The sequence below is a fragment of the Lygodium microphyllum genome, chromosome 24 (assembly GCF_053477565.2).
Source record: "Lygodium microphyllum isolate KBCC chromosome 24, Lygodium_microphyllum_v1.1.10, whole genome shotgun sequence".
NCBI lineage: Eukaryota > Viridiplantae > Streptophyta > Polypodiopsida > Schizaeales > Lygodiaceae > Lygodium > Lygodium microphyllum.
In genome coordinates this window covers 52,314,054-52,458,232 of record NC_141158.1, presented here as the reverse complement: position 1 = coordinate 52,458,232, position 144,179 = coordinate 52,314,054, and the positions used below count along the sequence as shown (strand labels likewise).

General features: G+C 40.7%; 2 protein-coding genes and 1 pseudogene across 2 annotated transcripts; 2 read left to right on the top strand and 1 right to left on the bottom strand.

Annotated features, from left to right (window-relative positions):
• The first annotated feature begins 33,369 nt into the window (after positions 1–33,369).
• On the top strand, positions 33,370–34,154 carry LOC148015093 (14-3-3 protein 7 pseudogene; annotated as a pseudogene).
• Positions 34,155–73,390: 39,236 nt separating this feature from the next.
• On the bottom strand, positions 73,391–99,459 carry LOC148015092 (uncharacterized). Its single transcript, XM_087664933.1, has 3 exons — positions 96,417–99,459; positions 92,811–96,285; positions 73,391–74,892 (listed from the first exon to the last, which is right to left on the bottom strand). Exons 1-3 carry the CDS (start codon positions 98,479–98,481, stop codon positions 73,977–73,979), a joined length of 6,456 nt encoding a protein of 2,151 aa, XP_087521059.1. The 5' UTR covers positions 98,482–99,459; the 3' UTR covers positions 73,391–73,976.
• Positions 99,428–101,193, top strand: KIS (tubulin folding cofactor A (KIESEL)). The gene is made up of 3 exons (XM_087664934.1): positions 99,428–99,670; positions 100,425–100,511; positions 100,799–101,193. The coding sequence occupies exons 1-3, from the start codon at positions 99,512–99,514 to the stop codon at positions 100,898–100,900; spliced, it is 348 nt and encodes a 115-aa protein (XP_087521060.1). The 5' UTR covers positions 99,428–99,511; the 3' UTR covers positions 100,901–101,193.
• Positions 101,194–144,179: the final 42,986 nt, after the last annotated feature.

Genomic DNA, 144,179 nt, shown 5'->3' with positions numbered 1-144,179 from the left:
GACCAGAATCCCATATGCACAGTAGGAGAAAGTACCACCATTTAATTCCTATAAAGCATTGTGCTTGAACTCTTTTTCTAATGGCAATTATAGTACTCTTTTCTTTCTAGTAAAGTGTCAATGTCATTGTCCATACACAAGATTGTGTTTATGAGTCCAAGTCTCAATCTTGGAACCTAATTCACTTGTGTGACAATTTGTCTTTGCCAAGGTCAATGTATTCATGAGTTTCTTCTTCCTCTTTCAACCTCCATAGCTTCTGCATCTGCCATGCTCTAGATCCTGCACATCTTGACATTAGATGGATGTCAAGACTACATTCTTGCATGGGGATTTGCATGATGAGATTTACATGGAGTAGCCTAAGGGCTTTGCAGAACCTGGCAGGGAGCACCTAGTGTGTAAGTTGAAGAAAATTCTTTATGGCTTGAAGCAGGCACCTAGGGAGTGGTATCATAAGTTTGATGCCTTTATGCAATCATAGGGCTACAACAGGAGTACTATGGATCTGTGTCTTTGCATGAAGAATGTCCGTGATGGCTCATTGCTTATTTTGGTACTTTATGTGGATGATATGCTGATAGCAGGGAAAGATCACGATGAGCTAGATGCTCTTAAATCTTAGCTGAAGAAGAGCTTTGAGATGAAGGATTTAGGACAGGCCTCTCACATTCTTGGTATGCGCATTAAGCATGACAAGCATTAGGGACTACTCCACCTCTCACAAAGGGAGTACATTCGTAAAGTCCTTGAGTGTTTCCACATGCAGGACATGAAGCCTATTGGCTTTCCATTACCTTCTTATGTGAAGGCCTCAAAGGTTGATTGTCCACATACAGATGAGTAGAGGGCTGAGATGGCCAAGATCCCTTATGCATCAATCGTGGGCAGTTTGATGTATGCCATGATAGCCACTCGTCCATATATTACCTTTGCAGTTGGTGTTGTGGCACGCTATATGGATACACCTACTAGCAAGAAGCATTAGGATGCCATGAAGGGGTATTATGGGATACTGAAGGGCACATCAGATATGTGTATTTGCTATGGCAGCCAGGACATAGGAGTTGTGGGTACACAAACTCTGATTATGCATGACATGCATATAGTAGAAAGTCCACTTCTGGCTATGTATTCACCTATTCTGGAGGTACTATCTCTTGGATGTCTAGGGCTCAGAAGTGTATGGCTCTCTCTGCCACACTGAGGTTGAGTATATTACAACCATTGAGACTTGCAAGGAGGCCATATGGTTGGGCCATTTGGTTCATGACCTTGGGATTGATTCTATACTTGCATTGTATATGGATTCGATGAGCGCTATTCAACTAGCCAAGAATATGGTCTTCCATGCAAAGACAAAACACATTGAGGTGAGGTATCACTTCATACAAACATGGGGTCATGGAGGATAAGACTGCTGACCTTGTTAAGATCTCCATTGACAAAAATCCTGTAGATCTACTCACGAAAAGCCTCACTACTGAGCGCTTTGCCTTCCTCAGGAGATTGATGGGCATTGGATCACGTTTTTCATCATCCTCTTGTACATCTGTACATTGTACTGCTTTTTTTTTTCTTTTCACTCCTCACTGAGGTAGATTCACCTTTAAGTGGGTGGTTGTTGGGGGTAAAGGCGCCTCTACCTAGCCATCCAATTACTATATTGACAATGCCTACCATTGCACACCTATAGTTGGCGGGCACCCATCAGCATCACTTTATTCTTTATTCTTTTAGTGACAACCTGAATAAAGAAAGGCTCAGTCATACATTGTGACTATTGGAGTTCCCACATTCTGAGTCTCTCTCTCTCTCTTGCTCTTGCTCTCCTATCATAGCTTTCCCGTGCAAGCTTCGATCCTTCTCACTTTTCACATCATGGCTATCAAAAACGGGGATTTCCTGAACTTTCCATGGCTTACCACTTCCTAAGGATCCATTCCCCAAACCCATATTACTATTCTGTCCATATAGCTGAATTCAATAAGGAATTATTAACCTAGCATTGATGTATCTCTTGAAAGAAGAAAAATCATCCTAGCCTATCTCTATCTATCCTCGAATAATTGTACTTGAGGGTTATGCCTCTTTATGGATAAATGAGAATTTTATGATTACCTATGTTGTTGCAGAGTATTGATGAAAAATAATATGTGCATTGAGATAAGTTGTGAAGAGATGTGTAAATGCAATAACATGATATTAATGAGTTTGGGAATCTCCCGATTCCCATTTTTTGAATACTAAATGGGTGGCACCTAGATAACGTGCCCATAAGTTTCTCAAAACATATGATATGACCTATCATTGAAAAGTACTTGAAAAATGGAATCTTTTGAGCTATAGAGCGCTCGATTTGGAGTTATAGTGTTCAAGTTATAACAAATCCAAAGATTTGACCATGTGTCCCAAACTTATGGAAAATTTCCATATTTTCCAATATGGTGTTCAATCCTAACGCAAAAGTTTAAATTGAAACCAGACCCCAAACGTAGAATCAAAATCTTGTTCCCAATATGGTGTTCAATCCTAATGAGAAAGTTTAAATTGAAACCAGACCCCAAACGTAGAATCAAAATCTTGTTCCCGCTGGTAGAGGCACAAGAGAAGTAGTTTCTTCTCAAACAAATCAAACCACCGAAATTTGATGGGAAAGAGAAGACTGTTGAAGCTAATGCCAAAGTATGAATTGAATCCATGGAGGATTACTTCAGTGTAGTAGGGACAACACCTGCAAACCAAGCTATGATTGCCAAGCTCAAACTCATTGGCGAAGCTAGGGGAGGTATATGGCACCTACATGCATAACTCAGAAGATGAATGAGTTCTTTAAGCTAAAACAGTTGGGCCTATCTCTAGAGGTGTTCTACTCAAAATTTGTCTCCTTGTTAAAATATGCCCCAACAATGAGTATTTTCCAACAAGTCTCTAAGTTTTGTGATGGACTCAATCCACCAACCCAATGAACACTCGATTGGAATTGATGCGTCCTTCGGATTTACAAGATGCGTTGATAAGAGCGGGACCCATTGTCCAAGAAGTTCAGCCAAAGTCCAGGAATAATAGACAGAGTCAAGGCCAACAGAAGAAGCGGAGGGCAAATACAGTTAGTGACTTTGGGCGCACTCAAAGAAACGACCAAGGTCTACGATGTTTTTACTGCAAGGAACCTGGGCACTTCAAAAGAGAATGTCCCAAACTTGGCGAAGATCATCGTCAAGGAAAAATTAGTGAGCAAGCTAGGTCTACCCGTGGTCGCGGTCTTGCGACAATTGAAAGGGCAAAAAACTTCCAATATCACCATTAAGGAAATCAATGAAGAAGAAGAATTGACCATGGAATATGAGATTGAGAGGACATCAGTTCATGCTGCTCTTCATAAAAAGGGGCCGAACTACCAATTTTTGATGATCCAAACTCCTTCAGACTACCAAGGTAAGAAATTCAAAACCCCGATTGACTATGGTAGTACTCATTGTTTCACATCACTAGCTTGTGCAAGAAGGTTAGGGATAGCCACTATAGCTTCATCTACTTTGCTTGTCGAACTAGCAAATGGGCGAGAAATTACTTGCACTAGACAAACTGCTAAGGTGGAATTTCTACTAAGAAAAGAGCCCACATCTATTAAGTTTAGGGTAATGAATCTAGGGGTCCATGAGCGCCTACTCGGGATGGATAACAATGCTCACATCCATTGTGGGAAGGGCCAAGTTTCCTTTCAGAATCCTAAAGGTGAGTTAGTTACAACTCAAGGAGAAGCTAGTAAATCAAAGATAAAGCTAGCCAAGGCAATGCGAATAGCTCAAGGAATAAGGAAAGGATTACCCGTCTATCTGATCAAGCTAAACAAGTCGGAATAGATAGAGGACTCCAATGAAAAACTATCATGGCTAAAAGAGTATGTGGATGTATTTTTGGAAGAATTGGCAAAATTACCACCGCCTAGGGAAGTTAATCATGAGATTAAATAGATACTAGGTGCTACATCAGTTGCAAAAAGGCCCTACAAGATGTCCATTCCTAAAGTTATCGAGTTAAAAGAACAACTCAAATAGCTATTGGACTAAGGGTACAAATGCCCTAGCAGTTCTCCTTGAGGGGACTCAGTCTTGTTCTAGAAGAAGAAGGATGGCAACTTCGCCTTTGCATCGATTATAGAAGCCTGAACCAAGTAACCATCAAGAATAAATATCCTATCCCAAGGATAAACAAGTTACTTGATCGATTGCAGGGAGCAAAATTCTTCTTCAAAATTGACTTGAGGTCAGGATACTACCAAATCCGCATCAAGGAAGAGGATATTCGTAAGACAACATTCAATACTAGATATGGTCATTTTGAATTCACAATAATGTCCTTTGGATTGACTAATGCCCCTGCCACATTTAATAGGTAATGCATGACATTTTTAGACCATATCTCGATGATTTTGTACTTGTCTTCTTTGATGACACCTTGGTTTATTCCAAGGAAGAGGAAGATCATGAACCCCAAGTTTGCATCGTCCTTGAGACCATGACACACAAGCTCTATGCTAAGAAAAAAAAGTGTGCATTCCTCAAGAGACAAATTGAATCTCTCTAGACCCTACAAAGGTTAAGGATGTCCAAGAGTGGCCTCCACTAGCCACTATCAAAGAAGTGCATAGTTTTCTTGGACTAATAGGATGGTACATGATCTTCATTAAGGACTATGCCTTAATTGCGGAACCCCTCACAAATCTACTAAAAAAGTAGGCTGCCATAGTGTGGATGCCCACCAAACAATCAAGTTTTGATCAACTCAAGCATGGTCTAGTGACATCACTAATTCTGAAACTCCCTGACTTGAGAAAGGAATTCAAAGCTGTCATGGATGCTAGCTCACTTGCATTAGGCTGTGTATTAATGCAAGAAGATCATCCTATAGCATATTCTTTGAGAAAGCTAAAAACCCATGAAAAGAATTATGCTACTCATGACTTGGAGTTGCTAGCAGTTATTCATGCTCTCAAACTTTAGAGACACCATTTTCTTGGCAATAAGTTCTCTTCGCACGGACCACAAGAGCCTCAAATGGATCTTCATCCAGGCCAACCTCAATATGAGGCAACGTTGTTGGATTGAGGTTTTGCAAGAATATGACTTTGAGATCAGGTATTGACCTGGTAAGGAGAGTGTGGTTGCTGATGCCTTAAGTCGCAAGCCGTTCCTCAATTCTCTTATTATGGAGGAAGCTTCAATGGTAGAGTCATTAGGGACTATGGTCTCAATGTCTAGTAACCCTATCCTTGAATTAGCTAAGGAGGAAGCTAGCCATGACCCTGAATATCTGAAGATGATAAAGGAGAAGGACCAAAACCCCAAACTTAAGGTCAAGTATCAAGAATTCTTTGTCAATGGGAGACGTGCCTATTTTAGGATAAGATTATGTATTTTCTCAAGCAAGAAACTCAAATAGAGAATACTCTAGGAAGCACATGAATCCCCCTTTTCAGTCCATTTTCGGATATGTTAAGACCCTCAGCACGGTTAGAAAGAGATACCATTGGGAAATACTTAAGGGAGATGTACTCAAATATGTCACAGAATGTTTGTCTTGCCAATGCATTAAGGCAATGCATGTCAAGATTCCTAGGAAGTTGCAACCTCTTGACATTCCTCAAATGAAGTGGAAATTTATCAACATAGACTTTCTTGTTGGGTTACCTTCAGTTCAAGGAGGATACAATTAAATTATGGTTATAGTAGATATGATCACCAAGGTTGCACATCTCATTCCAGTCAGGACAAAATATAAAGCTTTAGATGTTGCCAGACTATTCATTAAGAAGATATTCAGACTCGAAGGGGTGCCTAGGAGGATCATTAGTGACCATGACTCTCTCTTCACATCTCACTTCTGGAGAGGAATATTTGAGACCATTGGGACTGAACTCTATTTCATTACAGCCTATCACCCTCAAATTGATGGCTAAATGGAGAGAGTCAACCAAGTCATTGAAGATATTATTAGAGCATATTTCTGCCCCTAACCTAAGAAATGAATCCAATATTTAACATTGGTAGAGTTCGCCTATAATGCTTCTTACCAGCAAAGCATTCAAATGACACCTTTTCAAGCATTGTATGGGCATGATTGTTGTACTCCATTGAATTTTTTAGATCCTACCTTAAGGGTAGAAGCTTCCAAGAAAATGCTAGAGGAAATGGATGAGTAGGTCAAGGCCATCAGACAAGATATTAAAGCTGCCAAGGATCGGCAGAAAGCCTGTGCAGATCTAAATAGACAAGAGCAACTCTTCAAAGAAGGAGATATGTTTTTTATTCCCAAGAAGAGCTCCCTATCATTGGGAGAGTTTGAAAAGCTAAGTCTAAGGTATTGTGGGCCCTACAGGATCCTCAAGTGCCTAGGGCCCAATGCTGCCTACAAACTCCAACTCCCCAAGAATGTAAAGATTCACAATGTATTTCATATTAGCCTACTAAAGAAATACATATCCAATCCTAGCTATGTACTCAATGATCAACAAGTTGTAATTCCAAGCTAAGGAGTCCTTGAGTTCTGGCTAGATAGAATCCTAGACATTCAGGAGAAGCAATTGAAGAGTAGAACTCTCCGAGAGTACCTCATCCAATGGAAGGACTATCCAGAAGAAGATGCCACATGGATTAATGAGATTACTCTCAACCAACAATACTCCCAAATCCTTTCGAGATGAGGACATCTCAATCCTTAAGGGGGGAAGAATTTAATAAACCCCCCTTTTTGCATCCCATGGGACCCCCCTTAAAAAATTAAAATTATTTGAATTTTTTTTACTCCCCCCCTTGTCGACGCTGCCAACTAACGAGAGGGAGGGGAATTTGAAGAGGACGATGATGAAAATTATGCTAATGATGATGACGATGAGGAGGAGGGGCACACGTGTGCCCCCCCGAATGTAATGGTAGACTGCATGGTGGCAGGCCAATCTGGCCGCCTAGGTGGAGGGTAAGGAGAGGGCTTCATCATGCCCCCATATCACCCCTTCTCCTCCCTATAAAGACCCCCTAGAAGGAATCAATACCCCCTATCAACACACACACACACACACACACACACACACACACACACACACACACACACACACACACACACACACACACACACACACACACACACACACACACACACACACACACACACACACACACACACACACACACACACACACACACACACACACACACACACACACACACACACACACACACACACACACACACACACACACAGATTCTGAGAGAGAGAGAGGGGGAGAGAGAGAAAACTTCTAGAAGTTTCCCACCCCCTTGAGAGGGCCCCTTGAGAGGGGTTCCCATGTACTATCTCTTGTAAGTAGCAAGTTGTCTACCAAGGATGCACGCACATGGAGCGGACTCAAGTTACCTTGGTCAGAGATTTTTTTATTCTTTGGATGGCCCCCAAGCGAGAATTGCCTTGTGTCGATGGAAAACCCACAAACCTCAATGGAGTTATAGGTCAAGGCGGTACGACAAACAAACTCGTGTTCGGGTGTAGATAATACATCCTTGAATAATTAGGTGCTATCGATAAATATTTTTATGTAGAAAATAGTAGATAAAGGAAATAGTTTTGACTTACGAAAGATCGTACTTCATTGCATTGAAATGGTCTATTGAAATGATCATGTTTTATTGCATAAAATTAAATATGATTGGTGCTTGAAATTAGAGTTATTTTGATAGAGAGCTACTTATAATTCATGGGTCATTCTCACCCATAAAATCACACAAGTAGCAACACTTGCATAAAGCCACACACGAAGAGTGGAGATATGTGTTAAGTAACTCAAAGAAAGAGTTAAAAATCTTCGTATTTGATCCATAAAGTTGTACTTCTAGGTGTATGTGCCAATACCTTTGGTTGTAAGATGCATTTCTAGAAAACAAAAATTGAATTATTGTAAGGGATGGCATCTCAAGGCGTGCTTAGAAGAGATATCTTGCATCTCCACATTAACCATGAAGGAACACACATTACATGGAAAGCATTTACTCTCAAGGGTGTTAAAACTTGTATCTTGATTTTTCTCGATATGTAAATATAATTTTGATTGTACTACACATAGGATATGGTCTTCATCATAATTTGTACTAAAGTTGGCTTGTAGAAGGAAAATTTACCAAGACATTCTTTCGACAGTAATAAACCAAGAATTCAACCACAAGGTAGATCGTAAAATGTTGCAAAGCCAAGTTAGTTTTAGTCAAACAAACATTAGTGAGAAGATCATACCTTATCATCAGCCATTACTAATTCAAGCATCCCTCTAGATAAAATTTTTGGCATGATACCATTTAAATTGATGCATCAAACGTCAAGGGAAGGACCCTCTCCACTAGTCAAATAACATACCTAAAGCTTGCAAATGGACAAGAGCTAACTAAAATGAACTAGGTTACCCTTACCCTTGCAAGATGATTGAGTAAAAGATTTCCATTCGGGAACCCTAGAGGAAAGAAACTCTTAATGGAAGTTGGAGGGGAATTGAAAATTTGTACTAGAATCTCAAGAGGGTGAAGCCGCCCTCAGACAGTCCTTGAGGATCTTAGATTGGATTATCTAAGATCTTGCCAAAAACCCAACTTATGAGCTATAGAACTTGGGAAACATTTACTAACCGAAAACTAATGGGTGTCACTAATTGGATGTAAGACCAATTGCGTAAATTCTCATTCTTATTGCATAAGAATGAGGGACGGAACAAGGGTATTCCCTACCCCCATAGAGGGCCATTACAGTTGACACCAAGGCAAGAAAAATTCAAATTTTGAAGGCTAAGTGTTCAGAAAGGAACTCCACCTTAGCAGTGTTGTGAGCACTCACCTCAATTATTGCTTGTGCTTATAATTTTAGGAGCACTGTTTGTGGAAGGATTGTTTGACCTAAGCTCTCATAAGAAACTGGTATAATGAATCGGGTTAAATTCTTGGAAGGGTGCGCTAAACCACCCCTAGCAGAGCTGGCCGCCAACCCTATCCAAGGGGGTTCTAAATAATCGTGACAGGTGTTCAGGTTCAAAGAGGTAGAGTGATGAAAGGCAGAGTGAAGCAACAAGCTTCTTCTCTCACACACTATATTCAAAACCACACTCTATAGTGAAAAGATACAACCTACGGTCATAAGACCATTCACACCAAAGGCACCGACTTATTTAATGTATCTAACTACTATGGCTAGACTAGCTGTGTCCAGCTCATGTCGGTCAACACACCCAGAGCTTGATATTCTAACACTCCCCCTCAAGCTCAAGACAGCATATGTACTCCAAGTAGCTGTCTAAAACCACAGAACTTATCTTTACCCAAAGACTTGGTAAAGATATCTGCTACCTGCTCATCAGTCCTCACATGCATAAGATCAACCTTTCCTGCAAGGACCATCTCACGAATAAAGTGGTAGTGTACCTCTATGTGTTTTGTCCTGGCATGATAAACTGGATTCATGGCCAGGAGTACACTACTCAGATTATCACATAACAGTTTCACTGGAGCATCAACCTGAATATCCAAGTCAGCCATAAGCTTGAGCAGCCAAGCAATCTCACATGCTGCCAATGCAGCCCCCCTGTACTCTGCCTCAGTACTAGATAAAGCAACCGTAGGCTGCTTCTTGCTGCTCCAACTGATCATGCCGCTACCAAAGCCAAAGGCATAGCCACTCGTAGATCGTCTATCAGTTGAGCATCCTGCCCAATCTGCATCAGTGTATCCAATCAGTATCAAGGGCTTATCTCTGACATAGAACAGCCCATAGTCTACAGTGGACTTAACATACCTCATGATGCGTCTAACTGCATCCAAGTGCGGCTTTCTCAGCTTTTGCATAAACTGGCTTATCAGCCCTACTGCATAGCTCAAGTCAGGCCTAGTGATAGTCAAGTAAATCAGACTGCCGACCATCTGCCTGTACATAGTCACATCTTCTACTTCAGCCCCAGTGTTCATGTCTAGCTTTACATTCTGATCCAGAGGTGTATCTAGTGGTTTGCATTCAGCCATGCCATACTTCTTAAGCATTTCCATGGCATAGTGCTTCTGCATCATCCATAAGCCATTTTCAGCTGGTACGACCTCAATACCCAAGAAATACTTCAGATCTCCCAGATCTTTCATGTCAAATTCAGATTTCAGCATCTTCATAGCATGCTGAATTCCCAAGTCATCATTTCCAGTGATTATCAGGTCATCAACATATATGACCAACACTACCAAGCCACTGTCAGTCTTCTTTGTAAACAGGCTGTGATCAGCCCTGCCAACAACAAATCCAAGACTCTGCAAGTAACTGCTGATCCTAGCATGCCAGGCTCTCGGAGCCTGCTTCAGCCCATACAATGCCTTTTTCAGCCTGCACACATAATGCTGAAAATCAGGGTTCTCATACCCTTCCGGCTGAACCATGTATACATCCTCTATTAAATCACCATTGAGGAATGCATTCTTAACATCCATCTGCTGCAATTTCCAGCCTTTTGCAGCAGCCAAGGCAATAATAGTTCGTATGGTTGCCATTTTTGCAACCGGGCTGAATGTTTCATCATAATCCAAGCCATACTGCTGAGCATATCCTTTAGCGACCAGCCTTGCTTTGTACCTTTCTACACTGCCATCAGACTTACATTTGATTTTATAAACCCATTTGCATCCAACAGGCTTTTTCCCTTCAGGCAGTGGTACCAAATCCCAAGTCTGATTTTCAGCCAAGGCTTTCATCTCTTCGTCCATAGCCATGCACCAGTTTTCATCCTTTGCTGCTTCAGCATAAGTACCTGGTTCTTTGATCTCCATCACTTTTGTCATGTATGCATAATGCTTTGCAGAATAACCAGAGTACGTCAACCTGTCAACAGGGTATCTGACCCTCTGCGATCGTCTAGGCTGTGGTGCACTACTCGATTCACCTCTCTCATGAGGTGGAATGTACCTGTTCTGCCTCGTGCCAGGCGTATAGACAGTCGGAATACCAAGTTCGCTGTCTAAAGTATCACTAGACTCATAGCCCGAAGTCATTCTGCCAGGTGTCATCATACCATCCTCACTAACTTTCTCTTTTCCTTTGCTGTCCAAGACATCATGTCTCCCCCTCACTGACATACCCGTGTCAGTGGACGGTGAGCTCCTCAATCTCCCTGTCCATGGGGATACTGTCTGACTGATAGGTCCTGTCATAGCAGTGCTCTGCTGCATATCAACTGTAGAGACACGAGTGGAAGGCAAATCGGATGGCACTGCAACTGGTGAGACATACCAAGAGCCCAGTTCATCAAAGATGACATCCCTGCTTACCAAAGTCTCCCTGGTAGAGGGATCATAACATTTGTATGCCTTCTTCTCCTGCGAGTATCCAATGAACACACTCTTATGCGCTTTGGGATCCAACTTTTTCCTTTTCTCATCTGGAATGTGCACATAAGCAAGGCAGCCAAAGACCTTCATGTGTCTTACATCCGGCTTATAGCCATAGAGCCTCTCAAACGGTGTCATGTCATGAATGCCTGCAGTGGGAGTCCTGTTTAGAATATATGTGGCTGTCACAACAGCTTCTGCCCAATAGTAAAGCGGCATATGCTTCTCATTCATCATGGCCCTAGCAGCTTCCATCAGAACCCTGTTCTTCCTTTCAGCTACTCCGTTTTGCTGCGGAGTGTAGCTGCAGGTTAGCTGCCTACGAATGCCATTTTCAGCCAAAAAATCAGCAAATTCATTGGAGACATACTCCCCACCGCTATCAGATCTCAAGCAAGAGATGTAACACTCAAATTCCTTCTCAACCTGTGCCTTAAATTTCTGAAAAACAGCAAAGACCTCATCTTTTGTTTTCAATATGTGAAGCCAGGTATATCGACTGTAGTCATCAATGAAGGATACATAGTATCTGGAACCCCCCATAGATGCATTATGAGCTGGTCCCCAAACATCAGAGTGCACTAACTGCAGTGGTCGTGTACTCTGTCTTACATGCCTGACAAACGGCAATCGTGACTGCTTACCAAACTGGCAAGCCTCGCAGACATGACCAATATCTGAATATTGGAATCTAGGGAGCCCTGTTACCAGCTGCTTCTTCTGCATGGTCTGCAGCCTCTGCAAATTGACATGCCCCACTCTCTTGTGCCAAATCTCTAAGTCCCTGATAGTGCCAGAACCCTGAGCAAACATAGCGGAATTCAGCTCTGGCAGTGTAGCATCAAGAGTGAACATTCTTCCATTTCTGTGGCCTTTCGCGATCAACTTGCATCCATTGCCAACCTCTTCAATAAAGCAGCCATGCTTATTGAAGCGAACCTGCAAGTTCTGCTCTGTCATTTGACCCACAGACAATAGGTTCTTCGTAATCGAAGGAACATGCAAAACATCATGAAGATTCTTCTTCATGCCATCATGTACAACCAGAGGCACTTTGCCTTTATGCTCAATGCTATGTTGCGTGTCATCACCTGTGCATACATAGCCATGCTTTTCAGCCACCATATCCGTGAACCAATCACCATGAGGGGTCATGTGATTCGACGCCCCCGAGTCAATGTACCACACTGCATCATCAGATGATTTTTCAGCAGCCTTATCTTCGACATATTGCATGGCAAACAGTCTATCACCAGAGTCATCTGTCTGACTGGACGTAGCATAATGTCCATGCTGCTTGCCCTTCTGATTTCCCTGCTTCTTCCAGCAATCCTTTGCAATATGCCCATACTTTCCACAGTAGTGACAATCCTTATCTTTATTTGGATTGTCTGACTGACGCTGCTGCTGCCATGAGCCTCTGCCACGGGAGTTAGATCTCCCCCTTCCTCGAAAGTTGCCACTACCTCTTGCATGTGATGACTGCTGATTGTTATTACTATAGGATGCATTCTGCTGGCCTCCTCTGCCAGATCCATAGCCTCTACCACGGCCACCACGACCACGCTGATTCGAATAAAAAACTGCATCCTTATTCTTAGAGCTGCTTGACCCTGTAGCTAAGCCAAGCTTCACCTCTTCATGAATCAATAATGCAACCAGCTCATTAAAATCAGGCATCTCAGCCCGCACAGATACTGAAGTGTCAAAAGACTTATACTCCGGACCCAAGCCATTTAAGGTCACTGCGACCATATCCTCATCTTCTACCTGTGAGCCAACAGATGCGAGCTGATCTGCTAAGGTTTTAATCTCCGTGACATAGTCCTGTATGGATCTGTTCCTCCTCTCTATGTTGTTGAATTTTTGCTTCAGTTGTATCTTCCTGGCACTCGTAGTTGTGCCATAGTACCTGACCAATATGTTCCATGCATCGGCTGGGGATTTACAGTTCATGATCTGCATCACCATAGCATCCGAGATACATAATGACAGCCAATGTAAAACTCTGCGAGCTCTTTCCGTCCAAGCTCGATGTGCTCGTCTTTGATCAGCTGTAGGATTCCTATCTGGAACTTCAGGTTCAGCCTCAACACCTGTCACTAAGTCCCAATATCCTTTGCCTATCAGAAAGTTCTCCATGCGGAACTTCCATATTGCATAATTGTTGCTATCAAGCTTTTCTCCCACAATCTGGGTTACATTATCAGTTCTATCAGCATTTGCCATGTTGCAGACCTTGCCTGACTACCTGCAAACCAAGATTTTCTTAACAGTTCAACTTCAGCCCGGAACTGTTTATGACAGTTTTCTGCAATTAATTGCAGGAAAAAACCAGTAAATTTCAGTCAAACATCAGCCCAAAACAACGTCCCAATCAGTTGATCCAACTCATACAGACAATTGCCAATACATATGTCTGATGTTCGATTCAGATTTAACTCCTGCAGATCCACTGCCAGGTTCCAAAAGCATACAGTCCAAACCTGTAAACTGCAATTACAGCAACCTTTCCAAAGTCAAACTCCACCTGGATACACGTAATGCATATTCCAAAACTGCTTAGTTGACTGCTGGTACATATGCCACTTCAGACATAAGCATAGTCAGCACATACAAGTGTCAACAAATTCAATTGCAGGTTACTATCAACTAAAGTTCAGCATATCAAGTTCCAATCAGCCCCAAATTGTCTCCCGATCATGTCATACATTTACTTCGTAATGGTGAGGTCAATACATGAGCATCTAGGTATACATAGACAACCTGTTTTCACTGACCAAAGCATAAGACCTCATGAACCATTTGTACTTGACCAAGACAATATGTCTGCATTCACTTCAGCTCCAGACTTCAGTTTTCAATGATACTCATTGAATGTTTCAAGCCTCCATACATCCAGCATGTATGTGACAGCTCTCATAGGTGATAGAGCTCTAGAAATGACCTGTATTGCATTAGTAGTATCTAATGCTTATTACTGACAGTACATGACAGTTTTCAGCAGTGAACAGTTCTCAGATCTGAATATTTTACTGAGAAAAATTTAGCTCAAGTACTTCACATCAAGTACATATAACTTCTTGACTTGTATTGTCTGCAATGCAATCTTCCCAGCCTATTAGGGAGCTTCAAGTGCTCTTCAGAATCAAAAACACTGATGTAAATCACTGTATTCAGCAGTGTACTCTCAGTTTCAGACCTGTATACCTGCATAACAGTCCATGCTTCTCATCACTCAAGCTTCCATTGACATATCAGACCTTCAAGGTCACACCCAGGGTCAGCATACACTGTTTAGAGCATGTAGAAGATGCAGGATGCCTCATTTAGTAGCTGTAGGACATGGATCTGAATCAGGCGCAACAGCGCAGACTGTTTGGATGGACAGCACAGCTCACGTGTCTATTAACCAGGGCAATGAAGCACTCTAAGGTGCTCAATACATCCCTCTCAAGGCTACAAACAAGCCTTTGACCGTGCCATTGATCATTAAGCATACCACTATACACTTCATACCTTCCATTGTCCAATGGCTTCAGCCTGTTTGAGGAAGAATAACCTTTTCTCTGACTTCAGCTCCTGCAAGTCCAATGCCACACTCCCAGGCACCCAGTCTTCATCTATTCATGGCTCTGATACCATGTTCAGGTTCAAAGAGGTAGAGTGATGAAAGGCAGAGTGAAGCAACAAGCTTCTTCTCTCACACACTATATTCAAAACCACACTCTATAGTGAAAAGATACAACCTACGGTCATAAGACCATTCACACCAAAGGCACCGACTTATTTAATGTATCTAACTACTATGGCTAGACTAGCTGTGTCCAGCTCATGTCGGTCAACACACCCAGAGCTTGATATTCTAACAACAGGTATATGGACCGAATCTACCATGAGAGGTCTCTTCATGGATTAGTTTGAACATAGGAGGATGCTTGGATGCTAGATGGCTCTGGTTGTAAATTCTCTACCTCTTGGGTTCCTACTCAAACAGTCTATGTGACTCAAGATGGATTCTCAAAGCCCTGTTACTAGTGCAAGGGCAAAAACTTGGAGGATAATAATACGCATCCTTACGGATTGTAGGAATCTTCCTATGGATAGGATTTGTATCTCAGTTGAATTTTAATATAGAGTTTACTTTTCAAAAAATGTGCTTGAACTGTTTTTGTGACAGTGCATAAATTATGTAAAGGAACATGTGACTAACGAGTTAATTAAGGAAGCTGCTTGAATGTGTTGCCACTAATGTGCTTTTAGGTAAGTAGAAAACCAAAGCTATCAATGGAAGCGGGTGGACGGAACCCTCGACAGGTTTGTCCTATGGCAAGGTGGTCCCTGAGAACCGGGAGGCTTCTCAACATGCAAACCATGATGATGCATTGGCCTTAGTTAATGTAGGGTAGAACCTTGGCTCATATCGTTTTAGGGGACCAAAATGGAACTTTACCCTATGGGTAGAGAGGTCGAGAGATGCATTCCTCTCATTTTCCATTCTCTTTGAACCAAGTGCGATATGAGTTTGCCTTGGTTTAGATGCTATGTGCAAAGTAGATCGTCATCTAAAAACCATTGCTAGAAGGCCATAGAATGACTTGACCATTAGAAACCCATGAGGATTCAGGTCGATCCTAACAACAGGGTTGACCGATACGCTTCATTGTGGAGTACACTCAGGACTCACCCAAAACGTGCCGTGACCCACTCACGTTACAGAATTAGAGAAGAATCAAATGAAAATGCTTCATGATCTTTGAGCTAAGAAGCATAAATTTGCTAAGGGTCAATTGGTCCTATATTGTGATGCCTATTGTAAGTTATTCCCAAGCAAGTTGAAACCCAAATGGGATGGTCCTTATTATAAGATTATTTATATAGGAAAGAATGACTCTATAGCTCTTTGAAAAGATTTGTAAGGGGTAGAGTTCAAAACTAAATTAAACTTCAATAAATTGAAATCTATTATGTATAGGGGCTGATGTTGGACTTGGGTGCCTTTGCAGGTCCTTCAGGATATCAAACTTAAATTTGCAAAGGGTACCAAGACTATTGGATGGGGAAAGTCATTCCTTATCTTGAGCATCCATATTTAGAGCAATATTACCAAGGAAAAGTGATATAGTGGAGTAAGGGTTATCACATTACTAAGTGGCAATATGGATCTTTCACGTGGGATATTAAGGTCTATTGCCACCACTATCTCAAGTCCTTACTAGCATCCATATTGAGTACAATGAGTGAGGAAGGAGAAATTGTACATGTCTTACACACACTCTCTCGACTAGACTTTGACTATTATATTTATGAGTAGGATGATTGCCATGGTAGGTTCCATCAATGAAGCCTTGGTTTATACATTACATTTTGATGGAGCTTCTCAAGGACTTGCTAAGCATGAAAATGTGGGGGCTATCATTAAAGATCCCCATTGTCAAGTGGATTTTAAAAATGGGAGTGTATTTAGGCAGTGCTTTATGAATAACATGGCGGAATACAAGGCCATGATTATGAGGTTAATCTAGCCAGATGTTGTGGTATTCACCAATTATTGGTGAAAGGTGACTCACAAAATTAGTGATCAACCAATTAAATGGGACCTACATTGTGAGAGATCCCATTCTAAGAATATACCATCGTGCAACCCTGGATGCCCTTGAGATCTTTGAGGTAGTAACTTGCCAGCTAATTCCTCGACAATGGAATCACTTTGCCGACTCCCTTGCTAATTATGCCTTTGTTAACTACGGCCCTGAGGGGTGTTTACAATTGCCTCTTAATATTAGTCCAAGGCTACTATATGGGAAATACTTTTGCTAACATGTCTTGTTCTAGGTGCAGATGGTTAGTATGGGTTATGAGCCAGGTAGTGATTAATCATATTCTTATCTTATCATTGATGTATTGGATCATTCACTAATATATCCATCGGACACCCCTTACTATTTATTCAAGGGGTCAACCCACCACCAATTTGATGCATTTAGTGTAGGGCATGAGTAGCCCATCCCCTTGGTCTAGCTTTGTGCTTCACTAGGATTTATATGGGAACCAAAGGTTTGCTATCTCAGTAGTAGTTTGTTGAATGGTGTGATTTATGGCTATGTTGTTGCCATTAGAACCTTTTTAAAAATGGGGGTATGGATTTTATTGGACCAATAAAACCGCATCTCAAAGAACAGGGAATAGATATGTCTTTATTTGCATAAACTACTATACAAAATGGGTGGAAGCACAGGCTCTAAGAGATAATAATGTAGCAAATGTTGTAAAGTTAATGTATTGTTAGGACCTAAAACGGGCCCAACATTGGCTCTAGTTCTGTAGTAGGGCCTCCTATGCTCACCAAACCACCTTAGATAGAAATGTATGGAAAATGGGCTCAAAACATATAACAAATTTAACCATACATTTCTATCTAAGGTGGTTTGGTGTAGCTCCCTTTGATGTTCAATGGAGTAGCAAATGCTTTGGGGGTGCAAACATCATCGACTCCTGTCAATTTTACACATATGACCTCGATGTTGCTTGAGCATGAGGCATCTTTCTGGTTTCAAGGGAGGCTTTTATAAGGTTCTAGTGAGGCTCTTGCAACTTCAGAGACGGCTTCCAAGAAAAAGAAGAAGTCGAAGACCCAATGTTACCATTGTGGGAAGAAAGGTCATTTACGGAAGGACTGCAAACAGTTATTGGCTTTTGAGAAGAAGAAGGAGAAGAAAACAAAGCAGGATGTGGACTCCTCCGACAAGTCATCATCTACCGGGATAGAGAAGGAAAATACGTGCTATCCCCTTTTCTTAAGGAGGGGGGTTATAGGGGGGGAGGAGGGTATTATTGGGGGAAAACATTGTGCTAAGGAGCCCTCAACTCATCTAGATGGCTAGATTAATCGTCACCATGCAAGCTATTGTTAAGGGGGAAAGAAGGGATAGTGGGGGGGGGGAGATAGAGGTGGCACATGTGTGCCCCTCCCCCCATCATTGATCACATCGTTAACTCGACCAAGCTTATTGTCCCCATTTTCAATCCACCATCATCATTTTTTCCTTCATCCTCGACGACCAATACTCCAGCTCCCCCTACCTTCACTAATTGGCGGTGTCACCAGGGGGGAGGGCGACCTTAACCGATTTGCTCATCCATAGCGTTAGACTTTGTCCAAGGTTTGTCCAAGCGGCATTTCTTATGGTGCAGTCACATCTCTTGATTTTGATTGTGGGGGCAACACTAGTGTGCTTTATGCTTGAGAGATCATCGATCTTATCTTCCATGATGGGCTCAGCCTTTTTTAAGTGTTTCACCCACTCCATCACTTTTTCATGGCTTTTAGTTGTGGCACTTTGGGTTGGGATACTCCCCAACCTTCACACTTCCCTTCTCAGCCATCCTTAGAGATGACATTTTTGATTTCGTGTCTATCAGTTTCTTTCCAACAGGCTGCGTTGTAGCACTCTCCGTTTTTAATGTAACCTTTGCGCCTGGTTTCTTCTTTCTTCTCTTGCATCTTTTCTTTCTGATTGAGGCTGCCTTTAAGTAGCTAGGCCCTAGCAATGATATGCTAGCCTGCTTTGCGTGGGTCATGACATACAACGGGATAGGCATGGCCTCCCCTTTGAGTGTCGCGACACCGAACAACCCCAATGGGGCCGATGACTCGTTTGTCAAATTAGATGATGGCTTGTGTCTAGCGAAATTAATGAAGAGATGTGTGATTCTGCATTCAACGCATCTCAGATTAGCCTTGTCTCAATTTGCTTGCTCCCTTTCAAGGCAACACGTAGAGACATGTCTTGGGTGACTGCAAGTCCAACATGTGATTGGCTCTTGGGTCTACCCTCCTAAGCCTCTACCTCTTCCTCTACCTAATTCCATCATTGGTATCGGTTGGTAGTCCATAAGACTTGCATTTTCCTCTTCGTCAAATGAGACATAAGGGTGCACGTAAGGCTCTTCATCATTTGGCTCCTCCACTTAGTGGAGTAGAGCATCACTCAATGGATGGGTCATGTAGGGTCCATGTGGTCTAGGTATGCCCATAGGGTTTATCTCCATCCTAGGAATGGTTGGCTTGGCGTCATTGGGTGTCGGGAGAGCCAATGGGGCTTCCCTTCCGAAGAAGTTTAGTGGCCTATTTTCTAGGTAAGGTTGATTGTATGGTTGCAAGTACGGGAGTCTCCTCGGCAGTCTATAATGCATGGCATCATGGCCAAACCTACCACAATTGACACAAGGTGAGGACCAAGGTTCTTGACACTCAATTGGTGGGTGATTTCTACCACAATACACGCATTGGATGTGAGAGCGTGTTGATTGTCTCATCATCTCTTGTAATCTAGCTAGCTCCATCTTCATCTCCGCTAGCTCTTGGCTTGGGTCACTGCCCTTTCCTTTATCTTGAGTACTTGGGCCTGATCTTTCACTTGTTGTCATCAAAACTCTCTCAGAATTCCTAGAGGTAGTCTCCTCTCGATTCGAGCTCCTGGAGCTTCTTTCCTTGAGTTGGTCATCCACTCTAATGGCCTCTTCAAAGACCCTAGCTAGCGCATCATCAAATTGCCTACCAAGGTCTTATAGAGCTCTTTGTTTCGTATTCCATTAATGAACACTGTGGATAATGCTCTTTTAGTTGGTCACTCGCCAGTTGGGATTCTCTAAGCCAAGGTACTTTGATAACCTGCTAGTGCAGCTGATGAATGGCAAGCAAAAGGATAAGGAATATATTTGAGATTACATGACTTATGTGAGGAGTCTCTTGGTTTTCTCAATAGCATCTAGACTTGTGTACCAAGTCCTTCCTTTATCGCCTAAGTATAGGCCGAATTCTTGCAAGCGTTAAGGTTGGTGAGGCCATTGGCCTTGCAAACCTACTCGAAATGCTCCACGAAGTTGTACCAGTCATCATTCGATGTGACCAATGGGGGTTTTTGATTGGCTCTTGGATCCCTGGCTAACTCCTAGTCATGCGAGTAGTGACATTGCTAGTGCCGCGGCACTCTGCTTTGGTGCCGTGTTATCCAGCAATCGCTTCGTCAGAAGCTCGCTTAGCGTGAGGTCTCCTATTAGCGCGCGCTCTCTCTCTACATTTAGTCCTATCTGATTTTTGCTTGCTAGGGCTAGGATCTCTCGCAATTCCATGTTCTAGTGTAAGCTCCTAGTCTGAAGCTCCTAGTATGTTGATCCTTGTTATAAGCCATTATGCCCTACAAAGCCTTGCGTGCTAGCTTTCTTTCCTCTTCGAGAACTACTATGACAACCTCCACAGGTCTGCCAAGGTGGTCTATGAGCATCATATTCATTCACCATTTGATGAATCTTCTTTGGGAAACCTCCCAGATCAAGCTCCTCATTGCATCTGCAGTCTGAGGTGGTCTCTGCCATATCTGTTGTCTCGTGCTCCACCAAGTTGTTGATGTGATTGGTTAGGTTGGGTAGATCCACTTCTTTGATGAAGACTGTCCTTACTGTGCCTGGCTTCTCTATTGCGTTTTCTGCTTGGTCCTATGCTTGGGGTTTCAATCACCCAACTATGTCTCAGGGTCTTATCCTACTGGTGGGTTCCTTCAGGTTATTACATTTGAGTGGGTTCCTTGTTAATTACAAGAAATTCTCAATTTATAGTCACTCTGTGTGTGTGTGTGTGTGTACTCTTTTTCATGCATCGTGCGCAATCAGGCTTTTAGCTTTTCTTAGGTGTACTTCAAGTGCTAGAAAAAAGTACAAGTGTGAAAATAAGATAACTATTTAGTTTCCACACTCCCACTTGCGTTCGTGGCCTGATGGGGCCCTAAGCTTGGTTCCTAGCCTTCCTTGCTACTTGCTAGGGTGTTCTGCATTGTGTCATTTAGTTTGTTCAAGGTCAATTTGTGGTCTGCTAGTTGGAACACGGCTCTAGGCATCTCGAATTTGCTATAAGTGCGTCAGTACCATTCTTGGCCATTCGGTTACGATTTCTAGGTCTAGAATTGCCTATAAGGCATTCAATGACTTCCCCTAGTGTAGGTCACGCTCTACATCATTCAGGATGTGTCAAATTCCCAAATTTGTCTATTAGGGTGTGTCCGATTGTGTAGGGTCCAATTCTGGAAATCGGACGTCCAATTTACTAGTGGTCCGATTTGGTCTAGTCTGATTCACGTATATCCAATTGTCACAATCGGACAGGGTGTGCCTAGTAGGGTGGATGGTCCGATTTGGGTATGTCCGATTTCTAAGATCAGACGGGTTGAGCATTCCATCTACCAGGCAGTGGGTCCAATTCTCATCTGTCTGGTTCTCATAATTGGATGGGATGAGATGGTTTAAGTGGAGATGTGGCAAAGTCTGATTCTAAATTTTCTATTTTCAAAATCAGACAAGGTATTTGGTACGAGTGTCCGATTTTCAGAATCGGACACTAGTAAATCTGCCTGATTCTGATAGTTGAAACACACTTTCGACTATGATTTGATCCAAATCTAGCTATTCGAGCTAGCAAGAATTTCCAAGAATCAAATATGGGTGTAGGGCAAGGGCCTCATATACCTAAATATTGCAAAAAACTTCAGCACACTCCGATTGATCCGACGTAAGCTCGTAGCCTCCAAGCTCTCTCTCTCTCTCTCTCTCTCTCTCTCTCTCTCTCTCTCTCTCTCTCTCTCTCTCTCTCTCTCTCTCTCTCTCTCTCTCTCTCTCTCTCAGCTAAGATTGCAAATGAGGCCTTCCCTTGCCTCCTGGGGTCTTAAACCCTTGGTGGGCACAACCTTAATCTTTCTGATCACTCCCCTTGCAATTTCAACACATCTAAGCACTCATTTTTCCCATTTTTTCTTTGTTTATGACTTATTTGGGCCTATTTTATAGCATCAAACCCTAAGCTTTTCACTATGATTTCTCGATCCTAACCTACTCTAGATGCAACAAAAATCAAAGTAAAAGTACTAAAATGATTTCTCCCACTCAACTAATAATCAAAAACCAAAAATACTTGTAGCACAAATTAAAAACCCAAAATCTCGTAACTAACTCAAGCTCTTATTTAGGGATGAAATTCTTACTTTAATGCTCGATTTAGGCATGTAAGCACTCAATCTTGAATCCCTTGGTCATGACAATGGAACTAAAATGTAGAGTGAGCTCATGATCAACCGCCGAGACCCACAGACCACTTATTCCTTCAAGAGTTCCAAGCGAGCACCTATGGCTATCTCTCACCTAGCCGATGCTCTTTGATCCTACCGGGGTGTAGTGAGCTTACCTTGATGCCTCAATGAGTTGCCTCCTCCCTCAAGCACTTTGATAGCTCCATGATTCATGATGCAAGCTCAAGCATTCTCAAGCCTCCTCCTCCAAGCTACATCCTCCATAGCCACACGTGAGACAAGAGAAGAGAAGAGAAGAGAAGAAAAGAGGAGATGATGGAGAGCTTCACCTATCCCTCACCCTCACACACTCACTCCCTCACTCACTCACACTCCCTCCATCGAGCACTCACAAGCAAGCAAAGAGAAGAGAAGGAGAGAAGAAGGAGAGTTCACTTTTGCTGCACACCAAAGAATGAGCTCTCATTCACTTTTTTGAGTTTATATACATGCCCTAAAATCCCTTGGGCACCCATCCCTTTTGTACATGACCAGCCATTGTGGAAATGTCCTAGAGAAACATGATGAAGAACTCGTGGCAGCTTGAACGAGTATAAATGAAACCGTGTCCAAGGAGACTCCAATATGCATCCAGGGGGCCAGTACGCCCAGTTACATGGTAGATGGAGTGCTTATTGAAGAATATGAAGATGAGCAGGTGACCTTTGGGTCGAAATCAAAGATAGAAGAGTAGGTTGAAGAAATCGTGATGGCATGGGCGAGTATAAAGGAAACTGTGGCCATACCAAATCTAGTGTGCTTACTAGTGGCTTCTGGGCCTAGTTATATATTTGATGAAGTCTTTATAGAAGACTGTGTTGAAGAAAAGACAGCCTTCGGGTTGGATCCATTACCAGACGGAGTGATCCTTGAAGAGTGCAACATGGTGGACAAGGTAGTTGAGGCCCAGTCCCTAGCAGTTGAACCCCCCTATGGCATGGAGTAGAGTTCGAACTCGCATGACCATTGTCCCTATGAAGACTCCTGGAGACGGGAGGATAAACAAATGGCCACATCATGTATTGAAGACTCTTGGAGCTGGGAGGATAAACAAATGGCCATATTCCAGAATGATATCTATGAAGACTCCTGGTGCTAGGAGAATAAATGAACGGCCATAATTCACCATGAAGATAAGCCATGTCGCCGAGAGCCGAGTTCAAGCTCAAGCGACGATTTTTCCAGTGATTACAGTTATGACTCGGATGAGTCCGACGCTGAAGATGACTCTGCAGAGTCCAGTGATACAGATGTAGATAAAGCTAAGAAGATAGGATTTCAGTCTGTTCTGTCTTGATGGAGACCGCCATGGCAAAATTTATGCAGATATGGGCTGAAGCCCAAAGAGAAAAAGAAGAAAAGGGCCACATGGAGCTGGGTTCGAGCTCGTGGCTAGGGGATTTTCAATGTGGCACGCAGTCAGATGCAAACTTGCATGGCCAATTATTAATAAGCGACTAGAGGTTAGGGGCGTGTCAGACAATGAGGAATCAAAAACCGAAGATTCGATTACACATGCAAATAACCCAATGTACTAGGAGAGGTACTAGAGAGACGACAGTGAGTCAGAACAAACAGGGCCATATTTGATGAAGAATCAAGCTAGTTTTACCAAGATGAGGATACAGTTGAAGACTCCCGGAGCCGGGAGGATAAATGAGCGGTCACATCTCCTGTTGAAGACTCCTGGTGCCAGGAGGATAAACGAACGACCACATCTTGTGTTGAAGACTCCTTGTGCCGGGAGGATAAACGAACGGCGACATCCTGTGTTGAAGACTCCTTGAGCAGCCAGGAGGATAAACGAAAGGCCAATTTCCATGCTGTATCCCAGAAACCTCCTGGAGCCAGGAGATTAAACTAACGGCCACATACCATATCGAAGACTCCTTGAGCCAGGAGGATAAACAAACGGCCACATCTCATATTGAAGACTCCTTGCGCCGGGAGGATAAACAAATGGCTATGCTTATTGATAATCTTTTCAAAGACTCATTGTGCCAGGAGGCTAAAACAAAGGCTACATTCCACAATGATGATTCTAAAGACTCCTTGAGCCAGGAGGATAAACGAATGGTCAATTTCCATGATGAGATCCTTCAAGAATCTTGTAGCCAGGAGGATAAACGAACGGCTAGTTTCCATATTGATTCTTTCCAAGACTTCCTGTGCTAAGAGGATAAAGAAACGGCCAATGTTTGTACACCTTTTGTCGAAGACTCCTTGCCACGAGAGAATAAAGAAACTGGCAATTTCCATGCTTATCCTCAAATATACCAAGCTCCTTGTGCCAGGAGCCTAAAAGAAAGGCCATTTATCCTGTTACCATATGGTACTTGAATAGAGTGAAGATCCGAAGGATAAAGAACTCCTTTTGCTAGGAGTATAAATGAATGGCTCGTGTGCAAGCTGCCAAAAGAGCAGTCAAAAACTTACATCGCCAGGAGCATAAAAGAATGGATATTCCCCTGTCACTTGGTGCTGTACGTGCCATTACAAGTGCTGCAAAATCGCGTCGCCACGAGTATAAAAGAATGGCTATCCCCCTTCCATTTGGTGCTTTACGCGCTACCAGAAGTGCCACCTTTGCAAGACGGTGGCATAGTCAAAAATTTTGGGCTTACCTGGTCCAACTTTTTTCAAGGGGAGGTGCATCTTCACAGTGCACGTCGCACAACTATCTTGTTCTTGGATTGACAGATCAGGCCAATTGGGGCCTTCTTTCTTACTTGATTCAAGGATTGACAGATCAAGCCAATCGGGGCCTCCATTCTTAGTTGGTTCATGGATTGACAGATTTGGCCAATTGGGGCCATCTAACTCAGGGCGTCGCTTCTTGGGCCCTTGCATTTATGGTGTGGCACACTCCAAGCTGAGTTACGCGCCTCACCTCTTCAGTCCACTGATAGTTTCTGCACACTCATACTGAAAGGACCATCCATTATTGCAAGTGAACACAACTTGTTTTAACTTGGTTATTCTCCATTCTGTGCTTGTAAATCTGGTCAGCAGATGGATGAATTGAAGTGTTTCCAATATTACTTATCTTCCTAGTCAACTAGTTTGGATCACTCCACAACTGTAAATTGAGTTAGTGGGTGGTTTCCTTGAGTCATGAAGACCATGTTTCCACATTTGTAATTCAATCAGTGGGCATGGCACCTAGTGGGCAGACCTTGGTCGGCTTGATAGTGAATCGACAAAGACCCCCAAGTTTGTGGTCATAGGTTAGGTCTAGCGGGTAGACACTGGCCGTCTTGATAATGAGACGTGTTTAGACCCTCGAAGTTTTGAGTCTCAGCACACCACCCCTAATGGATTTGAGTCTAGTTTCGAACCTCGACGCGGTTGTCGAGTTCTTTCAAGGGGAGGTGTGTATGAGGGTAGTACTCCTCCCTCACCCATGTGATGGCGTCGTGTGATGCGCGTTGATAGTGTCCACCCTCTACACGTGATTTCTTGCCCTGCAAGACTTTCGGCTTTCTTGTAAATATTCTCGTGCCTTCGTTGCACCTTTCAATACACATATCATGTTACCCTCATTCCGTGTTGTGTTACATTTCCCGTTACGTGTTACCTTCTGCTGCCCATGACGTGTTACGTTTCCGCGTTCCGTGTTGTGTCATGATACGCTTCTGCAAAACTGTGGGACTGCTGAATAGAGGGTAATCCCTCATGAGGCGGGCTTCACGGGGTGGGTGTTGCCTGCCCCATATAACAGGCCTCAGAAGGAGGGTCCGTTACACTAATTAATTAATTAATAAATTAATTAATTTAGAAAATGAAAAAGTATTATTTTCTTTTTATATATAGATAGAGATATAGATGTATATATGGATATATATGTGTGGAGAGAGAGAGAGAGAGAGAGAGAGAGAGAGAGAGAGAGAGAGAGAGAGAGAGATATATATATATATATATATATATATATATATATATATACGAGGTGGGTGAGGGCGAATGAGCACGAGCGGGGTGGACGCGCGTAAGCAAGCGAACGGTGGCAGATGCGACACAGGTGGATAGGGGCGGCGGACAAGTGGGGGACGATGTGGGTGCTAGCTCAAGTATGGTTGCCCCAACAAGGGGGTGCCGATGCCACCTGCCACTGCAAGGGCTAAAATACCCACTTTTCACTGCTCTCCCCTCCACACCCTCCCATGGCGTTGCTACCAAAAACACCTATGTAGGGAGTAGTAGTGACGCTAAGCCCTGCTTGGTTTCCACTCTACATGTGATTCCATATACCCAGTGGTGGTGAACCCTCATATGTGCGGTATCACGAGGATGTAGTCCTGGGATGTGCCTATGTTGTACTGTTTCTTTGATTGAATAGTATAAGAGTATACCTTGCTCTCACATATCGTGTTACCTTTTTGTGTCGTATTGAGTGAGTGAACAAGTGCAAGTGCATCACAAAAGTAGGAGAGGAGATCCAGTGCCCCAAAGAAATCGTGCTGAAAAATGACCCACATTGTGATGCTCCCCATTGCGTTGACCCCATCGCGACAACCCTAGGCGTGACAACCTCAGCATAGCGACCCCAACACCAGTGCCAACACCTAAAGGCATGACATGGTTTCCCTGCGGCACGACCACCATCCAAAGGCAAAACGCGACTTCCCCACATTGACAACCCCAAAATCTGAGGCACGACTTTCCATGGTCACATGGAGGACAACAGAGAGAATGCATCATTCCAACAATGGAAGAGAGGAAGAAGAGAAGAGGTCAAGAATGGAGAGTACCTCAAGAGGAGAAGGTAGCCAGACTAGAGAGGTAGTTGGAGGGCATGTCATGACTATTGAACTCAATTTGGAGGGACATGCAAATGAAAGAGGAAGAAGAGGAAAGAAAAAGAAGGCTAGAAGTGGAAACCAAGTAGGACTTAGAGTCACTACTACTCCCTATATAGGTGTTTCTAGTAGCAATGCCATGGTATAGCTACAAAGCCCTTACACCCTCTCTCCCCTTCCCTCCCCCACCCCCCCACCCCCCACAAAACCTACTCCTTGTCCCCACACACACATAAAACCCACACTCCTTATCCCCCACTCCCCCCAACAAAGAAAATTCACTCCTTGCCCCCCTTCCCTCGACAAAATCCACTCTTTCCTATATTAGTTAATTAATTTTATTTGTTAGTTAATAATTAGAAAGCTAGTTAGTTTACTAATAAATTAATTAGTCAAAATTATATCCATAATTAATAATTTTATTGGTTAGTTATTTTAATTAGATAGTTTTTCCTTCATTATTAATATTTTTATGACTTGAGAAAATCTAGTTAGTGAGTTAATTAATTTAATTAGTCGATTAATAGTTAGTTATAAATTTTGTTAATAATTCATTAAAAATAGTTTATAATTAGTAATTATTAATTAATTTATTAGTTTATAGATAGTCAAAAAGTAGTTGATAATTAATAGTAACTAGTAACTAATAATTAGCAACTAATAATTAATAATTAATAACTATTAATTATTAATTAGAATTTAATTAATAACTAATATCTATTTAAGTAGTTAAATATTTGATTACTTGATTAGTTTATTATTGAGAATTCTCTCTCTCTCTCTCTCTCTCGTAAAGTTAATTAAGTAATTATTAATTAATTAGTTGAGAAAATGAAGGGAGAGAGAGAAAGAGTGATGAGAGAAAGGGGGAAAATAGAGAGAACATGCGATATATGTAATTTTTTCTTGCTACAAAGGGATCGTCGGCACAGCCCCTTATCGATTTTTTTTTTTGGTGATCCATTCCTATGGCGAGAGTAAATTTTCACCCAACTAGATTTGTGGGTTTTTTTCTACCTAATAAGGGGCTATCGTGGCGACCCCTTTTCGGTGAAAAAACAAACCACATTTCCGATAATAGACAGCATGGGAAGAAGAGAGAGCAACAGAGTGTTGGTTTTTTTTTCACCCAAAAAGGGGCTGTCAGGGCAACCCCTTCTCTATGAAAAAACAAACCATAGTTTCAAGAATAGACAACCTGGGAAGAAGAGAGAACAATAGAGTGTGGGATTTTTTCACCCAAGAAGGGGCTGCCCTGGCGATCCCTTCTCGGTGGAAAAAAACCCACATGTCCAAAAATACATGGGGGGAAGAGAGAGTAACAGAGTGATGGGAGAGGGAATTAGAGAAAGAACATGCAATATGTAGTATTTTTTCTTACCGAGAAGGCATCACCAATAGTCCCTTTTTAGATGAATAAATATTGCATGCTCTCCCTCTCTCATCACTCTGTTACTCTCTCTTTCCCCCATGCTCTCTATTCTCGGACCTATGGAGTCTTTTTTTTAAACGAGAAGGGGTCACCGACAACCCCTCCTTGGGCAAAAAAAAAACCCACACTCTATTGCTCTCTCTTCTTCCCATGCTATCTATTATCGAAGAATTGTGGTTTTTTTTTTCACTGAAAAGGTGTTGCCGGGGTAGCCCCTTATTGGCTAAAAAAAATCCTACAAATCTAGTTCGGAAAAAATTTACTTTCACCAAGAATGGGTCACTAAAAAAAAATATTCATCCGATACGAGGCTGCCTAGCAACCCCTTTTTGGTGAGACAAAATTACACATATCACATGCTCTCTCTCTTTCCCCCTCTCTCTTATTACTCTTTCTCTCTCTCACTCACTCACTCTCCCTCTCTCTCTCCTTATTTTCTCTCCTTCACCTTTAAAAGGACCCATCCCCCCTTTTCACATTGCGAATCGTTCCTATGACTCTTAGTATGTGATTCTGTCTCTCTATCCCTCCCTCCCTCGCTCTCTCTCCTTTGTTTTTAAAAGGACCCCCTCCCCTTGCAATTCAAGTTCATGTTTTCTGTCCCCTACCCTTAGCCACAATTTTCTCTCTCTCCCCCTCTCTCTCTCTCTCCCTCTCTCTCTCTCTCTCACAATCACACGTACTCTACCTCACCTTTCTATCCATGGCTTTTCCTCTCTCTCTCTCTCTCTCTCTCTCTCTCTCTCTCTCCACCTCTCACTCACTCTTCCTCCCTCCCTCTCACTCACTCATTCACTCACTCACTCACACACACACACACACTCACACACACATAGACACACACACACACACACACACACACACACACTCTCTCTCTCTCTCTCTCCCCACCTTCCTCCCTCTCGCTCTCTCTCCCTCTCTCTCTCTCTCTCTCTCTCTCTCTCTCTCTCTCTCTCTCTCTCTCTCTCTCTCTCTCTCTCTCTCTCTCTATCTATCTCTCACTCTCTTATCCCAATGTCATCTCTTCCTCTCCTCTATCTCTCTCTCTCTCAATTTGTATTTGTGGCAAGAAATCAAGGAAGTAATATATCTGCAACAAGAAGTAACCCTAAGCCTCTTTGTCATGGCCATATTAGATTTCAAAAGACAAGATCATGTCACTCTTTTTGAGGGTGATGAAAGGATTGTAGAAGGTTTAATCTGACAAATGTTCCTCTCATCGACGAGGCTGCTCCCTGGACTAGTGGGAGTTCTTGTCACCCGTGTGCATCAAAGAGGTGTAAAAGCCCATGGCAAAGGCAATATTGAGATTGATATTGAGAAAAACAAAATTGTCCAATGGTCAATGGAATAGATGGTAAGCAACCCCTTTCTTGATTTTTGTTACGACCACACTATCTCCCCCTCTTACCCTATTTCAGATCGTTGTTTGTGGGAAAGAGAGCAACGACCCAACGAGTCTCTTGAGGACTCTAACTTTCCTCGATGACCTAGAGCAACATAGGCTATTGTCACTAGCAACATGCAATCACAAGGGGGAGCTGCCCTCTAAGAGCAAGGGGAAGAGCAACACAAATGCGATCATTGACTTCCATCGAGCTACATGCAATTGTTGCAATTACATGTTTGGAAGGAGTGATACAGAAGAAGGTGGGCATGCTTTGATGATGTAGATGAGGAAGGGAAAGAGAAAGCTCGTAGTATCAGAGAGTGATATTGACGAGGAAAGCGACAACCACAAAAGGATTGAGTCCTTTAGTGCACAGCAAGGGCATGGTCGCACGCAAAGCAAGACGAAGAACAAACACAAAGAACTAAAAAGAAGTGCATGACAGAGGCCGGTGAAACGACTAGTGAGACTACTCTCACAAGCACTTTTGCAATAAATGTATTATGCAAGCATGCATAGAAGACCAATTGGAAACATTGGTGGTGAGTGCTTGTAAGAGATGGTAGCATGATTTAGATTATGGTTTTTATTTTTTTATGTTGATGTAGACATTAATACTTCATTGTCTCATTTAGATGATGCAGACATCCACCCCTTTGCCACCCATCCCATTATGTTGTTTGGTTTCCATGCCAACAATTAGACAAGTCACATTGAGGTACAAGCAACTCTTAGAGACCTTTTTTAGCAATGGGTAAGTTAGAGAAATGGATATATTCATAGTATCACTAGAGACTCCAAGGCACCAATGCAAGGAGGTTGATGATATGATTAGAAATGAGTAGGACCCCCATTGGCTAAGGAAGCATGAAGACTTTGAGGTAGAAATCAATGGTAGTGATTGGGCCTTTTTGTCAATTTGCATATTTTATATTTGGGATAGTAACCATCGGCTCACACTATGGATGAATGAGATACACACATGTGAGTGGCCCTAAACCGTAGGACCTTAACATTTTGCAATGTGTTTGTCGCTTATGTCATCGTTAATATAATTGATTATTTGCAATAGCATTTCCAGATAACATGAGGCAGCATGTGCGCATTGATTGTCACCTTGTGAAAGTGACAAGTGTGGTAGAGGGGGAGATTTTTTCAGCTCTTTCTCATACAAATAGGTATGCAATGGACCATATTCTCATATTCTTGGATTACCCTTGTGTGCTAAAGGTCATGTGGATGATGAAATATGCATGAGACCCTATCGTATCCAGACCTTGTTTGTGAAGCAAGGATGCTAGGGAGGTTAACCATGCCACTATTTTTGACAAGTTAACTGATGAGGACAAGGCATTAGTGCAAGCACACAAAAAGTGCCCATTCTCGCATGGTACAAGGCACCATTGATTACACTTGCCCATGTTATGTGGAAGATAGGTAGTTCTTTAAGCTAACTTAATAATGTTTTTCTTGATGCATTTTTTCCTAATGCAATGACATTGTCTCCTTAATTACCAAGTGCAAAAAGGACGAGTATGATAGGGCAATGAGACTAATCAAACAGAAATGGACATAGCTCTGTGACTCTGAGTTTAGAACTAAGACATGGGGTGAGGCATGCTATAGTGTTAATGAAAATCTCGTCAAGAAGACTTGATGTTTGATAAGAGTTACAAATCCCAGTATCGGAGGGAAGTGGTATTAGTAAGTTGCTACGTCTTTGTACCTACCATTTATATGTACTCAAACTACATTGGTCCAGAGTAACAATGTTTTTGTCAATGCAAAACTCTCATACTTGGAGTGGGGCTCCAAGACGAGGGGTGTATTAAATGAGGAGAGAGTATACATATTGGCATCCTCAAAGATAAATGAGGTAGATTGCGCAAGGATATTGAAGGCTATGGAGAGTTTTGACAGGAAAATTCAAATGTTGATGGGCATGCTTGAATGTAGGTTATTCTCGTTCATCTACATTATGTGCATCATAAGTCTAAGGAAGTGGTATTAAATGACATAACTTTGATTTGAGTAGATGGAAATGAACCATTTCAAAGTTGGGTAAGACAAGAGACCTTTTGGGCCATGTTGCAAGATGGTAGAAAGAGATTACTTTTGAGTTGGGAGGACTACTCTATAACATTGGAACATTATTTGTTCTTCCAATACACCTAGGAGATAAAGAGAAAACATAGAGAGAAAATGTCTTGCACTATCTTCCATGATTTTAAGCTAGATGAAGATATAGAGTCACAGAAGTCAACAAAGTTGGCAGCATGGAGGCATCTGTTATTACAGATAGCTCACAATATCCTTCTTTAGTAGCATGTGTGTGATGCTATCTTGCCAATCCATTCTAGAAATGTAATGGTGACTTTGCAAGCTAGGTTCATGTATAGGTAGATGGAGAGGGGGGCTATACAAACTCTGTCGGGAGAATGTGAGGATTGGGTAAACTTGCAGGAGAATTAGTACATGTATGAGGATTACCAAATAGAGCAAATATTAAGATATTTGCAATCACACCTATTGTGACCTCTTTGTATGAGGTAGTTCTAGGCTTAGGACATGTAGGCAGACTAAATCCCATATGCATAGAAAGGGAAAATGCTACCCATCCAACAACTATAAAGCATTGCACTTGACTACCAATTTTTTATATATATGATGAATGCAATATCATGATGCTTTACCATTTCAGTTAATGTCTTGGTCATTGTCAGCCTTATACACAAGATTGTGTTTATGAGTCCAAGTCTCAATCTTGGAACCTAATTCACTTGTGTAATAGGTCAAGTCTTGTCTATGTCATCATGAGCTCATTCTTCCTCTTCCGTCTGCCATAGCTCCCTGTCGTGTCCTAGATCTTACACATTTCCACATGGTATCAGAGGCCAGTCGGGCATGGCACTACTTCTTCAGCTCTCTTTCATTGTCGTGTAGCTTGGTTTGAGCTCAATCCCCAGCTCAGGACCTCATTCCCCACTTCTTCTCTTCAATTTACCTACTTGATAGCCATAGCAAGCAACTTGGAGCTTTCATATCTCTCTCTCTTTTCTTTTATGTCGTCTTCTTTCTTCTTCCTCTCTCCATAGTCGCGGCCATGGCGTTCCTCTGATATCTTCTTCCCACACTTCTCCTTCTTGGGACCTTCACATCCACTACCCCCTTCCTGTGTCTGGATCTCGTCGAACTGGCCCACTTTACTTGAGTCGCTTTCCCCCTCCTATACACCATGAGTATCGAGGAGTGTGAAAACCATGTCTACATGACCAAGCTTGCTGAGCAAGTGAAGTGATATGATGAGATGGTTGAGTTGATGAAGAAAGTGGGCAAGCTTGATGTAGAATCGACAGTCGAAAGAAAGGAACCTGTTGTCTGTTGGCTATAAGAATGTCATTGGAGCTCGTCGAGCTTAATGGAGGATATTGTCTTCCATTGAGTAGAAAGAAGAAGCAAAAGCCAACGAACAAAATATTAAATGGATTAAAGAATATCGTCACAAAGTGGAGGAAGAACTGTCCAAGATTTGCAACGATATCTTGATGATTATTGATGAGCACCTTATTCCTTGATCCAACATAGGAGAATCGATAGTGTTTTATTACAAGATGAAAGGTGATTACTTCCGGTACTTGGCTGAGTTTAAGATAGGCAGTGAAAGAAAAGAGGCTACAGATCAGTCTCTTAAAGCTTACCAGGTTGCATCAAGCACAGCTGGTACATATTTGGCACCTATCCACCCTATCCGACTTGGACTAGCTTTGAACTTTTCAATCTTTTATTACAAAATTATGAATTCTCTTGAGCGGGCCTATCATCTTGCTAAGCATGCCTTTGATGAAGCTATAACAAAGCTTGATACACTGAGTGAAGATTCATACAAGGATAGTACATTAAAGGGACAACTTGACTTTGTGGACATTAGACCTTCAAGAAGATGGAGGAAGACATGGAGTTGCCTATATCCAAATGCCATCAATGTACCCATTTGCAGACCTTGAAGACATGAAAGTGTAAAAGTTTGAAGACATTTCCGTTGTCTCAAAGACTGTACCTTCGCTTGACAGGGACCATAAAGAAAAGAACTAGATGACTAATGCAAGCAAAGTCCATGAAAATGAAGACCATAAAGAAAATATCAAAGAGAAAAAGAAAAAGAAGAAGAAGCAAAAAAATCATGAAGAATTTGAAGCAGCAAGCAAAGTGAAGTGCAAGTACATGATAAAAAAGAGCAAGTTGGACTACTCCAACAAGAATACCTACAATGAATTGAAGATTTATGTCAAAAGTAATGTTGAAAACTGCAAGGGCCTACCGGTCCTTGACCCAATTTTTACTGACTTGTTTTAGCCTTGTATTGCCTAGCCCAAATTTCTTTATCATAAGCTTGTAAACTCATCATGTAGCATTGTACTACAGTCTCTGTACACTTTGTGAGGCCCCTGTTACAACCTCTGGATGTCCACCATGTTTGTGGTACCCACACTTATCCTTTTTTGTGACAACCTCTAGTGTTTTGCCATGTTTATGGTGTGCCCACACTTTGCAGGTGTTGCTCTCACTAAATCCTCTACATACTTTGTACTTTTTGATTGTGATTGAGGAGGGGTGTTGAGATATTTGCAATCACACCTATTGTGGCCTCTTTGTATGAGGCAGTTCTGGGCTTAGGATATGGGGGTAGACTGAATCCCATATGCACAGAAGGGGAAAATGCTACCCATCCAATAACTATAAAGCATTGTACTTGACTACCAATTTTTGATATATATGATGAATGCAATATCATGATGCTTTACCATTTCAGTTATTAGTGTCTTGGTCATTGTCAATCTTATACACAAGATTGTGTTTATGAGTCCAAGTCTCAATCTTGAAACCTAATTCACTTGTGTAATTAGTAAAGTCTTGTCTATGTCATCATGAGCTCATTCTTCCTTTTCCGTCCACCATAGCTCCCAGCCATGTCCTAGATCCTGCACATTCCACAACAAGAGTAGGAAGTGGAGGTATATCGAAGATGCCCTATTTTCCTCAACTATCCAAAATGTAAATACCCCTCCAATGAGAAGGGTTTGTACCAAAAATACTTAAGGAAAAAACAAACACAAGAGACACAAGGATCCAAAGGCATGGTAAATAAAATGAGTTGCATTTTTAAGATTATATTGCACTTTGTTGTCTCTGAATAATAAACAGATTATGATGGGATCATAGAAAACTAATACTAGTAGTGCGGTTACTGAAAAAAGAAAACATAAGAGCAAGTGCACATCTAATATCATTGAAGAGATGCCATCGGCCCTAATCACCAATTAATTTGGTTTCTCCAGACCCAAAAGGTTTGATGGTTTGAAGTACTATAGCCAAGACATCTCTTGTGTCCCTATAGTGAAAATATTTATTTGGATATGAACCATAACCACCAAACCATGTAGGCCCCTTGATTGATATGTTGAATGTTGAAATGATTAGATTTTTTGGTTGATTTTTGTTATTTTTGAAGGTTGAATGGTTGATTTTTGATGGATTTTGAGTGATGACTAGTTGTTTTGGAAGTTTTTGAAAGTTTTTTGTATGATATTGATAATGTTTTGAAAGCTCATGATGATTTTCAGTAGAAATATGAGGCTCTATGATGTTGTGATAGGTTCTGTTGAGGTTTTGATACCTTCTCTTTTGTTAATGATTGATGGAATTTGAGGTTTTTTGCAAGCTCATTGAATAGTTTTTTATGGTTTGGAATGGTTTTGGTATGAGTTATGTGGTTCTAATGCTTTCTGTTAACCTTTTGTGAAATCTTCTGCTGATCTTCTTTAAGCTTCTAAAAATCTTCTCTAGATCTTCTGTAAGTATTCTATGGAATGTATGTATGACTTTGGGGATGTTTTCTAACCTTGGAAAGAGGTGAATATAAGTTCACAAGAGCTTCAAGGAAGTGAAAGAAGTAGTTGTTGAAGTCTCAACAGAAGACAGGAGTGAAGTGACAATGGTGAGCTATGAAGAGTCATTGTAGTGGCTCTGGTGACCTTTCATATCAGACACACCTTTTGGAAGGGGCATCCACGACCAAAGAAAGATTATTACGAGTGATTATTGAGTATTATAGTGAGTATATAATGTACTATTGATTGAGAGAGAAAGAGAGAGTCAGAGATAGCCAATTCTATGCAAAACAATATAATTTTCTATGAGAGACTGTGAGAGAGAACTATGAAGACAATGAAGATGAATCATATGTGATGTTTTTCCATTCAAAGTGGTATTTCTCTTGTGTTCTCTTTTTTGGTTTATGAATTCTATGAAAAATATGAGAGGATGATGAATTTTATTGAAGATAAAGCCGTGGGAGAATTGTTTCTATGATGTTGCATGAAGATTTCTTGCTAGTGGTGTTCTTTTCTTTGTTGTGGTTCTCTAAAGAATGAAACAAAAGCTTGTTGATGTTAGAAGATAGATTTTCTTGTAGTAGAAACCCCTTTTCCTTGGTGTCTCTCTTGGGGCCCCATATTTTTAGTGCATAGTCGGGGAAAACTGCCATCAACAAGCATCAGAAGAGGCTAAAAATAAAGGAAATGACATTGCTAAGAAAAGAAGAATTCAATGAATGTTTGCAAAGATCCTTTTACCATTGAATAATTCGATATTTTTATTGCTAAAGCCACTTTCCACAAGAAGTTCATCCCACAATGGCAAAAACATATTACCATCATAATGCAGGCTCTATGTGGTGGACTATTTCCTCTTTTAGTTGAAGTAGCAGAAACTTGCATCTTGGTGGTAAATTGTTTGGGAATAAATTGAAGAGTAGAAATAGAGAGAATGACCATCTATGGAAGATTTGGCATTCATTGAGAAGTTCCAGACATCATCATGTGGGAGATCTTGAAGAAGCTTCAAGAATCGTGGTCAATGGAGGTTCACGAAAACAAGAAAGAAAGAAGTTGGAATTTGTTTGTGGATGCTCAACAATAGGACACGTGGGACGCATGGTGTTTGTCCAATTAGCAACCCACTGAAAGTTGGTAGATAGAGTGTTCTTCACAATATACACTATTGAAACTGTTAGAAAGCTGCCATTATTATGATGATGGCACAACAATGATTCTCAGAAGAATGAGTTTTGACACCTTCAAAACAGAATATCTCCCCCTCTGTAGTGGTTTGAAGGCTGAATTTAGAGATGTAGAAAATAAGGAAGTAGAGGAGATGTTGTCTAGAGAGTCCTCCAGAGACTGAAGCCCCTTTGATTCTATTTAGTTGAGTACATACCAACTGGTTGGAGCCAACCCCTTGATGAATGATGCAATCAAGAGGCAAGCAAAAGAATGAGCCTAGAGGTACGTGAGAAGAGAGAAGGAAAAAATCAAGGCTCCAAATGAGCTTGCACCAGCAGAAGCCTCCTTTGACGCCTTAAAAGTACTCTTTACAGAAGTCCCCATGGCGACTTAAGGTCCCCTTCCTAGTCAAATTCATCCTAGAAATATTGATGGACAGGGCAGCAAATGTAGTCCCATTGCCAATTTTTAAGTGAGAGTACAATGAAGACCCTGACCTTCATGTAGCAGAATTTATGGTAGCATGTGTGGCTAACAATGCCAAAACCCTTGAGCATTGGTTAACAATATTCTCCGCCACTTTCAAGGACGCAGCGTTTCGATGGTATGAAAGATAAGCAGTAGGAACTTTTGGCACATGGGACGAATTAAAGTTGGCCTTCCTCACTAAATTCAAGCGTGAAGGTTTTGAAGAGTGGATGCGAGAGGAGTTCATGAACCCAAGTCATTCCTCTAGAGAAAGAGTAGAAGCTTATGTCTCGCGAATGGAATCCATTCTAAAGAGATGGACCAATCATCATTTGGATGAAGGCATTTAGAAAGGAGTGTTCCTCAACCAAAAGTTTGCAAGTTTGTGGAATTGAGAAGACCAGTCAATCTGCAAGCTGCAGTGGAAGGTGCAAGATTGTATTATGAAGTTGAAGCAAGGTTGTCAATGACCTCAAGAAGAGTCTTACCCCCAAATGCAAACAATGCCGCAGCACAATACACCTAACCCACAGTGACCCCGTAGACGACAATGCCTCAAATGATGGTTCAACCGCAATAGCAGTGGTCTCAAATAGTTTCTCCAATGGTGACTAAAAAATAGTGGAATCCTACCCACTGGAATCAACAACCCCAAGTCTCAACAGAGCTTTGAATCAGAACCAGTATAGATGACCTCTTGGATCAACCCAACTAGTGTATGTAATAATTACAGAAGCTTCCCAAAACCCTACTACAAGTACTTTAGGATGTGAAAATCTGAAGGACTACTTGTCCAATTCAGTGTGCAGGTATCAAGAAAGAGCTTATGGATGTGATTGCATAGCAACTACAGATGCTAAAGGTGAATACCGCCAATATATCCACTCCTACGGGAAGTGGAAGAGATGTGATGTGTTCTAATACATGGTGCGGAAAGTGCCATTAAGCGGGACATTTAGCCCACTGAATGTACTCGAAAACCAACCATTCCTAGAGCCTTCTATTCATACTATTTGAGGAAGAACTATACTAATGATATCTACTCTCTGAAAGAGATGCACAAAGAAAGAAAGAAAGAAAAAGACACAAGATTCAACTTGCTCGAATCCAAAATGACAACACATGACATTGGACCAAAGTCTAGGGAGTTTGGTCCTAATTTTGTATTAAGGAGTTTTCCCTCTCATAGTTACAGAGAACGACACTCTGGCGGTGGTCAGAGGTCAGAGGTGGGGTGTTACAAATGTGGAGAAAATTGTCATATTTCACCGAATTGTCCAAACCCTAGAAGGTTTGTGGATTACAAGACCTTATGCAGTTGATGCAAAGGAGAAGGCCACACTGCAAAATATTGTCCAAGTCCAACCCCTGTTAAATCTACTTTGTGATACCCAACAGAAGACCCAAGAACCTGCTTCCAGTTTGGTGGAATTGGAAGTGGCCGCAATAACATGAGCAAAGAAAGGAGAATCCATAGTTCCAAAATAGAACGTTTCTTCTATCAAGACTGTGAAGTTCAATCTTCCTCAAGAAAAGCAGAACAATGCAGTCCATGACAATGAAGTACAAAGCACTACAGAGCCATAGAGAGCTACAAAGACAGTTGCAGAGACATGACCAGAGGTCCGAGAAATAGGGGATGTGGAAGGACCTCCAAATGAAGAAGAAGTGAAAATGTTGCCACTCCTAGAAGAAAAAGGGAAGATAAAGTGGTCGTGGCCCCATTTTCTAGCTAATTGGAAAAGCCTATGGATCCTATCAAAGAGTATGATTCGGTTAAAGACCTAGATACTTTTAAACCAAACTTAACATTCTGACAATTATTGATGTTGTCTCCTAGCTGTCGAAAGAAATATAAAAGCATATTGACTAGGAATAGGCCTAAGAATTGCTCCCTCCGTGGCGACCAAGTCCAATAGAGCCTCAGAACCCGTAAAGGAAGTAGATGTGGCTAAGGCCTTCCTAGATCCTAGAATCTCAGAGATTGATGTATGGATTCAAGGGTTCTTCATTGCAAATGCATTGATTGATGGATGCTCATCAATAAACATAATGACGGATGTGACAATGAAGGATCTAGGCTTGCAAGGAATGCAACCTATGCAATGGCTTATCAGGTTGGCAGACCAAAGTAGAATCAAACCATTGGGCATCCTCCCATATATAAAGAAAACCTTGCAAGAAGAGTTTATTGGCTAACATATCTGGTGGTCAAACCAAATTCCTATGGGACCTCATACCCTCTGTTGTTGGGAAGACCTTGGCTTTTTGAAGCAAGAGCAAGAATGGATTGGTTCAAAGGGATCCTAACCTTAGGCACGGGACTCAATAAAGTGGTATTGAAGTTGTATGGATCGCAAAAAGGCAATGGATCCACATCCATCAAATTCATAACCAAATCCTCTAATAAAGTAACAGATGGTACATCAGAAAATGAAGAGGCTGTTAAACAGATCTCTCCCAAGAAAACATAGGCACAATCCCTACTAGTGGGCATTGTAAACTACCGGAAGAAGTAAAGTCTTTGTCTATGGGTGAATACCTCCTACCTAAACCCGAATTGACTTCTGAAATCACCTCTCACAGTGAGATAGAATCATGGATGCATTGTTCTCCCTGTTACATGGCAGTAGTGGAGACAGTGCTAGAGACAGAGACAAAGATAGTGGCAGAAGTAGAAGCAGAAGCAGTAGACAGAATAGAGAGCTTGTTCTTCTCATATAGAGCCCCCATAGAGATAGACATAGAATTTGAAGAGGACGAAGGTGATGATGCAAAATAAGATTATGAAGGCAAGCTATAAGGATCTATCCTACTCACAGAAGGCAAAGATGAGAAAGAAGTTCCAAAAGCTTTCAAAGCCTCAGAAGCAAAAGATCCCTTTCTTTTTGACAGAATGATTGTGGTACCCTTTGGACTGATTAGTGAGTCATGTCATGAGCAAAGTCTTTATAAGAAATGGATTAAGAAGAATAGGCCTTCCTTCGGCAGTGGCTCTTATTGTCCAATGTCACCATTCCTTAAAGAAGATGATGACAATGCACCTTGCTAACAACCCCCAGCCCTGCAGCTCAAACAAAACGTAGAAAGTTCTTGTTATGTGGCATTCTTGGATGCATCTTCAGAAGACGAATCCTCGAGCCAAGAAATAATTCATCCCCAACCCAAACCCAAAACCTCAATGATACCCTTTCAGCCTCCCAAAGAGCGAGAGCTAGGCCTCCATTAAAAGAGGACATCAATTCCAGTGTATCATTAGAAGATGAGACCATTCCCTTGAAGGAGTCAGATCTTTACCTAGAAGTAGTCAGTGGGACATTTATCCATGAAGTTGAAGGTAAAAGGAAATCGACATTCGTGGATGCTGACGGTACTGAACGTCACCTGAAAGTGGGTCTAAATCTTCTAGAAGAGGAACTAGTAGTCTTGTGAGACCTACTAAAAGAGAACTTAGATGTGTTTGCATGGTCATACAAAGATCTAAAGGATATTGATCCCACAGTTTGCCAACACCACATCGACCTAGAGCCTGATGCCAAACTTGTGAGGCAAAGACAGAGGCATATGAATCCCTCGTGTATCCCACAGAATGAAAACAAGGAGCCATCTATCGCTCCCATTCTCTAAAGTAGGATAATGGAAATAGCGTGGCCTTATTCTTGTGCGAGAATATCATCACCCATTTTGGCAATCCCCTAGAGTTGGTAAGTGACAAAGGCACTCATTTCATTAATAAGGTCATGGAAGAACTCATAGAGCTATATAAGATCCGTCATCATAAGTCCACAGCCTATTATCCCATAGCCAACGGCCAAGTTGAAGTCACCAATCGCATCCTCTGCTCGATCTTGACAAGGATTTCCACATATCCCCATGATTGGGATGATCGACTTACAGAGGCCCTATAGGCATACATAACCTCCCATAAGTCAACTACAAGACAAACTCCTTTCTAGTTGGTGTATGGAATAGAACCCGTCTTTCCAGTTGAACTCGAGTTACCCTCTCTGCGTGTGGCCATCAATGAACGCTTGGGAGATGCCGAGTCCCTGGAACGCCGTCTCTTGCACTTGGAGTGTCTTGATGAGATTTGCAGGATGGCTCTACAGTGCATGGAAGCCACACAAGCTCGCAGAAAGGTCTATCGTGATAGCTTCATCAAGTAGGAGTTTAAGGAAGGTGACTTAGTTCTCACTTATGGTTCCCGATTTGGCAAGTTTCTAGGAAAGCTTCAACAATGGTGGATGGGTCCTTATAAGGTACTTGCCATCAATTCAAATGGCAAAGTCCAAGTCCAGACAGTTGATGCTTCGGACGATCCCTTCCTTATTAATGGCTATCACCTCAAGAAGTATTACCCCCCTTGGGGATCCTGACAATCACCGGCAATAGCTTCATTATTCTTTGCACAATGGTCGAGATGGCTTTACCTAATGCTCTTGATAATCCTCTTGCTGATTCTAATGATATGGTTTTGTCCTGATAGCCCCTTGCAACTACCTTCCCCCTTGGCTTCCTTTCCATCTGATGCAATAGCGGTGGCAAGGATGGTTCTAATACTTGGCGTTCCTGCCATTCGACGCTTCAAATATAATAAAAAAGAAAAAATATATATATATCAATTATGGGAGAAAAGGACTTCGGTGTCCCTGTCATGCCGACCTATTCTTTGAGAAAAGGTGGAAACACCCTCGGGAGTAGGAAAGAAAGAAAGAAAGAAAGAAAAACAAACAAACAAACTGTTATGGGAGAAAAGGAAGCAATTCCTTGTCATAGCAGGCCTCGTTCTGAGAAAAGATGGAAACACCCTTGGACGGGAAGTAGGCTATGGAAAAGGTGGTAACACCCTGCAGTCTAGGATAGCCAATCATCATCAAACACTTTTCCAAATGAAATTTCAAAGCCACCTCCCTTGGTGTGTTGTCTCTGTACTCCCCGCAGAACTTGTGATTCCGTAAAACAGACAACATGATCTCCAGAAAATCTACAGTACCAGATATATGGGCTAGCTCCCTGGGTATGCCTTGTTATCAACTCCCTCATGTTAGCAATAGACCGAAGTGATCTTCATCGACAAACAATTGAGTGATGTAAGCTTTCATCCTAACAGGATGGGCTGTGAGTATGGGCTACCCTCTCTATTTATCAACCAAGCATGAGACACAGGGTGGAGTGAGTGACCAATACTTTCCCTTCAATTCAAATGAGAGGTAAACTGTGTGGAATAGAAGGTTGCACACACGGGCTAGGTCTCTCAATGCACAACTCATGATCTGTTCCTGTGCACTACACTATAAGACACACTGGCCTTCCTTCTCCCACTATATGCCAGCATAGGACGAGATACACCACTGCACCATCAAATGCGCACAAGGCATACAATCTTTGCACAAGCGATTGTGAGGATAACAATAATGGGTATAAGGATTGGGTTGCCCTCCTGTATTCTCAAACAGAGTGTCACTTAGGGGGGGTCGAGTGTGACTAGTGTATCCTCAAAACAATCATTGAGAGGTGAGACTAAGGGACGTTATGATAGTTGGTGCAAGGTATGTTTTTCTTTCCCTATGCAGCTACAGGATGGGTCTTTACCGTTATCACAGGACACGTCACCCCAATCTGTATACTGCACCATAAGGCTCCTTGGCCTTCATACTTGCATCTATACCAAACGGGGTTGGACACACTTATGCACCATCAACTATGCACCCTAGCATACTCCTTCTGTCCCATTTTTCTTGTCAATTTCTAAACCAAGTGTACGTTATGGGGTTCTCTGCAAGATTCATCGAGTGACGTATGTTATGGGGTGAGTGACTATTCTTTCCTCCCCATTTGAGTGACTGTGATGAGTGCAATATCCTTCATCATCGTCCGAAATCCTACACCTTCATTAGCAAAGCTACCTCCCTAGGTGCTATTGTGTGGTCCCTATCACGCTGGACGTACGTTGTGAAGACATCTTGGCACCTCCTGCACAGCCGACCACGACATAAGATGCGATATCAACAGTTAACTGCAATGCTCGGCAAATTGGGCCAAGTTTTTCTAACCCTACACCTTATGTTTGCCAGTGACGGTCATGTTTTAAGTGTGGGGATGTTAACATACAATCCGATGACACCCCTTGTGTTCATGTGGAGTCATTTCACCCTACCCAGTAAGGTTTTAAGTGTGGGGACACACAGGGACGCATCTGCCGAGCATACATCTTGCATATGTCATTCACTGAATCTGCATATATCCCATGTCTTCACGTTACCTTAATGGGTCCCTTGCCCACCCACCAGCCCTCGTCTCCTTTACCTACGAGGTCATTCCTTTTGTTCTTTTTCTTTACACGGTGTTTTGGTCATTTTCTATGTGAACATACCCTAAGATATTTATTTATTATTTTGTATACGCATGGGCGCAGGATCATGATATTTGTATTTGGACATTGTATTGGGTATGCCTAACTCTTTGGGCGCCTGATGGCGCCTATATTTTGTCGCGCCTATTTATTGAGGCGTTGGATATTTATTTATTATTTTGTATGTGCATGGGTGCACGATTATGATATTTGTATTTGGACATTGTATTGGGTATGCCTGACTCTTTGGGCACCCGCCCATTAGCTTTATTTCTATTTTGTGCTAAAGCAAACTCAAAAGCCAAAAGCGTGCTATTTTGTAATTTGGGCTATTATTTGAGCTTGAAGATGATTAATACATAAAATACATGCTTTGTGGAGCACTCACACAAGGCATGGGGGGAGATTGCACCCAATTGGTCTCTTGTTCATGTCGTTTTACAAAATCCCACATCCAACCTTACAACCATGTGTATCCCTTTAAAATGTACATTTTTCCTTTTTACCACCCCAAGTTCTGAGTAACGGATTGAAAGTTATTAATTTTTGAAGCAATTCCCGCACATTAGATGTTTTTTCATGTGAATAATCCTTTATTATTCCAAAATGCTGATTTCATGTGATAGCCTTGTCCTACACCTTCCACTTGCCATTTTTCCTTTTTATTGCCAATCATTTTGACGTATGGTTTGTCTGTTATTAATTTTTGCAAATTTTCGTGTCTTTTTTGTGTGTATTTCCATCCTTTTTCCAAGTGAGGCTACCCTATTCTCCTCAGAATTCAATTCTGAGTGGATAGCCTTGCTCGGTCCCCATCCTACCCATTTCTCCTTTTTCCACTGCCTTGTTTCAACCTATGGATTTTTCCTTATTAATTTATATAGGTGTTTTCGAGCTTCATTTTATTGTTTTTCCCATGTGAATGCCTCCTAACCCCATCAGAACTGAGTTCTAATGTGCCATCCCTAAATATCTTCTGTGCCCTAGCATTTCTCCTTTTGGCTCCCCTCCATTCCAATGGTCGGATCATTAACTATTAATTTTTGAATCTATTTTCGAGTACGATTGTTGGATTTTTCCCATATGAATGCATCTTATCTTGATCGGAATTGTGTTCTGATATGATAGGATTGTCAGACACATTCTTTTGCACATTTCTCATTCTTTCTGCACTTTGTTCCGATGAACAGATTCTCCGATATTAATTCTTGTATGCATTTTTGGGCTTGCTTTTTACCCTTTTTCCATGTGAATGCCTTGCATTCTCCTCAAACCCCCTGTTGCATTTTTCCACTGTCTTCTCCTACCTTGCGACACATTTTTCATTTTTACAGCATTTCATTCCGATGCATGGTTTGGGTTTTATTAAATGTTTCGTGTTTTTACGTGTGTATGTGCCTCCCGCGTTGCGCGTGAACATCCGCATTTTTTAATTTACCTGTCTTCTAATGCGTCTGTCGCACCGTTCGCCCCCGTAATGGTGTCCCGACTGTCTAGAGTCCCACCATTGCAAATATTTTTACCCCCGCCGTGCGCTTGTGTGCGGGATGAGGGGGGACTCCCTCTAATTTTTCTTTTTCAAATATTATTTTTTTAAATTTTTTTTAACATTCACAAAAAAAATCATACCCTTCCTCGTCCCCAACAGTTTCCTCCTCCCCCCTCCTTCCCTCCTCTCTCTCCTCCCTCTTCTTCTTTCTTCCTTCCCTCTCTCTCTCTCTCTCTCTCTCTCTCCTGTATCCTGCCTCCCACTCCCTCCTCTCTCCATTCTCCTCCTCCACCCTTCGTCCTCCCTCCCTTTTCCCTCCTCGCTCCATCTCCTTCTCTTCTTCTTCTCCCCACTCCTCTTCCTCCTCCTCCTCCTCCTCCTCCTCCTCCTCCTCCTCCTCCTCATATCTTCTTCTTCTTCTTCTACCGCTGCCTCCTCTCCCTCACCCCCGGGCCGCTGCTGTGGCCTTTGCTGCCCTGCGTTGTATGCCGCCTGTCACTCTGCATTGTACGCTACCAGCCGCCCATGTTGCCTTCACCGCCACCTGTGCTATCTTCGCCGCTGCACTGTGCGCCCGCCTGCCCACCCCACCCCCTCCTAAGTCCCCCACCACACCACCCCCCTTTCCCTCCCCCCTTCTAAGCCCCCTCGCAACCCCTTCCCCCACCACCCCACCTTACACTACCCCCCACGGGCCCACGTTCCCCTGGACAAACTCCCCCAATTCCCCATTAAGCCCCTCTTCGTCTCTGTTCCTACGAACCCTTCTGTTCTCGTCGACACCCCCACTGTTCGACAACACGTACATTTCCGCGCAACAATGCATCAACCACCACTACCAAATACCACCCCACCGATTGCGGGTGTTCATGTGCGTGCATGAGCGTTGTTGATCGTGTTTGTGACTTGCTCGTGAGCTGTTTATCGGCTATTCACACGCGAGGACGCACTCCTGGTCTTCTCTGTGCGGTGGTGCGGATGTTAGCAACTCTTCATGCACTGAAGTCATTTTGTGCTAGCAACTGTCCACATGTAATTTTCAAACTCAAACCCATTTAAAAATTAAAAAAAAAACACCAAAAACCATAAAATAATTTTTTTAAAAGAAAGCATTAAAAATCTATAAATTTTTGTTAAAAATCATAAAAAAATAACGAAAAAATTCTTCATCAATTGCTGATTTTTAGAATTATTTTTCTTTGTTGAACACACATGAATAAATTACATAAAATATTATTAAAAAATTTCATCAATTGTTGATTTTTAGAATTATTTTTCTTTGTTGAACACACATGAATAAATTACATAAAATATTATTAAAAAATCATAATCCTTTCACAATTCATACAAATTAAAAAATCAATAAAATTTTGAAAAAAAAACAATAAAATCCTCAAAAATTCCACATACTCTTTCACGTGTTTTTCAATATTTTGTGAGTTTACATTGCATATATAAATGCTGAACTCATTTAAAGAAAAAAAAACAAAAACCAATAAAACACCACACAAACAAACAAACAAAAACAAAAACCCCAAATCCAATATCTAATTCATTCACACTCATTTTGAAATTTCACAGATATTGAAAAACAAAACAATCCAAACACAAACCCTCTAATGCCTCCACACGTAAACTTTTTTTTTTTTAAAGAACAAACAACAACCATAAACACACAACCTAAAAACCAATCTTATCTACATTTTTTACCCTTCCACCACCCATTTTCACAATTAAAAAAATAAAAATAAAACATAAACTTTAAACTAAAACAAAACCAAACACAACTTTAATTTTAAACGAAACACCCCACCTAAAATCCTATTAAATGGCTAATAAATCTTAACAGAGACCCATATAATTTTTTCAATCCCCCTTCCCTAATGATGTGATCATCCACATTGCACAAGTCTCCTATCTTTTTCTTCGGTGCATCATGGTATCCATCTTTTGGTTTGTGTTTGACAAGAGACAGACTGTTCCCTAGTCACCTTGATGTTACCACTTGTGAATTGTTTTTCTCTTTTTGTGCGGATTCTTTGGACGCGGAGTACATTTTAGACCTTGCGGGTGTCCACCCATTGCCAAGTTCCTTTCCTTTTTCCCTCTCCCATGTGCACCATAACACACCATTAATTGTAATTTAAAATCTATCGACCATTGCACCCACCAAATGAACACACTCCACATCACAAATTGTAATTAAAATGAACCCGACCGTTAATTATAAAAGGAACCCTGCAGTTGCACAAGCATTGTTATACCATAACCTATGTTATTTGTAAATTAAAATCCATTCACAATCACGCACACATGCACTACATACATATTTAAATTGTAATTAAAATAAACCCCCCAAAGTCATGCATGCATGTGCTTTGTGCCAAATATCATATAATTGTAAAAATGAAATGTATTTTTAGAAACCCCCAGTCCAATCAATTAGTTCTTTTGTTAGAGTGGGGTTGGGTTACGACCATACATTAAGGGTTTAATTAAAAATGAATTGCAAACTAATTTTTCATTGATTAAAATCAATGCGATAGTGATCACCCACTTACTTCACCGCACTTTAGGTGTACGCTCAACGATTATGGGGATTGGGATTTCTTAGTCCCAGAGAACGGTCGTATTTGTCCATGATGGTCTGAGTCGGTCATTCTGTTTTCGGTCGAGTTAGTGTCTGGGCTACCATATGCTGAAACTTGTATATTTATTTTTGCATGCTTGATTATGGGGATCAAGGTGCTTGATTGACATGCATATCATGAAGCTTTCGGGAACACGTGTGCATAGGTCATGTCGAATTTTTTCTGTAGGTTTTGGTTTGTTTGGGGAAGTTTGGTCTAGTCCTGTTTTTTTTTCTGTTGCGACTTTTCTGTGATATCCTTCTTAGCTGTGGTTTTGTTTGGGCTTTGCAGGATCTTTTCCTAACTTTTCTTGGTTGTGTGTGTGTGTGTGTGTGGACATCGTGTGTAGTGTGAATGGTATCATCTTCCTCTACTCCCCCACTTGTGATCCAGCATGTGCCATTGCCGGTACATGATTATTCCCTTCGTCTAGCAGCGGATTGTATTCACCATGCGTGGCCCTGAAGTTTTTGCCAGTTGGATAATAAGCTTTGCTACTCCTTCCTGGTGTCATAGAAGAACCAATTGGGCTTGGTTTATAACCAACACTTCTGCTTATCCACAGCCAACATTAGTGATGCATTGTGTTTGCCTCTTTCAACTTATTTTGTCCCTAGTGGAAATCAAATGTTGGTAGTTGAAGAGATCATTTTCCTTCTTCAGAAGGAGACGTCTACCCCTTTGGTGTCCAGCAAGGTTATTATCAATTCAGGGATTTCTGTTGCTCCTATCACCTCCCCGATATGGTAGCAACTTTGCTAGTTAATGCAAGACGCTCGGGCAAGCCTGCATCTAAATGTCTCTCCAAGGAGCTTTTTACTACTTCTATTCGGATCCTGGAAGGGGCTAAATTTAATTGGTCAGTCTTCATGTTAGCCAAGATGGATCAACATTTCTAAAGAGTCAAAAAAGTTCACGGAAATAATGTGTCTTATGGTGCTTTCCTTCAGTAGATTATCACTCATGCCCCTCCTCCTAATGGTGTGCTAATGGCTGATCCTGCTCTTCTTCTGCAATAGCCACCACCTCATGTTCCATCCTCTCCCGCATTATAGGCAAACTCAAATTCAGAGGATGAGCCCCCTCCAAGATTTTCTAGAATTAAGTGCCAACATACTAAAGGGCCACCTAGTCCCTCTGCACTATCAGCTACGGATCCTCTAGTCAAGGATACTACTCCTGTTTCTGGCTGCTCTATTCTTGCATTCCTCTCATGTCCTAACCTATTTGCAACTCAGAGGAATGGACAGCTAGATCAGTAGATTCTTGCTTCCTTACAAACATTGATAGGTGGACCGTTGCTCTCTCAAATAGTTTCTGGTGTCCAGTCTATGTTGGAGACTTCCCTTACATCCTGTCTTCAGTCTGTTTACACAGGAGTGTATACTTCCTTGCAAGACAAGGTGGATTCATTGACCAGCCAGTTGAGCAAAGCCTTGGAGGGTTTGGCATCAGAAAAAGCTACCCTGAGTGACATTGATAAGCAGATGACTAAGGTGACTGTTTTGATGGATAACTAAAAAGCCAAAATTCACGAGCTGGAAGCTAAAGTAGCTACATTAGAATGTAAGAATTTGTCCTTAATGACTGACAAAAATGCAGCTCTTGTTAGAGTTAGCTTGTAAGTTGGGAACTTGTGAAGGTGAACTGCAGCATTTTCAAGAAATTGTTGAGGCCCAAAAGAAGATTATTGAGGAGCTTAGTCAGAAAGTTGCCACTCTTTCTATTCCTCTAGTAGTCCCTGTGGTTTCTTCAATCATATCTTCTAGAGAGGAGCTTGACCAATTGTAGCATAAAGCTAAGCTGTGTGATGGATTTGCTGCTAAAGTAGAACACCTCCAATAGTGCATGAATTATGTGCAAGAAGATATTATTCACTATACTGACTTGGTGTCACCACCTTCTTCATTTTGGATTAAATATCATCAACACAAATTTGCCTTATACATATCCTTAAGCAATGTGGATTTGGAACCTCCAAAGGATGGATGGTCAAATCTCTGGACTCCATATTTGTTGAGAGCTATTTTTGATAGATTCGTGGATGAGCTGGTTTCCCATGAAGTTTAGTTATTATCTTTTATGTATCTTACATGCCATTTGTAAATCCCTAATGAGGAAGATCTAAATGTTTATGTGGGGGATGTGATCTTGCAAGCTGTTATGTATGTGCACTCAGTGGAGCTTTTGCTAGTAGAAAGTTTGAAGACTTATCATGAGCAGACATCTTGGTGTAAAGGACATGCTTGATATCCACTTTTGGAGATTGCTGCTTTGGAATCTCGTCGTCTCAATAGTTTATTTCATAAATCTGATATCTAACCTTTACAATCTTAGTTATTGAGCTACCTTGCTGATCATCCATTATTTACTGATTCCTTTTTCCAAGATCTTCATTTTTGTCATTCTTTCTATCCACTGGATCCTCTACATCTTTTGTCTTATTTCCTCATACCTTCTTGTTCTTGTTTTCCTTTATATGTTTCTCTTCTTTCATCTAAACCTGATACCATTCCTCTTTTATCTTTTACCCCTTCTGTGTCGCCTCATATTCCCGTGTTTACCATTTGTTCTTTTATTGCTGATCCCACGATATCTCCTACCTCTTCTAAACCTCTTCCTACCATTCCTATTCCTTCTATTTTTTCGACAGATTCCCTTCAAACATTTTTGATGCATTCTCCATCTTTTCCACCTTCCTTATCACTTCATTTATCCTCATTCTATGAATTATCTTATCCTCAGTTACAATCTTCTCCTCTTATTCCATTGCCCTCTCCATTTGATTACATTAACCTTCCTCTCCAGACAGTGTTGGATATACTTGGCTATGATCATGACATTCTTCGTTGACGACAATGGATGCTGCATGATTTTGTGACAAGACTGACCTTTTATTCTAGGGACTTGGGATACATTTGTGGCATGTTCGAATTCTTATCTTCATTTTTCCAGAGTACATGTTACTTCTAAGGATGCCATTGTTCATCTTGCCGCTCATTTTTGTTGGTATCTTGCCTTCATGCACCACCAATATCATTTAAATACTCGGAAGAGTATCCCCCAATTGATCATAGATCCAAATGTGAATGTAGTTGCTGCTCAAATGAATGTATTGTATTACTTTGCATGTGCCTTCCCCACCAGGTTTATCATCTTACTGGAAAGGATGTGTTGTCTCCAGTTCCTCCAATATGTATCTCAGTACTTTGTAGATGAGAACAAAGCCTTGGAACATCTTAAACTGAGTATGCAATTTAAGAAGAAACATCTTCATCCTTCTTAGCAGAAGAGGGTTTTCATGATTGTATCATATTTTTTCTTAATGAAAATCTTTTCATTTGCTCTTCATTTTTGGGAGCGTATGGCATTCAGACTACCTGGTTTTGTGTAAAGTGTTAGTATATGTGTATGTATCATTTTTCTCTCAAGTGAAGTTGAAGATGAAGGTGGACCTAATCGCGAAGCTGATTGATGGATGGATGGATAGAATAAACTTCTTATATTCTTTACCAATTTGTTTTTTTTGTTGATTTTACAAAGTATTAATGGATAAATGATTTTCGTTTTGTTGTATTATTTATTAGAGATACAGGTTATAAGTTGGGGTCATGGTTGGATGGAGTTTTCGTGAAGATTGATATTAAAGATTAATAATATGAGATCTTGAATGAACTTGTATTTCCTTTTTCTTAGGTCGCAAGGTTGAATGGTTGATTTTTTATGGATTTTGAGTGATGACTAGTTATTTTGGAAGTGTTTGAAAGTGTTTTGGATGATATTGATTATGTTTTAAAAGCTTATGATGATTTTCAGTAGAAATATGAGGCTCTATGATATTTTGATAGGTTCTGTTGAGGTTCTAATACCTTCTGTTTTGTTATGTTTCTCTTCTGTATGAAGCATGGAAATGATTGATAGAATTTGAGTTTTTTTGCAAGCTCATTGAATAGATTTTGATGGTTTGGAATGGTTTTGGTATGAGTTATGTGGTTCTAATACTTTTTGTTTACCTTCTGTGAAATCTTTTGTTGATCTTCTGTGAGCTTCTAAAAATCTTCTCTAGATCTTTTGTTAGTGTTCTATGGAATGTATGTATGACTTTGGGGAAGTTTTCTAGCCTTGGAAAGAGGTGAATAATTTCAAGAGAGCTTCAAGAAAGTGAAAGAAGTAGCTAATGAAGACTCAAGAGGACACTGGAGTGAAGTGATAGTGGTGAGCCATGAAGAGTCACTGTAGTGGCTCTAGTGACCTTTCATATTAGACACACCTTTTGGAAGGGGCATCCATGATCAAAGAAGAATTATTATGAGTGTTTATTGAGTATTGTAGTGAGGATATAATGTACTATTGATTGAGAGAGAAAGAGACAATCAGAGATAGCCAATTCTATGCAAAACAATGAATTTTTCTATGAGAGACTGTGAGAGAGAACTATGAAGACAATGAAGATGAATCATATGTGATACTTTTCCATTCAAAGTGGTTTTTCTCTTGTGTTCTCTTTGTTGATTGATAAATTCTATGAAGAATATGAAGAGAATGATGAATTTTATTGAAGATAAAGTCGTGAGAGAATTGTTTCTATGATGTTGCATGAAGATTTTTTGCTGGTGGTGTTCTTTTCCTTGTTGTGATTCTCTAAAGAATGAAACAAAAGCTTGTTGATGTTAGAAGATAGATTTTCTTGCAGTAGAAACCCCTTTTTCTTGGTGTCTATCTCTTGGGGCCCCCTGATACAACTGAAGAGATGATTGCAATGGAAGGCACCACCAGGGAGGTCTGTGTCATCGGCATGAATAGAAGGATACAACAAGTTCTTCCAGATCTTGCGATGGAGAGTGTTACCTTACACATGGCTATAGAAAGATGCATGACAATGATAATAAGTGGTAAGGTATCACATCGAATTGACACACGTATTATAGAGCACCAAGATGGTAAGCTTGCTTTTGCACAAAACTCATAATGTGAAGGCACGTAAGTCTTATTCATCACCAAGTAACAACAATAATATTTTTTACCATGCAGAGGGTAGAATAACTGAGTATCTTGGATTTGAGATTACATCGGACATGGTTCATAAGGAGAGAGGTAAATAAATGATGCTTGGAAATTCCACACATGCCGTGATTGGATGATGTTAGAGCATTGAAACATTCTATCATTATATGATGTTAATAGTGATGTGTGTCCCTATGTAGGGAAGAAAAGAATGCAAGAACATGGGCTAGCAGTGCTAGGGGATGTGGTAGCTACCGATAAACAAGTGTGACTCATGATTTTTTTTTCCCAAAATACAATGTCAATAAGAATGTTCTATATTTTTATAGAGGGGGATACAATTTTTGATTACCAACCTATAATGCTAAAGGATGTACCAACCACATACAACTAGTGAACTGACATGCCTCAAGAATACTATTGATGCCACGAGGCATATTCCACAATGGATTTTGTGAGGTTTTTTCTGTGGATTCTGTAAAACTAGAGGCATATTCCACGGTGGATTCCGTGAGGGTTTTCGTTGGATTCCGCAAAACTATATGTATTCACTGGGGCGGCTCGTATACAAGGTAGATTCCTTGTGCGAGAAGTTGACTGGAACCCTGTTCTTTTTAGGTGTCAGATTAATTTCATATGCATGTGGGTGATTTCACAAAATACATATTAAATTAATGTATGTTTATGTGATTAGAGTACACTCATTTTAAATTAAGGTTAGGACATAGTTCCAACCTATTTAATTATTTTGTAGTTGAAGACTACTAGGTATTCAATTTGTGGGTTTTATCTTATTATTTTCTAACAATTGTGAATGATTCAGTTGATGTGTAGAGTAGGTAGCAGTGGTGTTGGGAAGCACTAGGCGATGTCGTGTATTCAGATTACCTAGAAAAATTATTATTTTTGATGGACACGCGTCTTATCACTGAAGGTGTGGCATCAATATTTATTTAGGCGTGCTTATTTATTAAAGCACTTGACAGACATTTATTATGTTTGTATGCACATAGGCGATCAACTTAATATTTCATTATTGGATATTGTATTTGGGCACAGCCCGATTTTTGGGACACCCAAACACTTTACTCTTTATTTGGGCAAAAGAAAACACAAAAACCAAAAGCATGCTAATTATAAATTGCGCTATTTTTTAGCTTGGAGATTCATAAATCTATAAATACATGCCTTGTGAAGTGCTCACACAAGGCATGGGGGGAGATTACACCTAATTGGTCTTCTTGTCTCTTGTTATGCAAAATCTATTATTGCTTTAATGAAGCTTTTGTAGCGTTCTTTGTTATTGGGGACCTTCCAACGTTCACTACACGCGCATACACCATCTGATTTGCACACCAATTGTATCAGAGTGAAGCTGAGATCAAGGGCTTTCAATCGCTTACCATCTCGTGCGAAGACGAAGCTCTTAGAATGAACAGGCTCTATAGGAAATCTCACAACGAATCATCAATACAGGCATCTTCCTCGCGGTGAAGAACCCCTATTGTGCTCTCAGATCGTGAAGGAAAGCTCCTTTGTAAAGACGTATTTTTTTTCCTCTCTCAAACAGAAAGTTTCAAGTTTTATATCAATTGTTAAGCTTAATGTTTAAGCTTATAAAGCTTAAGTTTTCCAAATTTAACAAGCTGCAGTGAGAGGATGCACTCGACGGTGTCGATTGCAACCAGGACATGCCGCCGTTTTATTTGAATTGATAAAAACCATTAAGTTCTTGTATAAAGCTTAAGGTTATTAAGCCTACTAAAGCTTAAAATCCTCAATCTTTAATCTCCTTCCTAGTGGGTGTTCACATAGTATTACTCTCGAACCAGTTTTGTAGTCCCAGCAAGCCTCTGTTCACACCTGCAATTTGGCAGAGTTGATTTCCAGCAAGCAAGTTGACACACGCAGTCTAAATGTAATAAATTTTCACTTGGAAGAAGACCGTCATTAATTTCCGTACCCACGAAAAAGCAAGATCGTAAAAGAAAAAATTGTTTAAAAGAAAAAAAAACAAGCCTTGTAAACCCAAATTTGAGCTATGCTCACCCTTCTAATGAGATTTCAAGTGTGTGAGGTTGTTTGAGATTTTTGCAAGATATCTGATCCAAACATGGAAGATTTTCCAGGTGAAGGTGATTTGCTAGAGCCAACTATGGAGCAAAGATTGGATCTAATTATGATGCAACTTCAAGAAGAGCAAAGAGCACGTCAAAATTTACAAGCACAACTGGCTACAATTCAACGATCCACTGTCGATTAAGACAGAGGGCAACCTGAAGATGTTATTCGACGTACGATTGATGCGACACTCGATGCACAATCTATCAAGAAAGAAGCCAAGATAAGTAAAAGAAATTTTAAATTTCGTACTTTTAATGGGAAACGTAATGGAAAAATTATTCTTGCTTTCATGAGTCAGTTTGATGACTATTTTCATGAAGAGCAATATACTGAAAAAGGTAAATTTAAATGCATCACTAACCATCTAGCAGATAGAGCATCGTTATGGTGGACTATTGTCCGCAAGAGTGTTTATTGTCCCTCTACTAGAGAGGCCTTTCAAAAGAAATTTTTGTAGAATTTCCTTCCACCTCAATTCCATGAAAAAGCAATCAAACAATGGGATCTTCTGTAACAAAGAGATCGTGAATCCATTTTGCAATACATTGAGTGTTTCTGGAGTGCCTTACTTCAAATTTGAATACTTGAAGATGTTCTTGAGAGGCGATCCACAAGCGCAAGTATATGTCCAGTTTGTTTGGTCACTTCTATGCGGAAGTGAATATATTCAAGCCAAAGACTTTGGAGGATGTGATTTCTTTAGTGCATGATGCTGAAGACAAAATTCATACACGAGAAAAGCAATCGCAATAATTTTCGACTAATGGTAACTTTGGTATAAAGAAATTCAATTCTAACTTTCGAAGATTCAATCAAAATCGCTTTATTCCTTCTTCTTTCCATAAACCTTAGACTCGATCTCCTACTTTACCATCAAATACAAATTCAAATCCTAAGCCTTCTCTCAAGCCAAATCCCAATATACCCAAATTTCCAGCCCTTACCAATAATGTTTCCAAAGCAAAGTCTATAGTTTGCTACAAGTGACATCAACCTGGACACTTAGCAGTGAACCGTCAACCCAAGAAGCAAGCTGTTCAAGTGACTGAAGACAAAGACCATGAAGATATGCCAGACTTTACTGAAGATGATAATGATATCGACGATGCTTCAGATACTTTAACAGGTATGCCAAATTCTCATTCATTATTAATAATGCAATGTTTTGTGCATGGTCAAGAAAATATTGTTTTGCATGATGATGGAAGCACACATGATTTTATTTCTGTAAAGTTGGTAAAATAAATAAATTTACCTAACGTTCCAACTCATTATTGCATAAAGATTGCATTCTTAGGCACTAGATACAATGGTACATAAGAAGTTCATGATTTAGAAATTAAAATTGGTGATTATGTTGAGCGAAGAAATTTCTTGGTTATGCCTTTGCAAAAGCTAGTGATATTATTTTAGGAATGCCTTGGCGTCACAAATATAATCCTGACATAGATTATTCCACACATTCTACGAAAATTCATTCTAATGGAAAACAAATCACATTACATGGATCACACACCTTTGATAAAATTTCCCTGTTTAGTCACACACAGGCTAAACGTGCATTGAGAAAATGTGGCAAATCATACTTAGTATGGGTGAATGAAATTGAAGCTAAGAAAAATCAGATGCATCCTAGGCATGCACAATTTCTTTCACAATGTAAAGATTGTTTTGCTACTGATTTGCCACCTGGTTTACCACCTACACGTCCCGAAGACCATAAAATAGACTTAATCCTAGGTTCTCAACCACCATGTAAAGCATTTTATAAACACAATCAGATTGAACACAAAGAAATCCAAGTATAAGTTGTGAAGAACTGTTGAACCAAGGACTCATTAGGCCCAATAGTTCTCCTTTTGGTGCACCTGTCCTATTAGTTAAGAAGAAAAATAATACCTATAGGATGTGCATTGACTATTGTGCCCTAAACAAGATCACAGTTAAGAATAGATATCCGATCCCTCGGGTAGATAACCTCATGGATAAACTACAAGGAGCCACTATTTTTAGCAAGATAGATCTCAAATTTGGAGATCATCAAGTACGATTGGATACACCTGATATTTTCAAGACTGCATTTAGAACTCAGTTTGGTCATTATGCATTTTTTGTTATGCCTTTCGATTTGACCAATACACCAGCTACATTCAGTCGTATGATGAATCATATATTTTTGAAGTATCAGAATTGTGTGCTTGTTTTCTTTGATGATATATTAGTTTTCAATAAGAATGAAAATGAGCATTGTGAACATCTATCTTTGGTTTTTGAATTGTTGAAAGAGAATCAATTATATGCTAATCCTAATAAGAGTGAATTTTTCCAAACCCAAATTGAATATTTAGATCACATTGTTTCTTCTAATGGTATTCGTGTTGATCCTAAAAAGATAGAGGCAATTTTGAATTGGCCAATCCCTAAAAATGTGCATGAGTTATGTTCTTTCTTAGGTCTTGCCACCTTTTATAGAAAATTTGTGATAAATTTTTCATTGATTGCATTACCTTTAACAAAATTGTTAAAGAAAGTTGTGGTGTATCATTGGTTTGACAATCAACAAAAGTCTTCTGATTTATTGAAATATGCTTTAACATATGCACATGTTTTGCAATTACCTGATTTTAATCCATCATTCTTTCTAATAGTTACTAATGCTAGCTAATCAGGAATAGGAGCTGTTCTCATGCAAGATTCACATACCATAGCCTATTCTAGTTGCAAACTTAAACCCTTTGAAATAAAGTATTCCATCTATGATAAAAAATTATTAGCTGTAGTTCAAGCCTTACATCAATGGAAACACTATCTAATGGGATCCAAATTTATGATCAACACTGACCAACAAAGTATCAAACATCTCCTTAGTCAGCCACAAATTTCTGACCATCATATTAAATGGGACACTTTCATTCAAAGTTTTCATCCACTTATCCAATATCAACTCGGAAGAGAGAATGTTGTCGCTGATGCATTGAGTAGAAGACCAAGTATCCATAATATTTCCGTTTTATCTTTTGATTTTCTTTTTTCTATGAAGGATACCTATGACCATGATCCCAGTTTTCAAGCTAATTGGAACAAATTAGTTGCTAATAACTAGATTCCAATTGATTCTTTGTATTATTTTGATGGATTTATGTTTTATGAGAAAAGATTGTGGGTCACTATTCAATTTAGATCATTTGTGTTACATGAAATTCATTATTCTCCATATTAAGGCCATAGAGGCATTATTTTCACTTTAAGAACATTGGTTGAAGATTTTACTAGCCACAAATAGAATATGATGTTTCTAACTTTGTTTCTGAGTGTTTAATTTGCCAAAGAGTCAAGTGACACCATGGAAAGAAATATGGTTTGGTAATGCATTTACTAATTATTAAATGTCCATGGAAACATATTTCGATGGATTTTATCACTGGTTTGCCTAATAGACAAGCTAATCATGATATTATTTGGACTATAGTAGATCGATTTAGCAAACAAGCATATTTCCTACCATGCAAGAAAACATTAACTACATCTCAAGCTGCACAATTGTTTTTGAAGACTGTTTTCACAAACCATGGTTTGCCAATAGTTATTATTTCTGATCGTGATTCTAGATTCTGTAACAATTTTTGGACTACTTTGTTTGCTAATTTGGGTACTAAGATTGATTTCTCATCTGCATTCCATGACAACCAAAAGCTACAAACAGTATAATTCTAGATCTTTTGCATGCATACACAATTTCAAAACCACAAACATGGAATACACACTTGCATCTACTTCAATTTGCATACAATAATACACCACACACAACTACACAAAAAGCACCTTTTGAAATCATTTATCGACATAGATTGCCTACACTTGTTACATTATTATTGAATAAAGTTAAAGTTGTTGATGATATTGCCAATACGTATGCTACTATTTTTGCTGAAGTTAAAGACATGATTGTGAAAGTCCAACAATCATACACTAAACAAGCTAATAAGAAAAGAAAAGCCATGAGTTTCAATGTTGATGATGATGTATGGTTACACATTGAAAAGAGAAGATTGCAAAGTGTTGAGAAACACCCTATTGTTAAGTTAGCACCTAGATTTTATGGACCTTTCAAAATAATCTACAAGATGAATGACAATGCATTTAAATTAGAACTACCCCAACAGTGAAAGATACATAATACTTTTCATATCAGTTTATTACGACCTTTTAGAGTCCAATTACCTATCCATCCTGTCTATGAAAACTCTCATTTGTTAGAAGAAGAAACTGAAATCCTTGAACATGAAACTATTCTAGAAATTGACTTTATGACCACTAGAACTGGCCATAGATATTCTAGATATTTGGTTAAGTTTAAAAATCAACCTGTTGAAGAGGCCAATGGATGCACCGCGACCTAAATGCTTACCCCTCACTGCTCGCTCCACGTTGAGCTAATAGCAATTGAGGACAATTGCTATCCCACCCCGGGGGTATGATGCCATGAGGCATATTCCACGGTGGTTTCCATGAGATTGTTCAGTGGATTCCGTAAAACTAAAGGCATATTCCATGGTGGATTCCCTGAGGTTTTTCGGTGGATTTCGTAAAACTATATGTATTTGTCGGGGCTCATACACAAGGTGGATTCCTTGTGTGAGAAGTTGACAGGGATGCCTATTCTTTTTGGGCGTCATATTAATTTAATGTGCACGTGGGTGATTCCGCAAAATACATCTTAAATTAATGGACGTTTATGAGATTAGAGTGCACTCGTATTAAATTAAGGTTAGGACAAAGTTCCAACCTATTTAATTATTTAGCTGAAGACTGCTAGGTATTTACTTTTGTAGGTTTTATCCTACTATTTTCTAACAATTGTAAATGCTTTGGTTGATGTGTAGAGCAGGCAGCGGTGGCATTGGGAAGCACCAGGCGACGGCATGCATTCATATTACCTAGAAGAATTATTATTTTTGATGGGCGCGTGTCTTACCACTAAAGGAGTGGCGTCAATATTTATCTAGACGGGCTTATTTATTAAAGTGCTTGACAAACATTTATTATTTTTATATGCACATAGGCGCTCAGTTTAATATTTCATTATTGGACATTGTATTTGGGTACAACCCAATTTTTGGGTCGCCCAAACACTTTACTCTTAATTTGGACAAAATCAAACACAAAAACTAAAAGCATGCTAATTGTAAATTGGGCCATTTTTTTAGCTTGGAGATTAATAAATCTATAAATGCATGCCTTGTGAAGCACTCACACAAGGCATGGGGGGAGATTGTACCCAATTGGTATTCTTGTCTATTGTCGTGCAAAATCTCTTTTTGCTTTAATAAAGCTTTGGTAGAGTTCTTTGTTCTTGGGGACCTTCTGGCATTCACTACGCATGCATACAACATCCGATTTGCGCACTAACTATCTACAATAATATTTTGAAGGAAAAATATGTTGCTAATTGTGAATTCATCGTGCAGAGAGCCATATGTTACTAATTGTGAATTAATCATGCAGAGGGCCATACTAAAAGTCATATGGAAGTCCCCTTGCAAGACATCGTCTCCCACGAAGCTATAATGGTGCAAGATGTGCCAACCACATATACAAATAAACAAACGTGTATCAAGAATATTAACTATCATAGCATTCAGTGAGAAGAATATGTTACTAATCGAGGAGTCAATGTGTCTCTGTCTATACTAAAAGCCCCATGGAAGATCCGTTGCAAGTTGATGTCTTTGCTATGATGGTGAAGGTAGAGTGGCGTATTGTTCGATGTGATCCATTCAAGACAAGAAATGCATTGCAAAATGATCAAACAAGTGAGGCATTCTCTCAATTGGTAGAGGCATTGGAGGAGGTCAAGCAACACAAGATGGTCGAGGTTGACGAAGAAACCACAAACACAGCATGCGATATCATGGTGGTTCGTCTCCTTGAAGATAGTGCCGTGCATGGATTGGGAGATGGAATTCTCTCATGGAACCCCCATACTGAGGTAGAGTTAGTTGATGCCATGTATTTGATTGATCTATTCTCAACAATGGCATAGGGATGCTACTTTTCCTTGCCACAACACACTTCGTGGTAGAGCTTGTTGAACAGGTTGTGGAGGATAGACACCGACGGATGGAGTCAGGGCAGAAGTGTTGGGCCTTACGCATGGCACAGGTTGTTCATTGCGAGATGCCTATCTATGTCATTGGAGATAGAGAGGTGAGAGTTTTAAAGTCATGATATGGTCATGCTGGATATGGTTTATGTATCACACTTGTTAGCTCCGTTTAGTGAGTGCGATGACTAAAATTAGTATTTCAAGCTTTAAATGCAGGTACATGTGATATATATTCTAGCATGCATGTGTTTAGATATCACTTACAATGGAATCATCCCTTCGGTGTTCACAAAAGATGACATTTTTGTGAATGTGTAGGTGTGAGATACATTAGGATTCCCACTAAGAGGTCAGTATGAGATCCAATGTTGTTAAACTACTACTGAGATGTTTTGTAGACATTTAGTAGATTTCTAATCTGTTATATGAATACCACATACTAGTGGCATGCAATGTGGCAGGGCTTTTTGAAGCTCATTCTTGCAAACGTACACAAAAGAAGGAGACACCATTTTAGATTGCAATGTAGGATGTGGTGACTTTGCATCATGTCGGGACCAAAAATGGTTGGCTCTCTAAGCACTAGCCGGACCTCTAATACTCTCAAGGCAACCCCACATGGCTCGTGGCCAACAACATCTCAGGGACACATTCCCCTAATTTCCTACTGTAGATATTGCGTTTGTAGTAGAATGCAGTCCAATGATTGCCCTTCCTTACTCCTCAGAAGGAAATCCATACATCTTAGTAAAATATACCACATAACACAAACATAGGAGGCAACCCCTCGGTTGAATGCCGAGGCCCCACTGTAGCTCTCCTACACCTCATGGATTGGCCCCAATATGTGTTGCTCTAATATAAAGCACATACAAACAATCTCCACTCTTATATATTTTGAACGATCCAGGAGATTTGATATTTCTTTACCGAGCTTACCCCAAGAAATTGTTCATCTACCCTACCGCTCAGGTTTCCTTACACACTCCATGTAGATCAATGTTTGGAAAACAATTGCAATGCATCCAGGTTTGATACTATGTTATGGTCAAGACAAGTTGGATGGCCATTGTGCTCAAGCATTTTATCATTAGAAACCAGCTAGGTGAAGTGCAAAAACAACCCTTCAATAATTTTCCAACTAATCATACGTGCGGCGTTGATAGAGACTAGCACCGAATTCCTCTATGCTACTAGTCTCCTTAACTCAAATGATAGTCCCCGTCCTATATGTTATGCATAGACAAATAGATCACAATTTGAATCATTTTTAGCAACTAACCACTTTCACAAACCCTCTTCCCTCCTACCGTTTAGGTTTTTCATTCCTTGGGTAGGTGTAGGGTTCATTTTTATGTATTTTTTCATGTAAAAATCAATAAAATCCTCATGATCGAGCCTTGTTATACGTTCACAAACATAAAATTTATTTTTAAAAAATTTTTAAAGGTACAAAAATCAAAAATTTCCTTATTTTTTTCCCTTTACTTGTTAATAAAAATGTGATATTTTCTAATTTATGTGACTTGATTGATCATATTGATTGAACATTGATTTTTATCAATTTTCTATCTCATAAAGTTTTAAATTATTAATTACAACTATGTACAACTACGGGTTCTACATTTTATCATGTACAACCCTCAAACATACTTCAAACATGATTCACACAAATTTTTTTTCCATGCACGCATCATTAAAGCCATCAAACATTAAAACAATGAGATTTTCTTTGTAAAAATTGAGCATACCGCTTATTTGCATGTTGCGTATTTTTATGAAATGGTTTCAAATAGCCAACAAACTCATCATTTGTTCCCTGATTGTGCTAGACATTGCCTCTCATCATCCTTCAGATCTTGGAGCAATTCGGTCCATGCCAGATAAGCATCATTTATCGCATCCTCTCCTTAATTCTTTGCATGTGAAGCACCTCCTAGAAGCGAGAGCTGGAGGAGAGAGAAATACTGAATTTGTGGCTCCATCATAAATCAATCATTTCACAAATGGAATGTAGTAATTGGAGGTGAGAATTTAGAGAAGTTTATTGTTGTGATAAGTTTTGGGGGTTGCTTTCAGGCTGAACATGCCATCAATCAACAAGTCATCGTGTGAAGGTGACTTTTTCTTGTTTGGCCTCTCGTCTCAACCATTTGGCTTCCGATTTGACCTTTGAAAATTTCTACTTGCCTGACTTGGGGTCCCCCATTGCCAGTCACTCACTCTAGCTCGATCCAGCATCCGAAAAACTGATGAAAAATTTGCAAGTTCTCTTCGAAGTTGCTTTGAAATCCCGTCTTCCGCGGCTTATAAAAATTGCCAAATCTGTCTTTGCTACTTCCGATGAGGTCAAATTCCACCTTAAATTTTCTCTTCTCTACGTCTTTCCCGCACTTTAACAGCCTTTAAATGCCACTCTCACATTAGTAGCAATTAATTCTAATAGACAGATTGCATGTCTGTATTGCTTTACCGAAGATGGAAGATATCTAAGAGCAAATGTAATATGTTTACATAAACTTGCACAATATTAGACAGTAATGTAGTGTTCTTTTTCATCACACCAATATATGGGTGCTTACCCTTCCAGGTGTGCATGTACAGTTATCTCCCACAACCCAAAAATTAATTGTGTTCGATATGAATGGGGTGCCTCTACATAGGTGGCCAAAGAAGAAGGGATCGTTACCAGTGAAGCGCTTGAAAGTGGGCATGTATTGGGTGATTTTGTAGCCAGGGCTCGCAAGGTTTTTGAAGGAAATATCTACATGTTTGACATTGCCATCTGGAGCTCCCATGAAGAAAGATAATTTAAGTGAGCTACTCCAATTGGTTAGAAGTGAATGTGTGAAGTCGTCAAAGCAAGCATTGATCTTTGTATTTCAATATGGATAGGGCAAGTGTAGAGCAACTCCCACAACAACTTTTGCCAGAAGGAGTTACACAAAGCCCCTTTTCATGAATTTTTTTAATGACATCGATTGGTCGCACTTCAACAATGACACTATTTGTGGATGATAGCGTGGAGAAGATGCATATGAACCTACCCAATGCCTTTATATGCCCACCCCCATTTGAGGGAAATCCCATGGACACAGTCCTTCTAGAGCACACACTTCCCTACTTGACTGAGCCAGCATGCTTCCATGGTTCAGTCCTAGACTTTGTTAGGGATCACCAATTCTACCCCCAGCAATGGAACTTGATTGATATTTGATGTGCATGATGAATCTGTACTTTCAGAATTATTAGATTGTGTTTATTTACAAGCGCGACAAAATGAGCATGAGAGGGAAGAGGAGAAAGAGAGAGGAATATGCAAGTGAAGGAGACTGTGTATAGGCATTCACTCAATTGCAATACTACAAGATGTGTGGATAAAGCACGTGCAAAACATCTAGGGAAGGATAGAGTGGAGAAACATGCACACACGTAAATGTATATGTGGACAGTGGATTGAATAACAATGAGGTAATATTGTTGCCCCCATTTTAACTATTCAAACAAAGTAAAAAACAATAGATATTGCACGTTATTGTAGTGAGTGTAACAAAATGTTCGATACCCTATCCTTTTGTAGTAAGTCCACACAATAATGCTCAATTGAAAGTAGTGAGGACATGTGCGATGTAGTTTTGCTTATGTGTGCACAATGGAAGTAATATATCAAGATATACTATCAAATCATACACATAAAAGTGAGAGGTATGTGAATGTATATATGCATGTGGGAGTAACAATGTGATATTCTCTTCGTCTTGATATCAATAACTAAAAGTGTTTAAGAGACAATGGACCTCATGCAATAGCTTGACCCTTGCAAAGATAAGAGGGTTTTGAAAAACAGATGGATGACCCTTGCAGAATTGAGAGAGAGAGAGAGAGAGAGAGAGAGAGAGAGAGAGAGAGAGAGAGAGAGAGAGAGAGAGAGAGAGAGAGAGAGAGAGAGAGAGAGAGAGAGAATAAAGAGAGAATAATTGGTGGAAGATGAGAGAGAGAGAGAGAGAGATGGGGAGGAGAAAAAATAAAGAGAGAATAATTGGTGGAAGATGGGGGATAGAGAGAGAGAGAGAGAGAGAGAGAGAGAGAGAGAGAGAGAGAGAGAGAGAGAGAGAGAGAGAGAGAGAGAGCTGTACTTAAGGTAATTAACATGGGGGGAGATACATGGGAGAGGACATTGGTGGTGGAAGCGGTGGATGTGGTAATGACAGCAACAATGTGGACGCAGGGGTAGAGGTGGTGGTGGTGGTGGTGGCAGTAGAGGGGGTAGTAGTGGTGCTTGATATATGCACAAGAGAAGAGAAATAAGCGGACTATTTGGAACAAGAAATGGAGGTTGCCCAGAAAAACTCGCTCAAATGCTCACTCAAAAAGCTCGCTTCTTGTATGCACTCCATGATCTACCATTCTAGGGAAATTGCACAAATGTATCCATGTTGCATGCTAGCGAGAGAGAATCGTTTACACGACATAGAGTGCTATTCGAGCGGATGATGAGAGAGAGAGAGAGAGAGAGAGAGAGAGAGAGAGAGAGAGAGAGAGAGAGAGAGAGAGAGAGAGAGAGAGAGAGAGAGAGAGAGAGAGAGAGAGAGAGAGAGAGAGAGAGAGAGAGAGAGTCATTTTCATAACATGGAGAGCTATTCGAGTAGATGTTGAGAGAGAGTGTGTGCGTGTGTGCATGTATTCTTTGCACAATACAAAAGAGAGAGAATGTAATGATATAGAGAGAGAATGTAGAAAGAGAGGGAATATACACGTAGAGGAAAACTAAGAAATTGAGAATGTAAGATGAGAGAGAGAGGGAGAGTGAAGGTAGTCGTGGTGGTGGGAGGCATAAAGAGAGAAAGGAAGAGAGAGAGATAGCATAAAGGTAGTGGTGTTGGTAGTGATGGTGGAGAGGTTAGCGGTGGCAGTGGCAGTGGTGGTGGCGATGGTGGCGGTGGTTTGCGACAATGATGGTGGTGGTGGTGGAGGTATGGTAGGGATGGAATAAGTGGACTATGTGGAACAAAAAATGGAGGCTACCAGAAAAGATCCCTCAAATGCTCGCTGAAAAAGCTTGCTTCTTGCCCTTCCCCTAGGTGACTTATGTTGGACTTTACCCCATAATGTCATCTTGTTACCCCTATGTGGACTTATAATGCATCTACAATTCATGTGGATTTTCCTCCTCCTCATCACTTCTCTTGGTAGAGACTTGCCAAAGGATGTGCATGATGATGGGCTAGTTGCTTCTAGAACATCTAGGCTACTTTAGACTAGTACATCCCTAGGATAGTGTCATGCTTTCTTCTACTCATAGCTCCTTAAGGTACTTGAGTTAAGCCCATAGGCTACTTTGTCATTAGGCTAAGTACCTCTAGGACTTTCCCTTTAGGCTTCTTCTACTATACTTACTCTCTTCATCTTCCATTACACTCTACTCTCTTAGCTTAGTTTTGTTTTCTCTCTTAGCTTAGCACCAAAGCATGTCAATATGGAGCATTAGTGTGCAAGTTCTAATCTCTCCTAGTACTTATATGTTGGGCTTCTATTTCAATTAAAGACTGACAATGCCAATATCCACTAGTCTTGTGACTAAGCCGAAGACATGATTTGATAGTTGTTCCTTGGTGGATTTGCTCTCTCTCTCTCTCTCTCTCTCTCTCTCTCTCTCTCTCTCTCTCTCTCTCAGTTGAGCCTTACTTCATCAACCAACATGGAGAGTTCACCTCCTAAGGCCAAGTTTTAGGCATCTCTTGATGATACTACAATGGGTGGCTGTTTCTGCGACATGGCTCTTCCAATTGAGGTGCTTTTACATCAAATTCTTAATTAGGTTCTCAAAACCATGAGCCCATATCAACTCCTCCTCCTTTGGCATCAATGTTTATGGTTTGGGGGGGGCGGGGGGGGGGGGGGGGGGGGGGGTGTTTCTCCACATGGTACATTCAAGTTTTCACATTGTCTTCTTTATCTTCAACATTGTCATCCCTTTTCTATTGTATCTAATCTTTGAAATGTGTTAGCTTATTTTCATCATTAAAAATAGTGATTTGGAAAAGTGAACAATTCGCATATGAAGGCATTCTCCAAGTGATACTTTGCTCTATGAGTATGGCCCTAATGAATTACCACTTTGCATTGGCATTTTGTGTGTATATTGGGTGCTTGGAATGATGCAAACACATAATTATAGGCATTTCTCCAAATGGAAACCCATGAATTATGTAGCATGCTTTCCTTGCTTGAGAACTCATCGCTTACTTGTGATCTTGAGTAGCTACCACGCTTCCTTTAAAAAATTTCCTCATCTTTTTCTACTTTGCCAAAAAGGTATTGCCAATTATATTACTCAAAGTTCAAATTACAATGAAGTAGAAGTGTTTAGTAGTGTAGTTGGAGTCATCTATAGGTCAGAAACCACTTATATATACAAGCCTCTCATGAAAGTTTGGAGAGAACGAGGGATATAAGATACGAAGGAGGCATGTAGCACCACCAAGGATAGATGTCTTATAACATGAAAAACACTTGACCAACCCAAGTTTGAATGAATCACTACTGAAGCTCTAGTTGGTGCAAAGAGTTGCCTTGTATGTGCTCCCAATGACCAAAAAGTGGATTGATGATGGACAACTAAGGCTCTACTAGAGTCACGTACATTGAAAGGCTCTCACTATTGGAACTCATCAAGCATCATGACTTTCAAATGTGCCACCCAGTGAGGCTCCCAATGATCTCCTATGCCTCTAATCGTACATTATAGGCTCTAGTACTTGATGGTAGGGCAAAGCCTCCAAGCCCACCATGGCACATGAGTCAATCTTGATGATGAAGATTATATCATGCACTTCTATCTCATATAATAAAGGTGGCCATGGCTAATTGACTACCAATAACGTTGATGCACCCTAAGCTAGGCATGTTGATGTTTTTCATGTGAAGGAGGACTAATCCAAGTCATTCTACATCAACATATGTGTGCCAACATGGGCTATTAAGCAAATAAACTCATTGACTTCTAGGTGATTGCTAGACTGACCAAAGCCACTCTTTTGGATCTAAATTTAGTTGATCCAAGAGTCTATCCTTCCAAATTTAAAGGTGTCATTTTGGAATTGATGATCAAGCTATGTGTGAATCCAACCCAAATCTCCCCTTAGACTTATGTCTCTAATGCTCCTCCAATAGATATTGAAAAGTTAAGATCTGATTATTCTTATTACTCAAGAGTTAATTAGCCACAATCCTACACAAAAAGAGTGTCTTAGAGGGCAATGTTGATTCTACCTATACCACTAGAACTGGAATGCCCACATGCAAAAATTGTAGTACCCATCCATGTCCAAGATGTATAGGCTCTTGATGAGCATGACTTGTTGACCCTTGTGGATTGTTGCATTGATCTCCCACCTCTTGACCTTTGCTCCTCTTTGGCATCTTGTTGCTTGATATAGTACCTTGAGATCCATGCCCTTGTAAACATCTATCTTGATCCTCATAGATTGAAAGGCTAGCTCCCCAAGCAATCCACTAAATATGGTGTGCATTGTGCTCCCTAAGCTACATCCTATCATGATCTCAAATTTGTGGGTTCTAGTTGACAATTTATATATTGATTTTCTCTTAGCAGATTGTTACTAGCCTTCATCATACAATAAACAAAAAGTGAAAGAAAATAAAAGGTGAACAAATTGCAAGAGAGAAGAGAGAATCCACAAAGTTTGTAGGATACATGATTGGATACAATCTTTTCCCATGCATTGGTGAGCGCCTCTCCCACACATGTATTTATTAATTATATTAATATTTTATACTCAAAATACATTGAAGATATCTTTTTGTGTCCTTGCTTTTTTTTACATGACTTGCTTTTGGCAAAATAAATGTAATCTATTCTTAGCTTTACACCTAAAAATAATATTTTAATCTTTCTAGGTTTTAAACAATAAATATATTCAAAATAAATCAATTACACATGTGCACATACAAAGTCCTTGTGCTTGAGTGTCTATAGAAATATAATATTTTCACACTATGTAATGTACAAATTTCAATAATGTTTCTATGCTATAAAGCATATATTTTTCATGCATTAAAATGCATACTCAAAAATATTTATTTTATATAACTTCGTATATTAATTTGCTTACCACAATACAAAGTACATTAGTATCCTTCTATCTATCTACCGCACATAATGCGATTAATACCATACATGCGCACTCGCACGATAAGCCATGGATCATACAACAAATTAACAAAATCCACAATACATAAAATTATATAAACTTGTTTTCATAGTGAGTTTTGGTGAAATATTGTAATTATCATAATTCATGGTGTTTCCTAAGGGTTTAAAGACTATAAGAGTGGCCAACCTAATGCTAGTGCTATCTCAATGTGGCAAATATGCATCTTCTTATGAAAAGAAGGTTGCATGGATTTTACACGAAACATTGCCTCATGTAGTAAATTTGTATTCGTGGGATATTTAGTGTGAATGTAAGTGGGAGTGATAGGTATTTATTAGATGGTCTTAAATCAGAGTTAGCTCTGATTTTTAGATTCATAGAAATTCTTCCATAAAATGATTTTTGTATTTTACTAAATATCTATGATATTGATTTTTGGTTCTAGTTGTAGTTTAGTCATGGTCAATGATTATTTTAGGAATTAAACATTCTATATCTTCCTCTAACAAAGAAGGGTCATTAACAATAGGTGTAACTGGAGGTGTTCCCTTATAAAGTTTCAACAAACAAATGTGAAAACAATTATGAATTTGCCAATGAGGAGGAATGCTTAATCTTAATGCATTCTCATTAATCTCGTGAACAATACAAAATGGGCCGTAATACCTTAGTGATAATTTAATTTTCAGATGCCTTTCAATGGATTAAACCTCTTCTTTTCTATTCACAACTAGACTAGATCATTCACTTTGAAATTCATAGCCTTACACTCTTTGTTTCCTTGGGTTGCATATCTCAATTGGAATTGCTTAATCTTTTTTAGTTACTTCCTTTAAGATTTTTCTATGGTCAATAGCCAAAGTGATGGCTAATTGATGTGCATCATGCATTTGGCACGAGTAGGTCCATCTCTACTTCTCCTAACCACTATGAAACATGCTCCATCTCATAGTCTCGTGTAATCTCCTCCAATTGAGTCTCCGACCGTCTCCTAGACAGGGAAGACTGAAGGAATGAGTACTTCAACCCATCTAGAGGGGCCAATAGGGATGGCCTTGGCACTCCGAGACAATCATGGAAATCCCCACTTTAGGTGGAAGTGGATACTCCCCATGAACTGCAACTCTTAGGGTGGGTACATACTACCTTGGAAGACTAAGGCAACATGCAATCTGTCCTTTATTACATTTACACACTAAACTGCAGGAAACTTTGCACAAAAGGAGGGACCACCCACTGGTTTTAAGGCTTTGACAATCATCCCATTGGCAAAGGTTAAATTACTATCAGGCGCGATACATTTTTCTAATGTATATACTTTGTCATCTAGTTTGTTTGTCATGGATGATTTTTACGACGGGGGAGAAATCGCAGTGTGTAATGACCTCATATATGATCAAGGCGCACACCGACAAAAGTCTTAGGGCAGGGCAGGAGTTTGGTATGGCAAGAAAGGTACGCCACATTGCAAGGATAGTGATGCCTGGCACCTGCCTCCCGTTTGGTCGGTGGGGGCTACTCGACTAGTGTCGAGGAGAGTCAAAAAGGTGTGGAGCTCATCATTGCTTGTAAAGGAGGTTCAATGGTAGGGGGGCAAGAGTGTTGGGGGGAAGCGATATCCGAGGGTGAGCGCAAGTGTGAACTGTTTAGAGGTGATAAGATGTCTAGGAAAGAGGTGGAGAAACCCCACTGCATACAACTGGACAGCTATCGACAAGCTCTTGCATTGTATCCACTAAGGTAAGCTGCACCATGAATATATGCCTTAGCCCATCAATACCACCTCTGCTATGTGAGCGGTACTGATGCGCAGGGTGGATCGAAGCTGTGCTTTGGAGGGGAGTGACCCATGACCATGTTTGAACCCAACGGTCTCCCCTCTAGGTCTTTCTCCATATCCATGGGATGCACCGGTGTTGGACCAAAGTGGTTTTTGAGGACCACCTGGGTGATCTATTGGGCGTTCGAAAGGGAATGCTACTGCAAAGGAAGGTAGCAGCTGATAACGAGCCGTGTTCTTTAGTCGAGGGGGGGGAAAGAGAGGAGGGGGAGGTGAGTTGGGGGTGGCGTGGGGGTGAGGCATTTCCAGCATGGTGGGCACGGGCTGGAGCACAAGGTTGGAGAGATGTGCTGGAGCATTCATCAAGCATAATTTATTGAAAAAAGTGAAAAATACCTCAGAAGCATTAGCTTGGGCTACCAAAAAGAAGATATCTATCACCTTTGTGATCACAGGCCCTTCGCAGTCTAGACTCTAGTGTGACACCCTTGGTCTCTTTGGGTTCATTTAAGAAAAATAAATGTGTATTTTGGCCTAATTTAACTCCACAGAGATAGCCCCAAACAGAATTGTTTAGAGAAAAATGATATACTAGTTTTGTGGTAAGACAAAAGCCCAAAATTCTCATGTCAGGATATGGACTCGAGATGACCTCGATCACCCTCATTCACGTAATGGACAGAACCTCGAAAGACTCCAAAGTCACCTACATACAGGTGATTGACTGGCCAATCATGAGATTGTATTGCTAGGGATGATGCTTGGTCGATTCATTTAAGCTGTGTATATTGTGGGCATTCTATTATCATCCCTCATTCCCACATCTTTTCCATCATCTTCGTCACCATCAACCTCATCATGTTGTGCCAGCTCTCCATCACCTTCATCATCATCTTCCTCTCCTTTCTTCTGATGCCCAGCTGGCTGGTGCTGCCATGATCCATCCACCTGCTGGAGCTGCAGCCCAACTATCAAAGACTGCTGCCCACGACCTGTTGCTGCCACAAGCCCTCTTGGTGGCGCCACCCTGCTGCTACTTGCTCCAGGACAGTTGCGTTTTTCTCCACCTGCTGTCACCAGCTTTGCTGCCTGCCGTCTGACTCCTTTCGGCTGTGTTTCGGGCTCTGGTGATGCTGTTGATCGTCAAATATCTTTCCCAACAGAATTTGTCTCCAGGCAATACACATTGCTATGTTTTCATCAATCCAACAACCGACTCAACTACATTTCAACCTCCAGCCTATTACCCTTCTATCTTCAGCCCTCTGCATCAACTTTGTTCATCGACATTATTGGTGGTTTGTTGCACTCTTGAGGACAACACTCTTTGACACTTCCCGAGCCCAGTCCCATGAGAAACAATGCCTGTTGGACAGCCTCCACACCTTAAACACCTTCATTCAACATACATTCAATCTCTCTTTTCTTTCTTATGTTCATGTTTTGGATACATGAGCATAGATAGGCTACCATGCTGAGCCCGGAGGCACCACAGGGTTTCGCTATGCCCGACCACTACCTATACCTGTCATGGTATGCTACTTCTCAGAGTGTGGGTTGGACCTAGATAGATTACTACCCTTCCCGTATGATGAGGACGTCCAGACTTTAGATTCTCCCAAGAAGAGAGAGACAGAATTTTGAGACTGGATCAGATACGTGCATACTCAAGAGACTTGGTTGGGCACTCTGCACACCAAGGTGCAGCACCACTATAGAGCTCAATTTCTCAGATTCATAGACGATGGGTTTGTAAGATGACCAGGTTACACGGATGTGTCTGTGTCCCATGCTATGGCAGTTGCTATTGGGTGGTCAGATTAGAGACACGGACCCTTGAGATGAGGTTGGATGAGTAATATGGGTGGCTAGGGGATAGGTTATTTAGGCTTTGCCATCGAGAGGTAGAGTCAAACAAGTATCACATTTGCAGATGCCTGGCATACTTTTAGATCAGAGGAAGATACCAGCCCGCTTAGTTGAGTGATAGGCGACCCTAACTAGAGATGTCTCATTTTTCTCATGGAGCTATTAAGGCATCGAGAGGGCCCTTCACACATGCACAGCTAGAGATCCTAGCTTATAACACCAGCTTCTTCAAGCCTGCCTGCATACCACCCCCGCTCCTCCCACATCATCCATTTCAATCACGATGAGGACTCATTAGTACAGTCTTGATTATCAAGGTCGCCAAGAGGCTCAGATATATATATAATAGAGAGAGAGAGAGAGAGAGAGAGAGAGAGAGAGAGAGAGAGAATTTAAAAACTCTTTACTAAAAAAGGAGAGCAAAAAAGAAAGAAAATGAGATACTTGTTCTTCTACAAAGTTTTTCCTTTTTCACAAAAATGGAAGAGGAGAGTTGAATTTATGTTTAACTATGGAAAATAATACAAGGATGCCGCCCAACATGACCACTATAACCTGCTAGGGCTAGCCAATAATCTATTGTCAATGCATTGTGACAATCACTAGAGAGTCAGAAACAACGTTTATTACAGAATGCTGGCTGCTCAGGATAACAAATCTATGCTTTTAATTCAAAACAGAGTTTAGAACATGAAACCACTTTAACAAAACTTTGGAACCTTCCATTATCTATAGCACAGGCATATATTTTTGGCTCACTGTTTTACACGAAATAATCTGGGCTATCTTTGTAATAGTGAGAAAACTGAATCATTCTGCTTAATTGTATGCATGCCTCTCATCGTATGTGATTGATGACGCAGATTCACTTGTACTTGTCTGGAGTTCACTCTAATGTTTGTTTTTCGGGAGTCCTTGGATGGGCTGTTTATATAACCAGTGAAATGTCCATGCTCATACTTCCTCTCCAGAACGTTTTCATAAGTTGGACTTAAAACTAATTTTTCTTGCCCATATCTCTGATAATCTGTGTGGGCATCAAAGTCCCTTGAAGAAGTCCACATCCGTTCCTTTGTAACTGGGATATCATAAGGTTCCTCAGGGACACTTGGATCTTTTTCTTTTGCAGGAAAAGGCATGCTTGATGATGTATCACTTTTTGTTTTCGAATTATTACAATGAGTATCAAGTTTATCAGACCTCCTTGCTGCAGTGCAAGGATGCATGGCTTTTTCATGCTGTCCATTGAAGTCATGTTCAGTACGAGCTGGATCCATGGATCCATTATTGACCTGTGTGCATTCGTCATGAAGACCATCTCGTTTTGCAGTTGAACTGTGAATTTTGCACTCCTTACCCTTGGTCTTATCAACAGAATTCTGGCCCTGTTTGACGTTGATGTTTGCAGAAATGTTTTGCAAGGAAGCCTTTTTCTTATGACTAATGGATGATACAGGTGTGCCTTCTTTCCCCCGAAGTATGTCTGACCGCCTCACCACTGATGCTTTAGAGTGGTCAGCACCAGCCCTAGTGCTGTAGGAAACCCTATGAGGAACCTTTCTACTGGATCGTGCTAGGGCCCGTACCACTTTGACAAGTTCTGCACCAAGGGTCGTACATTTACTTTCCACCATTGCTGCACCCTCCAATGCTGTTTGTACACCAACATTGATATGCTCCACTTTTGCATCGAGTATACTGAAACGACGTATTGTGAGAACCCTTTACAAAAGAAGTGAGCAAACGTAGTGAAGCAGAAAGATTGTCAAACAAATTATAGCACTTTTTTTTTTCAAGAAAAGAGAATTCTATTAATAACACCTTGGAGAAAGCCCCCTAAGGTAAATACAAAGTACAAGAAACTCTGTGAAGAGTAACTAAGTACATCAAAGATACAATGGTTATGTAAACAGAGCTGGCTGCCTTGTCATATTTTGGGCAATTTACTTTGCTAAGCTTAAGGTATGGTGGTAAACGAACACCAAGTGGCTTAGCATCTTGGCTTAGCATCTACCATAGAAAAACGATGAAGTACTTTTCTTGTGAGTGCAATAAGAGCTGTTACTCTCTATCTCTTGTCACAAACATGCCCAAATGTGTTCAGCTGCACTCAAGTCCTTTATGGAAAAGGCTGAATTCAGCTGTCTTTTTAGTGCATTAGCCCGGCTTTTATGCTTACCAGCAATGAGCATATTCAATTGTCTTCTTAGTGCATTAACCTAGCTTTTATACTTACTAGCAATGAGCATATCATCCACATAAAGCACGAGGATTATAAGGCTTCCATCATCAGCCTTCTTTAAATATAAGCACTGATCTGCATTGTTTCTTTTAAACCCATGTGAGAGCATGAAGGCATCAAAATTTTTATACCAGTGTTTAGGAGCTTGTTTTAAACCATACAAGCTTCTCTTAAGCCTATACACCAAATGCTCATTTCCTCGCATAACAAAGCCCTCTAGTTACTTCATGTACAGCTCTTGTTCTAAATCACCATGTAGGAATGCAATTCTAACATCCATCTGACCAAGTTCAAGATCCATAGATGCTACAATAGCAAACAATACCCGAAGAGTGGTCATTTTGACAACAGGTGAAAAGACTTCCTGAAAGTCAATCCCCTCTTTCTATGTATAACCCTTAGCCTCAAGCCTGCTCTGTATTTGGGTTTGCCATCCACACACTTGATTTTATAGACCCATTTGTTAGGAATAGCTTTCCTATCTTTGCGCAATGGAACCAAATCCCAGGTATCATTCTAATACAAAGATTTCATTTCTTCCTGCATAGCTACCTCCCACTCTTTCTTTAACTCACACGATAATGCCTCTTTATATGTGAGAGACTCACCCTCATCTGTGACTAAAATGCAGTCCAAAGAGGGATCAAACCTTTGTATAGGTCTCTTGATACGTGTAGACCTTCTCACCCAATGATCTGTGTTATCAAGTAATGGATCCACATCCAAAAGAATGTCAATGATCTCATTATTTGGTTGCTGAACATTTTCAGGTTGCTGCAATACATTTTCACGCTGTTGATTTTGTTGCCCAAGCTGATTTTCAGTATCCCTTTGCTTCCCATTGTCATCTAGCTCAATGATGATACGCCGATTATCATAACCAGCATTAAATGGAGCTGAATTTTCAATGGCTGATGGCTATTCAAGTGGCTGATCATGCTGAAATTTCACTTTCTTTTTGTCCAAATCACTAGATGTGGCATTTTTCAGCAACTCTGACTCATTAAATACCACATCTCGGTTGCGTAGCACATTTTTCATGCTTGGAACCCAAACTCTATAGCCCATTTCACCTTCATCTCCATAACCCATGAAGATGCCTCTGTGGGATGTCATGTCAAGTTTGGTTTTGCTATCAATAGGTACATGTACATAACATTTGCAGCCAAAGACGCTTAAGTGGCCATATGATGCAAGTTTGCCAGACCAAACCTCTTCAGGGATGCCACTTTCAAGGGCACGATGTGGAGATCAGTTGCAAATATATACCACAATTTTAAGTGCCTCTCTCCAAAATGATTCCAGGAAATTAGTTGTGGACAACATGCACCGAATCTTCTCACATAAAGTGTGATTCATTCACTTAACCACACCATTAGATGATGGATTAAAAGGAGTTGTAAGCTCTCGTTTAATCCCATTGACATCACAAAACTTATTGGATTCTTTAGATGCATAATCTCCCCATTGTCTATTCTTATGCATTTTAATTTTAACCCCTTTTAAGTACTAACAAATGCATAAAACTTTTTAAAGGAGTCCAATGCCTTGCTTTTTTGCTTAAGGAAGTAAATCCATAGCTTTCTAGAATGGTCATCAATAAAATACACAAAATAACGGAAACCACTATGACCTTTTATTGGCATGGTACATACATATCTTCTTAGAGGCTCCATGAGAGTATGAACTCTTTACATGTTTTCCCAAAACACAGTCATCATAAAAATCAGGCTTTGAGTTTTTCACATCAACTCTTCCAAGTAAGAAAGTGTCTGTAAAACCTTTTGGCTCATGTGTCCGACGCTTGTGCCATAACTCCATGTGTGACTACACTTTTGCAACTGCAACAAACTTTCTAGGAAGCATCTTGCAGTGAAGATAATATAGAGTTCCCTTTTTACCGCCTCTAGTGACTAGCTTAGATCCTTTTTGTATCTTCCACATTCCACCACTAGAGGTAGTAAAGTAACTCTTGCTGTCTAGCTACCCAAGAGAAAGCAAGCTCTTCTTAATGCTAGGTACATACCTAACATCATGAAGAATCAATTCCTAACCATTTTTAAGAGCGAGGTGTATGGTGCCCATTTATTCAGTATCACATGCATGGTTATTCCCTAGGTAGACTTTCCCAAGGTTACCTGTTGCATAAGAAAAAAAACACTCCAAAGAGGGAGTTACATGGAATGAAGCACCATTGTCAAGAATCCACGATTGTGACAAACCATCATGTGTAGACAACAAGGCATCTATCACATCCCTTTTAGTGATATACATGTCTTCTATTGTCATAGCATATGGATATGAAGATGCAACCAACATCTTTATCTTCTTCTATCTTCTCAATAACAACATTAGATACCATATTTGCATTTTCTGTTTCTTTAGGGGTAGAGCTGTCATCCTTCGCATTCTTTTTGCCTTTTGCATTAGTCTGCTTCTTGCATTCTTGCTTCCTTTTATAGTATTTGCAAAAATCAGACCTTTTATGCCCTTTGTATCCACTTTGATAGCAAGTGACATCTTGCTATTTTTACTTGCTTTTGCTTCGATTTTTGTTCTTATTTGCAGCAGTTGATCTCTTTTCAGTTTGTTCTCTTCCATTGTTGGGCTAATCTATTGTTTTTCCTGCTTGCCTTGCGTCTAATCTTCTCATTGAAAATAGAGCCATGCACACCATTAAATGTCAAGTTGGAGTTGTTGCTCAATGATACAGCCAATGCTTCCCATGAATCTAGCAAAGTCACGAGCAAGAAAATAGCCCTCAGCTTAGATCAAAAGCCGGCAAGTCTGCATCCTATAATTGACTCAAAAATACCAGTGAAAACATTTAAATGCTTTGAGGTAGGCTTAGACTCATTAAGCTTTAAGTTGACTAGCTTTCGCATGAGATGGACCTGATTGATAGGAGTTGTATTCTCATACATAGCCTTGAGTTTCTCCCAAACTGCATTAGCAGTGGTAAGTCCCTTGATATCAACCAAGATATCATCTGTGACAAACATTAGATGTAAGTAATGACTTTCTTATTCATTTTAGCCCAATCCTCATCTGGCAAAGCAATAGGCTTACGTTTTGCCAAAGCATCATCACAATTCGTTAGAAAAAGCATACCTTGCATACGATCTTTCCAAAGATCAAAGCCATTGCCATCAAATTTACAAATCTCAAAAAGATTCTGTATCAAATGTAGATGCACTACCAGTCATCTTCAGTAATAAAAGACTGCAATAAAATGTTGAATACTTTCCAGCCAATGGCAACATTGCTGAATATAACAGCAACTACACACACTTGTACTTCTAGAAGGTGTCCAAGAAGCAAATATTTTGCTGCAATTTCAGTCCCAAGAGCTGATTATAGCATGTACATGAATCAAATCTGATACATATGGATAAAGGACAGCTCTCACTTGAATAATACATCATCGTAATGCCCAAATGCAATAACCCAAGTGCTGTATGTACCACTGTTTCACTGCATTAATGAGTATTCAGCAATACATGTACCAAGAGAAGCTACACTTTTATAACATTTGATACATCCCAAGTTCAAATTTCTCCCACTCAGTAGTGAATTTACTGTAATTTCACTGTCAAAGCACAAATCGGCTCAAAATGCATCACCAATGCGAAAAGGCCCAAAATTTTTTGCAATAAATCTGTCCCAATTGCATTAATTTATCATCCCAAGCATCAAATATGGGCAAATGTTGCAGAAATTTCACAAATTCTGCAAAACCCCCAAATTTCGGAGTCCAAATGTGCACAAATCACAGCAGAATTGACTCAAATGAGCCAAAGTTTTTGAAGCAAATGCACACAATGTCTGCAATTTCTGGGTCAGATGTCATTGTTTTGCATTACCAGCATCAAATCTGGGAAAAGCCCAAAACTTTCAGACATAAATTTGCACAATCTTTTATGGAGATCTCGACAAATTTCCATCTTTATCTTAAGGGATGTTGCCAATAAGATCCTCACTTTGATATGATTTGGCGATTGGTCCAAGATGGAACTTGTAGCCCGGAAAGCTTGGGTGGCCTTGATCCCCATAAGCCAGCTATTGAGCGAAAGATGGAAGGATAGCATTCCATCAAAGGTAGACTACTATTTAAGCAAGGCAACGTGCTATACAAATTGGTGAGGATATCTGCAAGAAAATTTTATACGAGTGTCATGATGTACCTAGAGTAGGAAACCCTTGCATACATTGTACTTTGGCCTTAGTTAGCTGATCCTTCTATTGGTCACACATGAAGGCTTTGGTTGAGATTATGTGCACGAGTGTCTAAAATATCAACTCAATAAAGCTGAATCACACAAACAAGTAGGGTTGTTATATCCTCTACAAATTCTTCATAAAGATATCTCCATTTTCCTTGAACAAATCGAGACCATGACACAATCTAGGTTATGGTAGACCAATTGACCAAAAGGTAGAGCCTGAGTGAAAGCGCACAAGCAAATGCAAGAGCAAAGAAAAAGCTATGGCAGATGGAGCTATGGCATATGGAGCAAGAGAGAGACACCATATGTGGAAACTTCAACAGTCACAATGTGTGACCACCCTTTTCTTATTCAAATGTCACTAAAATAATAATGAATAAAGTGATAGTGATGGACGCTCGTCACCTATAGTGTACAGGTGTGCGGGTACTGTTAGCATAATGAATATATGGATAGCTATGCACAAGCGTCTTTATCCCCAAGAACCTCTCACTTAAAGGCGAATGTATCCCTAGTGAGAAGAGAACAAGAAAAAAGTGACAATGTACAAATATACATAGAGTACAACATGATGAGAAATAGATATCATCTCATTCTACACCCATCATCTCCCTAAGGAAGGAAAAATGTTTCGTTAAGAGACTTTTAGTGAGAAAATCTATAGGATTCTCAATAGACGTGTCCTCTACCACCTTCCTGATGAAATGATAGCGCATCTTAATATGCTTTATCTTTGCATGGAAGTCTGGATTCTTGGCCAACTAAATGGCACTCATAGAATCCGAATGCAGTGTAAGGACCACATCAGTGATACCACGGTCTGCGAGACCAGACAGTCTAACTAGAGAGCCTCCTTGTAAGCCTCAGTGGCAGCATACTCTGCCTCTATAGTAAATAGGGCCGTGCATTTTTGCACCCTGGACATCCAAGAAATAACACCTCCAACAAAGGTGAAGACATACCCAGAGATAGACTTTCTATTGTCTATATATTCTACATGATTAGAGTCGGTGTACCCCACGACTCCTGTACCCTGGCTACCATAGAATATATACATATCTACAGTGCCATTAAGATACCTCATGATACCCTTCATGACATCCCAATGTCGCTTGCCAAGTATAGCCATATAGCGTGCCACAACTGTCTACTGCGGATGCATAAGGGATCTTGGCCATCTCGACTTTCTACTCGTCAGACTGCAGATAATCGATTTGACTAACCTTCACATGAGAAGGTAAAGAACATCCAATAAGCTTAACATCTTGGATATAAATACGCTCAAGGACCTTTTGGATGTACTCCTTCTGCAATAAGTAAAGGAGCCCCTTAGAGTGATTGCGCATGATGTGCACTTGAAGAATGTGCCAAGGCGCCATCCCATATTCTTCATCTCAAAGCTCTTCTTAAGCTGACCTTTTAAGGTATCCAGCTCATCATGAGCACTCCCAACAATTAGCATATCATCTACATAGAGTACCAAAATCATAAGGCTGCCATCACGAGCCTTCTTTGTGTATAAATACGGATCTATATCACTACAGGTATATCCCTATGAATGTATGAAAGTATCGAACTTATGGTACCATTCCCTAGGTGCCTGCTTAAGGTCATAAAGGCTCTTTCTCAACTTACACAGTAGGAGTTTCCTGCCTTTTTTCTGAAAGCCCTTAGGCTGTTGTATATAAATCTCATCATGCAAGTCTTCATGTAAGAAAGTTGTCTTGATATCCATTTGATAGAGGTCTAGATTGAGCTGTGCAACCAAACCACCAAGTATAGAGTAGTCATCTTGACGATAGGAGGAAATATTCATTAAATTCAATACCATATACTTGCTTAAAACCCTTAGCAACCAATCTAGTCTTATAGGTTGGCTTGCGGCATCTAGGGATACTCTTTAACTTGTACATCCACTTGCATGGCAAAGCACGTTTTCTATTAGGCAAAGGAATCAAATCCCACGTATGATTTTTCTGTAGTGAGGCTACTCTGACTGCATGGCCCTCTCCCAAGAGCAACTATCACCTCTGCACATGGCTCATCATAGGTAAGAGGCTCACCAATATTTGTCACCATAGCATAATCCAAAGAGGGCGCAAACCGATTAGGTTGACATCTACCTCTAGTAGACCGCCGCAAAACAGACATCCTATCTAACATCATGGCCCTGGGCCATTGGAGCATCAATTGTTGCAAGCTGTTTAGCTGGCTGTACAATAATAGGAGACTCCTCTTGAAATATTACCCTATATACCTCAACGACTTGCTTAGGATGCTTATACATTTTCTCCTCATGGAAAACAACATCATGGCTACGGATGACCTTCAAAGCCTGTAGATCCCATATATAATAGCCCATCTCACCTACATCTCCATGACTAAGAAAGATGCATTTCACGAACTTAGGATCCAGCTTATTGCATGTCCCTGAGAACATGACAGAAAGCCTCACAACCAAAGATATGCAAATGAGCATATAATGGAGGTTTTTCAGACCATACTTCTTTGTAACCTAATAGTCAAGAGTAGTATATAGAGATCGATTAATCAAATATATTATAGCAGTAACAACCTCAACTCAAAAGTGTTGTGGTAAGCCTGCTTGGCTAAGTATACTATGAACTCGCTTTTGAATCGTTCTATTCATGCACCCACCATATCATTCTAGGGTGGAGTGTACGGGGTCAACTGATACTTAATACCCCTCTCATCACAAAACTACTCAAAAGCTTTAGATACATACTCATCCGCATTGTCAAATCATAGGCATTTCAGCCTATACCTACACTGGTTCTCAACAAAAGCAAGCAAACGCTAAAATGTAGCCAAGACTTACAATTTTTTCTTTATGGGGTATACCCAAACCTTATGCGAGTATTCATAAATGAAAGGAATGAAATACTTTGCACCATCTAAAGAACTTATAAGGCATAAGTCCACAAACATCAAAATAAACAAGAACCAAAGGCTCATCCATATAAGTAGTGTCAGAATTCTTATGGGAATTACGAGTTTGTCAGCCATAAAGACAATGATTACAAGAATCAAAACACTTATAGTCAAGGGGCGGAAGATACTGCAAACGGGTAGGGCGTAAAGAGTGGCAGACTTAGTACCTCGTGCCAGGACAAGATTCCCACGAGTAAGCTTCCATGAGGAATTACCAAAAGAGATAGCATAACCTATATCATCTAACTATCTAGCTAAAAGTAAGCTTTTAGTCAAATCCAAAACATGGCGTACCTCATTCAAAGTAAACATGCTACCTAAAGGAAATTGCGCCTAGACATCTCCAAGACTAACAATATCCAATGCCAGGTCATTACCCAATCTGACAAATCTTGTCATGCTACAGTAGGAGTGGAACCACTCTCGATGAGAGGTGATATGAAATGAAGCTCTTGAATCAAGCAGCCAATACTGAGCATAGATAGACAAGGCATAAGCCAACTGCAAAGCATCAAAAGAGAAGAAACTGCAAGTATGTAGTCCTCATCAAAATCAGTTTGCATGACATTAATCTCTTCAATCTTGACACTAGACTTGCTAGGAACAATGTTGCGATCATTATTATTTTCTTGCAGTTTATTTTTTCTCTTTTCTTTGCGCTTGTTATCACGCATTTTATGGCACTATGGCCGAATATGACCCTACTGCTTAGAATAGTGACAAGTCAATGTGGACTTACAGACACATGACTCATTGCGAGACTGTCCACGTGACTGAGAACGAGACTTTTGAGAGTCTCTTCCACGGTGGTTATTACAGCTCCTATCATTATTACCTCTAATTGTCAAAGCATGAGAGGTGCGAGAAGCATCTACATTCTTTCTGTTTACCTCTTCACTCAAGAACACACTCTCTACATCTTGCAATTTCAACCCATTAGTAGGCATATTTACACACATAGCAGTATGGAATGTATCCCATGACTCAGGCAATGTAACTAGCAAGAACAAGGAAGGAAGATTGCCCTTAAATTCAATTCCTTGCAAAGACAAGTGGCTGAAAATAGAATTAAATTTATTAAGTGAACAGACATGAAAGTCCCCTCCTTCATACAAAGGTCCATGAGTTGCTTCAGCTAATACATTTGAGAGATAGGGCTTTGCTTATCATAGACATTGCAAATCTTGTTCCATAACTGCCATGCAGTTTGTCCATCAGAGACAACATTATAATAGACCTTCTTGAAAAGTAACAAAATGATTGTAGATTTATATAACTCCTCTAGTTCAGCCCAATCCTTTGCATCAAAGCATTTGGGCTTTATGCCCTTAGGTCTCAATGGCTTGACCTACAATTTCTGCACTAGAACCTGTCAAATTATGCCTTCCAACAGTTGTAGTTTATGCCATCCAACTTCTCAATGTTAAAGATAGCAGTGTCATTCGATCCACCAATCATTGTGCAAGAGATCCAAGACAAATAGGATGCTATAAATGATAGCAAAACAACCCCAAAATCACAGTCAAATCAAGGGCTAAGCAAGAGAAACTGCCAAAATAGTGAGTTGTCCACAAACTATAATCAAGTAACTATCAAATCCAAGTGATTGCCCTTAGATAGAATGCATAAAACTGAAATAACAAGTTAGTGTAATAAACTACATTAGTATGCCCACAACCAACTATGAGTAACCAAGAAAGAAAGACTAGGAACAACCAGCACTAAAAGCAATTACAACTACAGTGTGTTAGTAGCCATACATGCTGTAGACATAGACATCATGCATATAGAAGATCTCAAGGTAATGAGAAGAGAACTGCTAAATGCATAACCCATTGAGCAAAGCTCAATATACAACCCAAAAGCATATAAATATAAAATAGTGAGCTCTCCACAAACTATAATCAAGTAATTGTCAAATCCAAGTGAGTGACCTCAAATAGGATGGATCAAATTGAAATGATAGGATACTGTAGTAAACTGCAATAGTATGCCAACAACCAATTGTGAGCAACCATAAAATAAAGACCAGGAACAACTGGCATTGAAAGCTATCACAATCGCAGTGTATCAATAACCATACATGTGGTAGGCATAGACATCATGCACATAAGAGATCTCAAGATAATGAGAAAGAACTGCCAAATGCATAACCCATTGAGCAAAGCTCAATATATAACCCTAAAGTATATAAGTATCATTGATAACATACTGATAGACATAAGTACTAGGTTCAAAGTAAGTGGTCAAATCAGCCCACTGTAGGATAACTATATCCAATATATATCAAGAAAGCATGTACATGAAGTAAGTGTCCCACAGTCTCGGTGAAAGTAAGCTCAAGCTCAACTACATAAATCCATAGCTCTATGTAACATCCAAAGTAGTGCAGGTAACTCCCATTGAAACAAAATCGAATGCCAAATGAGCAATGCAAGCACAAAATATCAAGTGCATGATATTTAAGTATCCAAGATACATGAAGCATAAGCTGAGAGCATAAAACCCAATAGATTCTTCAAGCCTGTAACTGCTTAAAGCATCAATGAGCATTAGACATAAGCTTTTCACTGATAAATGCTTGTTGCCCTGTTATTACAACACTGAAATGATAGTGAAATCTGAGCTATTTCAAGATCAAATCAGTCCCCAAAAGCATAACCATACTATCCAAGCATCAAAATAGCATCCTCAAAGTATCAAACATGCATCATGGAATTTATTGTTTGTTGTTCAAACTCGAACAATTCTATTCTGTGTGAAATAGAGAACAGAAAAATGCATAGAATCAACTTTGCGAGTGCCCAGATTTGTAGCTCTCATCGCGCTCTTCGTTTCTAGCATAGAGCACCTAAATCTCATACCATATGCAAAAGTTATGGCTAAAGTTGTCCACAACTTCTACAGTATGGTCTATATACACTCAAAATGGATAAAATGGCTACTCCTCAATTCAATAAGCACTCAACAAGGCTTAGCTAAGCCTTGGAAAGCTCCTCAAAAAGCATGGAGCAAGCTGGAACAAACTAGAAGAAGGAAAGACTCAATGCATACCTCAAGAGAAAGAAACAATGGCTGCCATGAAACCATGAGTTGAAGCTTTGAATCTGGCCTGAAGCAAAGGATGAAGAAGCTTCTCCAATGGTTGACTCTGATATGAGTTGAAAGGTAGAGCCCTAGTGAAAGCACACAAGCAGAAGCAAGAGCTATGGTGAATGGAGCAAGAGAGCAAGAGAGCAAGAGAGGGAGACATCGTATTATATAAGGATCTTAGCAAATTAGAGAAAATAATCAATGATCAAGTGAGCAATCCATAATTCTTTTTCCAAATAGTAAAGTACTTTGTATCTTTTCCTTCAATTTCTTGATGAGAAATGCTTTGCTTATAATGGAACTACTTGATGAAGTGACACGATCCTTTTTTCTTCGAAAATGTGGCTAATTATATTTCTAAAAAAAACTGATTACAACAGAGTACTCATGCTTAACAGATCAAGTTGGAGCTGATGAAAGTCACATATACATCATATATATGAGCCTCTCAAGGCGGTCTGGGGGGAATAGGAGCAAGAAGCCGGGGGGGGGGGGGGGGGGGGGTATATCGCCATCTAGGGCTGCCTGCCTGCATCACGAAGAACAGGTTTTGGCCACTCCAAGTGCGCATGAAATGACATCGGAGCTCCTGACGAGCCTTGGACTCACCCTGCACCTGATCCCATCGGCCTTGAAGGGAGTGGATGATGGAGGTCCAGAGCTCTGCTAAGATCGCTTGTACTAAAAGTCTCTCTCCGCCGAAAGACACCTAACACCGTGAAGTGACACCATCCTTCTTATCTTCAACTCATTAGATTGGGAGTAAACTGAGTGCTCTTGGACTCTCTTATATACCTTAGAAACCTCCTCAATATTGTAAGTTTTATGGTCAATTGAGTGAGAATGACAACATTAAAAACATGATCAAGAAGTGATATGCTTCTTGGTGAAGATGCGAAGGCAAGAAGTAAGCTTAAAATGTTTTATCCACGGTACCTCATGAATCTTAAATGTGCTCGAAAGGACTTAGTGTGCGTCGGTTGTGGCTTATTGCCTTGAGCATAATACTCTGATAGCCGATGTAGAATGATCTGTGTGGCCCAGAAAGGGGAGGTGGTACAAGAAGTACTAGGTGGGAGACGCATATGCTCGAGGGGTTGGGGAGAAAAGGTCGAAGTCGACAATCTTCGGTGGGATGATTATTCGTGCCACAGTAGTAGCACCCAGAAGAAGGGAAAACTATTGGTGGAGATGCCATGGTACCGGGGTGGCAAACTAGGGAAGGGAGGGTGGGAGAGAGAAAAATGATATCTCCCAATGCGTAACGGAAATGATAGAGAAATCAAATGTTGATGCTGAACCCGCCACCCATCTTGGTCTTCTCTAATGAGGAGAATCTTTGTGGCTCTCTAAGCACCTTTGATTCTGATACCATGTCAAAATGACTAAGTGACTAGAGAGACAATAGGGTTTGCAAGGGAAAACACAAAGTGTGTACGGCAAACACTGAGAGAGAAAAGAAACACAAAAGATAATGAAAGATGAATTATGTTGTTGAAGTGAATATGATACAAGGGTGTCGTAGCACAAAGAAAGCCATGGAGTGCAGGAAGATTGCCGAGGAAGCCTTTGAGTCCGCAAATGCAGGATGAGGAGGTGTCGCCTGGAGCAGGGAGACTGACGTCGAAGGGTGAGAAGCCTCTGAATCTGCAAACGTAGAGATGAAGAGTGGTACTTGTGAGTAGGGAGACAACTGATGAAGCCTTCGTTTGCAAACGCAAGCTTGATGAGGTGACGTCACCTGCTGGAGTAACGTTAGAAGGGTGGGAAGTAGCCAGGAACCAAACGCAAGATGCAACTGCCTCTAATGAAGGTGGCGCCTATTGGAGAGAGACACTAGATGGTGAGGAACCTCCCTGGCAACCAAACGTAAGAAGGTGGAGCCACCAGAAGGGTGGAGGATGATGCCAGATAGGGTAGATGCTGACCCCAAGAGAGTGTGGACTCCAAGCGCAAGGTGCAGGAGCACAGAAGGTGCCGTCGCAAATAATGGAGGATGGACGCCAGCTGAAGAGGAGCACACTAGCACCATAAACACAACCAACTGGAGATGAAGCTTGCCACCATGAGAGTGTGGAGATGGTGGTAGGAGAGGAGAGAGAGAGAAATGATGGAAGAGAGAGAGTGGGTGTGACGGACTAAAGGATCAGCCGTAAGGAATGAATGAGAGAGTGGCCTGTAAATAGGCATAGTCAGTCTAGGGTGGCGCCCCTTTTTGGGGCTGCAAACTGTTAGAAATTCAGATCTAGGACATGGCTATGACAGAAGCTATGAAGATTGAAATGGAAAGTAGAAACTCATGAAGACATTGACACTGACAAGTCAAATTATCACACAAGTGAATTAGGTTCCAAGATTGAGACTTGAACTCATAAACACAATCTTGTGTATTGATAGTCACTAGGACACTTTACTGTAAAGAAAAGAGTACTATCATTGCATTAGAAAAAGAGTGCAAGTACAATGCTTTACTGTGCATATGGAATTCTGGTCTTGAGCCCTCACTGCTCCTTACAAAGGGACTGAAGTAGGTGTGATTGCAAAATATCTCAACACCCCTCCTCGATCACAACTAGAATTACAAAGTGTGTAGAGGCTTTAGTAAGAGCAACACCTGCAAAGTGTGGGCACACCATAAATATGGCAAAACACTAGAGGCTGTCGTAGAAAAGGCTAGCTGTGGGTACCACAAACATGATGGTCATCCAGAGGCTGTAGCAGGGGCCTCATAAAGTGTACAGAGGCTGTAGTATAAGACTAATTGAGGAGTTTACAAGTTTATGTCTGAAGCATTAGGGCTAGGAAATACAAAGCTAAAAAAGTCTATTTGAATAGAAGGACTGATGAGGTTTGTCCTTCTCTCGGTGGTCTTCTTATTCTTCTTCTTCCTTTGCTCCATTTTCTTCTTTTTCTTTGACTGCAACTAGATAGGCCTTTTAGGATCTCTTTCTGGCATGGCAGAACTTCTTAGTGTGTTTGGTCCTTTTGCAGAAGTCACAGAAGAGCTGATCCCTCTTGCCTTTGTACATGTTGCCAACATATAACACATGTTCATCTCTAGAGGTGCATAGTTCTTCCCTAGTTTTTAGCTTCTTTTCCTCCTCTAATAGTGATGCCTGAATATAAACAAGTTTGGGGTTTGGCATATTGATTAGGGTTGTTGATATATTATTATATTCAGGAGGCAAACTTTTAAGCAGAACACCGATGCAAACATCTTCCTCCATTTTAATGTTGATTCTTGCAAGTTAAGTTAGGAGTCCTTCCATGTAATTTAGATGTGTGGCAAGTGATGTGCTGTACTTCATTTCAAGCTTGAAAAACTCAATCAAGAGACCATACTTTGATGATTTAGACTGTGCACCAAACAAGGTGTCAAGTCTCTTCTATGTATCTTGTGAAGTGTCACAATTATCCACATGGTGGATATAGCTGTCATCTAGCTCCAGTTTAATAATGGCCTGAGGCCTTATCATCGTTCTTTTGCCAAGCGACTGCAAGGTCCGCATCACGAGGCTTCTTTTCTTTTCCAGTAGTAATGGCCTAGAGGCCTTTCTTCATCAGGATGAGTTTGATACGGGTCTGCCAGGTATGAAACCCGACTCCTTTGAAGCGAGCAGTTGTAGAGTCTTTGCCCATATTAGATGGCCAGAGCAGCAGCAAATAACTCCAGAATTCTCAGATTTTATCAGTGGAAGAGCAGATTACAGTGTGTCAAGAGACACACGTAATGACCATGTGAAAACACACTATGCAAAGACTATCCGGGTTTATGTCGAACTCAAATCTTCTTAGTTTGGGGTCATTGATCTTCCGTCAATGAATCCAGGCTCTTTTCCTCCTTGATTTGATGCTGGGACAGTAGATCGGAGTAGCAGTGGGTTGTTCTAGGTGGTAGGAGAGAGAAAATGATGAGATTTTTCAGCTTGGTGAAGTTTGGCTATGGCTTCATGGATTAGGGTTTTGACCCAGCCCTAGTTTTTTGCTGATTGTGGGAGCTATACTTCATCATTTTGAAAACTTTTTATATGAGGATGAAGCTTACTTCATGGGCTATCATTGTCCTATGATGGTGACTGAAATTGCACTGCGCAGGGATGGATCAAAGCATTCGATCAGCATGGGTGCAGATTTTGACAACATGACGAATCTTCAGCAATGCTGAAGCATATGATCGCCAATGTTGTAGCGTGATGTGCCATAGAGATGCGCCTGATGTTGAGGAAGATTTCCCTAGAAGACATCATGATGAATGGTGGCCTGTAGTGCCTAGGTACTGCCTGGCTATGGAGGCCACAGGACAGATCCTGAGAAATGCTGATTAGTGGACAGGGCAATGTCAAGTTCTGAGGTGATACAGAGGAGTTCCAGGAGTTTCTAAGGGCTTGAAGAGTTCCTAAGTGGATGTTTCAAGAAAGGAGAAGCCTAGAGAATATTCAATCTTCTAAGCCCTTAGACCTCTTCAACCAGAAGAGATCCTAAGCGGATGTTTCAAGAAAGGAGAAGCCTAGAGAAGATTGAATATTCTGTTGGAGCTAGAAGATCGTCCTGCACCCAAATAATAAACATGTGACACACTCATGAAATGTACTCCGCTAACAAATCTAAGCGCATCCTCATGAGAATCCAACAATACAGAGATCTCTCCTAGGACAATGATACTGCAATCCTCTGCTGCTGATACCCACAACTTTACCACATTAAGGCACACTCTAGCTTGATTATTGGTTCTCCGTATAGCTAGCTCCTAGAAGGTAGAGCTTTGATCCAGTTTGAACTTACCACATCATGTTAGTCAACCTATGAAAAGATGCACCTAAAGTATGAAAAAGTCAATCGAGCTTCCTACCAAAGCATGGGTTGTCTAATAGGTTTTGTGCATGGTTGAATACCTGCTCTTTGAAGCCTTTGACATAAAACCTACTCTTGCTGTCCATCCACAAGAGTGGGAAACTAAAGGCTCTCCAAGTATGTCTAGCCCAATTGTGTCTTTTACTCTATCAACCTCTTAAAAGGCTTTCCAAGTCTGTCTAGTCCAATGGAGTTTTTACTATCAACCTCTTCAGGTTTCCTCAACCAATTAGAACCTCTATACGTCCTGCAACTCTAAAGAGACAAGGAATGGCTACTCTGGCTGGGCCCTAGGATTAAGAGCATAGATCTCTGACGACTCTTCAAAGTCACTGATCTTGCCTTCATGCTATCTCTTTCTCCTCCCTGCCTCCCATCTCCTTTGTTTCCTCCCTGATTCCTTTTGCCAAATCCTCTCCCTTTGCCATCATCCTGACGTTGTTACTACTTTGTCTGCTAATTACTCTTCCCCTATGTCTATAAGGGAAGAGGCTGCTAGATACCCATGCTCTCTGCAGCCGAAACACTAGTTTAGAAAGTTCACCATGAGGAGCATATGGCCAGTGAGTGAGTGGAAATTGTGTCACTAAGAAGCTCTCTTTAATGGGAGAATCTCACACATAGGAGCATATGGCCAGTGAGTGAGTGGAGGCTGCTCTGGAGTCCCCTGGGGTCAATGAAGTCCAGATATGTGTAGCATAAAACATGCAATGTTTGTCTTTTGTTGCTTTGGGGATGAAGCATGAGGGGTTGTGCCCATACAGGGGAAAAGGTCGGACAGCAGCTCCCATTTCCTAGCTGCCTAATGTGCTTCCACCCCATTAAGCTGCTTCCCCCCCCACACTTGCACAAGTCTAGCACAACCCCCTGCTAGGTCAACAGTTGTCCTGTGAAACCCTGCCTCTCTCAAAGTTCATCTTCTCTCCCTGCCTAGGTTTTCCTCAATCTACACCTTGACTAGGGCCGCCTGTTTCTAGCCCTCCTTGCCTTATTTCTATTTTCCAGTCCCCAATTCATCTCTTCTCCCCTTGTTTTTGCTTTCCTTTTCAGGCAATGGTGTCACAAGATGCATGGATGAATTTAGAGGCCTTAACTAAAACTCCTTTGACAAACTTACTCTCATCTCTGCCAAGCAGTGAAGCTTTCATTTGTCCTCTGCCAGCTGTCCTTAGGAGGTAAATCTACATAAAGAGAAACCTTCAAAAAAGTTAATTTGCTTGAAGAGGAGTGTATATCATTGACAGGAAGTCTGGTGCTAATGAGGAGCCTAATATGCCTTTGCCTGCCACTATGTCAAGGAAAAGTCTGTGATAAATGAAAGTAATGCCCCTCCCAAAACTGGGACCACCACTGTCCAAGCAATAAACATTGGATCTTTAATCCCTTACCAAGTAAGTCATGCCTCCTTACAATCACATATGCAATGAGAAGCAGTTTCTTACAGTGCTGAACAATAGAGTAGCTGTCAGCATGGCAAGCAGAATGCCATGAGCTCATGACTAACCTACCATGCAAGGATGCAAGGAATACCAGTAAACCTGAAAATTCTAAGAGTTCTGGGTTTATTTCTGTATTTATGTCAAAGTCTATTCCAGCAAACTTTTTGAACACCCATGGTCAATGACACAGCTTTCCATGATGCTTGAGAATGGGCATATTTCCATCGGTGCAGAAAGCAAACACCTTGCATTTCAAACTGTGGATTTAATGAAGAAGTGGCCCTTGTAGGATTGGACGCACCACATCCATTCACCACAATCTCTATGAAGACATCTTACAGGGCATCCTTCAGAGAGTCAAAGACTTCAAAATTTAATGCAGTGTATCCCAGAAAAGAACTCCAAAGATCATCATGAAAAATTCCATGCCAAGTGCCATGCTAGTGTACGCTATTGTATAAATACGAAGTGCCATACACTAAGCTAGACATCCACCTTCAGCCTTAGAGAATTAACACAAGTTTAAATTCTACACTTGTTTTGGGCCTCTGATTGTTTCCCAAGCTTGCATGAATTGCCCCAAATCTGGCAAGCTACCTTTGAACAGTTGTAAAGGGAAACTATTGCAGGTTTGTCTCAAGAAGGTCACTCAAGAAGGCCAGGTGAGACATATACATGCAGGGTTTTCAAACTTCATCAAAGCATTTAAGAAACATTATTAAGCAATCATATCGTGTTGCAAAATTCACTTCGTTGTCTATCAAATCTTTTAGATTCTTGTCATAATCAATAATAAGTATGCAAGCTCCATACCGTAAATTTGCATATGCTGCTGATGCCACATGCTCAATCCTACTCTCTAGTGTGATCATCTGAGTCTCTGGACGCTTTTCCTCATCATGTATATTTGCAGTGTGCACAATACTTTCTCTATCCTGCGGTTTTCTTCCTACATCTGAAGGCATGCTTTGCTTCTCTTTATACAAGCACAAGGACTTATCTACATGCTGCACATCACCTGCCTTCATATCAGCACTTGAATCCTTGTTCCAAAGCAAACTCTCAAGCTTGCCCAGCCTGATCTCGACTTCAGTAAGTACTTTTGTAGCTGCTTCATATTTTGGTCCCCATGCTGCAGCTGAGTTTTCAACATTTTTAACTTTTAACTGGATCTCATCAACCCGTTGGACTGTTGCAATTTGCATGCTCTCCACTTCCATCACATGGTTGTTTAATGCGGTAATACTCTGACTGCACTTTTCCTCTTCTGGAACTTCGTTATTTTCATGCCAGATATATGGGTTGTGATTGATGAACATTTCGAGTTTGCTACTCACACCTTCTACTTTCTGGTTCAAATGAGCCAAATCCCTCATCATCATGTCTTGTTGAATTTGAATCAAGTCAGTTCTGTTGTATTGACCACACTGTGCTGATAATCCCTTTGACGACTCATATGTTGTCTGGTTTACTGGTCTTACCTGTATGTTCTTGATATGGCTCTCAACATCTTGTGTAAGATCCTTTCCCAAACTAGCAATGCGGCAGACTTTACCTCTCACTTCCGTAAGCTCATCACCAACAGACCTGGCTTTTAATGCTCCATCATCCAGGGCCCTTTTCCAGCTTTCCAGGACGTCTTCAGAACTCTCCTGTGCTCCCTGGAAAAGCTTTCTGATTGTTTCATTCAGCTTTCCATGTAGCAGCATGAACCCTGGTGCTGTCAAACTGTTCTCTACCTTCAAAAGTGCTTCTGCCACCGCTGCAGCTGTTTCCTGAAACTGTACAGTTTTAATTCTTATATTAATCAGCTCCTCTACAGCTTGTGCTGCTTTGGGCATGCCTGAATTGTTTTCTCGTTTCTCAACTTCACTGCTCATTCTCATCTGTTCCACATTTGCTACGACTCCCTCTGCCTTAGCTAAAACTGCAGCTACGTCAGCACTCCCTTTCTCCTGAAGTTGTGCGGTTTCCCTTTGGAAGGAGTTCAATAGATCCTTCTGCTGCTCAGCACAAATCTTCATAATTTCCATTTCTGTTTCCATTTGCTTATGAAGCTCAAAGTTCTTCATTTTCATGTCAAGAGACTCTTTCATTGCCTGCTCGGTCAACTCTGCACCTCTTTTTCTTGCGTTTTCAATTTCATCAAGCATCTCTCTGGCCTTTGTAGCTAATTCCATGACCTCCAGCATAACTTCTTCCACAATCTCCCTCTCTTTCACAATATCAGATGAACAAATGTGCAGTTCCTTCTCAACATGGTCATCCTGATTGTGTGTGCTCTCTTTAAGCAATGTCAAGGTTGCCCTATTAGGAATCACATTCTCACTTTTATCAGAAAGAGCGTTTTCAGATAGCACAGTTAACACTTTGTCTGGGTGAACATATAAGTGTTCCTGTGTTTCAACATTTGTTGAAAGTTTTATTTCTGAATTAGGCATAGCTAGCTCTTCTGTGACTGTCTTTCCTGCATTATGGGGTGGAAAGAGAACACGGACACTTCCATTTTCATTCTGGACTAGTGTGTGGGATTGTGCTGATTTATTATCCAGGCCAATCAAGTTGCATCCTTGTTCTGAATCTCTGAATTCTATATCCAACACAGGCCTTGTGCCACACTCTTCTATGAGCTTTTCAAGTTTTTCTAATCGACTTGAATGAACTCTTTTGACATCCATAAGATTAGTCTGTACCTCTTCAAGACCACCTAGATATAATTTAGACAAGCATTCAACCCTTTCCATCATCAAAACCCGTTCCTTTTCTCTTTCAGATCTCCATCTCACCTTTTCATCTTCGAATTCATCTTTAACCTTTTTCAAAGCATCCAATTCAGTAAGCCTACAAGCAATATCCTTTGTGCTTTTCTCAATTAAAGTTTGCAGTGTTTTCCATTCAGAACTGAGCCTTCTTTCCAATGCATTTGCTTCTTGCCTGACCAAATCATCATCCTTTTTCAACAAATTCATTGCCTGCTGTATGTGGTCAAATTCAGAGAGCATATTCCTCCTAAACTCATCGAATTGTGCTACAGCTTGAAGGACCTTTTTCTGATTGCCTAGGATGATATTCTGATTTTCTTCTCGGTCCAAATTATTCTTCATCTCTTCTGCAAGTCGCATTACTAAATCAAGCAGACCTTGGATTTCATCCTTTCCCTTGAAGAGCATTTCAACCTCTGCTGTAAGGTATGAAATGTCTTCCTTCAGCTCTGTTATCACCTTTTCTTGTTTTTCTGAAAAGGCAGCAACAACCTCAGAAATATACTTCTGGATCATTTCCTCCCTTCTAAATATTAGCTCTTTCTCATTATTTTTTGCAGTTTGCTGCTTGACTTGCAGTGCTTCAAGCATTCCGAGTAGTTCACGTTTCAGTTCCATCATGTCTTTTGACCTTAAAGCATCATATTGATCCAACTCCTCTTCAAAGCTGTTGCTCAAGTCTTGCAAATGTCTGGCTGTGAGATATTCAGTTCCATTCTCTAGTACTTTTTGGCTTTTCAATATCCAGAAGTCCAGATGTTTTTTCAAGGAATCAACCTGCGAAGTATGCTCTTTAAGTTTTCTATTTGCCCAAGCACACTTTCTGTCCAGCTTCTTCATTGTACTCTCGAGCCATCTATCCAACTCAGCTTCAATCATATTCTTGAACCCTAAAATGTCATCTTTCAGCTCCTTTTTGAACACCCTCATATCATCTGATGCCTCCTCCACTTGCTTTGCCAACCACTGACTCCCTCCACCAAGCTGGTTGTTTGAAGTATGGATAGAGTCATTTGTCATAAGATTAGTCTCTAGTCTATGCAGAGTTAGCTCCTCTGTAAACCTTTCAACTGCAGTGGAAGGTGTTTGGTATGCATCTGCATTCTTCCAAGAACTTTGCAGGCACTCGCCTTGGCTTGTGGAATATTCATCATCATTTCGTATTGAGACTTGCCTGTGGGCCTCCATACACAATGGTTTCTCTTCTTCAGTTTTCTGTGAGCAGGGCTGTTGCAGATGCACTTTATTCTTCTTATTCTTTCTTCTCAAATCATGAGCGAAATCAAATTCCTGAGTGTTTCCAGATATAACTGTTAAAACCTGGGTAGGATTATTTTTACCATATCCTGAAAGGATATTGTTGAACTCTTGATTTGCCTTTAGAGGGACTTCAACCGAACTACTTTTATTTGCAGATGAAGGCATCCAGCTGCGTACAAGGTTTGCTTGAAGGGAATTTGCAAGTACACATGCTCCATAATCATATGATTGTCCAGCAGAATCTGAGCAACCATCCATCCTTTGTTCTGAACTACAACAAAACAGAAAGTATTACACTTTTTGAATTAGTATTCACACTACAGAAGAAATGAAATGTGTTATAGGAATTTCAGAGCTATGGAAACAAGTTACATTGAGTAACAGGGAGACTAATCACCATCATGTGTGTCAATATGAAGCTGCCCTGTAAAGTTGGTATCATAATACACTTGATTACTGTCAGGTGGGTCAAAATCAAACACAGGATTAGAAAAAGTAGTTTGTCCTGGAGTTGGACTCTTGGGATGAGTAAAAATGGAACAAGATTGATCATTGTGGCTTTCTGAAGTGTGACAATACGATTTCCCTGGCTGTCCTTCATGAGAGAATTTGGTATGCTGGTTTAAGCTTCTGAGCTTTTTAATATAATGGGAGAGAGGCAATGTCCCAGAGGGTAGACTGTAGGGAAAATGCGGTGAAAACTCAGACAGAACTTCTGAGCTTTTCTTAGGCTCTTTACTCAAGACTCCTGGTGAGCTTCTGGTGTTATATTTGCTTTTTCCACATGCCCTTTCGCCTTCTGCATGCTTATGAGGTATCATTCTCTTCCTTGGTTTTACATGCTTATTTTCATGTACATCTTTAACATGGTCAATTGTTTTGTCCATCAAGTCAATATAGCCTCTCTCCATGACAAATGCATTAGTATGCTCATCCACATAACTGATCTGCTCATGTTCTTTACAATTTATTGCTGTTTCACAGGTACTACCGACTGAGATACCTTCCTTAGGCCAAGTAAGCTCGTGGCCATTCCCCCCATGCCTTTTCAATGTCCTGGGGTCAGCTGTTTTCTTAAACCACTCGTCAATTTCTGATCCTGAAGATACTGTCTCATTGTTTTCTGAATTCATATCTTCTCTGCCTGATTGACTACCTCCTGTGGATGCATCTGCATTATAAGGATGATCCAAGCTTTCCCTCTCAGAGCTATGTGATAGGGAGCTGTGGGCAAAGGTGTCATTGTCTAGAAGCTGATATTTGTTGGAGGTATCTGCGCTGATACATCCATCCATTAGACAAGCACTAGTGCCAGGTTTAATAGGCTGTGAAAGAGGTTTCTGATTCACCCATTTGCCTAGCTCTTTAGAAAACTTGGTCTCTTGCCTCCTGCTACTGCCACTAATTTGATTGCCGGAGCATTCTGAAGGGCTTTGTCCTTCAGTTAAACTTTCTTCTTGAGAACCACAGTTGTCATCATAGTGCAATGCAGAGGAATCATTTTGACTCTCATTGCTGTCTCCCACACCTCGGGTATCTAATTCTGTGTACAACTTCTCTTTCGCCTTCAGAGTGTTAGTTATAATAGCTATGTGTGCTTTACTGTCACTCTCCAAGTAGCCGTTTGCTTTTGATTCTTTCTGGTTGTGTATTGCGCTTTTCTCAGACCAAACTGTGCCATTAATTGTGCTTTCAATTGATCCATCATCCTCATTCAGTTTGTATAAAGCACCTGGCCTAGCATTCTGATTAAGAAATTCATTTGCTGCTGAACTGAAGGAAGAGTCATCTTTAGCTTCATCTATATGCCAACTGACCACCTTCTCAAATGAATCGTCAGGGAGGGCTGCTAAGCATGATTGATTCAACTTTTGCAAGTGTGCATCAAGACTCGAATGTGACTGCTGGGAAGCAGTGAGATCCATAATACGAGGCTTACTGAGAGCCATGCTTTGACTTCCTTGGTACCAAACATCATCACAAACAGGTGGGAACTCTTGGATTGAGTTAACCCCATTAGGGCTTTGCATCCTACTTTCAGAATTCTGCTGTCTCTTGACTTCCCTTAAAACTCTCTGTTCTGTAGTCTCAACCCATTTGTGAATTTCATTGACGTGAAAGTGTTTTAAAGGGGATGCGGTGGATGATCTACTGCAGGGTGTCTGGGAATCAATCTGGGATACGTCAGGCCCATCAGAAGAATGTTGAGAAATTCCTTCCAGCTCCGCTAGCCTTTTCTTTGCACCTGCAAGGTAAAACTCCAACTCCAATATCTGTTTGTCTGAGTCCTTGATTGGGTAGAGGGGGTGAGATGGTAGGGTCACCGAGACAATGTATTCAAAATTCTTGAGGTGCTGCAATTCTTCGGCTATCAAATGAGATCTTCGTGCAAAGGAGGCCTTCTGCAAAGACAGGCGTGCATTGCGGATGTAAAATCGGATGGGAAGAACAGGCTGCTCCATTCCAAGGGGAACAGTTTGTCAGACCATGGCGGTTTTGGCAATGATATACTCAGCAATAGAAGAACTAAGGGATTCCGGACTTCTTGCATGTCAGTATCATGATTACATATGCAACTAGCAGCATGGTAGCCAAGCCATAGTGTTCCCTCTGCTGTTGATTAGCTCAATCATGCCAAGAAAACTGGCTTGTGAGGCTTTTTCGATGAAAGGCTCATCATTTTGACCCATATCCGTATCATGATTAAAAACGCAGCAGTCAGCAAGTAGCCAAGCCATGCACCTGCTGCAAATCTCCTGACTGCTTAGACCAGCAATCCCAAAACCAGGAAGCACAGAAGCTTCTCTTGCATGTCTGCATCATGACAAGGTGACAGCACGTCAACTGCTTACAATCAACAATCACAGAGAAGTGTGAAGCCTTCCTGCAAGTGTGCGTCATGGTAGACTTGACAGCACATCAGCCAAGTCATCCACACATCGTCCCTCTACCAATTAGCTCAATCATTGCCTGAAATTGCACGGAGGGGGCATTCCCCAGGACTGATACTTGTGTGAATCAAGATGCATTGTGTCAGGAAACAGACCAGGCAGCGAGCCCCCATCGTCCCTCTGCCAATTAGGTCAATCATTGCCTGAAATTGCACTGAGGGGGCATCCCCAGGACTGATACTCGTGTGAATCAAGATGCATTGTGTCAGGAAACAGAGTAGACAGCGAGTCCCGAGTAGGATGCGCGATGGCGAATCGAGTGATGATGCATCAGCAGGGAAACAGAGAGCAGCTGATGATAGGAGACAGAGGGAGGAGGAGGACAAAACTAGTTGGGAGACAATGGCAGCAAAAGGGGGGAACCCTCAACGGCCAGTATGCCGAAAGGGGATACCGTTGTGGCCACTGTTCAACGGTTTCTTGAAAGGCTATATAGTAAAAAGTAGAGCACTTACGCCCCTCTTCACTATCCATTTTCTCGTATTTTCCCCCTTCTTTTCCCCGCAGTTCTTCCCGTCTTTCCGTCCTTCCTTTCGCATCCATGGCTACCGCCGTCATGAAAACCCTCCGCATCAAGACAGGATCGTGCAAGCGCCTGCTCAAGGAGCTTCACGCGTACGAGAAGGAGGTTGAGCGCGAGACCAGTAAGACCACACGCATGAAGGATGAGGGAGCCGATCCCTATGATCTTAAGCAGCAGGTAATGCTAGGGCCTCCTCTCTCCTGATTCCGAATTGAAAAACGTGAGACAGTGCATGATCTGAGGTATTGTTCCTCTGAGGCATATTAGGGTTGGACAATGTTTGCTATTTTGATCAGAGAATACCGTGAGAAGTTTTAGTTAATTTCCTTGTTGGGAAGCTTTATGTTAGTCAACATCATGAGTTCCTGCAAGAGAGTCACCCCATACCCCAGTCTATTGCAGTGGGGGCCAGTAGTTCCCTTGACAGTGTTTGCTACCTTGATCAGAGAACACCATGACAAGCTTTTATCCTTTCCCTTTTTGTGAAACTTAATGTTAGTCAACATCATGAGCTTCTGCAAGGAAGCCACGCCATCCGTTACCCTGTTGCCGTAGGGGTTAGTAGCTCCCTTGCAGAAGCTTATGGTTCAAGGGATAGGGATCCAGAATGTTTAAACTTCTGGTGAGTTCTTTTGAAATCACAAGCTCAGCGTCTACCCTCTGTGTTGTGGATTTTATGAGTCCTACTTTGGCATGAAAAGGTATCAAGATTATATCTAGAACATTGATTCACTTGTCCGATCTTGCATTCTGGGTGCTGAGTTCATTGTTATGTTTATACCTGTTAGCACTGAGCGATGAGCAATGCGTGGTTAGAGCACCTGCATTCATGTGGGCACAATCGATTCAATTTATGCAGAGAGCTTGCAGTCATTCTGATACAATTGATGGTGCAGGTCTTGCACTCATGTGATGACTTTTGCATGTGCAGGAAAGTGTGCTGGCCGAGTCCAAGATGATGATCCCTGACTGTACAAAGCGATTAGAAGCCGCTCTCGGTGATCTCCAAGCAGCTCTTGTAAGTGTCATAGAATGGAGATTCCCATCGGACCTTCACTTATTTGCAAATTCTGGTATGCCAATGTGCGTTTTTCTGAGCAATGCATGTGCTCATCCCTGCTCTTTGGCAGAATTGACGTGACCTTAGAATAGTATTACATGCAGTCCTAGTAATGTATGTCGATTAACTTCCTGCTGATTTTATGTAGCATAACCATGTTAACTGCAACAAGGCCTTGAGCTGTTTCTCTATTCTATTTGTGAACCCTTGGTAACTAACCATAACATCCCCTTCTGTAAGTACAGGAGGAAGCTGAGCAGGAGTCCACCCAAGGAGCTGAGGAACTAGAGGAAGCAAAGAAATTAGTGGCAGAAGTGGCAACCTTGATTGAGTCTCGTGCCGCTTAAGCAAGGGGACGTGTATGGATTGTTGTTCTGCTGTTTGATAAGGGCTTATAGCGTTTACTCCTAACTTCTTATGCACAAAGTCCTCGAGTCAGGTCTTTTGTGTAATCTTTGTTGGAAATCAGAGCCTTAATTGTTGCTGTGCACGATCATCACCATGGATATGGTGTTCAAGAACATGGTGCCCACAAGGATTGTTGCAGGCTTGAACATTGTAGACAAGTGAAATGGCTGTCCGTGCAAAACAAGATTCTCTGTTTTGGCTAAGAATATTAGTGTATGTATATCTTTCACAATGTCAACCTCTGGTAGTTGGAATTAGAAATCATGAAGCAAAGCATGGCATGGCAAGTGAGATGATCGAAAAACCTTTGTAAATCATAACCCTGGTTCCTTCTTTAGGATTGATGAGAGTTCTTACAGATTAATAGCCACCAGAATTGGGATATTTCTCTAGAAGTAAAGGTTTCTTCCAGGTATCTGATTCTTCTCCATTAAGTATTGCAACTACCACTATTCGTTTCAGAAAGTAGAGGCTCCTGAGTCCTTCTCCACTATCCATTAAGTCTTAACACATGCTCGAATTCAATGACATCCCTCCATAAGGTATGCTCCTGCAAAGGGGTCAGGTCAATCACATATGGAGGGAGCTCAATATTAGACACAAATTTTGTGCTGATGCAGGAATAGGAATGGGCGTATAAAGCCCAACCGCCTTCCTGCAATGTTTGCTAGCACAAGCTTCTTGGCCAACAGGTGCAACTATATACTACGTTTGAGGGGTGATTGGTTCCCATCAATGTGGCTACCTCCTTGGTGTGCCGGGCCTAGTAATAAGATGTTTTGCACTCAACTGTATATTACGTTTGAGGGGTGATTGGTCCCATCAACGTGGCTACCTCCTCGAGGCAAGGATTTGGGCTCAAAACCTTGTTTTATCATTGGCTTGACTTGTGGTATAATTGGCCCCAAGTGTGCTTTAAATTAAAGGGCTCAATTTATAGGTAATTATTGTATACTACTTTCTCTTCATTGTCCAAGCACTTCTCAAGCAACAAGGGAATGGATTTTTCATTGTAGAGAAAGAGAGCACCATGCATCAAGTGAGGTGTTCCATGATTGGCATCTACACCAGTATTACCTTCTTTTAAGACTAGGGTGTCATTGGCACAAAAGAAAATGACATCACAATTTTAGTTGTAATTTGTTTTTAAGTGGTCGCAAAGGCATATTGGACAAAGAGATATGATTAAGATTTTCGTTGTGATCCAGTTTGGACTATCATTGGTGGCACTAAAAGAAATCCACATTGGGTTAGAAAATCAATTACAAAAGCTATATAAGTTGCAACTCTTGACGATTGCTTTGGCACCTTGATAAATTGCCCATTTGTCCCTTTTTCTAGCCACATTCTCAGTGATTTCGCTTAGTCATGCTTTGAGCTTTGTTCACGTCCATGTGTGATCCACATCTTGGTTCTCTTCAAACATTTTGATTGCTTTAAGACTATAACTTTATCTTGTTAATTGGCATTGGCCTTACTTTTGTCTCTAGCCAATCAAACTTTTGTTTTTCTAGTATTAGCATGGAGTCTAACATGTCTTTATCCTCCGGTGTCTCTTGTGTTTTTTCGTGCCACTTATCAACGAGGCCTCTTAAACGTGCATCTAATGCAATCTTCTTTTACAATGTAGCCTCGTTAACTATTGAATATCTCACCTTGTACTTATTATATATGATTATTATCTATTGTATTAGTAAAATTTAATGGGTTTTCTTTAAATCTTAAGCTAAACTCCCATTTTCAAAAACATATGGCGAGCTTTTAAACACTACTTCGTTTCCCAATCGATAGTTTGAATACAAGCCATACTTTGTGGGCAACATGGCAAGGGTAGATGGCTTACCGTAGATAAATCTATCAATAACATACCCTTTTTTAATGTTCAAAAAGTGTATGTTATTGATGGCTTACCATAAATAAATCTATCAAAATAACATACCCTTTTTGAATGTTCAAAAATGGTAGATGGCTTACCGTAGATAAATCTATCAATAACTAGCCTTTTTGAACGTTAAAAAAGGCACAATGGTGATTCCCAATTTATTTTTGTCATGTTATTTCCCATTGCTATTACCTTTTGAAAGCTACTTTGTTTCCCAACCGACAATTTGAACACAAGCCATGCTTTGAGGGCAACATGGCAAGGGTAGATGGCTTACCATAGATAAATCTATCGGTGTTCCTAAATTTACATGCACAAACAACAATGAAGGCAAGTACTCAGGACAGGACATTTGCTAAGGTGGAGTTCCTATTTTTGAACGCTTAAGTTCACCATTTTTGGGGTTTTCTTGCCTTGATATCAATTGCAATGACCTTCTGAGGGATAGGGAATACCCTCATTTTGACCCTCATTCTTATGTGATATGAGCGAGCAATTATGCCATTGCGTTTATATCCAATAGTTTTTGGATGGTAGTTGCCCTAATTTGCTGCGTTTATATCCAATAGTTTTTGGATGGTAGTTGCCCTAATTTGCTAACCTTTATACTAGGGTTCTAGTCTTGAGATCACAGGTCTTAGATGATTCAAACTAGGATTTCAATTGGTCATTTGGTAACCATTTTTCTCCTTAGGACTTCATTAGGATTTCTAGGTTTACCCTAGGGTTTCATTCCCTCAAGATTTCATAACAGAAACTTTTATATCCAATAGTTTTTGGATGGTAGTTGCCCTAATTTGCTAACCTTTATACTAGGGTTCTTGTCTTGAGATCACAGGTCTTAGATGATTCAAACTAGGATTTCAATTGGTCATTTGGTAACCATTTTTCTCCTTAGGACTTCATTAGGGTTTCTAGGTTTACCCTAGGGTTTCATTCCCTCAAGATTTCATAACAGAAACTTTTGTTCATTCCTCCCGCACGCCAAGAGTAAACCTTATAAGCCCTTTGCAATCCTTGAGTAGTTAGTTGCAAGCATCAAATGTCACGTGCCGAATGGTTATTCTTTCTTGCAGATACGACATTCGAGTTTTCTTGTATTGACATCGAGTTGCAGGTTTCTAGATTTACCCTAGGGTTTCATTCCCTCAAGATTTCATAACAGAAACTTTTGTTCATTCCTCCCGCATGCCAAGAGTAAACCTTATAAGCCCTTTGCAATCCTTGAGTAGTTAGTTGCAAGCATCAAATGTCACGTGCTGAATGGTTATTCTTTCTTGCAGATACGACATTCGAGTTTTCTTGTATTGACATCGAGTTGCATCATGGCTTAAAATGATACCTCTAAGAGTGTTACTGGGCTTATCACGGCTAGTTGCTAGGATAGAGACCTATGAGCGCATTTACTTGATTCTAAGTCAATCTATGATCATAGCATTAATTTGACTTATTTACCATTAAACCCTAGCCTTACTTATCATATAGGGTTTCATTTACTAAACTGCCTCTTGCAACTAAGTTTAACAACTTACATGCACATCTTAAATCTATCCTTTAAGATGAATCTCTATCATGTAGTGCAACCGAAACTATCCACGATTCCACGCAAATCTAGATGCAAGTCTTCTCTAAGTTGATGATGCAATGTGGAGCTTCTATTCTTGAAAATTCATTTCAATGAGCTTATGCAAATCATAAATTGTGACTTATGTTTTCTTTAAAAGTATGAGGTACATGAATTCGTCATGCCTAATGTAAATGCAAGCTAAATCTCTTTTAATGGTCTATAGGATGCAACTGTCTTACACGATCTTGCATATTTATATATATTGGTAACCTAAGATACACTCGCAAAAATTTCGTGCCTAATAATCAGTTTAATATTGCAAACAACCCATAAATGCTTAATCAATTTGTGGCAAATCATGACCATCATGAACTTGATTCAAGCCTATGCATCTACCTTTCCGGTTATGCAAATTACACAATGCAAAAGTATGATCTTTCTATGATGATTACGCTTTACTCTTCTGTTCATAGGACTAGACATCGTAGCGGTACCTGGCTTTGGAGTGACAAATTGGCATTTATACCTGGTAATCCATTCATGTTAGCGGTGGCATCTTTGCTTGATCCTCCTTTCGTGGTTGCGACCTTCCTAATTATTTGGGAGAATTTGCGCTTCGGGGCCATTTCGGAGTTTGGAATATGGGCCTTCTCTTCTCTTGCTGCACTCCTTTGTGCTGGAATTTCCTATACTCTGTCTTGACTGCCACAACCTTTTGCCAAATAGAGGGGTAGTTGATAGAGAGATTACGGGAATAGCGAAGGAGGGAGGGTGCTTGTATCCTCTTTTCATCAAGAGAGGGAAGAAATGAAATTTCCTTGAGCCCTCTTTTCTCTCTCTCTCTCTCTCTTGCTTTGAGATTCCCTTTCTCTCTCCCTCTTTGTCTCTTTCTCTCTCTCTCTCTCTCCTTCATAGATCGGCAACAGGTGGGGGGAAGAATAGGGCGTCCTCATTTGTTTGGGGGGGGGGGGGGGATTTTATAGTGGAAGATGGGTATTAATGTGTGGGGGGGGTGGGGGGGGGGGGGTGGGGAGGGAAGTGTTGTGATAAGGAGCCCTAACTGATCTACACGGCTAGATTTGGCTGTTGCCATGCAGGCTTGTTAAGGGGGGGAGAAAGGATAGTTGGGGGGGGGGGGGGGGGTTGGAGGTGGCACACGTGTGCCCCTCCCCCCCAGCGATTCCATGGGGGGGATTTTATAGTGGAAGATGGGTATTAATGTGGGGGGGGGGGGTGTGGGGAGGGAAGTGTTGTGATAAGGAGCCCTAACTGATCTACACGGCCAGATTTGGCTGTTGCCATGCAGGCTTGTTAATGTGGGGGGGGGGGGTGTGGGGAGGGAAGTGTTGTGATAAGGAGCCCTAACTGATCTACACGGCCAGATTTGGCTGTTGCCATGCAGGCTTGTTAAGGGGGGGGTTGGAGGTGGCACACGTGTGCCCCTCCCCCCCAGCGATTCCATGGGGGGGATTTTATAGTGGAAGATGGGTATTAATGTGGGGGGGGGGGGGGGGGGTGTGGGGAGGGAAGTGTTGTGATAAGGAGCCCTAACTGATCTACACGGCCAGATTTGGCTGTTGCCATGCAGGCTTGTTAAGGGGGGGAGAAAGGATAGTTTTGGGGGGGGGGGGGGGGGGGGGGAGGGTTGGAGGTGGCACACGTGTGCCCCTCCCCCCCAGCGATTCCATCATCATGATCGTCACCTGCTTCAGCAGCTCCACCACTGACCATGTTATCTCCCCCTTGTCTCCCTGATTCGCCGTCATGCTCATCCCTTCACTGCAACTCCCCCTCTACTGGAGGCATTTTTAAAAAAATCGATTAAGTTTAATTATTAGGGGGGGTCTTACACCCACATGGATGTTACACTTGAAGAGCATTGATGCAAGGAAAGTTGAAGTGTTATAGGACTCGGAGGTTTATAAGATGTTCTTGATAGAGATAGAGCGCAATTGACAATGTGAGAGCAATATTTCAAGATTTTATTTATTGGATTAAGAGGGTTGTAAGATGTGAAGTTCCAATTGCTAACTCTTAAAAGACTTAATGCAAGCAATTGTGGGGTGTCCTTAATATATAGTGCAATTGAAAATGTGTTAGCTATATCTAGAGGTTTCTATCTGTGGTGTCTTTCAAGTGAAGGGAGTGAGTCCTGAAGTGAAAGCACGGAGCAGAAGCAAGAGCTATGGTGGAAGGGGCAAGAGAGAGAGAGAGAGAGAGAGAGAGAGAGAGAGAGAGAGAGAGAGAGAGAGAGAGAGAGAGAGAGAGAGAGAGAGAGAGAGAGAGAGAGAGAGAGAGAGAGAGAGAGAGAGAGAGAGAGAGAGAGAAGATATGAGAATTCCAATAGTCACAATGTATGACCAGCCTTCCCTTTATTCAAATGTCACTGAAAGAATAAAGAGTGAAGTGACAGTGATAGGTGCCGCTACCTATAGGGTATAGGTATACAGGTAACTAATACACAGGCGATTAGGCACATGCACATTTATCTCCAATAACCTTCCACTAAAAGGCAAGTATGCCCCTAGTGAAGAGAGAACAAGAAAAAAGTGACAAAGTATAAGTATACATAGAATACAATAGGATGAGGAAAAACACGATCTCGTCCAATGTCCATCAACTTCTTAAGGAAGATAAAACACTTTGCTAAGAGACTTTGGTTAGTTGAGATCTTGACAAGCCCAATGGACTTGTCCTTAGCTCAATGATCTCTCTAATAGCCTAACCAAAGAGCATCCTTACAAGCCTTTGTGGTGGCTGCAATTGAAAGGAGAGAAGAATTAAAGCTTGCTTGGAAGAGCTATGGCAGGAGAGCAAGAGCAAGAAAGAGAGAGAGACCAAATGGAAACTCCAACAGTCATAATGTGTGATTGGGCCTTCCTTTATTCAAACTATCACTAAAAGAATAAAGTGACGGTGACGAGCGCTCACCACCTGCAGTGTGCAGTGTAGTGGGTACTGTCAGTGTAGTAATACATGGGCGGCTAGGCAGAGGTGCTTTTACTGTCAGCGCTCACCACCTGCAGTGTGCAGTGTAGTGGGTACTGTCAGTGTAGTAATACATGGGCGGCTAGGCAGAGGTGCTTTTACCCTCAACAACCTCCTACTTAAATGCGAATATGTCCTGATGAGGAGTGAAAAGAAAAAGAAAAGACAGTGTACACATGTACAATAGGATGATGAAAAACATCATTTTATCCAATGCCCATCAATCTCCCGAGGAAGGCAAGGCACTCAGTAGTGAGAATTTTCGTGAGCAAATCTGCAGGATTTTCGTCAGTGGAGATCTTAACAAGATCAATAGACTTGTCCTCCATGACCCCACATATGAAGTGATATCTTACCTCAATGTGTTTCGTCTTCGCATGGAAGACCGAATTTTTGGCTAGCTGAATAGCACTCATAGAATCCGAATGCAGCGTAGGTATAGAATCAATTCCAAGGTCATGAACCAAACGGCCCAACCATATGGTCTCCTTGCAAGCCTCAGTGGTGGCTGCAACATACTCGGCCTCAGTGATAGAGAGAGCCATATACTTCTGAACCCTAAACATCCAAGAGAAAGCACCTCCAGCATCGGTGAGTACATAGCCAGAAGTGGACTTCATACTATCTGCATGTCCTGCATAATCGGAGCCTGTGTACCCCATAACTCCACCAATATTCTGGCTGCCATAGCAAATACACATATCTATTATGCCTTTCAAGTATCTCATGATACCCTTCACGGCATCCCAATGTTTCTTGCCAGGTGTAGCCATATATCGTGCCACAACACCAACTGCAAAAGGCAATATCTGGACGAGTGGCTATTATGACATACATCAAACTACCCACGGCTCATGCATAAGGGATCTTGGCCATCTCGGCCCTCTACTCATCTGTCTGCAGACAATTGGCTTGTGAGACCTTCACATAAGAAGGTAGTGGACAGCCAATAGGCTTCACGTCCTGCATGCAGAATGCTCAAGGACTTTATGAATGTACTCCTTCTGTGAGAGGTAGAGTAATCCCTGATGCCTGCTGCACTTAATGGGCATACCAAGAATGTGAGAGGCCTGTCCCAAATTCGTCATCTCAAAAGTTCTTATTCAACTGAGATTTAAGAGTATCCATCTCATCATGAGCTTTCCTTGCTATTAGCATATCATTCACATAAAGTACCAAAATAAGCAATGAGCCATCACGGGCTTTCTTCATGTAAAGACATGGATCCATAACACTCCTACTATAGCCTTGTGATTGCATAAAGGCATTAAACTTATGATACCACTCCCTAGGTGCTTGCTTCAAGCTTTAAAGATTTTTCTTCAACTTGCACACTAGGTGCTCCCTACCAGGTTCTGCAAAGCCCTTAAGTTGCTCAATGTAAATCTCATCATGCAAACCCCCATGCAAGAATGCAGTCTTGACATCCATTCGATACATGTCCAAGTCAAGCTGTGCGACTAAGGCCAAAACCAAGTGTAGGGTGGTCATCTTGACTATAGGAGAAAAGACTTTATCAAAGTCAACTCCATGCTCCTGTTTAAAACCCTTAGTAACAAGTCTTGCCTTATAAGCCGGCTTAGGGTGTCCAAGGGTACTTTTCAGCTTGTACACCCATTTGCATGGCAAAGCCTTCTTGTCATTAGGCAATGCAACCAAATCCCAAGTTATATTCTTGTGCAATGAGTCCATCTCAAGATTGCATAGCCCTCTCCCAAGAGTGACTGTCACCCCTGCGCATAGCCTCATCATAGATGAGAGGCTCTCCTACATCTGTAACCAATACATAATGCATCGAGGGCTCAAATCTATCAGGTGGACGTCTAGCTCTAGTAGATCGTCTCATTGCAGGCTTTGCTGCATGTCTAGCATCTAGTCCAACACCTTGACCATGTGTACCAACTACTGCTGCGCAAGCTCTCCAACTGGTTGTGCACAGGCACATGGCTCCTCTTGGAATATAACCCTATGTATCTCTACCACCTTCTCAGGCTGCCTATGTATCTTGTCTTCATGGAAGACTACATCATGGTTACAGATGACTTTTCGCACCTGCAGATCCCAGAGGCAATAACCCATTTCACATGCATCTCCATAGCCAAGGAAAATGCATTTGACACTCTTAGGATCCAGCTTACTACGCTTGTCCTTGGGCACATGGCAGAATGCCTCACATCCAAAGATACGTAGATGCACATAAGACGAAGGTTTCCCAATCCATCATACCTCCTCTGCAACTTGGAAATCCAAACCACTGGAAGGTGATCTATTGATAGTATGCACAGTTGTACTAACTGCCTCAGCCCAAAAGCTCTGTGGTAGGCCTACATGGCTAAGCATACTGTGTACATGCTCCTGGATGGTTCTATTCATCTGTGCATCCAAACCATTTTAGGGTGGGGTATAGGGGGCGGTCAATTGATGCTTAATACCCCTCTGGTAACATAGCTACTCAAAGGCACATGACACATATTCTCCCCCATTGTCATCCTATGGCATTTCAGCCTATGCCCAGTTTGGTTCTCAACCAATGCAAGCCATCTCTAAAACACAGCCAAGACATCTAACTTAAGCTTAATGGGGTAAGCTCATACTTTACGCGAAAAATCATCAATGAACATCACAAAATACTTTGCACCACCCATAGACTGATAGGGCATGGGCCTATAGACATCTGAATGTACTAATGCCAGGGGCTCACTCATGCGTGTCCTACCAAACTTCTTACGCGTACTCCTAGTCTATCTGCCATAAAGACAATGCTCACATGAATTAAAACACTTATAGTTAAGAGGCGGTAAGTAACGCAAACCAGAAAGCATTTTAATTCCCTTCAAGGATATATGGCCCAAACGGGCATGCCAAAGAGATACACGTGGGATGGAACTGATTGACAAAACATGGTCAACAGAGGACCCATCAACTACAAGAGCATAGAGGCTGCTAGCCTTGGCGCCTTTAGCAAGCACAAGTCTAAAATGGGTGATCTTCCAAGCAAAATCTCCAAATGAAACATGAAACCCAGTATCATTAAGCTACCCTATAGACATAAGACTGCGTGTAAGCGCAGGTATATGACGTACATCCTGTAACAGAAACCTGTAATAGAAAAGTACTTCTAGTAGAGAATTCCAATTGCTGTACATCCCCAATGCCAACAATAGCAAGTGACCTATCATCACCCAAACAAATTGAACTAGAGATTGTGCGATAGGAATGGAACCACACACAACATGGTGTAACATGAAATGACGCACCAGAATCCAAAATCTAGCACTGCACATACATAGAGTGAACCTCGCTCAACAACGTAGCATCACAAGAACTAGCTGCAAGTATATACTCCTTATCGGAGTCATTAGTCCACATGATATTTTTCTCCTCGATTTTCACACTAGATTTTGCAAGCATAATGTTGTGATTAGAGGACTTTTCTTATACTTTGTCTTTCTCCTTGTACACTTCTCATTGTGCAACTCATAACAGTGTGGGAGTGTATGACCCTTCTTGCCGCAATGATGACATGTCACATTAGCATTTCTCCCACGAGACTTGTTGCGTGACTTACCATGTGACTTAGACCTAGACTTATGCGAGTCTCCGCCACATCCATACCCATGGTCATTCTTTCCATTACCATCTTTGCCTCTAACAGTTAAAGCATGCGACACACAAGAGGCATCCAAGTTCTTGCGGTTGATCTCTTCTTGTAGAAGAGCACTCTCTACATTAGGCAAGTTCAAAATAGTAGCAAGAGCATATAAGGTAGTGCAGAATACATCCCAAGACTCACTCAGAGTCCCAAGTAAAAACAATGGAGTAACCTCATCATTAAAGGTAATGCCCTGCGAAGTCAAGTTCTTAAGAATAGCATATAAGGTAGTGCAGAATACATCCCAAGACTCACTCAGAGTCCCAAGTAAAAACAATGGAGTAACCTCATCATTAAAGGTAATGCCCTGCGAAGTCAAGTTCTTAAGAATAGCATGGAATTGGCTCAAATGAGCAGACATTATCATATTCTCCTTCATGCGCATGTCTATAAGAAGCTGCTTCAACCAATACATATGACTTGTTGGACTTTTCTTATCATAGAGGTTCTTAATTTTATCCCAAAGCTGCCAAGCACTCTGTACTTCCTCAATCACATTATAATGCACATGTTCAGTGAGAGACAAGATGAGGGTGGACTTGCATAACTCATCAAGCTCATCCCATTCGTCATGAGTCATAGTTTCAGGCTGCTTGCCATGCATCCTTAGTGGCTTGATTTGAGTTTTCTACACCAGTACTTGCCAAACTTGGCTCTTTCAATAGGCATAATTTGTACATCAAGCTTAGTGATATTGAAGATAGTACTGTCAGTGGAAGAAGATGCCATACTGCAGTCTAAAATGGTGCAGACAATTCAAAATTGCTTGCTATTTTCCATTGTAAATAGCCAAAATACCACCAAAACGAAGGAAAAATGACCATGAACTGATAGCTAATGATGTTGCCCACCAAGTACCATCAAAAGTACATAAAATCATAATGATTCAGCATGAAAATTCCACGTTAGTCCATGCATAACTTCTTGCTGTAATAAATTACAGCTAGGTACAATGAGAGCAAACCGTAGGCAGAATGAATGCACAAAGTCAACCACTAACTGTCAAAGTATAACTAGCATCAAGCGGGCATAAATTAGGATGTGACAGTCATACAAACATTGAGCAAACACCCAAGCATGTCAAATGAATCATCAGTAAGCTGGCACACCCCTTGTGTAATAGGGCAAAGTATACATAACATTGACAAGCCCTGACACAAAGAGGTGTATGCTCAAGGATTGCAAAGCCCAAATTAGCCCAAGTATATCTGTGAGGATTGCCACATATCAACCATGCACCATCCAAGTGAGGATCCAAGTCTCAAGTATCTGAATGCTCAAGTAGTATGAACCGCCTGCTTAATGTTTGTCAAGCATATCAAGATGCTCCCATTGGCACAAAAGCGATAAATATCAAACAAAGAAGCTCAACAAAGGCATATGATAGCACCAGTGCTGCCAAAAGATCCAAGATCAAGTATCAATGAGACCTCATGAGCATATAGGCTGTGTAGCATCCATACATAGCATCCATAGACATCAAGTAGATCCAACCTATAACTCTGGCAAGCCAAGAAATAGCCAAAGTAAGATTTGGGAAATCAAATGTCAAGCCAAAGCAAGGCTCAGTAGCATCCAACTCCAAACAATGTAATGGGCATGTAGTAGTGGCATAGGCCAAGCATGTCAAGACCAGTCAAACATAAGCAAAGTACATGCCACAAGTACATCAGAGATGAAGATCCAAATGCTATGCGAAGTGAGCTCAAGCATAACTAATGATTCGAGAGCAAATCCAAGCTCTATATCAATCCTCGAGAGTCACTACATCATGTACATCCAAGACATAGCCCAAATGCAATAGGCATATACAAACATAAGCAAATAACCTTCAGCCCTGAATATTCCAACAATAAATAAATGTCTAAAATTGAGCAAATAGTGGCTCAATCCAAGCTCAAAACCATAGACAAACCATATGTATACTTTCCCATATGTATAGGTACCAACCGGGCATAATCAGGCATCAAATGACTATGTAGTATGAGCATAAAGTGTAATGATAGAGGGATTGCCCTGTTTTGGGCAGCCAATGGACTATGTAAAATAGTCAATCATTGAGTAGATTCAGCCCCAAAAGCATCTCACATCATAGGCAGACATTCCCCTAGCATTTGGGATGCATTTGGGACCAACCGAGCAACCAATGACAATGCCAACCAAGCATAAACATAAAGTGCTGATGTAACATTGTTTGTGGCTACACATGGACTATGAAAAATAGTCATGAACTAAGGTAAATCAGTCCACAAATCAATGTCAATGATAACCACTAATGTGGAGCATCAAGGGGGTGTTCCCAAGTGCCAAATGAAGTGTTTTCAAGCTGCCAATGAGTGTCAAGGGAGGGTTGAAGTAAAAAATGAATTTTTTGTAGGTCTTCAAGCTAGCCTAAACTAATCTGGGGCCTATGGAAGGGCTGGGCAAGGTCAAGGCAAGGTTGGGGGAGTAGTCAAGGACCCGTAGGAGCTCCCTCTTGAAGGACAAAGTCACCGATCGAGAGTAGGCATCATAAGAAGCAAGAGGACATGGCTGCCCTGCTTCACAAAACATGTGGACTAAAGTAAAATAACAAAAGAGAGTTCCAATACCTCCGAAGGAATGCCTTGAGGGTGCCCAAATGGACCGGGTAGGTGCTCGGAAAGTCGAGGAGTGACAGGAGCTTGGGAGAGTCGGCTATGGCTACAGGGAAGGAGACCCAGTGAGTGTAGGTAATTGATAGGAAGCTGAAGGAGTCATGAACCAAGTCAAAATGCTCGATTAAGCATGCTCTGATACCAGTTAAAAGGAGAGAAGGATCGAAGCTTGTTGGAAGAGCTATGGTGGGAGAGCAAGAGCAAGAAAGAGAGAGAGACCAAATGGGAACTCCAACAATCACAATGTGTGATTGGGTCTTTATTCAAATTGCCACTAAAATAATAAAGAATAAAGTGATGGTGATGGGCATCTACCATATGCAGTGTGCAGCGGCGGGTACTGTCAGTGTAGTAATACACGGGCGGCTAGGTAGAGGCACCTTTACTCCCAATAGCAACATGCTGTGCCTCTGTAGTAGATATAGCCATCCATTTCTGTATCCTAGACATTCAAGAGACAACACCTTTAGCAAAGGTGACAATATGGCCAGATATGGACTTCTTATTGTCTGCATGCCCTACATAATTAGAGTTAGTATATCCCACGCCTCCTATATCTTGGCCATCATAATAGATATACATAGCTGATGTGCCCTTTAGGTACCTCATAATATCCTTGACAATATCCCAATGCCATCTGCTAGGTGTAGCCATATAGCATGTCACAACTCCCACTACAAATGCTCTGTTAGGAGGATGAGTAGCTATTGTGGCAATACATCAAACTGCCCACTACGGATGCATAAGGGATCTTGGCCGTCTCGGCCTTCTACTTATTAGACCGTGGACAGTCGACTTGATTAACCTTCACATGAGAAGGTAAAGGGCAGACAATGGGCTCAACATCCTATAGATGAAACCACTCAAGGACCTTCTAGATATACTCTTGTGACAAGTAAAGGAGCCCCTTAGAGCGATCATGCGTAATGCACATCCCAATAATATGTGAGGCTTGTCCCATATTCTTCATCTCAAAGCTCTTATTGAGTTGATCTTTCAAGGCATCCACCTCATCATGAGCACTCCCAACAATCAATATATCATCCACATAGAGTATCAAAATCATAAGGTTGCCATCATGAGCCTTTTTTGTGTGTAAACAGGGATCGATATTACTATGATTTTTCTATAGTGAGTCATACTCTAACATCATGGTCCTCTCCCAAGAGTGACTATTGTATTTACACATGACCTTATCATAAGTAAGAGGCTCACTGATATTTGTTGCCATAACATAATCCATAGTGTGCAAAAAAAAATTCATTTTTACTTCAACCTACAAAAAATTCATTTGTCGCCATAACATTTTTACTATAGTAGGAGGCTCCTTTTGAAATATCACCCTGCGTACTTCAATGACATGCTTAGGCTGCTTATACATACTCTCCTCATGGAAAACAACATCATGGTTGCAAATAACATTTCGAGCCTATGAATCCCATATGTAATAGCCCATCTCACTTGCATCTCCATAACCAAGAAATATGCATTTCACAGACTTACGATCCAACTTATTATGTGTGTCCTTGGGAACATGGTAAAAAGCCTCAAAACCAAAGATACACAAATGAGTATAGGATGGGGGTTTTTTAGATCATATATCCTCTGCAACCTAATGGTCAAGAGTGATATATAGGGATTGATTAATCAAGTGTATGGTAATAGTAATTGCCTTTGTCCAAAAATGCTATGGTAAGCCTACCTAGCTAAGTATACTATAGACTCACTCTTGAATTGTCTTATTCATGCGCTCAGCCATACCATTCTAGGGTGTGGTGCACAAGGAAGTCAACTCGTGCTTAATACCTCTCTTGTCACAAAACTTTTTAAAGGCTTTAGAGACATACTCACCACCATTATCTAACCTTAGGCATTTCATCATATACTAAGGCTGGTTCTCAACCAAAGCAAGCTAACATTGAAATGTAGCCAAGACTTCTGATTTTTGCATAATAGGGTGTGCCCAAACCTTGTGTATAGTCATTGATAAAGATAACGAAACATTTCACGCTACCTAATGACTTGCACGGAACGGGACCACATATATCTGAATGAACAAGAGCCAAAGGTTCACCCATACATGTTATGCCAAACTTTTTATGTGTATTATGTGTCTACTTGCCATATAAACAATGATCACAAGACTCAAAACGCTTATGGTCAAGGAGCGGATGATATTGCAAATAGGTAAGCATTTTCATTCCTTTCAAAGACATGTGCCCAAGAAGGCAATGATGCCAAAGATATACATGTGGAATTGCATCCACTACTAAAACATGGTCAACTGACTTGGATACAAGTAAGCAAAGAGTATTAGACTTAGCACCATGTGTCATGATAAGATTCCCATGGGTAATCTTTCATAAGGAGTTAAAAAAAAGAAAAAACATAGCCTACATCATCTAGAGTGCTAGTAAACATAAGGCTCTTTGTAAGAGTCAGTACATCATGAAGAGTGAATGTGCTACCTAAACCAAACTGCACTTGGATATCACCAATATCTGCTACTTGAACCAAACGTGCTACTTGAACCAAACCGCAACTAGACATCACCAATAGTAACTATCTCTAATCCTGGGTCATTATTTAAATAGACAGATCCAATTATACTATGATAGGAGTGCAACCACTCTCTATGAGGGGTCACATGAAAGGAAGCCCCTGAATCTATCAACCAACACTAAGTATATCCTGACAAGGCATTAGTCAATTGTGAAATATGAAGAGAAGAAGTTGTAAGTATGAAAGCATCATCAAAATTAGTCTGTACGGCATTAGCCTCTTCAATCTTAACGCTGGACTTGCTAAGGACAATGCTATGATCATAATTTTTATCATGTACTTTATCATTGTCGTTTTCCTTGCACTTATCCTCAAGCACCTGAATCTATCAACCAACACTGAGTATATCTTGACAATGCATCAGTTAGCTATGAAGTATGAAGAGAAGAAGTTGTAAGTATGAAATCATAATCAAAATCAGTATGCATGACAATATTATCTTCAATCTTAACTCTCGACTTACTAGGGATAGTGCTACGATCATCATTTTTATCTTGTACTTTATCCTTGCCCTTTTCCTTATGCTTATCCTCACGCATTTTATAGCACACTATGGCCAAATATGTCCTGCTTTTCCATAGTAATGACAAGTCAATGAGGACTTATGGCCATGGGACTTACTGTGAGATTGTCCATGTGACTAAGAATAAGATTACTAAGAGTTTCTCCCATACTGGTAATTATCATTCCTACCATTATTGCCTCTAGCTATTAAAGCATGAGAGGTGTGAGAAGCATCAATATTCTTTTTTTAAACCTCTTCATTTAGAAGTGCACCCTCTACATCCTGCAACTTTAGCCCTTCAGTAGGCATGTTTATACACATAGCAGTATGAAATGTATCCCATGATTCAGAAAGTGTAACCAAGAGGAACAAGGGAGGAAGATTACCCTTGAATTCAATCCCTTGCGAAGACAAATGGTTGAGAATGGAATGAAACTAATTTAACTAGGTTAACATAGAAGTGCTCTCCTTCATGTGAAGGTCCATGAGTTTCTTTAGCTAATACATTTGAGAAGCAAGGCCCTGCTTGTCATAGACGTTGTAAATTTTATCCCATAAGTCCCATAAGTAAAATAGCTGTAGTTAGTGCCATTCAACTTGTCAATATTAAAGATAACGCTATTAGGACAACCACAAGCCATAATGGGACCAAGCAAGTGCATAGAAAGGGTAAAACAAGCTACTATAAGAACCTACAAATCAGCCCCGAAACCACTGCTAAATCAAGATGAAAACAAGGGGTAGTAAGTAAGTAATAAATTGTCCACAAACTCAATGCAAAGGATTGTCATATTATGGAGGTGACTCCTCACATAAATAGTGCACTAAAGTGCAATTACAACGTGCTGAAAATGAAGTACAATAGTAAGAAATCAATGCCAAAAGAGGGGCAATCACTGATATAAGACAAATGCAATTGCGACGGAATAGCTACAACTAGCAGTGAGTCAATATGTGACTAGTACCAAGAATTATCAAAGGATCAATGTGTTTGACTGAGATATATTCCATTGGTATAACCATCATGCATAGAGTAGGTCTCACGGGTAACAAAAGAGATCAACCAAAGGCATAGTTGATTGAGCAATGTAATAGAAACTCAATATATAGCCAACCGAGATGCATACATCCTTTACAACAATGTTACAAAGATAGGTGCCGGCCACCAAAAAGCAATGTCAGATTGATCCACTAAGCATCAAGTGCACATTATGAGAAATATGGACTCTCTTTTTTGCCCCTTAAGGAGTGAATAAAGAAATATAGACCTAACCAATGAGAGAGATGGGATTCCAGATTCATGTAACATGAATCTTCAATCCATATATTGGCCCAAATCTTCTCTTAGCAATAAAATAAGGGAAAATGTGGGGAATACAATGCTGATACTTCCTGGAAGTTTGTGACTCGAATGTTCATTTTCTTATTTTTTTATGTTTGACTTTTCATTTCTCCCCTTTTTAGTTTCCCCCTCTTTCTTAGGTGGAACTCAAATTTATCATATCTCTTTCCCCGCTTCTCTTTCCTGACGAAATCTTACACTGTCATTGTTGCTTGCCCTATCTGTAACCCCATGAAATTTCATTTCCTCTACACAAACACATAGTGAGTTTCACATGATTTATGAGAGCAAAGCTTGTTCTACCAAAGCCCTAAGATTTTCGTCACAAAACTTTACAAGTATATTGTTCTCTTTCATAGATGTTCTATGGTAAAGTTTTATCTCGTTTGGACAAAACCTGTGCAAGTTATGTGCATTCTCTAACATGCAATTTCTTTTGTTTTGGTACTCTAGGAGTCTCTTACAGTCAAGAACAATGATCTTTTGAATACTCAACTTCTTCTTCAACATCTTACGGTTTCTTTGTAAACAAAGTTATATGTATGTTGTTCTGTTTTTTTGCTACTCCATGGTTAAAATTTATCTCGTTTGGACAAAATGTATACAAGCTATATGCATACTGAGTTTTTCTTTGTTTTTATACTCATAGAGTATTCGAGGGTGGATAACAATGATTTTTTAAAAACTCAACTTTTTCAACATCTTTGGGCTTCTTTGCAAAGAGAGCCACATGTATATTGCCACTTTTTTCTGTTGCTCCATGGTTAAGTTTCAAGTCATTTGGACAAAGCCTATGTACATTATATGTATGCTTTGACTTGATATTTCTTTTGTTTTTGTACTCTAGGAATTTGTTAGTGAATGAACAATGGTCTTGTTATAAGTCAACTTCTTGTTCAACACCTCTGAGCTTCTTTGTGAAAAGAATTACAGGTACAATGTTTTTTTTTTAAATTTATCCATTTAAATTTTATTTCATTTGGAGAGAATATTTGCAAATTATACACATATTGATAGGTAACTTTTCTATTTGGTTATCATAAATGTCTTCACGGAGGAAAAACATCAATAGCATACTTGCAGTGGAGGTCTTCAATAGGAAAGATAGTGGCGGTAATTGAATTTGTGATAAGTACTATAAGTTGGATTGGATTTTAATGCACCCAAGTACTTGAGGGAGTTTACAAGTCAGGCGTAGGGATGTTGCAAACCCTAGCAAATATTGGAAAGGTAGAATTTTAGAGTTTAGAAAAGTGTTTAATGGAACAAGTACAGTAAGAGAAGTGTTGATCCAACATGTTTATACGCACAAACAAATCTCTGTACACGACAAGAACTACATTACAAATTATAAACAAAATAGAAAGTTTTTAAATTTTATCATTGTTTATTCTTTTGCATTAGAGTTGTTTTTAAAAATCTTTGTAGTGTTCTAATTCAATCTTGTTTTACTGACAGCTCTATATCCATCAACTTTGCATGAATGTGGAATGTTTGAGTAGCAAGATACATGTTGGCATGAAGACATAAGCTCTTTGATCTACGATAATAACTCTGCAAGTCAACTTGCAACTCAAAATATCATTTTTTATAATTCATTGTATGTAGTAGAAAGCTAGAGATTGCAGCATGTCCCATTGCCGCCACTATCTAATGGTGAATGGTTGATTGGTAGCTTAAAGTTGTCAAAAGCATGTAAATCCAAGATAAAATCTTACATCAATAGTGCTATGAAACCCACCATAACAGGCTCCAAAGACGTGCATCTTAGTTGGTTTATTCCATTCTCATTGTTTGCACATTTTTTTGGTTCATGTGATATTCTGAAGAAAACAAAGATTACTTATTAATGTAAGTGTCCATTCGAGGAATGGATGAGTCAGCTATTGGGTGAGCCTTGGCAAGTCAAAATAACACATTTTGATGAGACGATTGACCAATCCGATCTCACATTCAGGTAAATCTTTTTTACTACTTTGAATGCATTGATTTAATTGACATAGGTCTTGCTTAAATGAATTGTTGTGTTATTCTCATTTACTTACGATTATTTTTGTTTTTATTACAAGTATTTCATCGCTAGACAAACTCTGTGCATTCACTTTCGATATAGAAGATGTCGACTTTTGCGAGGAGAGTAGATTAGCTTGGATCAAGATACCTGAGATGAGACACATACATATCTCATAGATGTGGGTATCTTATGGAATGGTCATAATCCTTTTATGATCAGCGCAGAGAGCCATTGGTCCATTTCTTTTCTGAGACAAAAAATCCAATTAATGTCCAATGAGCCCCTCTATGACTTCTATTTCAAGTTAGACAATAGAAAAACCAAGATTCGTAATGAGCAATTCATGACATGTAAACAATGTGCTTCTTCATATATCCTTGAGATACTTGAATCCTTGTATTTTAAAAAAATAAAAAAAAATTAAAAGCTTCTGAGTGATTTTAATTTAGATAATCTTAGTTTACTATGATCCAAGTGTGCGATAATACATATTGTAATTAGTTAATCATGCTAGTTAAAATCATAATTAAATTGTAGGCTAGAGATCTATAACTTATGCAATACTGTCTTTGCATAATGATATATTGTAGCTCATCTCTTTTACTTATTTCTTAAATTTTAAATATTAAATTGGATCCAAGGGATTTTGAAGGTCTTTCATAATTTTTTTTCTTAAAAAGTTTCTACATTTTTTGTAGTTGTACTTGAATATACTCAACGATCCAAATATATTCAAGGATATAATAATGTAGAACGAAGCATTTGTCTATATGAGTAATTTTAACGGTTACTTTAAAGTTTTGAAATAAAGAAACTAAGGTAAGAGTTTTAATTTGAAACTTTAGGGTTAAAAAAGAACATTTATTTAAAACCATAAAAGCTATAACTTCAAACTCATTTTCACTTTCATTCTCTACTTCCCTACACGTGCTCTCCTCCCTTCTCTCTTTGTGTGCCATGGCTATCACTCTTACCTTCGCCGCATGGATTGGCTCCATACGCTATGTACACATAGGAGACCAGATATACCCTAGGTTTTGCGTGACCTTGAGTCTAGAGAGCTCGCTTTTTGCCTTAGACCCTAGCTCTACTATACTGGTATCGTTTTGTGATGTGGCAAATCCTCTCACCTGCTCTATTCCGGACTTTGCTCTCAGATGGGTCTCCAAAGATTTCCTATATAGTTTACATGCTGGATCAAGCCATACAAATGTAATAAATCGAGCCCTCGTGCATGTGGAGCAACATCTCCGTACCAGAGCAGTTTCCATCTCATACTAGGACCACACCACGATGGATCTCATCGAGTGCGTACAACATTTTTCATATATGTTTTGTGCACTAAGGTGCAAGAGAACAATGAAGAAGACATCGACACACCCTCTCGGCCACAGCTAGAGTATTTTGAGAGGGATCCTGAAGAGATTACACTCGATTTGAGAGTAGAGGCAGCACAAAGCTTAGCCATTGTGCACCCACCTCCTTGCCCTGTTTTGAGACGCCGATAAGTAATGAGCCACCCCTTGCTTCTCTCCATGTTATCATCATTGAGGAGCTAGAATATTTACTTATGCAGGATGTACTAGAAATTTTGGAGCTAAGGAAAGAAGAGCTATATTGTATCATGGTGCATGATGCACCTGGTGATTTATAGATTTTGATATACAAGATGCGCCAGCACATGTTGATGAAGTGGCTCGATATGATGACACGAGTGTCGATGACATCTCTGCCATTGTGAGCATCTAAGAGCAGATTGAGAATGCGACGCCACAGTATGAGATCTCAGATGAGGAGTTCGAGTGGTTGCAAGAAAGCATTTTTGGATCTCAACTCGACTATGCAGTACCTTCCCAAGAGAGAGACAAGAGTGGCCCAATTGCAGGAGCAGACCTAGATATAACAGTAGATAGATGATGTAGAGAAGGTAATGTTATCCGATTACTGTTATCCGATTCTTGTCAAAATTTACTAGTAAGGCCTCTAAGGCATCGGTAATGTGCACATCAAATTTTGCTGCGATGGGGTTCCCCAGAGCTGCCTTGGCTAGAGGCTCATGGGAAGATTCAGGCCCCTAGATACAAGCCTCTGGCCAGGGCAACTTTGGGAGACGTGATCCCAGTAAAATTTGATGTGCACACTCTCAATGCCCTAGAGGTCCTACTGGTAAATTTTGATGCAAATTTGATGTATATATCTTTACTGCACTCCATGTATAGTGAGTTTGACACTGAACTTGTGTGATGCTGGACATTGTCTATATAGATCAATTTTCATCTAGACAAGGTGGTTGATCTGGTAGCCAAGGAGGGGTGCAGGACTCGGCATTGAAGGAGTATATCAGCCAGCTTCTTATGAGTAAAATTTTTGTATTCCATAAGACATGCTCTTTGACTTTTTCTGAGAACTTCTTAAAGTTGAAGGCACTAACGAAGCATGGGCCCTTCAAGACCATTCCAATGAAATCTAGCTTGGAGAAAGTAGTGTTGCTTCAACGTTCAAAGCTCCTCTACTTATTCTCTAGTACTAAGTCTAGGCCACTTTTTTCCATGGTGGCCTGTGGCATGGTTGCTGGTGTTGAAGATCCCAATGTCATTAGCAAATAACTACTAGGGGGAATGTGTTGCTGCCTATGATCAAGAATAGCTCTGACCATGGGGAATCTAGGTCAAAGAACCTAGGAGAGAGTAGATGTACTTAGTGCCAAATGATATCTCATCACCAATGTAGTGTAATTTGTAATCTTCTCTTGAAGTAATGAAAATTGATATTTGTTGGATTTGTGTGCAATGTAGTTTGTCATACGCATTGTTTATTATTGTTTTTTACTTAAATATTATATTTATTTATCAAATTTATATGCAATACGATTTTTACCATAAATTTAATACTTAGTGATTTATTGAGTTCGTGCGCAACATGTATTCATTTGAATGCATGTGACAATAACTCAAAGACATAAATAAAACAAATAACAAGCGAATAAACAAAAATAAGATGCGCCAAAAAATTTGTATTCATATTCATACCACTTTATATGGGATCCATTACAACCAAGGTTTTATAAAATCTCTTTGGAAGCTACATTACATATATGTTTTGGTAGTACACCCCTATCATTGTTGATCTCTACGAGGACTATCCTTCCATTGCTGGAAGAATCTCACTATCCGCAAATCCCTATCGGTGATGGTGACTCTCCTTGCATGTACTACTGCATAGACCAAGTCTCCAAACAAGTCAACGATGTAAGCTTCGGCAGGTTCCTGTAGTGCAAGGAGGGCTTGGACAATCCAACGTTCGGGTTGTTGCAAGCGTGTTCCATCTGGGAAGTGCCACCTGTTGTTCTTAACGAGTATGTCGTCCATAATCTCATACACTAGCTTCTAGAATGGAGCCCTTGGTATCAGGAGGTGTGTGGTCTTCTGGTAATGGGGGATCTCACGAAGAGCCACTGTGTTTGGCTTTCATCGACTCTTGCGATTCCAATGGTATACCCTAGTGTAGCATCCAAGTGCTCAGGAAAAACATCCAATTGCAATAGGCATACATGGTCCATGATAAAATATTGTGTTGTCAAGTTATTCCATCAATGAAACGAACTCTATAAAACTGATCTAAAAGAGCTCAATGTGGCCTACAAAGCATCTCCAAACATCTACCAATATGTCAACATCCAACATCAGATAAGCATTAGTAGAGCAATAAGGAGTCATAATTTCTTAGTAGATACAATTTCAGATCTATAACAGCAAGTTTGTTGTTCATAAATAGTAAGAACAAAGATTGGGAGCTTCAAAGAATGCCCAAGATGCACAATGCCGATGGCGAGAAGCTAGGAGAAGAAGACGAAAGTGACCTAGTGTAATATTTTCATGCAATTAATAATTAGTTGGTTAGTTCAAAAGTTAGTTAGTGAATTAATAAGTTAGTAAGGTTACTAACTAAAGTAAAAACTAACTAACATTAATAATTAATAATTTTTATTTAATTAAAAATATATTTTAAAAGTTTGAGAGTCGTAATTCTATATTTTTCTTGGATTGACAAGGACCATAACCACCCTTCACACTAATGTTAATGTGTATAGTGTGGATGGTCCAAAAATATTAGATTTTTGGGAAAAATTAGCATATTTTAGATATTAATTATTATAAATATCCTAAAAAGATATGGAAAATTTTAGAACTTAATGTCATGTAAAAAAAAACAAGTGATTTTGTAGCTAGTTTTGGAGATTTAATACAAAAAAGAGAGATTAGCAAAATTGCGCGCGCTATGATCGTAGTTTACAGGTAGTAAGCATCACTTTGAATAGGGGGAAAAAGGAGTGATCTAAAAGATTTCTAAGCAAGTGTCTTGGGGTTTTATCCCCCTTTTGGAGCCAATGGAGCCATTAGATTTATGATTTGAGCATCAGATCAATTATTTTTCCAAGATCCTCTCCACAAAGAGCTCTTCTTCTCAACCACAACCCTTCTTCTCTTGTTTAGCTATACTATATGAGGCATGGGGAGTAGTTAGGGAGGCACAAGGAAGCACAAAAAGACTCTGAGAGGCTGAGAGGCTGAGAGAGAGAGAGAGAGAGAGAGAGAGAGAGAGAGAGAGAGAGAGAGAGAGAGAGAGAGAGAGAGAGAGAGAGAGAGAGAGAGGGGGGGGGGTTTATCCCGAGCAGCTGCGAGGAAGAGACTTAGCTAAATTTCCCCTATCTTGGTCTTCAACTAAGCGATCTTCTCTTACGCTCTCCCATCTCAAATTCATTCATCCTTCTTGATCTCCCGAATCCACTTGTGGCGGACAATGGCCCCCAAATGAAGAATGTTGCGTGATGGCAATCCCATAACCAACAATGAAGCATCGGGCAAGGGTATCACTGTCAATACAACTATGGTACTGGATATAAGTAATGCATTTTCAAATTAATAAATTTTTTCTTTGATTCCCACATGAGATACGTTAGGCCCCGTATTATGCGGCATGAGAATAGGTTGTCGAAAGGGATAGGTTTCATCTCACATATTCGAAAGATGGAGTTTGCAAAGCATAGATATCAAGAGAAGTAAATTGCATTTAGGTGCTATGTGACGAATTTGTACATAGAATAATTAGCATATAAGATTCCAAGGTATTGTCAAATCCCCTTTTCTTGTGAATAATAGATGCATTTTTCACCACACTGAAGGTATGTTGTAGCTTGCACACTTGACGGATGGCATGGTAAGCAATCTAGTCCAAAAGGAAATTCATCCTAGAAACTCTAGGCTTTGCCCAAGCTCTTTCTAACAACATGAAATGATAGCTCATGTTTGATAGATTGGAATCTTAATGTTATGCGTAGCTAGTACAAACAACAATCATAAGGGTTAAAACTAAGATGCCTTGAGATCCGTCCGATAGCTACTATGTTTACTAATCATATCATGATTAGGCTAGATGCAAACAATAACTCCAAGCCTCAAAGGCAAGTAGAGAGCTCAAGGGATAGGAAACCCTAAGCCAAAGGAAAGGCCAATTACTGTTATGCTTGTTGGAAATCTTGTGTATAGACTAAAAATGACATAGAGACTTTACTAAAGGATAAAAATACTATGACATTGCATTGGAAAAGAGAGCAAGTACAATGCTTTATAGGAAACTGGATGGTAGCGATTCTCTTATTGTGCTTATGGGATTCTAGTCCTAAGCCCTCACTGCTTCTTCCAAAGAGACTGAAGTAGGTGTGATTGCAAAAATCTCAACACCCCTCCTCAATCACAATGAGAAGTACAAAGAATATAGAGGCTTTAGTAAAAGCAACACCTGCAAAGTGTGGGCACACCATAGACATGGCGAAACACTAGAGGCTCTTGTAGAAAAGGCTAAGTGTGGATACCACAAACATGGTGGAAATCCAGAGGTTGTAATAGGGGCCTCATAAAGTGTACAGAGGCTTTAATACAAGGCTACATGAGGAGTTTACAAGTTTATGTCCGAATCATTAGGGCTAGGAAATACAAGCCTAAATAAGTCTATTTGAAAAGAATGACTGATGAGGTTTGCTCTTCTCTTGGTGGTCTTCTTCTTCTTCTTATTCTTTTGCTCCATGTTCTTCTTCTTCTTTAACAACAACTAGATAGGCCTTTTGGGACCTCTTTCTGGCATGGCACAACTTCGGTGTGTCCGGTTCTTTTGCAAAAATCACAAAAAAGATGGTCCTTCTTGTCTTTTTATCTATTGTCTTGCCAACATATAATGCTTGTTCATCTCTAGAGGTGCTTGGTTATTTCTTAGTTTTTAGCTTCTTTTCCTCCTGTGATTGCTGGATATCAATAAGCTCAAGGTTTGGCATATTGATTAGAGTTGTTGACACATTATTATATTCAGGAGGTAAAGTTTTGAGCAGAACACCAATGCAAACATCTTCTTCCATTTTTAATGTTGATCACTGCAAGCTAGGTTAGAAGTCCTTCCATGTAATTTAGATGTGTGGCAAGTGATGTGTTGGATTTCATTTCAAGCCTAAAAATTTCAATCAAGAGACCATACTTTGATGACTTAGACCGTGCACCAAACAAAGTGTCAAGTCTCTTCCATGTATCCTATGAAGTATCACATTTATCCACATGGTGGATATAGCTGTCGTCTAGCTCAAGTTTGATAATGGCATGAGCCTTATCATCATTCTTTTTCCAAGTGACTCCAAGATCCGCATCACGAGGCTTCTTCTCTTTGCCACTGGTGATGGGCCAAAGACCCTTCTTCATTAGGATGAGCTTTATGCAGGTCTTCTAGGTGTGAAGTCCAACCCCTTTGAAGTGAACTAATCAAAGAGTCCTTGCCCATGGTAGAGTAGGAGGTTTAGTAGCAAACCAACTTCAAAATTCTTAGATTTCAACCAGTAGAAGACTTGATCTTGAGTGTACTTGATAAGCACAAGTGCCAAAAGACACTAGATGAATAGTATCAAGAGATACTGATGCTTGTGGCTTGAAGCTTGAGACCTTTAGAATCTCCCCTTGATTTGATGCTGAACAAGGTGCTAGACAACTTCAGAGAGGAATGGGGTTGGAATGAGGGTATTCTCTATCCCTTAGAAGGTCATGGCAATTGACACCAAGGCAAGAAAGACCCAAGAAGGGTGAATGCTAAGCATTCAAAGATAGGAACTCCACCTTAGCAGATGACATGAGCACTCGCCTTCATTGTTGTTTGTGCTTGTAAATTTAGGAATACCGTCTGTGAAAGGCTTGTATAACCCAAAATTACAAAAGAAATTGGAATAATGAATCATGTTAAATTCATGGGGGTGCACCAAGACACCCCAGTTGGCCACCAACCCTAGCCAAGGGGGTTTTAAATAATTGTGATGGGAACATGGACCAAACCCACCATGAGAGGTCTCTCTATGGAATAGTTTGAACGTAGGAGGACGCTTGGATGCTAGGGGGGACTTTGGCTATAAATTCCCTACCTCCGGGTCCTACTCAAACGATCTACATAACTCGAGACAAATTCTCAAGGCCATGTTACTAGTGCAAGGAAGAAACTTGGAGAAAATAAAACGCATCCTCATGGATTGCAAGAATCATGCTTTTTGGACAAGACTTGTATCTTAGTTAAGATGCTAATATAAAGTTTACTTCCAAGGAATCTGTCTAAACTGTTATCGTGTCAATGCCATAAGTTACACAAATGAACCGTGTTCCCTAAAAGGCTTAACTAAGGAAGTTGATTTTAAATGTCACACATAAATGTGATAGGACCTAATTAGAAAAATAAAGAATGCCTATTGAGGGAAGCGGGTGGGCAAAACCGGTAACGGGTCCGCTCTACAGAAGGGTGGTTCTAGAGAACTAGAAGGCTTCTCACAAGGTTCTACAGTCATACGACCTGTAATAAGTATTGATAGGTTAGAACCCGATTCATGCCGTTTTAGGGGACCGGAATGGGACTATATCCTATGGGTAGAGAGGTTGAGTAGTGCATCCCTCTCCTTTCCCATTCTCTTTGAACCAAGTGCAGCATGGGTCTACTTTGGCTTGGGCATCTCTGTGTAAAGTAGGATATCTAAGACCCAACGCTAGAATCCTGTTAGGAGACCTTGTCTACTAGGAGCCCTGATCTCAAGTTGATCCGAGTGGGTTCAACCGCGAACGTTCTGACTCGAGAAACCCTAGGCAACAAAGCCCGTAACATTCCATAGGAGTGCCGGACATCGTCACTTAGACTCTTGATGGACCGCTAAAAACATGCCTGGACACTGGCATGTTACATATATTGTGGTATTTAAGTTGAATACTACTATCCTAAATTTTTGGCATGAATTATTTGATTAGAGGGTTTAACACGATGCATATGCTTCTCTACAATATGTAGATGCTTAATGTATCTACATGTTGTATATACTTCAAGCATCTACAACATGTAGATGCTCAAAGTATATGAAGAGCCCACTTTAGGGTAATTTTAGGATAGCATAAATGCGATACTTTGTTGTTGTGAATACTAGTAAAATATGGTGAACTCATGTAAGGATTTCATTGGATTCTACACTTACCATTACTTGGTATCATAGCTGGTAGATGATAACTATTATCTCTTATAATTTTTCTTGCTTTGGATATGAGATTTGAAGCGTATGTGACGGCATAAGGTCTATGTACACTAGAGTGTTGTACTACAATAGGGTTATCTTTGAGTTCTCATCTTAGAGCTTTTGGGCAATCGTCCCAACAAAGGGTCTTGCACTGGTACATTGAGTACATGAATTGGACTTGCTTTGTTCATATGAATCAAAGGGCTTTGTGACAACTTCAATTGGAATTTCTTTATTCTCAAATTGGTTCAATATTCTCTTTTCTTATTCTTTTATAAACCCACTCTTTGCATACTTGTCTCTTAAACCCCCATGATTAAGGCCTTTGACATTTGATGAACCATACATGAAGGTGATCAAAGGGTTTAAGATGGGTGTGATGGATCAAATTAAGGTTATTCTACAGAAGCAGGTGATGAGATGAAGCAATTCATTTAGATTTTGAATATAAATTTGCAGTCATAGTACCGATAACAATTGTTACATCAACAAATGATGTAGGCTTTTGCAAAATTGGAATCTATAATTGTTAATACTTTGTAGGTTGTGAAAAATGAATTGGAACTATTTAACTGGTGTAATATTTTGGCTTATGATTTTGGAAAAAAATATAAGACTATACACAAAAACATCAAGCCAATTGCTATGACACTATCACCTAACAATGATGGGATGTATAAGTCAATATATAAATAGCTAAGTTTGAGAGATCCAAAGGGTATTGGGCATAAGTTTAATATTGACATAGATAAAATAATAAATAAATTGTAAATAGTGATGGATAAGGCTTGGATAGTAGATAGAAGCTTTTTAGGTGTTATGTTTCAACTTTAGAAGTGTTCTTGGAAGAAATATATATAGGGGAATGGCTAAAAATAAGGCAATATCTCAACACACTATCCAACAGAGATGAATGGTATAAAGAGGAATACAAAAGAATTAAAAGAAAAGCATATATATATTTTTTGAAAGATGGATATCTTGGAAACATTTGAAGAAGAATAAAGGGGCTCTATTGCGAGTCATAAGTGATAGAGCTACACAATTATAAGTAATAAAGGAATTTCATGAGAGTCTATGAGCTAGCCATAGAGGTGTTTGGGGTGCATTTTAGAAGATTAATTAAAGGTATTAATGTGAGGGAATGTATAAGGATCTTTTACACTTTGTGGAATCATGTAATACCTATCAAATGTATTCAATAGTAAAACATAGAGATGAACGATAGCCAATCTATCCTTTGTCTCTTCATTATAATTGGGAGGTTGATTTGATCACCATATCTATAGTACTTTGATAGATGAGATAACTCATACTTGCATGTGAGGATTTTCTTAATCAAGTGGAAGTGAGAGCTCTACACACTAAGACAATGCAATCAATATGTAAATTTCTCTTGTAAGAGGTATTAGCAAGATTACAACTTACAAAGGGGAATTGGATGCATATGAGGCTTGTGTGTCTTCTCTGAATCATGAATTAAGCGTGAATTTACTTCAACATATAATCAAGAGGATAATGGGAAGAGCGAGAGGGGCCATCTACCTATCTCATCAAGGCATTGGCAAAGTCATGTAGAGGCAAAGTAAAGAAGTGATCACAACTATTACCATATGCATTATCAGCTAATCAGATGAATCATAGTATAATGAGTGTATATATGCCTACTAAATCGATGTATGGATTAAAGCCTATTATACCTATTGAAGAGGTGACTATCACATGGAGTGTGTTGCCTTGGAAAAGAGTTGAGTAGAGAAGAACTACTTGCTCTATGCTTTGACAAATTAGAGAGGAAGCCACAAAACATTGAGATAGTAGTTACAATATTGAGAGCAATAAGGAATTACAATAAGAAAAGATTTGATAAGAAGTATAGAATCAAGATAAGGGCGATATAGGAAGGAGATTGGTACTAGTTTGTGAGAGCAATTTAGATAACTAGCATAGCACTATTTGAAAGATCACAAAATTGGTTCGTATGTCATAAGATATGTACATGATAATGCTACCTAATCTCTCAATGAATTGGATGGGGAAACATTAAGGATTCCAATTGCAAGGAAGTGAATCAAAGTCCTCAAGAGACATAAGTTTGATGTTTATGAGGTAGAAGGGCTAGATACAAGTACTTGCCAATATAATGTTGAGGGGAGGAGGATGAGTGTGACATTAAGATGGATGAACAAGGCTTTAAACTTGCAAAAGAATTATAGTCTGGCACATGCCAAAGGATGTGCAAGTTTGGAGGGGGTGGATAGCAATGTATTCTTTGCTATTAAAAATAACAATAACACAAGACTAAACTCGTGTATTAAGACCCATATAAGGATTTCCTTGGATTTTGGGCTTATCATTACTTGGTATCATATTTGATAGATGGTAGCTACTATATTCTATAGGTTTTCTTGCTTTGGATATGATATTTGAAGCATAAGTGATTGCATAAGACCTATGTACAACAAAGTGTCATCCTATAATAGGGTTATCTTTGAGTTCTCATCTCAAAGCTTTTGGGCAATTGTCCCAACATAGGGTATTGTGCTCGTACATTGAGTGCATGAATTTGACTCGCTTTGTGGTGCATCATATGAATCAAGGGGCTTTGCGATAGCTTCAATTATAGTTTTTTAGTTCTCAAATTGATTCAATCTTATCTTTTCTTATTCTTTTCTGATCCCACTCTCTGTATCCTTCTTTTTTAAACCCCCATAGTTAAGGCCTTTGACTTAATATCCCTGGACAACAACACCCTTGATGGGGGTCCGTGGGCGGCTTGAGGGTAAAGAAAATATTCCTTAGTGGACTAGGAACAATTCATAATATGGTTGGATAGGCCAACCAAACTACTTCTCATGCTACAAAAGGAAGTCCAAAGCCATTATCAACCTTTCTTTCACTCGAATAGATTTTTTTAGCTAACCATAAGCTTTTGACCTATCATCTATCTAGATCTCCATGTAAGCTTCACTATCAAAGCACCTTGGTGGACAAAGTCATCTTTATATCAATTTATTTGAAATTAAAGAAGTTTTGGTTTTTCTCACATTTGCTATGTATTCTCTACTTCCTAGATTTAATTGGCTATGCCACATGATTTTTTACATGGTATCACAGCTCATGCGGCTCTAAGGAGTCAAAGAGTACACAATAGATAAAGGCTTCAACAATGAAAAGGAGCAATATTTTCTAGGACATCAAGTAGCAGTGCTATTGTACTAGTAGTTCAAGCATTGAGGATTCATCCACCAACCTTCAGCGAAGGCAAGTTAGATGGTACAAACTGCACTTTGTAGAAGTTTAAATTTATAACTATCCTTGATTCTTATGAGATTCTAGAGATGGTTCTAGGGAATGATCTGGAACCACAACCCACCCATGACCCATCAAATTTGAGTGTTATGATTTCTCCAAATGTAGATCTTCTACAAGCTTGGAAACGAAGGAACATTGATGCATTGTGTGCCTTAGTTACAAGCTGTTTTGATAATGTTTTGACATTGATTTAACATAGAACCAAGGCATCTGAGGCTTGGAACATACTGAGAAGTTAGTACAAAATGCAAAACCAAACAAGGATTTGGAACTTGGAGAATCAACTGGTAACTGAGAAGTTTGTTGAAGAAGAGATAGTTGAAGTGTTTATCACTCAGATCGAGAATCTATGTGACCAAATGGTTGGTGTGGGGATACATACTCAAGTGACCTCAATCTTTAATGTTTGAGGAGCTTTGTGTACTATTAACAGAGGAGGAACTGTGACTTAAATCCCAAGAAGATAGCAATAGTGAAGAAGTTGCATTTTTTCAATATAAACAACAAAGGTGGTTCCTCTACTAATGGTGACAGAAATAAGAAGGGTAGTTGAAAAAGTTTCAAGGAGAGTGCTTCTACTACAAGAAGAAAGGACATGAAATTGCAAATTCGTGTGTCAAGAAGATAGATAAAAATAATGGCACCCAAAAAACTAAAGGGAAGGAGATAAGTAATACAATTGAAGCAAAGTTGGAGTTATTTATGGTGACCATTGAGGAAGTATATTTCTTAGTTCAAGAAGTATCTACCATTGACTAATGGGTATTGGATAATACCATCTCCCATCACATGATCGATAAGAAAGCTCAATACAATTCTATAAAACCTCTATAATAATCCATCATTTTCATGGTTGGGAATGATATAAATGCCTCCTTGATGAGGGCACATGTACTATTTGCTTTGTTGCTGAAAATGATGAAATAAAAAAGGTTTCAAATGTGTTGTAAGATAAATCTTTTATTAGTTGCTTCCATAATTAATCTTGGTCATGACATGAGGTTTACTAAGTCGCAAGAATTATTGATAGTATTGGCAAAGTTGTTAGCAAAGGAGAAAGAAGAGACAACATGTATTAGCTAACTACTCCTAGAATCCCACTGTTGGTGTGAGCATGAGTAAACTTTAGCATGCAAGGTTTGATCACATTGGATTTAAAGTGTTAAAGGAGATACATAAGCAAGGTATGGTTTCTCACCTAAACAAAAATGAAAGAACCATGTGAAACTTGTATGATGGGGCAAGCAACAGAGAAAGGAACTTCCATTAGAAATAACAATAGAGTGAAGGCTCCTCTAGAGTTAGTACACACTTACTTGTGCAATGAAATTCCTATACAAGCCTTGGGGAGATTTTTTAATTTTATGTTGATCGTCAATGTTTACAATAGGAAAATTTTGTGAGAGTGTGCAACAAAGAAGTGCACAAATGGAAAGACAAAGGAAGAGAGAGACATCATGAAGAAGAGGGAAGAAATCTACAAAGATAAATGTTGAATACACAACAATGTGGACTGATCAGTCCCTACACAAGCCCAAGGTATCAGTGAGGGCACCATCTTAGGCTAAGAATGATGATGGCAGCAACATTGGAGATGAGGTATGCAAATCAACAATGTGTAAAATAATGAATCTACCAAGTATGAGGAGCTAGCTAGGGATAGTTGAAGACCTACACATCTAGGCGATTATTGTTCGGGGCCAAAATATCACCAAGTTGGTAATAAAATACTGCCAACTCCAATAAATGTAGTCCATTGCACTAGTATGTACTACAAAAATAATGACATGGCAATATGGATATTGATGTGGTAGTACAAATGCTTACATGGTAGTTTTAGTGTAATAGGGGGTATCAAATTTATTGGAAAACCTAGAATACACACATGAAAAGTACACTAAATTGTCAGAGTTCATATGTCTCCATCAGACTTTGACACAACCTCACAACTAGGAGATGACAAACTAACAAGTCCTAAGATAGGCAAGCTAACATCCCCTCTCAAATCTTAGGAATGTCAACAATCTCATGTGATGAAGTATGTTAGCCTTGGGAAAAGGCTTCATGAAGAGATATGATGCATTGTCCTCCATGGGACAATAGGCCATTGATAACTTGAAATCTACAATCTTCTCTCAAACATAATGTCATTGAACCTCGATGTGTTTCATATGAGCATGAAACACAAGATCCTTAGCTAGAGCTAGGGCACTTTGGTTGTCTACACATAGTTGAGTGGATCATGTCTGGGGAAAGCCAATCTCCACCAACATACAATGGAGCCACACTACCTCCATAGTACTCAAACAAAGAGCATGGTACTCTACCATTGTAGAAGAAAGTGTCATAGTAAGTATCTTCTCGTAGCTCCACGAGATAGCTTTTGATCCAACGGAGAAAGCAAAATCTGTAGTGGACCATCACAAATCTGTGTCACCTAATGGAGTCAATATTCCTTCCAAGTTTGTCTTGTCCACATAGACATATGCCTCACATCCAAATATGCAAAAGCGGTATGGAAGACTTTTTCTAAAAGCAAGTCTCATAAGGAGACATATCTTGTAGTACCAAAGTAGGGGACATGTTGTGGATATATTGATACCAAGAGGCATATTTCATGGTGGATTCTATGAGGTTTTGTGGTGGATTCCTTAAAATTATATTAATTTGCCGAGGCTCGTACACAATGTGGATTCCTTGTGCAAAAAGTTGATGGAGACGTCTGTTCTTTTTGGGCGTCACATTAATTTAATGTGCAAATGGGTGATTCCATAGCAGGTGATTCCGCAAAATACATATTTAAATTAATGGACGTTTATGAGTTTAGAGTGTGCACTCGTATTAAATTAAGGTTAGGATAAAGTTCCAACCTATTTATTTATTTTGTAGCTGTGTGTGTCTTAGGCATGGCGCCAATATTTATTTTTATGTGCTTATTTATTGAAGCACTTGACATATATTTATTATTTTGTATGCGCATGGATGCATGATTTAAATATTCATTATTGCTCTCATTGTATTTGGGCAGAGCCTGACTCTTGGGACGCCCAACCACTTTATTCTTTATTTGGACAAAAGAAAACACAAAAGCTAAAGCATGCTAATTGTAAATTTGGGCTATTTTTGAGCTTGAAGATGAATAAAATATTAAATACATGCTTTGTGGAGTGCTCACACAAGGCATGGGGGGAGATTGTACCCAATTGGTCTTTTTGCTTGATATTGTGCAAGCCTATTCTCTTGTTTTTTGTGCAAAAATAGAGTCCTTTTGTTCTTGGGGACCTTCTGATGCTTGCTACGTACACATCCAACATCCGATTTGCATACTAGTGGTATCAAAGCATTGCTATGGTGGGCTTTTGTCTGCAAAAGCATTGATTGTCCTACTACTTGGGAGACTTTTCAAAAGAATTTTTTGCATAATTTTCTTCAACCTCAATTCCATGAAAAAGCAATCAAACAGTGGGATCTTCTGCAACAAAGAGATCGTGAGCCTATTTCACAATATACCGAGTGTTTTTGGAATGCTTTATTGCAACTTCGAATGCTCGCAAATGTACTTGAGGCGACCCATAAGCGCAAGTTTATGTCTGGTTTGCTTGGTCACTTCTATGTGGAAGTGAACATGTTCAAGCCAGCGACTCTTGAGGATGCGATTTCCTTGTCCCATGATACTGAAGATAAAATTCACGGACGAGAGAAGCGACCACAATAATTCTTAAACAATGGTAACTTTGGTACAAAGCAATTCAATTCTAACTTTTGAAGATTCAATCAAAACCGCTTTGTTCCATCTTCATTCCATAAATCTTGGACACGACCCCCTGCTTTACCATCAAACACAAATCCAAATCCTAAGCCATCTTTCCAGCCAAATCCCAACATTCCTAAACTTCCTGCTATAACCAATAATGTTTCTAAAGCCAAATCCATAGTCTGCTCTATAAGTGCCATCAACCTGAATTTTCAATCCAAGAAGCCAACTATTCACATCAATGGAGGGGAGCTTCAAGATCTACCCCGAGACCTACGGTCCACTTATTGCTCAAGTGTTTCGAACTGAGCGGCCATGGCTACCTCTCACATAACCGACGTGCAATGCCTACCTTATGGGTGTAGTGAGCTTACCTTGATGTTGGATTGAGTACCCTCCTCTTTCTTGCACACCGGTAGCTCCATGATCCTTGAGGCAAGCTCAAGCAACCTCAATCCCTCTCCCATGAGCTTCATCCTCCATAGCCATGCGCGAGACAAGAGAAGAGAGGAGAGGAGGAGAAGATGAAGAGAGAAGAGGGAGAGCTTCTTCTCCAAGATCCCTCACTCTCACACAATCACTCCCTCACTCCCTCACACTCTCTCAATCCCTCTCTCAAGCACAAGCAAGAAGGAAAGAAACAAGAGAAGAAGAAGAAGCAGCTTTAGCCACACACAAGAATGAGCTTCCCATTCACTTTTCAACTTTATATACATGCCCTATTTTTCATGGGCGGTCATCCCCCTTTTTTACATGGCCGCCCATTAGCTTAGGCCCATTTTCTCATTTCCCACCGTTCTAGTATATCCTATCCCCAACTAATGCATACAATTTGCACTGGAGTGAGCCTGGCACTCTTTTACAAGGTTTTGGAAGTGTTTTCGCACTTAATGGTGCACTTTTTATTCTTTTACTCTCCTTGGGCGACTCTAAGACTTCTTGAGGATCGTGCCCGTGCGTTTAATTTTTTCCCGGGTCTAGTTGCCAGTTAAGGCACCTTTTCCTTCTTTTCTCTTTTTCCATTTCCCGCTCCTCTGTGCTGCGGTAAACATTACCCCCCTCCTAGCCAAGTGCCAGTCCCATGGCACTGTGGTGGGAAGTAGTGGGATAGATGATGCTATTGCTAGGTGGAACTGCTGGATAGATGACACTGATGCTTGTGAATGAGAGGTGATGGAGTTTGATGACGATGACCAGGAGAGGTTCCGGCGTGCTTTAGGCTTCATGAAGATACTCGGCATCCTTCACACTGTTATGGCGCCCCTTATGTAGCCGGTCGTCTTTTGAGTATCCGAAACGCTTGAAGCAATAAGCAATCCCTTAGGAGGATGGTATTGGAGGGATTTATTCTGGAGAAACCCCCCGAATGCTATTTGCCTTGAAAAGCCATGGCCTTGGCTGAAAATCCTTGTCTTTGAGTAGAGGGTCTTCAGTTTTGAGTTGAAGGTCTTCAAGCTTGTGGAATCAATAAGCGATGAGGTTCCAAGATCTATGCCAATGGCAGCTCCATCACTAGGTTTTCCTTCTGCTTGATTTGGTTCAGTCATAGCAGCCAAATCAGTAGGCGGATGATTGGCAACATGAAATCTGTTGAGCCATTTAAACGTTGGCAGGCAAAGCTCCTGAAGTTGCAATAATGGGCATGTCCGACTCATGGAAAAATTCCTTGTCATTGGAGGATGTAGTAGATGATCTTCTTCAACCAAGCAGCCAGTTCTTGAAACACGAACATAACCTGCAAGAAAAGTGGTGCACTTCCTAGGGGGTATGTCGGTCTCACTGTGTAGTGCATGGTGCCCGTGCCAATGGAACTAGGAGATGGGTCTAACCTTGGGCAAGCCCTTGGTAATGTCCCACACTTGAGGACCCAGTTCGTGCGGCATTGGAGGTGCGGTGCAAAACTTAGGGTGATAGGTCTGAAAGTCCTGCCCTTGATGTGCCCTAAGTGTGAAGTGGGGGAGGGGCTAGAGAGGACTCTAGATGCAGTGAGAGTGGTGCACAATAATAGTGAACGAAGACTGCAAGCACATGTGAAGTGTCCTCCCTGTCAACCTGCTTAGTAGTGAATTCATTTTTGTTTTTTGTTTTTTGTTTTTTGTTTTTGTTTTTTTTTTAGTGGGAGAGAGTACATTTGGCAAGGTACATGGCACCGATTTAGTCACAGGGCAGTCGCAGGCATTGTGATAAGAACACGCGACTTTGTAGGTACTCTTTAATACTGGCTTTAGCTCTTAGAGGAGTGGTGGACAAGAAGGGGTCATTACACCTTGCAAAGCGGGTGCCACTCATATTTTCTAAGAGCTCTAGACAAAAGGCAGGGAGGAGAGTAGCGCGCATCATCAACCTAGTCATGGCTCTACTATCTATTCCTAGGTTAATATAAAAAAAGAGTGGGGGGAGATGGGCTTCCTCTACTGCACGTTTCTGGAGTAGCAGAAATTTGATAAGTCAGAGGTAATTACAAGTGGTAAAAAATGCTGGATCAGGGTAGGAAGAAAAGTCTACAAGAAAACGATTTATGGAGGGAAGTATGTCTTCTACCCTAAACACTAAGCACTCCTCAGGGCTCCTAGCATTTACATTATATATTTTTGAGAAGTCAAAATCCCCATGTAAATCTCTATCATAGTCCACTCCATGCCTACGGGGGTAGGGCATGTATATGGGATCGTTATGCTCTTCGGGGAGTGAACTACAAAATGCGGTCCATGCATCAAAATTGGTGTCCCAAATCCTTCTTCGCTATTTCGGCTGTGCCTCGTAGCCTTGGACTGTTTTGGGAACTAGATTGACCTTGTCTTCCTAGTACTCTTGTGGCTCTTGTCTCCACCTAGTCATTATCATACTTCTTTCTTCCATCCATCTGTTTGCAAGTTCGTTAGCCAGATCTTTGATCTTGGCTACGACTCCTAGAGGCAGGGCCCGGTCCAGAGAGCATGGGAAAGCAAATGAAAGCTCGAACAGCCTCTTATGTAACTCTCGTTGGCGCCAGATGACCAACTCCTGGGGCCAGTCTACAGGATGTGTATCATTCCTCAGTGGCATGGGCTCCTCAGGGAGTTGTCGTGGAAGTGTGCGTGCTCGGCATTGGGCCTCCTCAGCTAACTCTTGTCTTCTTATTCTTGCTGCAACTATATGGTCGGGTAGATCGGCATCTGCAGGTTCCTCCTGTGGGATCTCGGGTTCAGGCGGACTCGGCATCCTTTGCGGCTCTTCGTCATCATCTTGCTCGAAATCCGGACCCTCTTCGACATTTCGCTCAACCACAGGGGAAATGACTAGTGGTGGTGGTGGTGGCTGCTCCTACTCTTGAAAACCTAACTCCTTGAGCTCAACAATGGAAAGGCCCGTACAGCGTAGGTAGTATAATTGTTGCTCTTTGGTGATTCTTGTACTTGTTGGAAGCTTCCGCTCTTGAAGACCGTATCTTAGAGCTCGGGTGGTTAGCTCCAACTTTCTTTTTACCTTTTCCACTGGATCATCACCCTCAGCTTGCATCACGTGGAGCACCGTGTTGAGGAAGGCCTGCCGCTGGGTCTTAGTGGTTATTTCTGCAGCCTCAACCCTAGCTTCAGCAAGCATTCTTTCACATTCTGCCACCGCCAGGCGTTCGGTTAAGTCCCTTATCCTGTCAAAGTTTTTCCTTTCCCACTCCATGGCTCTGTCCTCCATCCTTTTCCTTTGTTCCTCCAGCTGGCTCGCCAGGGTGGTTACTACTTGTTGCTGGTCATTTGATAAAAACCATAACTGGTTTCTTTCTCTTAATTTCTAAGCTAGTTGTTCTTCAACAATCCCTCTTGCTTGATCGACAATGCTGAGCCTGTGGTGCGCCTCGGTCAAGATTTCTGATTTTTCCTGCACCAGCTGCTCTTGGCTTTGGATTTCAGCGACGAGGAGTAGCCTTTTTTGATTGAAGGTCATGGCCATGAGGGCTTCTACGTCTTCCTGGGAGGTCTCCAGCGCATCTTGCAATCTTTGCACTTCATCCTGTAGCCGTTTTGCTTCAGCTGCTGAGACTCCTGGCCCTTCATTCTTCAGGAATTTGATTTCCCTCATTAACCTGTTATGTTCTTCTAGCTCCTACCACGACTGGGGCTCCGTGGCATGTTCTTGTGGAATAGTGGCTTCGCCTTCTTGAACCCCCTGGTAGAGCATTTCCACTTTGGCAACCCTTTGATGTAGATCACTGTATTGCTGCATCAGTAGCTTTAGGTTCCTTTGTTCCGCCACCAGGCTCTGCTCCTCGTCCTCCAGCCTTTGTCTAAGTCGGCTTTCATTGTTTTGGGCTTCCTTCGTTTTTTCTGCTAGCTGGTCCTGCAGGGCCTTTATTTCTCTCCGCCTGTCGGCTTCTTGCCTTGAGACCTCTAGCCTGAGGGCAGCTGATGTCTGCTTTTCTTACTCTAGTTCCAGCAAGGCCACCTTCTTCTCTTCTTTTGGCTTGTCCAGTTGTGTCAGTAACTCAGCTACATATGCGTCATAGTCAGTGTCGGGATGCATGGGGGTATTGGGCGTGATGGTTGATGCCTCCAGTCTTTGTCATTTAGGGTCTTGCCGTGACTCTGCATCTGCGACGGTGGGCCTTTTCAATCTAGTTTCAGGCATGATTTCAGCCACCTTGCTCACTAGCATCTGCACCATGGTCATGAGCTGTGCCGTGTCAAGGGGAGGCGTGGGTTGTGCAGTGGTTGCAATTGTAGTTTCAGCCATTGTCAGCACAAAGGAGGGAGGAAGTGGATGTAGGAGGGACTTGCCCTTGCCTACGACTACTGGAGCTGCTTCCATACTTGCACTGGCTTCGGCTTTATGGTGGGGGATTACGGGTTTGAGTTCTCCGCCCCCATGGGTCTCTTCCAGCGATCTTCGTGTAGCTTCCGCCAATTCGACAAGTTCCTTTAGTCGTTGCTCTTCGGCTTCTTCTCCCGCCCTTCTTTTCCTGTCCTCTTCTGCCTTCTTCGACTCCTCCTCTTTCCTCCTCCTTTCTTCCTCAGCCCTTCGAGACTCTCTTTGAGCCCTTTTGATGTCAGCCCGTTCTTCCTTACTTAATTTCTCTTTCTTCTCCTTCTGTCTCCTGTCACTCTTGTTTTGTTCTTCGGGTTTGCTCGCTCATGGAGGCGGCACCTCTTGCTCTCCCTTGTCACTTATTGTTCTTTCACTTGATTCCCCTCCTTCGTGGTGAGGTGGGCTTTGATGCGCAGCTTCCTCATCGATGATGCCCTCATCCTTTATTGCTTCGTCTATGATGACTGTCAGGATACCCCTGTATCTGATTGTAGCTGCCTTTGACATAGGTTTCTTCCTTGCGGAGCGCGATTGAGGCAGGGGATTCTCCTCCTTCTGGTGCTTCCATCGAAATGAGGAGGGCAGCTGAACTTTGAATGGTTTTTTGTACGAATCCATTCCAGTCTATCTCTTCAGGGACTCCTGCTGCTATGCTTTCCAATAGTGGGACCCCGATCTTGTTCATCAATGCATTGTACCATTGGCCCGAGAAGAGGGTATGGATCATCTTCGCTTGTAATTTCACTGTTGGGTCCGAGATGTCAGCCAAGCTGATTCCATCCACGGTGTGCACCGCTTCTTTCTAGACCCCCAGCATGGTGTAAACATCTTGTCTCGGCCGTCTCTCTTTCTTGGGCACAAGCCCCATGGCCTTTTCTATGATTGTTGCATTGAGGGACACTTCGATTCTTCTTTCCTGCTCCCCTATCCTTACTGTGATAGTGCCACAGTTCCTGCTCTTGTCGAAGTTCCTCAGGAAATCCGCACACGCTGTAATCCACGGCCTGCCCCACCTTTTCCACATACTTGTGGAGGTGGCATCTGTCCACCAAGTCTTTGATCACAGGTTCCTCTAAGATGGGCTCATCTAGATTCAGTGTGTGCTTGAAAGTGAACTGACTGAATCCTCGCATCTCGATGCTGATGCCGAATTTGGTCATCTCTTCTTCAGAGAATGGGAGTTTGCCCCCTTTGTCTTGTCCTGCCATGGTGGTGACCTGTCAACACACCATGCCAACATTAATGCCTAACAATCGGCTTATTTCTAATCCAAACTCAGTTTGAGAGAAAAATGTATGTGCCCAAAATGGGTATACTTTCTTAGAGGCTTGACCATTGCTATTGTTTTACTTTGCAGTATTCTTCCATAGAAACTTACTTAATTATAACAATTTGCTAACTAGATAGCATAACTTTTCATTTTCGCTCTGCTCTTGCTCACATTGCTCGCCCCTCCGTCGGGGATTTTTCAAGGAATCCTTCCTACGATTAGCACAGGAAGGACGAGGTAAGCGCTGTTTCGCATGGGTTGACTTACCTAGCCAATATTCAATCATAGACGCTTAGATTGTATTCGAGTTGGGCATGCCAATCAAGAGTAGATGGTTGGATGGAGACTTGGGAAATGTAGGTCAAAACATCATGGAAGAGATCTCCAGTATTGAGGTGACTAGCAACATGTAATTCCTCTGCGGTGAGGAATCGGTCAATGTAGGGGTGGGCGAGTACATGGTCATCCAAATGCTGATTACAGGTGATGTCCAGACCCTAAATGAGATAGGTGCCACATAAGTGGGGTCATATTCGATGGTTTTAACTACCCTGCATTGCTCAGCATTGGTCATTATTCAACAACCTTTTTTCTCCCATTGGACCCTTAGCGTAAACTACTGCTGCAAGAACGTGGAAGGTGAGCTTGCCATCTGCATGAGCTCTTGCAACTCCTGTTCAAGAGCAGAACGAGGAGGCTTACGATACGAAGTGATAAGTCTTCTGAGGGCAGCTTGATCCTTCGAGATTTCGTCGTTTAATCAGTTCGGCAGTAATTAAAATGTTAGACGAAACTTTCACTACATTTGCTTCAAGCTCTACCCCGAGAACTACGGACCACTTATTGCTCAAGTGTTTTGAACTGAGTAGCCATGGCTACCTCTCACATAGCCGACGCGCAATGCCTACCTTACGGGTGGAGTGAGCTTACCTTGATGCTCGATCGAGTACCCTCCTCTTTCTTGCACACCGGTAGCTCCACGATCCTTGAGGCAAGCTCAAGCAACCTCAATCCCTCTCCCATGAGCTTCATCCTCCATAGCCACGCGCGAGACAAGAGAAGAGAGGATAGGAGGAGAAGATGAAGAGAGAAGATGGAGAGCTTCTTCTCCAAGATCCCTCACTCCATGACATTATCTTAGGAATACCATGGCGTCATCAATATAATCCCGATATAGATTATTCCACACATTCAATGAAGATTCATTCTCATGGGAAACAAATCACATTGCATGGTATGCACACTTTTGATAATTTTCCATTGCTTAGTCATACATAGGCTAAACATGCATGAAGAAAAGGTAGCAAATCCTACTTAATCTAGGTGAATGAAATTAAAGTCAAGGGAAATAATATGCATCCTAGGCACGCACAATTTCTTTCACAGTTTAAAGATTGCTTTGTTGCTGACTTACCACTTGATTTACCACCCACACGTCCTGAAGATCATAAAATAGACTTAATTCCAAGTTCACAACCACCATGTAAAGCACCTTATCGACATAATCAAATTGAACAGAAAGAAATTCAAACTCAAGTTGAAGAATTGTTAACCTGAGGACTCATTAGGTCCAGTAGTTCTCCATTTGGTGTACCTGTCCTATTAGTTAAAAAGAAAAACAACACCTATAAGATGTGCATTGATTATAATGCCCTAAATAAGAACACTATCAAGAATAAATATCTAATCCCTAGGTTAGAGGACCTCATGGATAAACTACAAGGGGCTGCAATATTTAGCAAAATAGATCTTAAATCTGGATACCATCAAGTACGACCGGACACATATGATATTTTAAAAACTGCATTTAAAACTCAATTTGGACATTATGAATTCCTTGTTATGCCTTTTGGTTTAACTAATGCACCAGCCACACTCAATCATATGATCAATTGCATATTTTTCAAGCATCAGCATTGTGCCATTTTTTTCTTTGATGACATATTGGTTTTCAGTAAGAATGAGAACGAGCATTATGAACATTTATCCTTGGTTTTCAAATTATTTAAAGAGAACCAATTATATGCCAATCCTAAAAAGAGTGATTTTTTCCAAATCCAAATTGAATACTTAGAACATATTTTTCATCTGAAGGTATTAAAGTTGATCCTAAAAAGATAGAAGCAATTTTGAATTGGTTGATACCTAAAAATGTGCATGAATTACGTTCTTTCTTAGGTCTTGCTAGCTTTTACAGAAAATTTGTGAGAATTTTTTCATTGCTTGCATTACCTTTGACAAATTTATTAAAGAAAGGTATTGTGTATCATTGGTATGAAAATTAGCAAAAGTCTTTTGATTTACTGAAACATGCCTTAACACATGCTCCTGTATTGTAACTCCTCGACTTTAATAGACCATTTTTCCTAGTAGTCAT

Excerpts from the sequence above, each read along its gene's own strand:
- LOC148015092 (XM_087664933.1), bottom strand. The coding sequence starts at position 98,481 with ATGGAGCAGCCTGTTCTTCCCATCCGATTTTACATCCGCAATGCACGC. Across the intron at positions 96,286-96,416 it reads TCATATTGACACACATGATG|AACAAAGGATGGATGGTTGC; the intron begins GTGATTAGTCTC and ends GTTGTAGTTCAG. Across the intron at positions 74,893-92,810 it reads GCAGCATATGCAAATTTACG|TATACTCGATGCAAAAGTGG; the intron begins GTATGGAGCTTG and ends ACGTCGTTTCAG.
- KIS (XM_087664934.1), top strand. The coding sequence starts at position 99,512 with ATGGCTACCGCCGTCATGAAAACCCTCCGCATCAAGACAGGATCGTGC. Across the intron at positions 99,671-100,424 it reads CCTATGATCTTAAGCAGCAG|GAAAGTGTGCTGGCCGAGTC; the intron begins GTAATGCTAGGG and ends TTGCATGTGCAG. Across the intron at positions 100,512-100,798 it reads GTGATCTCCAAGCAGCTCTT|GAGGAAGCTGAGCAGGAGTC; the intron begins GTAAGTGTCATA and ends CTGTAAGTACAG.